Here is a 128,087-nt window from a genome sequence, read left to right on the forward strand (position 1 = left end):
GACGTAAAGAACCATACCTACGATACCGACGACGTCGGCGACTGGCAAACACAAAAACCGGAAACGTTCATTGTAAACGTCAGTGTACAATTTGCATCGTTATAAAAGTGTATAATTATTATTCGCAATATGGTTCTAATGATATAATTATATTATTTTATATTATAGTGCAGGTCACATATTATTACAAGCGACGACTGTGTTAACACGAGGATCTCGGACCGTAATTTCCGTATTTTTCTTTGCTATTTTTTTTTTTTTTTGACGACAATCGACTGCCATGCAAACAAATCACACATACACGCACCTACATGGAAAATGTAAGATGCGGGCCGCCGACTACGACGTTTTTAATGAACCGTTCGATTGACGTTTGATTAGAAAAAAAAACTAATATGTCCTTTATTTTGCGCTGTAAACTGCTGTTGGATTCACGAGGGAGCAACGCCGTAACGATAAACTCGACTACCCGAGAGTTCTTACACGCACGTACCTAGTAATACTTCACAGTAATATTATGTACATGTCTACGTGTTTGCACGCCCCCGTCGGGTTTCCGGGGAAACGAGAATTCGAAACGGAAACAAGTTTCAAGCACCTGACGTGGAATGACGATACTGTTGTATAGTCAATGAATTACTCAAGAGGAAGTAAGTTCGGACCACGGTCAGAAGTCATCGTATATTACACCATACAAGTGTTCAAATGAAACAAAACACAGGGCGATTCGCCAAGCGTGCTCGCTACTATAAAATCCAATTCATTGTTTATTCAAATTCGGATTGTTGGCATTTTTAAGCATATCTTTCAATCAAAATAAAAAAAAGTATATGCACTGCAGTTATTTAATAAATTATGAGGATTAGGGTCTATATATGGTATTCAGGTCTAGAAACAAGTTGAGGACGTCATTCCCCCTCTGAATGTTGATATTTCACAAAGAATTATTCCCTATCACAGTAAATCATGGTTCCAGTTATGTTCAAGCCCTCGAGGAGGGTTGTCAGGTTACAAGTATATTAGAAGATGAAGTCATGTTTTAAATTAGGTAATGTCTATTTGAATATTTAGTTTTGTATTACAATTACTCACAAGTATAGTGGATTTCATCTAGTTCTGTGACATTTTCAACAAAAATCCGACATGTTGCTATGAGTAGGTAGTTAGTTAAATATCACGGAGCATTAGCAAAAATGCGGAGAGCTCTGTTTCGGGAAAATAGAACTGGTCACTCAGATGTCGAAGGCCTTGGCAGGCCCAAGTTTGAAAATATAGCAAACAGCGTAATATTGGTCATGGAAATGTCACTGATAAAAAAATATATATTGGTCACATGATATGTAAGAGGACTCATGGTTTAATGTCATTGAAACGTAAGGTGATACTGTCTTGTATTTGAATGTTTTTTTTTGTTTTCAAAATATGATTTAAGAACTATTATGTATAGTAGCGCTGGCGTACATTTTTTTAATTTGTACGTGTAATAGTTTACAGCAGACCATTGTGCTATACTTCGTAAAGCGCTTGCGCTCAATGTCAAGAAACAGTCTGGTGCCGTATTGCTTTTTTCGAGTACAGAGGTTAGTACCGGTTAATCACTGTGGACTTGGTGTATTCCTAATGATTATAGATTCGAATTAAAACTGTCAATTATAGGTAAGGTTTTGTGCTGATATAAACTTCCTCTTTTTCAAACGAGAACCACTTTTTCGACAGTACGTTTTAAGCAGATTTTTTTTTTATTTTGCCATGTATATGAAATTGAAAGTTTGAGGTATGAAACTTTATGCATACAAAGGATAACCATTATTTACAGTAAAAAAGGTGGTTTTCGTTTGAAAAAAAAAAGTTCGTATGGACACAGAAAACTTTAAATGGTTTATAAAAATACATTCAATTTTTAAGAATTAAATAATATTATGGTTTTAAGTATAGCTATATCTTTACAAATTCTTAAACTTATAAGTTGAAAAATGTATTATTAATAAAGGATAAAATGAAGGAGGGTATGCTTGGTGAATTATTCTGTATAGATATTAAGGGGATATATAAACGATTTATCAATTTTTATTTATTTCAAATAAGGTTGTATGCTTATTTTCGGTTGTTGAGCGATACCAACAAATCCGTATAGCCGGCTTTGCAAACAATTTATTCTAGTCAGATAGCCCAGAAATCTATATTATGAATCATAAACATCATTAATATTTATAATTGCTATTATTTTATCACTTGATGGTTCTAAAGATATCGTATATATACGATATGGCACACCTTAAATGAAAAAGCACAAATTAAAATTTCAAATGCATTTGAAAATTAATGAAAAAACAATTTGGATTTATACAATATTATGCGCAGATTTCAGGATTCTCCGAATGACATGCAATTTTGGATTTCAGTCGTGTTTCAAAACATAACCACATTTCCATTTCTAATGTGGAAAAATTGTTTTAGTAAGATACGCCTGCAGCGTGGTTTTACATACACTCGCATAGGTAGGTATATTCAAATATAAAATTCCCGAGATCAGGGACAAAACAAATCGTATCGAAAAATCTGAGTGTCTGAACAAAAATATATGCTTAACCACGTTTTTGCGAAGGGGCTAGTGGTTTTTTCGGTGGTTCTGAGTGGATATTTACGCCGTAAACACGTGGCTAGCAAAGGTGTGCTGATATCGTTCTAAATCTACGAGAGGCACTTAAATCGAAGATGCATGCACAAAATAAAGAGGCCCATTTTATTTACTATCGGTCAAATATATTTTTAACAGTCCAAATTATGTATTGTATGATACACTGCAGGCAGACTATGGCGTCATTCGAATGATATTTTATTTAGATAATATTTTATTCGGATGATTTTTCACAATTATTCGAATAATTTTGAATAGTTTGAAAAATAAATATTCGACTAAATTTCAAACATAGTTGTTCGAACAGTCGTCGGTTATTTTATTTCATTAAACAATTTGGATAATTTTAAAAAGTGGCTTAGTGGATGTGCCATATAGTAGGTTTCAATTAGTGGGTCACTGTAATGTAAATTGTTAAATTTGAATTGATTAGTAAATTATCAAAAAGATTTATTTAATTTGATATTTAACAGAATGTTTAAAGTTATTATCAATATGAAGACAAAATAACTAAATTATTCTACCTAACACTTAGAAGGCTGAGACTGGACTATTATTACTACCTAGGTACAATAATGACGTATTCAATATTGATACATATTTAATATTAAGTCATAAAGTAAATATTTTGTATTAGCATTATAAATTATTCGAATAATTATCTAGATAAAATTGTGTGCAACCCTGACTGCAAGTAGGCTGTCCAGTTATTGTTACTACGGTGGCTATAAATAATATTATTCATAATTTTAACAATAGGTACAAATGTACAATAATATTGTACTATCAAATATGAAAATTGGTTCAGATAATTTTACCTATATTTATATTAAATGATGAATTTCTTCGGTCGGCCAACTGGCGATTGTGACTATAGTACCATAGGTGTAATCACGGGCCCGCAGGACCGAGTCGATCAGCCCAAAAAAATGTTGCAGATGAACCACATGAAGCTTTTGCTGCATGTCTATATGAACTTCTATAATAAATAGGATAGTTTTATAGCAAAAACTCAGTACGCTGTTGTAATCAATGTATCGTATAATAATTATGGTTTTGGCTGTATTTTGTAAGTATTTAAACGTACGTTTTATTTTATAAATTAACTATATAACGACTTTTCAAATTGTCGGTGTTTATTTAAAATTTGTTACTGACCTAATTTAAAATACAGGACACGGATATTTAAATTTAGACTCTTCGGTTTTGGATATTAAGTCGGTAGATATTTTTTTTTTTGGATATTTTGACCGATTACCGCTATTGGTATGCGTACTCAGTGAATATTATCTCATTTCTGTCCTTTATCGATAAGCTCGCAAGCGCCCCGACACATGCATCTGCGGACCCCGTTTTCGCATTACCATATTATTGTGTACAGAAACAATATTATTATAATATTATGTTCTTATATTCGATTTCACGGACGATCACACGCATTCCGTTCAGTCGGCTGTAGTGTTTTCACTTTCGATTCGCCACCGCTTACAATTTCTAGTTTCCTCGGTTGTCGAAAATTGTTTGGAAAATAATGATATCCTAGTCTCACGTTGCACGTCAATGTGATTTTGTGAAGTAAAACGAAAATACACGAATCGGGTGAAGTACGTTCTATGAAATATTATGCAACATAATATTACTTAATTTTTTGTTGTGTGTCTTAACAATATTAATTAACAAACAATAGTACCTATATGCATCCATTGCGTGGGTGCAGAATCTATGATAATATTTTCGTTAGAACAACAGATTTATGACCTTGCATTGACCATACCATACTGTACACAACGACCTATAAGAAATGTACGTAATTATTCAGGTGAATATTAATAAATATCTTTAAAAATAAGTTTTTATGCTTAATTGTATTGGTTCTCAACTTACCTCGGCATAATGATCATTCAGTTTAATTTGCTAATTAAAAGCAAATCCAATAATCCACATTGATGCACCAAATACATCAACCAGACATCACTAGATAATTGTAAACATGAGTTACGACGTGACTCCGATAATATAATACTTGGGAACTTGGGAAAATCAGACCGCCGCGTCCTGCTGACCACTAAATCCTCTAAAGGTCCCTGGACAAGTCGCTGTAGCAATGGACAGCTGACTTTCTAGTCGACTTGTCTGTATTCTTCATTTAAATGCATTTTGTTTTGGTGCCCACTCATCACCGCGCCGACCGACCGGCGCAGAGGACTTTCATGGCTTTAAACGATCGCAGTCAGAGTTGTCGACCAAAGGATTAAATCGTAAGCTGAGTAGTTCGTTTAGCAGCAGGAAAACCCAAAAAGGAAGAAACTTTGAGTGCTTATCGTGGATGAGGGTTGGCAAAAAAAAAAAAAATAATAAAAAACAACTGGTCGAATACGCTTTGGATTCAAATGTTATATTATTATTATTATTATTCCCAATAACACTAATGTATCAATAAACAGTTTGGAACATTAAAAAAAAAAAAAAAACAAACAAACAGACGGTAATCCGAGCAAACGAATTTCCAAACGGTGCCGACTAAAATCGGCGTATACGTAGTTTTTATGTAGGTATATTATAATATCATACGCTTTTAACAATATAGTATACAATATAATATATTATATTTATTACATATTATGGTTCATGGAGTCCCGCGACCGCCGCCTCACAATATCAAACATATCGTCATAATCTACCCGTAGTTTCGTAAATAAGTGTCATAATCATACCAACGGTTGGCCCAACTGTGCTGATGATTAAGTTCTTATTTATTATATTTTATTGTAGGCTGTGAACCCGAAATAAAAAGAAATTTTGTGATCTTCAAAAAATATTAGAATGCCTAACGAGAAATACGGTTATAATATTTGAGTTTGTGGGTTTGCTTTCTGTATGGTATATACCTAGGTGATCTCGATCACAAAGACGCTGTAACACGACGATTGAGTGGTAATCATCAGCCGAGCCAAACCGTGATGATGGGTATGTAAATAGCGTCATATTGTACGATGGGTAATCGTGGCTACAAACACGAAAAGTCTAATTTCGTGATTTTCAACAGTCGGATTGACAAATAATATTATGGTTAATGCACGAATCCGAGTTGGTGGGTAATGTGCTCAGCTACGGTATAGCAGGTATAACCTCGGTTTCCAGACGTTGTTTATATTGTAACGGTTATTGGGGCCTGGACACGACCCGACATCACGCAGAGGCGGACGGAACATTATCTGTATACAATAATAATATAAATGTCATAATAATAATATATCAATAATAATTATAATGAGCGACGCGTCACGGCGAGTTTTACAAAACTTACTTTACGACAATTATACATAATAATAATAATAATAATAATAATAATAGGTAGATAATATTATGTTGTAATATCATAATAATATATAATATAGTTACATTAACGTTTATATATAATATATAATAAATGTATAAATAATTATGTATAAAACGATAGCTGTACACACCGCCTGGGGGAGGAGAGACATCTACACGATCAAATCTCCGCTGGACCTGTGATGCTGCTGCTGATCTTGCTGGTTATGCGGGTTGTGATGGTTCTGCCGGCGGTTCTGCTGCAGCTGCGACTGATGGTGGTCGAACGCCGCCCGTTTTTCGTCCTCGAAAGTGACCATTTTGTCGCGGCACGTGGCCGGCTGGCGGGGCGGCCGGGAGAGCGTGGCCGCGGCCGTGCGCAACGCGGACGGCGGCAGCGGCGGCGGGATCTTCTGCATCTCGATGGCGGAGCACAGGTCGTGAGCGCTGGCGCTGCGCGGTATGAAGTACTCGGAAACGACGCCGCCGGAATAGTGGGCCGTGGTCCGGTGGTGGCCCATCATGGGCTGCTGCACGGAACACCGGCCGGCCGACTGCCGTTGGAACGGTGGCGGGGGTGCGGGGAGAGGCAGGCCACCTTCGTTGCCTCCGCCACCGCCACCGCAGCCCCCGTCAAAACCACCGTCGTCGCAGTCGTCAAACGCGGGCGGCGGCAATAAGGGTAGTTTAGGGGGCGGCGGCAGAGGCGGCGACAGTGGTGGGGCCAACGGTTTCAGGTCGATCGACGCGGCCGTCGCGTCCGGTGGCGGCGGCCCAAATTCCCCGTGTCAGGAACCGGCGGCTACTCCGTTGTTCCGGTTGTGCGGGTGGGGCGGCTGCCGTCCGCGGTTATGCGGGTGAGCCGTCGCGGACGAAATCGCACCGCCGCAGTCGTCGTCGTCGCAGCCGTCCATGGCACCGGCCACCGTGCACACGACCATGTTGATGTCCTTTTGCTGCAGGTGCTGCTGGTGCTGCTGCTGCTGCTGCGACCACATCCACCACCAACAGCAGCACCACCGGCAGTTACGCGACATAGCAGCCAGTTCGTCCTGCAACAGCTGGAAACACATGGCCACCACGGCCATGCCGACCAGTATGTAACCGGACGACACGAACACTGACACATCCTTGGTGGACTCGACGCCGCCCGGCACCAGCTCACCGAACCCGATGGTGCCCAGGCTGGTGAAACAGAAGTACGAGCCCTCGAGCAGCGTCCACCGCTCGAGCTTTTGGTAGATGAATGCTCCCAGTGCAACGTACGCCGCGACCACGGACAGCGACAGCAGCACGGGAACGCGTTTCTGTCCACCACCGGCCGACATGCCTACTGTCGTGACGTCCGCGTATGCGGCCGCACCCGAGACGGTTTCGAACTCGTAGGGGTGGCGGTAATAGTCGCCACCGCCCACGTGATTGCTGGACACCGTGTTGGGCGGCGCTCGTTTGCCGCCGCCCGGCCTGCCTCGTCCACCGCCGCCACCCCCGTCGTCCCTGTCTTCCCGGTTTCCGGGCGAACACAGCCTGGAGTAGATGCGCCGAAAGTTCTTGGCCAACGTCTCGCCCATCGTGGACAGGTACAGCAACATGAGCGGGATGCCGATCAGCGCGTACACGATCGTGATCACTCGGCCCCAAGGTGTCTGCGGCGTCACGCTACCGTAACCTGAAAAACAAACAGACGGCTGACGATCAGAAACGAATAAAATGTATAATATACGCAGTGAGTTTGGTCCTCATGATCCCGTCGTCATTCGACGACAAACAAAATATAATTAATCAGTGTGTGAGACCCCTTCGACAACATAATTGCCTAATAATCATAGGTTTTTCGTCGATGATATGTGTATTATTGAGAATATTTCATTTAATTAGTACCGAAAAAATATAAAGCTGACGTTACCATATTATCAAAATAATTTCAACAGCACGAAGTCATATTATAGCCTTTAGGACAGACATAATATTAATAGAATACTATATTATATTGTAGTCATGTTATTGTAGCTATGTTAACCATGAAAAAATGGTGACAACTAAAATGTTGCAATAACTTTTGTGTACCTAGTGAATACTAATACTAAACACTGTCGTCAATCTTACTCTTATTCAAGATATCTATTTAAATTTTACAATATTAATAATTAATAATTATACATATTTTATAGTATATAACCTTCTACCTACTATACGATTTCGTTATGAGCGCTTAATCATTAAAGGCCTTATTAAATACTACTACCTAAATTTTTGGGTTAATCCAGCTGAACCCTGTTATTCACAAATGGGATGGATTGAGTTTGGGTGTTTTTTTTTTTTTTTGGAAAAAAATTTGTTGTCAAGTTCACGGGATTTTAGAAGATTAAAAAATCGTGCGCAATCGATTTTAATAATTTGATCGTATTACAAATAAAAAACAGAAAAACGTAATTGATATTATAATAAAATTCGTCGAATGCATTTTTTTTTGGTAAGTACCTATGTAATTGTGGATGATCGAAAACGCCTAAAACGAATTACGATATTTCACATACTCACTGGCGTTTGGTCGTATTAAAATGTGTGTAAGCAGCTGATTTCGTTGTAATACTGTTGTGACGACGAAAAATAACAATAATAACGTTTTAAATATAGTTTGTTAATTAAGTTAAGACTATTAATTTTTGTACGCGTGCATTATCATTTAGTGTATATTATTATAGATTGTGCGTAATCTACACTACCAACATCAAAGTTTCTCAATTACGCGAGTTTCAACGGCGTACATAACATAATAATACCTAACACACTTTGGACAAACTGACATCGTACACTATAATGCTGAGTCCATAACCACTTCAGTTGAGTACCCGTACAGTATAATATTTATACCGATCTGCAACATTCAGACTACGTAAGCAGTCATCAGGATTTTTTTCTTGCGGGACAACGGCCGTCGTCCATCAGATGATATTATAATATAAAGTACTTTAACTCCCGATCTACCCTGCAACTGCACTGTCGTAGTCGTGTTGTCATTTACAAGAATAAATCGAGTGGCAAAATATTGTTAAGTGTACATGTGAGTGAATATTTGTATTATCTAATCATATTCACATATTTTCACGAAGCACTCGTCAGCCGGTCGCCCTGGTCGGAAATACATAAAGTGTCTCCCATACAGTACCTATCGTGAAATTACTTTCTTTACTTTTTATAAAATAAAATCGTATATTAGAGTAAGTGGTTAGAGTTTGGTGAAAAAATTGTTTCAACGTTAACATTTTCAGGAATATCGACGCTTTAATACCGCCATCTTAAAAATGTATAAAACCTGAAAATACCTAATAAAAGATATTTTCTCCGAAGTTGATTATACCTTCAACTTTGTTCCTTGAAAACAGTGCAATTGAAATTCGAAATATTTTATGAAATTATAAAATATCAACACTGTAATGTTACAAAAATCAGTTAAATCGCGTGGCTCATAAAACCGAGAGTGTGTTAAATGTTGACGGTATAACACCGGGAAACAAAAATGTCAATAATCGAACCTTGGGTAAAGTATTTTAGTTTTTTTTAGAAATTCGAGTTATCTCGACCGTGGAGCGTTTTTAATCAATATTTATGGTTTTTTTTTAATTCATTACATATTTAGTTCATCGCCGAAGAGTAATTTAAGTACCCAAACCGCAATGTCTATAATTACGTTAGGGGCACACACACATACACACACGTGTGTAATCGCATTTATAATATATATTACCCAATACAGGAAATTGTACCATGACCGCCATTTTAATTTCGTTATCGGTATGGTTTAGTTCATGGTTTTTGTTACGATCGAAAATATATGCTATAATTCCAATATAATATACAACGAGTACTTATAAATATCTATGTATATGGTATATTATATTATTGTTATTATTATTTGCATTGGGTGACATCAATATCGCAGTGTTCTGTGAGACCATACAATATTATAATACATGAATTCTGGTAACGTGTACGGTGTACCTAGTCGTGTGCGCTAAATGTTTGAAATACGGTTGTGTATATTATGTATACTAAAAACACGATCATATCATAATTATTAATTATTACATTTCAATACAACAATAATATATAGTTACCATTATTATAACGATGTATACAACAATAGTTAGTAATTATACACTTTGACCCAGTTTAAAGGTTGTAGAGCCGCGAGTACTGTTCGCGGACGTCGAGGTATGCTATATGATATGTACCTATAATAATTAATAGATATACATGTATGAATGTTAATTATTATTGGTTATGTAGAGTTGTGTTGGAATTTTCTAAAAACAATTATACATCAATGTTTTTCGCCAAAACTATTTACAATTTCAATTTACGCTATTGTAAGCACTGGGGAATTTCCCATGATATTTTAAATACATATTATAAAATATATTTAAATAAGTCATAATAACAATAACATTTTTTTACTGTTATAATGTTTAGACCGTATAACGTAAGGATTTATTTGAAACTTAAAGAAGTGCGATCGGTATTAAACAGAACATTTTATTTTGTGTTAATATTGGTGTAGGAAATTAACAATAAAACTAATTCATAAAAGGAAAAAAAGAACACGGAAAAAAGGAAATTTTTTTTAACAATTTACGATATAATACTAATTCATTATGAAAATTTAAAAAATGCATACATTTGCAATTAGTGCGTAAAGTGTCACTAGTTAATCACACATTTAATAATTTGAAATATATCAAAAATAATCGAAAAAAATTTATGAAATTATTAAATTCCTTAAAAACGGTCAGTATCCAACCCCCCTAAGAAAATGTATATTTAATCATATTTAAATTATTGGTGATTGTTAATTGTTATTAAACATATAAATATAATAATGCCATTGTAACAAATTAAGTCATGTTCAAACGTATGTCAAATGATTTATAAAATATGTGTTGTGCTGTATGTAACGAAGCATTTATGTGAATTTGTTTGTGATCGTAATTTATGATATTTAAAATTTGTAAATGTGTGATAGTATTTAACACACTAATTAGTCATTACTAATGTATGATTTTTTTTTAATTTTTACAATCAATTAGTATTAGATTTAAAATTTTTAATTTTTTCTGTGAATTAAACTAATTAGAAACTGAAGGGATAGTTGGACATTAAATCTTGCGTGAATATACACAATACCAACTTACCCATAATAGTAAAAAGCAATAGCAGAACATTTTAAGATAACTGTAATAACATTAAGAACGGAAATCGTAGCTCGAATATAATTTACTCCCAAAAAACCAGGATAACATAAAGAGCTAATCCTCTGCAGCTGCTACTAACAAATAGCACTTGCCTTATGATATTAAGCCAGAGAATATTCATGCCCAGTAACGGACAGATATAGCGTTGTCGTGTGAAGAAGGTAAACGCAGCCTTTAACGTAACTTTAACGTGTCACTAAACAACCGTGGACATTTTTTTACCCACACCTGTGTTTTTAGTGTAATGCCTGGCTGCAGGTGTATAGCACCCGCACAGATTTCAAGATAAGCGCAGGTATAGTGAAACACAAAAACAGTAGGTACAGGTAAATGAAGAAAAACCCACTCAATGAACATCAGCCCACCATAAAAAGACCGAAATCAAAGAAAACCTTTTTGAATTCAACGACATGTCCAAAAACATCCCTATCGAAGCAACGACTTCGCAATAAGACTAATAGAGAACAACTATAATTATACCGCTAACAAAACATCGCAACAAACGAAATACGGTAGACATCACCGAACAGATTGAAAATAGACAGGTGTTTCCGGAACGAAAGATCTACGAACTCCGACTGTAGAAGCGCACAAACCGAACTATAAATATAAATAATATAGTGTCCTCTAAGCCATTGCACAACCGACGACTTAATTAATGCAAACGGAAGCGACTACATGAACGTATATGCTGCTATAATTAGATCAAAAAGGGAATATTGTTGTACGTAACCCATCCAAAAAAGCATCTTTACAGATTCGACGTGAAGAAGAAGCATTGTATTATACATAGTTAATTACAATTTTTTTTTTTTAACTTTAGTCCCAAATTGGGTTCTACCGTAGTATTGTTACATTACGCTTGAATATAGTACACACAATATAATGATAGGTATATTAGTATATTACATCTGTACACTGTACGCGTACCTACTATATAACTATACATATTATACGCGAAAGAGAATCGAAAACGTCGGCTAACACGGTTTGTAATATATTATGCGGTTGTAGCATACATCGGGGACGCGGGAAAAATGTATAGAAATGTATGGGGGGAGGGAAGGGGGGAATGGGGGGAATAAAACGGCAAAAAATATTAACGAAATGAAGTCCTAATTTTTTTTTCGTATTTACTCCCCGCTCACGTATCGAACAGTAAACACGACGTTAATAATGGTATGACATGTATATAATAATATACGGTGTGTGCCGTCGACGTCGTAATACAATATAATAAACACAATTGTTTCATTCGTGCAGTGAAAAACATCGAACGATTCGACAACAAATACAAGGTGAAAATGCGTGAAAACTTATCGAAACGATTTTTCGCGTCGCGGACGGACGATAAACGTTAGGAACATGGAACATCAAAATGAAAATAACAACGATGAAGGGAAAAAAAATATTTGATCATCGAAGAGAGCAATAAGAAAAATAAATAAATATGGATGTATAATAATAATATAAAGCTGATATTTCCACAGAAAAATTGACAAATTGTGTAATATCGATTTACCATAGTTGTCTCATTTATAACTTTTATTATGATTATTATTATTATTACAGCTCTGCTCTACTTCTTGGCCCGCATTAATTTTCACACGAACATTTAGTCGAATTATTACCAAACTCATCTCCGCTTCTTCCCGAACCCATACCTGTACCAAAGTTGGACAATGTCTAGTTAGAAAGTTAAAGTTGAAGTTGAAGTTGAATTGAAATGTTACTTTCAATGTAACACCTAGTTGGTATTAATTCATAATACGTTTCTAATCGAACGAGTTGAATTAAATTCATGAAATTATCTAATTGAATTCGTTAAACACGAAAAATATTTATCTAATCATTTTTATAATCACTGCAAAAATTTTAATCTTCCGTAACTCAGGTGACTGCTGACTAGGTAATACAATAGATAATATATATTATATATTTTGTATTTTGTATTTTGTTATAATAGAGATATTAATTGTTGAATAAGTATTAAACATTTGATGAGTGTTTAACTACGAAATATTTTTTGCAAAATTTTGTTGAAATCTAAGTTCCAATTCTTATAAAAAAAATATTGAAAGTTGTATATTATATTTATTTTTGATATTTTTAAATATTTGTTTATGAGCAATTTAGGACATTTATTACGTTTTCAAGGTTTTTGACTTTATAACAGAGTACTTTATAGAGTATACATATCTTTATGTATTTTTATCGCTGAGCACAGCAATACTATTATGTACATATGCTTCAAATGGTCATAAAACTACCATCAATGGTCGTCTATTGTATGTTATAGATAGCTGCATAAAATTTCGAGCAAGGCATATTTTTAAATACGTCGGTTTTTAGTCTGGAATTTCTGTTATATACCTAAATAAATAGATTTGGGCTTTTTTAAATTTGTATTATTAATTAAAATACTATTACCATGCCATAATACGTATAACACCACATACAACTCTGCAGGTATTCGTTCGTTTCATATTATGTTCCTGTACACCGCACATTTTCACATATTATACGTATATAATATATAATCTAACAATAATGTTGTAGTATACATACCTATCTTACATTTTATACCCATTATGTTTGTAGTACGCTACCGAATCGCTGAAATACTATTCATTCCACATTTATAAATATATTCATTTTTTGCTAGAGTTTTCTTAGTAAACGACCATTATTTTTGAAATCCGAGATGAATATTATATTTATATAATACTGCACGCACGCCTCTCGGCTCTCACACAAGCCCTTCTCACGTAATGCCCAGCTGTCTACTGCTGCAGCACAAGCAAATATTATAATAAATATACCTCTATGGAATGCAAATTCAATGGTATACAAGCCGATTATTATAATAATCATCTATTATAGTACTGATAAATCTGACGTGACGATCGGAAGGCGTTTTTAAGGACGTAGGATCGCTTTTATTTCTTATTACTTACCTTTTTTATAGACCGTCTGTGCATAACTATAATTGCAGTTACATATTATTAAAAATTTAAAAATAATTAAAATGGCATATGATTATCTAAGTTTGATCAGATTTGTTGAGTGCAAAATTCGGGAAAAAAAAAATTATTTAAATGTTAAGTAGTAGATATAATATAAGTACCTAAACATAGCCACTCATATTACATCATCGGTGTGTCGTCCGTCCAGGACGCCGTAATAAAACTAATATACTCACTATATATGGTAAATAGTAATAAAATATTGTTAAAACATGCAATGCGCAAACGTCCGGCTGAATTTTTTACACGGAGGATTAATGATGCGCAAAAGACAAACTTCGGATTCTAACGCAGATTGATCCCGAGGCTTGTGTCTGTGTAAATACGAGACCATCTATTATAATGTGCTATATACCTAAACTGATTGTAAACATTATAATTATTATCGTATTTTATTTCACTTTGATTTGTTATAAGTGATATATTCGACCTATTCCACTCTTGCAACTTTTGTTCGTTCGGCACTTGTTCTGTATTTCGGAGAAGATACGTAAATTATTTATTAAAAAGTTCACCGCATTCATTAAATACAAGTAGTATTTCTTGAAACCGAAACTCTATTCTCCGAATATCCTGATAAAAATCAATCACGTATAAATAAATATATATATATTTTATGTTGCACGATCTGTCGTTTATTCTCAAATAATATTCACTTGCACGTGGTAGGCTTTAGACGAGAATCCCAATTATAATATTCATTTGATTTTCTTCACACGAAATTATTATTATCGTCATTTCAGATGATTACATTTGCGACCAACAATGCGACGATGTTCTGAAATATTATACAAACATAACTTCCGAACGTCATATTTTTATGGCACAAAACTATTATTATTACACCTGGTGGTTATATACCTAAACTAAACCTGATGCCAAAAAAATCAAACCACGACAATAGCAATAAGTACATATTATACTTGTTTAAATAAACATATTGTTTTGTAATTTTAAGAATTGATTTATCTTGAAAAGTTAAAAGCATCTGATAAAATCCATTATATAGATTTAAGATTCACTCTACCAAAAGTCAATATACTTTCAAGATTTGACGTCGAACTTAAAATATTTATTGGATTATAAATAATTCAGTAAACAATTATTTATTAAAGTCGGAACGTCATTTAACTCAAAAATGCTTATGCAATTATAATATGTATGCACAGTATAGGTACACTATACATTCCCACGAGAATTTACTATTTTAGAGTGGTGTGCTAATGGTTTTTACATTACTCCTACGACAGTCGAAAGTCACGTGGGACATTGGTCTATATGGGACCGACCAAAATATATTTAGGTACCAACTGTACTTATTAACGTATTAAAATGATTAATAAATTTTAATTTAAGTATAGTTATTTTATAAATCATTTATGTATTACATCTTTGTTTAAAATATGAAAAATTGACATCCCAAAAATGTAAACCTAAATCATTTTTTTTCTTCTATCGTAATTATTCTTATTCAACTTAACTTTACCCCAGTGCAATTCTCGCGAAACAGTTTCAAATGTAACAACCTCCTTAAATTTAGTACAACATTTTCTTAAATTCAAAATATCTGCAGACTTATCATATGTTATGAACATAACTGTTTATAAGTCTTATAGGTTAGTCTTATAAACACTCGTCGTTCTTATAAGACATGTCTGCTATATTATCCAAATGCTGTAAGTAAAGACAAATTATACGCACTGTATACAATTAACTTTCAGTAAATATTAAAAATTATTGTTTTTAAATATGGTTTTCGATTGCATACCTAGTAACAAAAAATGTACTCGGTACATGTTTACAGTATGCGAATAAGTTTATCTCAAAATACCCAATACATTATTCCTATGTAAAATTAATTTTCCAAAAACTTTGAGTACCCAATGTTTAAAAGTCAACAGTTGTCGTACATTATGTATTTAATTAAAATCATAATATTATGTAATAACTGTTTTTGTACACACATATATATTTTTATTTTTTATTATTTTTTTTTAAAGCTTCGGCGTCTAAGGCCATTGACTGCAGTATAAATTATTATAACAACTGTGGCAGGTATATTAAAATATTATGACGATTTTATCAAATAAACAAATAATATATAGGTAGGTATTATTTGAACAAAAAGGGTAAAAAAACAATAGAGTGTATTAAATTGTACAACTCGGTTAGTGGATGTATAATATATATATATATCACTCATCTACAAATCCAATCTGACCATTAAATTAAAAAAAAAGGTTAACACAGGCGAATTACAAAGAGGGGATACGATAAATGCCAATCAAGAGGGAACAAGGCGTGGCCTCTGGACAAATAAATAACATGCTATACGACAATAGCGATTTTTATTATTATTAGACGTAAAACTTTAATCTAACCACATAAATTATCGTTATATTATTGTTATGAATTGTGATAATCGATATTATATTAAATTGCAGATCGACACAATAAAACAATTTTTAGTTTTATATAAACGTAGGTACCTATCATAATATTGATATTGTCGTTTAGAACAGTTTTTATTTCAAATCATTTTAGTTTCGTACGATATTATATAAAATATTTTCTTATTTCCTCATCTTCTTCTTCTTCGGATAATAATAATAATAAAAAAACCTCAATGAACCCTACGAAAACATCCTATGTAGGTATTTGCGGAAAAATGATGTTTTATTTTTGTTCGATTTTGAATATTGTTTTAATCCAAACGATGCAACCGTGATAGAATAATAGCTGATGGAAAAATAAAACTGCTAATATAATAATATATATAAAACAATATGTCAAATGGTTATAGATTATTTATGAGGCGCACCCGCGAAGCGTGTTGCTTTATTAGTTTCCGAGCATATATAGATACTGTGGACACCTACTGCAATGTAGACGCCCAAACGGCGTCTATAAATTATATGTGCGCTTATTTTTACGAAATATAAAAACAACAACCTTACACGGAAAAGTCGCAACAAATTAAGATGAATTATTAAGGGTCGCGCCGTCAGGGGGTTGCTTATCCTATATTATATGGTATAATATTTTATTTTTTCGACAAAAATATATTTATTTAAAGACAGAGATAGAAGGAGAAAAATCCATTCGGTAACTTATGCGCGTTTAATATTCAGAATCGTTTTCACTGAATATAATATTACAACGATGAACTATCTAAACTATCTACCTATACCGTTTAAGACTGCAGGTTAGTAGTTTATTTTATTTTATTTTTTCGAAAGAGCTTAGGTACCTATAAACACAGTACGGAAGCGTTCGTGTGCACTGTTGTGCTACAACTATTATATGGCATATAGTACATTTACACGGTGATAGTAAATTATATTAAATATTGCCTTTGAAACGAGTTGGGACGCGTTACGTATACAAAACGACGCGCCGTACCATTTTATTAGAATAAATAAATTTCCACCGTCGTGTGCCGTTGTGCCAAGAAGTGCTACACGTGTATCTCATATCGGCCAAACACGATTCATATTATATCATCATTATTGTAGGTAGGTACGCGTTTGAATTTCATAGTTAATTAAAATAGTCACTGCTGTGTCTGGTACGGAATGCACGCGTCAGAAGGATGACTCGAAATTTACATTATTTTATCGTCATATAATATATTGTATGAGAAACTCTTAAAGTTAAGAAAAATCAAAAGAAAAATGAATACATTGAAGTGAATTCCGATGGTATATTATTATTAATTATCGACGTTCCGCTAAAATAACGGATAAAGGCCATATTATCGTATTTTCGACGATCGCAATAATGTATAATAATTTATATTATTTAAATAGAAAGATTCGTATACATGATATATGTAACTGCGTATATTTTACGATTAACATATTTTACCAACGATCGGTCGTACGAAAATGTATACACTACTGCAGATATATTAGTATATGTATATTGGTACCTACATTAATGCAGCACACTCGGTCGACGGGTAATTTATTATTTCCAAATCGAATGAAAAACTCGCAGACATGCGACGACGACGACGACGAAAACAGATGACGAGATTCGTTGAAATTCAACGACTTGGCTTTTCGAGCGATTCGTTTGCGATTCGTCCCATGCACGTGTGGTGTACACAATAATATATTATCAGCACGTCGATGATGATAACATGGTAAACAAGTGGCGATATTCGAGGACCAGTGTTGTCGTGTACGACAGTCGCGGGTGGGTCGCCGAAAGTCGATTAATGCGAAATACGACAGCAGACTGTGTTTACCCATCATCAGCTAAGGCGCAGGTTTTGAATACCGGCCGGTTAGCACTGGGTGTTCCGTATCGTTGGGTATATATTATTATTATTATCGTTTTAATGTCGTAACTATAAGCAAATTATTTGTTTCGCGACGAATAGGACGTCGTACGTTTTACGCGAACACCACCAGAATTTTAATTTTTATCTAATTTAATTTTAACTTTAATATTAAACGGTACATTAATTATTTCCGAGCTGCAAAGTGCGAGCAAAAGAAAATACGTGCACACTATAGGTATGTTATTATGCACTCGATTGTCGTGATAGTAAATTATCCTACTATAATACATACCTATTTAATGTATACTGCACTTTGAATACACTCGAGTTTGAGAGAGGGAGGGAAAATTTAGAATAATATAGAAAAGCAGCGTCTCACCGCGGAGATACCCGAATGATGTATAAACGCGAGCATATGCGTATATTTCCATAAGGTCGAGTAACGTTTTTCTTTTCACCGCCAACGAACAAATAAACGAGGAAAAAATGTGTTTTTTCAGCATCATAATATTATTTAAACATACATCGCTGAGTTCGACGGTACGCTGGGTTTCGTATACGAATCGAAATTACTGGTTAAACGATCTGAATAATTTGGGCGGGTAATAATAATATATTCGAGAGAAAATAATTATTACAACATTTGGGCTGCATAATATAATATTATGTTGACGACTGTTTATTTCTCGAGCTGAAATCATCTTAAAGTGTTTGATATTCGAAGGTTATTCTGATTTAGTTGCCTTTCTACCTTTAAGTTCTAAACCGAACAAAATATAGCCATTATATAGAGGTACACTTTTGTCAACCTAGTGATTGGTATACCGACATACCGTGTGAATATTATAATATTAGCCATGTACTCCCATGGAAATCAAAGTTATCACATTGTCTGGTAAGGGGTGTTTTAAAAGTTTCAAAATAGTCTAGAGTACATAACGTATACTATAGTCATACATCTAAATATCATAAATTGGAAACGAATGGCACTTTTATGATAATATAGAATTTTCAGAGATTTCCTTTAGTTATTATGATATTTTTGTTACAACGATGGAAAGGAGCAAAGAACTTAAAAATTGTATTATAGGTTCTTTATAATAAAAACGCTTTGGTAACTTAAATATTTATGTAGGTAAACCCATAATAATCTTTGCGACTTGATATTTTTCTGACTGGAATTAGTGAATCATTTTTCTCTTTACCCTATACATAAGTGTTTTTAAGCCTTAAAGAACATTAAATATAATGCATTAAATTATTATAAGATATAAACTATTATTTATTAATGTTATAGAAAATTCGTAATCAATATAAGAGTAATACGCGTAACAAGGTTAAAAGTTGTATTTCATACATACATTTCCCCAACACCACCCATTTAGATTTTTCAACTTTTTCCAACGCCAATATTTAGTGCTCAATTCCTGCCAATTCCTGCCGCAAATCTCAGAATTCCTGCTCGAAATATGGTTGAGGACGTGTATTTCATAATATTTCAATTCCTAATATTGAAATCTCAATGTATTTAAAATGATAACCTATTGTTGAAAAATTATTGAACAATATTTTAAGTGGGTAATATTTCCTCCAAGTAATGCACGGAAATATTGATAAGTTAGGTTATACAATTAAGTCTTTTCAATATAATTCTACTAAAAGCGTAACACTTTATTATAAACTTATGAAGTAAATATTTTTATTAAACAAATAAAAGAAACCAAATTTGATTTGTCGAAAGATAGCAATTTAATATTATTATATAGTATAATTATAAAACACAAAATGGTAATAAATTTAATTTCATTCTACATTTTTTTTTAATGGAATTTTTTTTACGTCAGCATAGACTTCTTTGAAAAGGTTTGACAATTGTAGGTTGTTTATGGTATACTTAAGGAAACCATGGTAAAATTTCTAAAAAACCAATATTGAACTGGACTGGATTTTCAATAAATTTATGGTTCAGTCTATAAAGTCAAGAAATTATTAAATCTCTATTATGACCGAATCATTCTATGTAACTATTAACTACCTACCTAGAGGAAAGTAATTTAAAGACAAAAGTTACGAGTTAGCATAGGATTTCGAATATTTAGATTAGAGAGTTTATTTGTACACAAGTGACAAGTGTATAATAAATTGTTAAGTGTTTAATTATTGTGTATTTTTAACATATTTAAAATTCTCATTTTTATATTTTGTACTTTAAAAAAAGATAATATCCATAAAGATCTAATACATTTATCCATTGACCATTCTGCATATAATTGCAACACCTAGGTATAAGACATAAGTAGTAGGACACAACTATAATAGAAAGTATTATACATTTATGGTTTTTAAATAATTATAAAATATTAAATAATTATAATAAATAGGCCATAAGTTTTAATTTGTAGGAATAAATAGTTTCAATATATTTTTAAATTATAAATTTACCTTAATTTAGATCTATGTTAATAACCTAAAATAAGCCAGTAAATGTAAAAAAAAAATACAGTATTTTAAACACTTTAAATACTTTTCGAGTGTATATTTGTTCTTGAATCAAATCTACCTATTTGACATACTTTTGAAAAATATTTTTAAAAAGTTGGAAAAATAATGTCAACCTATTCAGAAAATATTTAATTTGATTTAATATTAAAAAAAATATATATAATAGTTATTTTCAGCTTTAAATCAGTTTTACTCGAGGTTAGTTTTTATAATTTGATAGCTTAAGCTCTGACTTATAAAGCTATACACATGGGACATTTTAATAAATAAAAATATACTTTACAAGTGTCATTTCAGGGAAAATTATGTATACCTCGAGATTATGTATGTAAATGAAGCATTTTAAGCACAACTGTTAAACCGTGTCAATACGAATAGCCATTTTATGTATTTGTTTCTATATTTTAACACCAATGTGATGTACTATGTAGCAGTTATTGTTTGAACATTTTTTAATAAATCTAATCAATATCAAGGCATTTGACACTGAAGTAAGTACTTAATATTTAAAATGTCCATTGTATTATTTTGATTAAAATTTTACTTCGTTTGATAAATTATTGATATTTCGTCGGTCAACTTCAGATCGCTATACGACCCACAATGCTCTTATTTGAAAACCTTGTGAGTTGTGACCAATTCGAACGGTATAATTGATAATTAAAATTCTGTGTTCTAAGAGACGACAAACTGTCTGACAAACACACGCGCTTATTCCATTTCTTAATTACCAATAACTATTCACGCTGCAAAACGGTATGCAATTTCATCACGTAATTAAATCTTTAATGTACATAATATATGATATTTTATAACACGTGTAGTTGTAGTCTGTATTGTTCTATAGTAATCCAATATTATAAAGACTGTTTATGAGATATCGTTTTCGAAATCTCATAACGAAGATACTCATAATATTATGATTTACATTAGTGGTTATGGAGGTGGTGGTAGTGGCTGCCACTCCTCCTCTTGGCCAAAGCTAAGATTTTTTTCAAATGTAGGAATTATGTATGTTTTATTCATAATTTTCATAAAATATAACATTTTAATTATTAAATTAAATCAAATTGGATGGCACAGATTAAGAACTATTTTTGAATTTAATGTTCCATTTTGTTATTTTAATTTAATAATTAATAATATATAGGTATGTAAAGATGGTTGAAACTATAAGATGATTGATGTGTACTTACATATAAGAGTACATTAGGTTATTATTTACCAATGTAAAAAAAAATCTTTGTAATGTTTTCTACAAACACAGATACTTACCTAAAATAAATAAACAATTTATGAGTGATTCTTAAAACATTTTTTTAAAATTTTATTTGAAAAACATTATCTACGGATAACAATTATTATTGTGGACGTTCGATATACAATTCAACTAGCCCAGTTTTTGTATCTCAGTTAGCCTCATTTTGAGTGTTACCTCCCTCCCCTTATTTAAGTTTACACCCGATTGACATGATCAATAAACACATGCGATATGGTTTGACAAATTATTCGTCAACCATTAAAATATTTTAATTTGTAGCGAAAGGAGACATCTTGCAGTTTAATTAATAATTTATCAATGGCGAGCTGACAACGAAAAAGCGTCCAAAGATTTGACACGTGTCGGCGAAAGTGAAATGAGCGTGTATATCTACATAATAATATTTCAACGCAGCCGCGAAATATGGTAAAAACGTATATGGCATAAAATAATTTACACACTTACGTACAATATCACTTCTGTAATTATTATAAGTGTGCATAATATACAAACCAAGTTTCATGTAGGTACCCACTCTTTTAAAAACGAGTCACTTGACATTATTTTGAATAAACGTTAAAATGTTCCTTTACCTCCGCAACTTGCTTGGCATAATTATAACGAATAACACGTTGTTTCTGACATAACTCGTTACCGAAAGATTTAATTTTAATAGCAAATTTAACACACGGAATATTTAATTTTAATTGGTTTTTCGTCTGCCTTACACGCTATAAGATTTTCTTTGAAATGCACAACGAAAAATTTCAAGAGTAGACGGCAAAACAATAATAATACCTAATCGGTTGGCGTTTGTAGGTTTTGAAGTGTAAAAAAAATAACGAAAACCGTCGACGCACGTAATAGGTATATATAGCAATCATCCGAAAAAACCAATTCCATTTTCCTCCTTGAAATAACGACATGATATTTTTCAATTATTTCGTTTCATATAGTTACTATTAATATAATTAATACGTCAGTCAATCGATGCATGAATAAAATTAATATCGAATAACATAATCATTCTGACTATAGGTACGTTATTCTGACTGTATACAACTCAATTTTCTGTTTTCTATTCATTTTCAATAACTATATATTATAATATTTTGTTCATTGTGTACTACTACCCGACCAACCTTTTATAATAATATGTGCATTATAGTGTTAGTGTATGCTGCAGAGCGTTATTGTATTGTATATTCGAGAAACGCACAAACGTATTTGCGAGGTACATCATATATGTTATCTAATTTGATTAAATAATTCCTATATATGCCAAGTTGCATAAAAAAATTGATTAGTATAATGGTTCAATACAATTTAATCATGTGCTACTATAACATATTTTCGTGCTTAAAGGACCATTTAGGTCGATATTGATTCATTATAATAGACCAGAATTTTTTGGATGTAAATGGACATAGAGTACCTATATTTTTTTCTCTTCCAGTGAAGTACATTTTTTTTTGTGGTTGTGCTGTGCTCAACAGAGGTATTGTACCTAGATTATGTTAATATTTTTGTATATTTTTGGACTTACCGATAGTGGTGATCAACGTCAACGAGTACAGGAACGATGACGCGAAATTCCACCGGTGTCTTCGATCGGTCTGGTTGGGGCCCCCGTACTTCCTGATCAACGAGTCCTGGAACTTGAGGATCTCCTCTTCGGCCAGCCTGGTCCAGTTGTCCCGGTATAGGATGTTCAGGTCTTCGGTGATTTTCCACAGCTTCTCGACAGTCTGCGCCCTGAGCTTGTCGTTCCGGGCCAACTGGTACTGTGACTGCGACTGTTGTTGTTGCTGGTGCTGCTGTTGCTGTTGCTGGTGTTGCTGCGGCTGGTTGTGCTGCTGTTGCTGTTGCTGTTGTTGCTGGGTCTGAGGCTGGGGCTGTGGGTGCTGCTGCCCGCCTCTGATCGATTGCACGCTGTCCCGGCCGCCATTTTCCAACGTCATGAACGTAAAAGCGCCAAACATCGTGTAGCCCAACACTATCAGACATATTCCGGCGCCAGAGAGAACTGTCGGAGCGGGGTCACAACAACTATGCCTAAAAACAGAACGAAAAAAATGTGTTTTTAAAATTTTTTCAATCGTTAGACATATGTCACGTGCCGTTTTCAGTAGGCATACTTGCAATACTGTGTGGATATTACATCTGGTAGGTAAAAAGTCCACATATCGACAAAAAATAGAAATGTCGACGTTTATGAGTTTTGGCAAGACACCGACGATATACGAGTAATACAATGTAAGGAAGAGTCGTTACCGTCGTTGAAAATCATACATTTTTATGAAATAAACTTAGGAACCTATTTGACGATATATCTATTTAAACTGTAATCATTAATGTGGGTCATAATAAAAATAAAATTATAAGTTAACAATTTTTCATGTAAAAGTCTTGAAAAATTCAATCCTTTTCTACTGTACTCGGGGTCCGCCTTTGTGTTATTATGTCAGCACTTTTACGATTGGTCGAAACCATACATTATATACGATTAACAAACATTTTGAAAAAAAAGCATCGCATACCGCCGTGGGACATAAGTTCAAACTCAGTTGTATATTACATGCATGTATTTGTTGGACTTTTTTAAATTTATTAACGGAAAATGTGAAAAAATAATATTTATGTACGTAAACTTTTGTACCGAAAACAAAAAAGGAACTTTCATCGAGTCATGTTTTGTTAGAAAGCGGAGATTATATTATATACCTACTGTAAATCCCGGTACATTCGAACAATATATTTCTATTGTGTGTTTCAGTGTCTGGCGTTAAAAGAAACACTCCTGTGGCCACAGCCCATGGCTAACACTTTGTTTCTTAACAGCGTGACAACTTAATATAACTAATATTAAGACTTAAGAGTATTGCAAACTCATCTACGGCGAGATACAAACGGATTTAAAAAGTATTGTTTTTTTATGTTTAATTTAAATTCTATACATAAATATTTTTCTAGTAAACATTTTGATACGCCGCTGCCAGGGTTTATTGTAATAACTAATAGGTATATATACCAACTATACACCACAATCAAAAAACAATTTTATTTTGTATAATTTAAACATTTCAAAACTATAAATATTTACACAGGCATTAAAGGGTATAACTCAATATCTAATTGCTATCGTATAACGATCAATACGTATTAAAAACGATTAATAGTGGTTATAATTTAAAACTAAAATCTCCTTCTGAGCTGTAATAATATTATAATATATGATTCACATATCATATTAACTAGTGTAAAAAATAATTAAACTTTCATAACACGAAACGTGCAATGTATAACTCGTTGACCTACGTAGGGATCCTTTTACCAGCCATTAAATTGATTTGTCAATTAAACCAATAATTAACTGATAGGCACGTGACAAATTCGAAAAATATTCAATATAATTACGCACTGAATACATTTGCTCAATACATAAAAAATATTATGAACAAATTGCATTGGGGCCCTCCAGACTGGAGACCTCCAGGCTGGTTATGGCGGTGATACGTATCGAGAACATTACTGTTGTATACTGCAAGCACGGAAAACTGTTATCAATACGCAAATACGCTTCGAGCTGTCACTTCGCACCATTAAAATTGTAAATGGACTTTTCGGGAATGTTTAAATGGAAAGACGTGACACTATTCCAATCTTCGATCGCAGCACGAAACAGTAACGAAATTTTAAATCACTATTGCAGAAATGCGTCACTGCGGTGACTTCTGGCAAACGTTACACGAAGTTAGACAATATAAGATTTGTTTAACATTTAAAATGAAAAAAAAACTTCACATGCAAATGGTACGAAAGAACCAACAAATCTAGAGCTGTAGGAAAATTAAAAAGACGAACAACAGGAAGAGACAAAATATATGAGAAGCGGAATGTAGAAAGGTGAGTTGCAAAATGTGGAATGGCACGCAAAACGAAAAATAACATTTCTCGCCCGTAGCAGGGTTGACGTTCCTACGCGCTCTTACTTTCAGTCAAGAACTAAGACAAATAAGGTAGAGTGATACAAAAATCTACTGGTTCACAAACTAAATCTAATTATAATGGCCCCTAGCCAATTTAAGTCATAACGAAAAACATAGAAATGTATTTTTAATCAACACTCATCCTACAGCCGGTTCATAGAACGTAATAGTTAAAATCGATTCCAGGTTTATTTTTTTTTTCACAAAAGTTATGTACGTATCATAATATTGGGTAAAGGAACATTGACGTAAAATACGTTACGAGGTTGTAGTTGGGAAGACTTAGGCGATGCAAAATGTATTTTGCTTTTAATAAAACAATATAATATTTATTGTGTGTAAAATATAATTAAATGTTTAAATTCGTTTTTAAATTAAAATGTTAACAATATTAAGGTTGTTAGTTGTTACTTAACGTTTGTGCGATCGTAGCTAAAATGTAATTGTTAAACACAGACCGTTCTTCGAAAAACAATGTGTTGTTAAGTATGTCTATAGAACTTTCTAAAACACAATGTTACTACAAAAGTATTAGTAGAATTGCTTTTACTCCCCTCGCAGGAGGTATCGGAATCTTATTAGTGCATACTTCGATACTCGCGTATCACAACGAACGTCCAAAGTTTAACAATACGGCCATATATGAAGAAGAAACGTATAAACTTTAAACGGTATATTATACGACTGTACGAGAAAATTCGATGAAATAATATTATGTTGGTTTGGCAAATATTTGCGCGACATTAATCGAGAGCGTATAGTTTAAACGAAGACAAAATCGTTGGTTCCAACTAAAATATTACTAAAATGGGGATGTACGTCAATCCGGCAGGCATAATGAAATCACATTTCCCGATTAAATATGAAAATATGAACATTGATCAGACTGCTCAGAGTTAATAACGTACCCGTCGACTGTAGCAACTATGACACGCTGATAGGTTGCCCTATATATGCGTCGCGCAGTCTATAATGTGAGCTGCTGCAGTATAATATTAATATAATATCTAATATCATATACCTGCAGTTTGGGTCTGATGCTTTTCATTCAATAAAACTGTAAACATCAACGGTGAAAATATTCGCGCGGAGCTGTGTGTTATTCGCTTTGTACATAATGCGCTGTGTTATTCAAATCCAGTGCTTCGAGATTAATTGAAAAAGTAACAAATAATTAATCAACCGACCCGTCGCAAAGTGTAGGTAGATATCAAATGATTTATACAGTAGAACAACAGACTGCAGCAGACCGTATCGTGGAAGCCTTACTTAATATAATCTGTTAATCTGTATGTGTGTGTGTATGTGTGTGTGTGTGTGTGTGTGCGTGTGTGTGTTACACAGCTATTGCTGTATAATGTAAGGAATACGGGTGGACCATAAAATCTCATTTTGGTTGTCTTAAAACAAACGAGTAATAAAATTATTTTGGTCACGTCCTACACGACTACAACCGCACGGAAACCGTCGAAACTGCGTGTACACTACCAAACCGTAACCGCCGGTCCCGTACTGCGGGCTACTCCTAAGTTCTGCAGAGTGGTTGTAGTGGTACATATAAGGTAATTGAAAAACATCAAATTATAGAAGTACGGCCATTAGCTAATTTGTGGCGTCGTGTCGCTCAGAGGGCGTCGCACGTTTATTGCCCACACCAAAGCTCGCGGTGACCACCGTATTATTATTTCCTTGATAATACGGAATAATGCACATACAAATATAATTTTTGTACGAGTGTTATTGTGTCCGCGTACTCCGAGGTGTCCTTTCGGGCCAAGAGATGGGCGCCTAGGTATGGGATAGATTGAATTTCGTTTTCAAACTTTTCTAACGAAACTTTTGAATAACTTCATTTTTTTTTTCACGCTGCTGTTCCAAATACACCCCCCCCCCCCCCCAAGTGACACATCATCAACTTTTTTTCCGTAATTTTCGGTCTTCGGAGGGGAGGGGTGGACACAAGTTGTATTTCAATGTTCAGTTTTTCAGTGAAACATTTGAATAATTCCACGAATTCTTGATCGAAAATCGTGAATTGTCGCAGATATATTCCCCCTCCTTCTCCAGATGTCACATCATCACAGGGTTTCAAATATTATTTGGCGAGGTATATGAGGAAGACAGAGGATAACACGCATTGTATTTGAATGTTCAAGTTTTTCGGCGAGGTGTATGAATAATTCCACGTTTTTTTTTACGGTTAGTTGTTGCAAACACCTCCTCCCCCCATCCACGTATGTCATTTCAATCGATCTATTCCCGGTTTCGACTAAGTGGAGAGGGGGTGCACATGTAGGCATCTACCAATTTTTAGGTGGGACATTTTTTTTACCTACACTGACGATTTATTCAGCTTGTTCAAGCACGAAAACGTCATATTAGTTTTTCATCATGCAAATCAGGGTATTCTCAAATGTCAAACGTTGTACATTCCGCATTGTATAGAGTTATCCAGAGCGCTTCATTGTACGTCATAATACGAAAAATTATATTTATATTCAACAACCACAGTTATATTGTACTATAGTATATAGGTAGTAAGTAATTGACATTTTAAGATCAATACTTTATTTTATAATTTATCATTTAAACGATTAAATTATTAAAATTAGGTGCTAATCTTAATTTTTTTAATATTCTATTTTATGCCATCACTAAGCATTTAGTTACACTAAAGCGTATGCATATATTAATTCAGTCGACAGTAACTGATGTGTAATAGTTTTGGACAATATATATATATAGTTTGATAATATTAGAAATAAAAGAAAAAAGCGTAACCGCGTCTCCACACTAAAACTCGGATACTCAAGTTACGAGCAAGATGTGTGAAAAATTTGACATGTTGAAGTACAGTTAAATAAGTGGCACAATATGTGATTTCACAAACAGTACAGGTATTCATAGTATGTATTTGGGGAGTGGCATCATGCATTACGGTTTTCCATCCGTTCCGCGGCGTCAGCTCTGCGGGAAAAATCATCCAAACCCTTCTGTGTAGTATTTTGTGCGTACAGTGCAAAGCTACTTCGTGTATGACGTTGAAACGAAGAAGAATCAAAAGCCCCGGGTTTGGTTCAAACATTCAAAAGTGGGGCTGCCAGGAAAATACACCTGTTGAAACCAGCAAATTCGTGGTCAACTAAATGCTGTGCGGCCATTTTATTTTTATATTTTTTAACACAAATAATCACATTCCTATAAATGCTACGCTCAGCGACGACGAAAACATTCATTATTATTAGTTATTTTGGGCGAATCTGATTTTTTTGTTACCTGTATTCCACGTTATGCGTAGGTAGTCGAAATAATAATATTGTGTTCATTTTTATTATTAAATGTTCGACTTCGTTTGATTTTGACGAAGAAGTTGCCCGCTTGTATATACAAGAAATTAATTTATGCATCGAATAAATTCACTACCTATTTAAAAAAGTTTAATTCTTTCTAAAATATTTTTTTACTTAATTATTGTATCTTTTACGTAACAATTTTTTTTTGAAATATTATATCTGTATGATTCTTAAGTTGTTTACTTCATACAATGACAACATAAATTTTTTATTTCAGATCCTAAAGCAAAATTTTTATTTGGAATACTTCGATACATATATTATATACTATATAGATATACCTAGATATCAAATTCTTTACGAGAAGTTAATTATTTACCAATAATTTATACATATTTAATCTAAATAATTAAAAAATGTATACAATAAATAATAATAGTAAACATGATTTTTTTTAAATTTCAAATTATGTAATAAAAATCTTTTTTTTTTGAAAAAGTCAAAACTTTTCAAAATAGTAAATGTAAACACTTAAATGGATCACCTTGTTTATGCGAGTACGTGTGTGCGTGAGTGTGTACGCGTGTGTAGCGCGCTCTTAAATAAGTTGTAATATACTCTTACTGTATTTATACACCTCTGCCGTTCCGTATTGCGTTTTGAAAACTAATTAATAGAGCTGAACCACTTTAATGGCCCGGGTTAAACACCTGAACCGGAATGAATTCCAAACTACCTATATATACATATTATATTATTATAATGGTATTTCATATTTGCACAGAGAGCTCCATTATTACCATAATAAATATTTTCGGATTCAAAACGTTTGTCGATTCTACTGCTGATGTAAAGAAAAATTATAATAATAACCAACTACCCTGTTGTGAATTTAGATCGCTATTCGAGCAGTTTTTATTTTACCTTATTGTGTTTCGATAATAACTAATAACTCAATATTTCATAATATTATTAATTATAATCGTGTATTGTGTTTAAACTTTTTTTTCCCGTATTATCGACGACGCAGCCGGAACTGCTTGCTCATTACTTCGACGGCACCGCCAATTACGTCTATACTGACCGTTGTAAATTACTATGAGTTAGTTAAAAATATTTTACCATTAATATATAAAGTTTTTAAAACTTAAAACAATCTCGATTTGATTTTGAAAATCATAATCGTACCGGCTCTAAAGAAATGTATATCTTGAATTATCTGCGCTATATACCAGCTATTGAACTTATTTGTTTGAAGGGATAGATTACAAATTGTCATTATTTTTTATTCAATTAAAGCTGCAATGACAATGGTTATTCGCTCATGACATTGTACAGTAATAGGTTGCAATAGTACGATTATGATACATTAAATATAATATGTTGTACTAGATTTTAAAATTTAGTTAATACTTAATTCTAAGCATATTTTGGTGTTGTCTTGATCTGGACTTAATGCTTCATCGAGATTTTCTGAAATTTCAAGTTCGGCTTTAATATTACCGAAACTTTGGGAGTGGCGAATGATATGTTTGACCATGAGGATATTTATATTATTATCATGAATAAAATAATATAGGTCACAATTCAAAATACAATAGTCAATATAATTACGTTTGGACAGATTCAATGTGTATAATAATTATGGATATTAAAAAAAAGTAATATGAAGTTAGATGTATATAAGGATTTAAAATCATTGAACATAAGTAATGTAGGTAGATACTTATTTTATTTAAGACATTGTGTATAATATATTTTGCAACGAAAAATGAAAAAGACTATTTGGATGTGAATACTGAATGGGTACTATACAGTAGGACTGTAATAATTTTCTCGTCTGATAAATGCTACGGTTATCGAGTTTAGCCGCGTAATCGGGACGTTCTTCGTAAAACAACTCATTCGATCTCATAATATTCCATTATCTCTAACTAACTATAGTCATATAGTCAGTGTTAAATGATTGATTTAATTAAACTTAACGTATAGGTATTCCTCAAAGTCACCTGTCACAAATTGTTATCATTAATCGCATGCGTAATCATTATTATTCGTACAGTAATCTCGTCATTAACTTAGCACAACCTATTAGAATCAATTTACCATAATTATTATGGTATATGTATGCTAATATGAATAAGCACCATATGCGTAAAATAACATTGTCAATAAGCTATAGCACGGGTACCTGCTATTCCTAGCTTATTTTTTTTTTTATTTATTTAAGCCGCAACAACAAAGGTTATTGGCGTTAGAACATTAAGACATTAGTATTTTTTAACAAAAATATAAGACATTAATAATAATATATACATAGTAATCTAGCTTATTTTGTTTCACTCTGTACAACATATATTACGGACAAAGTAGGTAGGTACTAAATACGTGAGTGCCGTAAAGTAACAAGGTAACATTTAATCGGAAAAAATATGTTAGTAACATTTTTTTTTCTTAGCTAGTGCTCCGTTAGACTAATTTTATTGTCATTGATTATCATAAATTATGCATCTGCAATTAATAGTTATGCATTTTTGATCCCTGTCAGTGGCTGTCACTGGATATTGAAGGATTATCAGCTTGGTACTGCCAAACGCAGTAGTTAACTGTAAATACAAAATTTATTTAAGGTGTTGAATTTTACTAATTACGAACACATTATGTATTATATTATAATATAACTATGTAAATTGTTATTAGTGATTATATTTAAAATATTTTGATCACCATTTTTTTAAAATTTTTTTTTTTCACCAAATAACAATAATAGGTAGATAATCACTTATCATTCGGTCCAAGGAAGTTAGTTCGACATTCACCATCTACATTTTACTCTGGGTATTGATATTTAGCTATATATTATAGAGTACCTATTTTAAACTGTTATTGTCCTTTTGAAACATATTATGTTTGTAAAATAATTAGGTACTTTATAAATACCTATAATTTAATAGTGTAATATGCAAATACGTACTGAGTCTGTATCTTTGAGTTGTATGCCCCCCGTACAGTAACTACCTACATAATATTATGCACATGTTGTTATGGTCATGGGTGAGATAATAAGACCGGTCGGGGTAGGACGCCTCTTTTCGCCAAACGACGTCGCGGGGTGGTACAAGCGCTGCACACCGCACATAATACAAAACACGTAGCCCACACATCAATATTATACAAATATATCGATGTTGTCGCATATGAAACAGTAATCTATACGTGTCCTTTGCGGTATAGGTAAACCTAAATATCTAGATCGCGGTGGTGCAGGCGAAACGAGTACAAGCACACAGACTGTATAATATACGACCATAATTTATTCTCATTATAGTGTCTGCAGTGGTATAACTGCAGACGACTTTGAACTGCACCCCCGCCGCGGCAACGGATATATAGTTAAGGGTCGTTTTTGTCCGACACGGGTCACCTTTCGAGATGTTGCTATTATTATTATTATTATTTTATACTCTCGAAGCGAGCCGTTTCCGCGCTGCAAAGGTCCGGGGATTTCAGGTCGCATGTAAATCGGCTCATTGTGTGCGCGAAAACGTGTGGGTATGGAGAGTGTGTCATCGGATAACCTGGACCCGGAGGTGGGCGTGTGCACATTATTATTGTATGCACAATATACAGTGCTGTACATTATATTATATTATACACATAATATATATATATATTACATCGTTATATTGTTATAACAGCGTGGCCATTATATTATATTATACACATAATATATATATATATTACATCGTTATATTGTTATAACAGCGTGGCCATTACGTCACGCGCTCAAAATGACAAATTTTTCGGCACGTCTCAACATCTGCCGCCACGCCGCGCCGACGAACCTCCATTAATTCCGCCTCGAGCGACTTGAGCGGACGTGAATCGCCCAGGGGATCACAGAGTCGTCGGGGGGCAAAGGCTGTTTGTTGACTACCGGATTTCCGCTCACACGCGCCCGCGCGTATTTTTCACGCGCAAAACGATAGCTGCTAGTCCGTACACGACAAAGACGACGACGACGACGACGACATTAAAATACGAAACTAGGTCGCTTCAAAGAAAATAAATAAATAAAAGACGAGACACGTCGTAGACACAGCCGAACCCGTAACCCTGGCACGAGTCGTCGCGGCCGGTCAGTCGCAGCAGCTGCAGGGCCGGTTGCCAAACGATTTTTCTCGTATTGTGTGTCAGTTATATTTTATGCATTATTATTATTATTATTATTTTTTTTTTTTTCGTTTCGTTTCGTTTTTGTTTCGACCGAAACCGTTTTCATTACGTAAATAGCCTAGATGTGCGTCTCGACGTTTTGGCATACGCGTACGTAGCCCTACAAAACGGCGTAGATACAGGTCGTATTGTTACCATCACGTGGTCCAATTCTGTACGAGGTATGGCGTATAGAAAGGTAAATAACATCAATTTGTAGGGAACATTTTTTTCCTTTACACAGTGTGCGGCAGGAACATATCAATGGTTTACAGATGATAACTTTTTTCCTGATTAATAGTTTTGAAACGGAATGTTTAAAAGTCATGTGTAATGGTATTATATACGAGTAGGTTATTTAGTATCTCTTTGGCTTTTCGTAAATGTTTTCAATCATGTAGTTTTTTTTTCACGATAATTCAATAAAACTTCTCAAAGTTCTTTGATCGTGCTTAATATGATTTAAAAGTGAAACGTGTATATTATAACTGTAGATATTTACTGAACATTTTTTACTCAAATCACAGTTAAGTTAATATAATTATCAAAGTATAGTCCTTTTGATTGAATACGCTTTATAGATTATTGATTGAAATGTATACATTTTTTTTTTAGTCTATTGTCATTTTGATGCATAAAAAATGTTTACCTACTGTGGTCCAGTATAGGAAAAATCTCATCACTTTTCTTATAATTGGGAAAAACTCACCAAAAACTATGACGTGTAAACGAAGAATATTTACGCATCACCAATTTTCAAAAAATCACTAGTCACATAATTATTATTTCATACACATTAATTGTTTATAATGCAATTAAAATTAAAATACATACATTATTGAAATTACCAATGCACAATATTAAGATGAAACTACTACACTCAAAACATAGTAGGAAAATAGCAGGAGCGAGATCTCCGGTTTTTTTAAAAATTGATTTAATATTTATTCTTTAGATTTAATGATTTTTGTGAATCTCAAATGTTCCATAAATTTATACCTACTTCACACAATACCAAAAAGAGTTCAATCATTTAAACTCGAATACTATCCAGACTAATGTTCTAAAAAATGAACAAGCTCAAACTGAAATGCTGAAACTTACTTTATTTAACAATATTTAAATCATTTAATCCAAATTGAACAACATGTTAACCCGGAATTTAATGTCGGATGTTACGTTATATATTATATTGTAATCTTACGAAAACGGGATTATAACTTTTTAAGCATTTGAATTTCTCTCGGTGTTAGTTTGTATTCAGTACGGTTCTCCTTGAAGAACGTGCCATAAAAAAAAAAACTACCTATACAGTGTAAGCGTTTTTATTTTTTTAAACTAATATTTCGCTGCACTATTATCCTTTTCATTGTAACCGTATCAACCTTCCTCCAACCACCCCAAAACATATTGATACAAACGTGGATTTTTATTTTTTTTACGAGATCTCATTAAATTTTATGTCCGTGTAACTCCGACACAACGTACCTACGCCGTAATAATAATATAGTTGTATACCTACCATACATGTTGTTGTTCTCGTTTCGGTCATTAAATTTTATTATTTTTCATAGTTTAATACAAAACATATATGTAATAATATATATAAAAAAAAACAACCGAACGATTTGTTTGAGGGTATCGTGATATCATATTGTGTGTTATTACGAATTTTGTTTTGATACCTCTTGTCCTATATAAATGGTATGGATGTCGGCCACGCCTCGGCAACATGATATTATTATTATATTGTCGCGCTGTTTTTAAGTCGCATAAATAAAACATAATCGACGTTTAAGCTTCGCGCACGTTTTAACGATATATACGATTATATATATATATATATATATATATATTTGTATTTTGCGTGTAAATGTCTAATGCGTTTATCGGCTTATGGTAGCTGGTATACGGTGTTTAAACATGGAAGGGAAAAAGATTTGAAAATATATTCGTTACAATACTACATTATTACTGCACGTGAACTGACCGCCTATATAGGTATTGTAATATAAAACGACCGGCATAAAGCTTGAGATTTATTCGCCAAACGACCAACTACAAACATGTCGTGTCACTTATAATCGGGAATTTACGGCGCGTATATTATAATGATATAAGCGTACAAATAAACTGAAAATAACGAAACAACAAACGATGGTAGCTACGATAATTCAAGCGGGAAGTAAATATTACAAAATATAAACTCACGAAGTTGTGCCAAAGTCACGAGCATTGTCAGGAGAAGAATGAAAAACAGCAATATACGCTTCTCAGCAGATACGTCCAGTTATGATGCGTATGGGGATAAACTTGGCAACTAAGGAAAATCGACGAAAATGAGTTAATTATTTTTTAAAGAAAATTTATGCAGAGAACATATGGCAAAGCCAATGATAACGCATAACGGGATAGTGGAGGTGAACAAAGAGTATAAACATATAACAATATTATATTATATCTAGTGACATATTGAAATTTATGTGCAGAGAAGAATTGAGATGGGCTGGCAGGCAATGCTTGAAGAAATCACAATTCACAATTCACTGAATGATGGAACACAACCCTGCGGGAAAAAATCTTTAGGAAAACCAAGAATGCACTTGGAAAGTGCTTAAAAAAGCATATCAAAGATATTATTTTGGGGAGTAATTCTAATAGGAGGAACCTATATGTTTGGACAGAGAAGGATGGGGAATTAGTTGTGAGCTGGTATGGTCCTGAAGTATATTAAACCCGGGGAAAAGAAGAAGAAGAGATTATTATAGTATATTAATTTTACCATAATGTTCAAAGAATGTCGGCAGTCATTGCATTTAAAGGGATGAGGTACCCGGAACTGTAGCATACGCATCATAGTGATACAATCTTAGTGATGCATTTAATCGCTCCTGGTTTAGCTCCATCAAATCATCATAATATTATTATTTCGCTTCGAGTTAAGCATGTCATCTTTATAATACACATCACATAAATAATAGACAATGACCATTGCTCGAACCGAACCGTCACTCCGTCTCCATCGTTTTCCGATTTTACATGAGTGCCTCAGACAACCTGGGACGCCTCTAAGGCATTTTTTTCGATGTTATTATTAAATAAACATAGTAAAATAGGAACTTTTACTATAAAAAACACACCAGACATGACAGCGGAATCCACGAACCCGACAATCAGCTTCTCGAGCTCCTGTAGCGTGGCTTTCATACCGGTCTCGAGGACCCAACTCTGCTGTTCCACCAGTAATACTTATGTATATACACCTGTTCGAACGTCACGAGAATAGTCTTTGAAGAGGGTCGACGAACAATACAAAAATAGAGCTTATCCGAAACCAAAGACATTAATGTATAGAAATAAACTGGATGGTAAACAACAACAAAAACAACTTCGTGGCTTCACCGTCATAATAATATTAAATTGTTGTACTTACGCTATTATTATTATGACCGCATATGTGCCCCGTGTGGAAGCCGACATGTAGGTCAAATCGAGTGAGTGCAAAAGTTTTCGATTGTCATCGCGGATATACGTAGCCGAAAGTATTATTATAACTATATTTACTCGTATCATTATTATACGTTCCCGGAGGTAAATTATAGTTTCGATTTATAAATGTGCAGAGACAATAATATCCACTGGTTCGAGAGTGTTTCCTGCAAGTGCAGTTGACATCGTCTGTTTGAGGTCACCTCTTCTGCGTCCTTGTCGTCATTTGTCTTTTGAACTTAGTATACGACATTTTTTCGATTGTGCCATTTTATTCACTCTTTGATTCGATATCGATTCATAAGGATATAATATGTATGTGTACAACGAAAAATACACACGATAATGTCTATTACGATTTACGGCGAGCATAATCACATTCCGTAAACATTTTTTTTTGGTGGGGGGGGGGGAGCGCTCGCGCAGTACTATAGTGACGAAACATCTCTCTGTTCTTCCGAACATATCGAGTAATATAATGCTCGATCCGCTGCGTTCGTCCATGCGTAAACGGCTTTTGCTTCAAACGTTAACTATATAAACGATTCACAATTTCCGCATTTCATATATGATGTTATACTCTCTACCTCCCATTTGAGTCCCACGGCTAGAGTTTACCTACAACATGGCCGTGGCACGTTTTAGTCGATTTACTAGCGTAGTTTTCCGGAACTCTTACCGCCTTCCAGGTCGGATGAAAACCAAGTAAAAATATTCACTATTAATTACGATATAGGTCAAGAAGAATTCACGTGGGGTGAAAAAAAATTATACTGCAGCAAAATAACTACAGGTACTCGACAACTCCATGAAACTTGCTCGGGATTCCGTGAACACGGACAGACAATACATGTTATGGACACTGATCCAGAACACGTACGTATATTTATTATAATGTGTTGGTGTACTCGGAATAGATAGAGGGCCAAAGTCGTAAATAATATTCGATGTCGATTAAACCGTCAGACCTTCTACAATTTATTTATTTTACTATTCGTTATTTTTTATTTATTTTCTATCCTTAGGGTTTTCGTTTCATTGTTATTATTTTTTAGGTGGTTGAACAAAAATTGATTTTGAATAATGAAAAAAATAACTTTACTGTGGCTTACTGAATTTAGACCATTCCAACCCAACTCTCGCCATCTATATCTACCCCAACAATATAAAGCTCTCCGGTCCTATAACGAGAACAGCAAGGGTGGATGTAAGCCTAAAATAAATATTACGGGTATAGGCAAGGCATTAATTCTTATAGAATAATTACTTCATTAAATTACGATAAAAAAATGTATAGTTGCTTTATCACTCAATATTATTAGGTATTTGTTAAAACATCAATATTTCTGTGTACGTGTGCAGTGTATATTACGTATGACCACATTACACATCACACGATAATAATATAATTACTGTTATGTTGATTCAAAGGCGGCTACCTTACCAGACTTTTGTTTCTGATTGCTTTTCCTTTTTTTTATATACATTTTAAATGTATAATAATAATAATAATAAGTTTTCGCTGTCGTCCTCGCGGCTCTTGGATAAAAAAAAAAATCGCGTACAGACTACGTGACGCACGAGAGCGTGGTAAAAAATAAATAAATAAAAATAACGATGTAACAAAAAAGGTCTTACGGGTCCGCTGGCATGATGTAGTGAGAAGCGTCGGTCTGACTGCGGCGTCCCTGCGCTGTCGTCGACGTAGACGTCGCAGCTGCGTGACCGATGTTACGGTTGTTTTCGGCGGCGGCGGCGGCATGGTAGGCCCCAGGGCTGTTTGTCATTCCGGCACCCCACCGCCACTACGGCATCGCTCGCAACGACCTCGTGACCTGCAAAACACAAACCGACAAACGGACGTTGAATATCATTAATGTCATTATTGATATTGTATATATTATTATACAGGCCGATCACACAGGCCGGTTATCTGTCGAGATTTTTCGAATTCAATCTTTTCCCTCGTATTCGGTCGAATTTTCGGCCAGTTATTTTGTCAAGTATCCCCCGCCCCTTCTGACACTTGGGGGTATGTTTCACTGGCACATGATTCTTACCTACTCACATTACTTAAACTCGATCGACTCGAAAACACTTAAAAACATTGGTCACCGGGGAAAAGATTTGTTTTTTTAAAAGTCTAAAAATTAGTGAAATAAATAAGTCTGATCGATGTAAAGTGGCAGTACCTGTGACAGCTACTTTCTCGGATGTTTCGAAAAATCAAACATTTTACAAAACCACAGTGCGGGCAATCGATGTTTAGAGACGAAACTGTCTACTTGCTGTACCACGCTGTAGGTATACAATATTGTTATGGTAAAATACTGCGTCGATATCTATCGCATCGCGGTACTAGACTGCGTGGCGCGGTAACAACTGCAGCACTAGCAGCAGTCGTCACTCGTGTAAGTATACCGCATTCAGCTATACGTCATATAAGTAAAGGACTATAATAAATTACATAATATAATCCGGGTCGGTGTGCTCTTTATGATATTATGCTTCACGAATTACGACTGCTGCACGCACACTTGAATTTATTATTGATCGCGTTCCATCGAAAACATTTAAATCTTAATATAAGTACGTTTATTCGGAATTTTATAATAATATATAGTAACATTATAAAATGTTGGTCTTATTTTTACGGATTATACAATAATAGTATACTAGCTGTATGTAAAATTACGTCTGTGCAAGGACACTAGCCGTTTTATATTTTCATTCTTTACAGTTGTACAAAATTAAAATGTTGTACTATATTTTAAGATGTTATCATTATTCTCACTCGCTCGTTGGAAACTTCCCTACATTTCTCGTAAAATTGTGTTTATAAAAATATTAAGAAAAACATTTTAAATTTAATTTACATTGAAAGTAACAATATGTCAGGTATGGAATGTTATCACGTCTTATCAATGGTATTCGTGATGTGAAACTTTCCCCTTTCACTGACAAATTGTCAGACTTTTTAAACTTCCCAGACACGCTACCACGTAGTTGAAAACGAAAAACAAAATTTAAATTAGTTTTATTCACACATATGCTCATAATATAGTACCTATAACTACAGTTTATCCAAACGCGCGTTGTATAAAACAAAAACAAAAATGTGCTTTGAAACTGATGGTCGATCGCACGAACTATTTACCATTACACCATATGCTATGTTATATTATAAAAGTCTATTGTTCGAATTTCATTATATTATACATTTTCCTCTCCCGTAAACATTAAAAATAACGATCGTTTAATTAAATTAAAATATACACCATTACAACTGCAGCTAAGTTCATTTGAAAATAATAATATGTTGTTCTAATTAAAAATAATTATTTTGAGTTTTCACTGTTGGATTTCAAATTGCCTCATTAAATAATAACGATATATGAAATTCGTTTGTGCCACAAACACAGTTTCAATACTATTATTCAGCAATAAAAACAAACGAACTATCAATATAAGTTAATTATATTAATTGTGGGGGAGATTCAAAATATTTTCATTTTATCGTGGTATATACTTATGATATTTTTATTTTACACGATTGTATGAAATCTGTTGTACGCTTAACTCTTGACTTTTTCACAGAGCAACAGCCTTGTCTTGCGTAATAATAATGTATCGAGTAGTGACTCGTAGCATATTATTAATAGTGGATTTCGAATATCGACTTTTTCGAATTCATATTGCAATACAATATTATTAATTAGGTATACCAAAGAAAATTTAACCGTTTTGCACCTATTATAACAACAACAATTTCACATGAAATACGAGCGTTTGACGCCATTAAGAATCCATTCATTGGCACCTAGCATTCGTAGACCAAACTAATAACAATGATTACTACTACTATGAGCTTATCCGTCTAAAACGATTTAGACTAACACGTTGCACACTCGTGCATTTGAAATATTCTCATGACCATACGACACTGGCACACTCTCATGCACCATAATGAAATGCATATTATTATAATACAGTTACGAGTTACAAGGCGTTTTCAAGTTAATCCGAAGTAAATTTGATGTGGGCGCGTTTTCGTCACGTCGACTTCGGCAATTTTCCTGTCCCTCGGAACGCATCTGACGTCACATGTCTCAAGCTTAACGCATCTCTTCGTAATGACCCAAATTTCTACAATTTCTCGGCGTAGTTAAATGATAATAAAACAGCACAAGCAAAGTGAATAAGCGTAGTAACTTTGGTATCCTAACAGAATAGTCGAGACTATAGATGACAGTGATGACCCACGATTCTGGAACAAATGTATTTATGTGCATTTTACATATAGCTGGTATTGTTAGAAAATGATCAAAAAGCTTATAATATTCGAAGAATTTTTTTTAATGTGACATAATATTTTGTCGCACTCAACGGTATTTTGCTTATGCCTATTATACCGGTTTATAAATTCAATATAATTTTACTCGAATGTTTCAGGAAAAGTATTATACCAAGGTTGTTTTAGTAACGATTACAATGAACAGCGTCCTTACTTTGGGATCAATTACTGGCAATATATTTTAGACTGGAATAGATTGTTTTCACAAAAAAAACAGGTGCGTTTTACAGCTAATTAGAAGAAATTTATAACGATACGGCTATAGAATTATTTTAACAATTGGTTAACATCTAAATTAATCCATGCATATGCTAAAATTTTCATTTGTTTTTTATAGGTATTTAGTTTAAAAAAATTTACAATTTTGATTTGATTTTACATGTTGTAACTTTTAAGCATACGTTTCAATTTCATATAACCGGGAATATGTGGAGTGTAAAAAAATGTTTAAGTATTATTTTACTAGATCAGCAATATTATACGTATAATATATATATTTGAAGTGTGAAAATAGAATTTTGTTATATGAAATAAAAATAAAATACTAAACAAGGAATAAACCCATTTGTGGAGTATAATATTATTATGTTAAAATGTCATACCGAACTAAAAAGTTTTTGATTTACGAACAAAAGTACTCGCAAAGAGGGTATATCATTTAAATAAAAACTATTATTTTTGTATTTACAGGAATTCATTGTTAACGAGATTTTAAAAACTTCTATAACTGCGGCATAATAAAATATCGGTCAATGGTAATGGATTATGCGACATGGTGTCATTATAAAAAATTTATTTTTCCGGTTAGTTGAAATACGATTTATTATTGTATTGACAGCAGTTGTTGCGAATGTATACTAATCGCAAATACTGTTTTCCGCAGTTTAATTTTTGAATATATTTTACAAGAATGATATAAATATTTTTTTAACGACAATTCATAAGATTTATAGAAAAAAATTTGTGACTTTCATAACTATATTTTATCTGTTGTAAATTATGACAAAACTACATCTAAATATGTTTTATAAGCATGATATTGCTATATTTAGTTACAACGCTGAATAAAACTTGTGTAAAATACATCGAAATCGGACACAATCGTGTTAAGCAATGTTGATAAAAAATCGAATCTTAATGTGACTAAAATTAATAATTTCCCTCTTACTGCACAAGTGCGTTTTCATATTATAAATGGTGATGCAGTATCTACTATATACTGCACGCCAAGTGATGTTGGTTGTTGCGAGTAATGAATTCATTGTCAAAAACGGGTATTCCGAACAAAGTTTAAACAACTATTTTCTTTTATTACTCCTAAACTTTCGGTTTATTGGTTCTACTCGTAAACATATTTAACGACCAAAACTCGACCAAAAGATTTTCATCATAACTTATAAATTAGCGGCAAAGTTAGATGAATTTTACGCATCATACTACCTATAATGATGATTTAAAACTAATTGATGGGCATATATGTATACATGGTATGAAACTTTTATGGTTTATATAATGGCTAATATTGATGAAAATCGAAACAGAAACCAGTAAGTTTTCATTAGAGTCATAAAAAATAACTGTGTGTGCATTAAAAAAAGTCATTTGATGTATATTATAATTATTAATATTACTATTATTACCATACGTCTATACATTATGGTCGGTTGGACTCAAACACTGTGCTTTAATACAGATACAAGCCAGATCTGCAGTGGTTTTTTTTTATGTGCTTGGTAATTCAGGAAGTATGATCACGTTCTGTTTACCCTTTTAACTATCTAATTATTAAAACTAATTTTAAGAATTTTCAAACAGATATTAAAACCATTAAATACAAACTAATTTTTTTTCAATGAATGCCACCGTTTTTAGAATGAATTGTTAATCAAAATCTTAGTATTTGAAATCTAAATCGTGTATGGTCTAAGCACCATAAAAAAATACGAAAACCAGAATTCGAATAATTGCATTATTGACAAATAAAAGTAGTGAGTATATTTTGGTGAATTACTTTGCATAAAATACGTGTAATCATACAATTATGTCCAAAAGGGAAATGCATTAAAAATAACAGTAGAACTGTAGAACTAAAGTGACGACGAGGTGTACCTAATTTGCCTACACATAACGCCGTGTTAGAAAAAATAATGCTACTTTCGAAATGTTTTACATAAACATCAAATTCTAATGACATACATTAAAGCTACTTAAATAACAGTCAAAGATCTTGGGATTATTGAAAGGGAGCTTAGGCCACAGAGTATAATATTAATACGTATAAAAAATAATATATGTTGTAGATAAGTATAAGCACTTCAAAATGAATTGATATTTTATGCGTTAAATAATGTACGTTTTCTTTTATTGTCGTATGATTTTGTTTACTAATCATAGTATACCGTCACAATATAAATATTATTTAAGTTTTCTCGTATTAAAAAAATAAAAACCGTACACCCCAAAGTAGCAGTTGGAAATCTTAATAATTAAATTATACTAACATGCAAATAACGGCCATAGTTCTCAAAGTTATGGTGTTTTTATATTATCGTCCAAGTATGATAATATTTGTTCATAAAATAGGCGTGGGTGTGACGTTAATTTTTTCCAAACTACAAACAAAGTTTTGCATGTGATTATTCGCATAACAATGTTGATAATATCGCGATCGTTTCATTTTTATTGTTGTTCCTATCTTCTTGATAAGAAGATAGAATGACCCGCGTCATGTGCAAAATACGGAAAATAATTTATCAGATGTTTAGAAGTAGACGGGGGTGAGTAATTACCCGGGCACGTCACTGCGAAGGCCGAGTCCAAGGATAACATACAATTTATAAAACTACACTTTATATTTTATTACCGTATAAGATTATTTATGGGGAAAATGTATGTAAAAAAATAAATAAATAAAAACTAACGGTTAGTATTATATACACGTATATTATAATGGTATATCAACATGGAACGAGAAAAAACGGATAATAATAATCGCTATTCGGTCTTTTGATTCTATCTTACAGGACGAGTCTGCAGTGGAAATTGCCATGCACAATCGGCTCAGTCATGTAGAAAATGTTTCAATATCAAACGCGCTCAGCTTATATTCGATTTGTCCGTAATAAATTCTAATGCAGCGGAAATAATTTTACCGGCTTAAAGGTTATTCTGATCGCTACACGTCGTTAAATTTTTATGTATTCATCGGCAATCCGTATGGGAAAAAAATTCGATGAAAAACGCGAAGTTCAGCATTTTCATTTTATTTTTTTTGTTTTATGCCGATGATCAATTTCTGTAGAAAAATATCAGTATTTATAAAAAAATACCAAATACTGAAAGCGATTTATAAATGTTATAAAAATAATAGAGACGCAATAAGGCGAGTGATTCAACATCTATAAAAATGTATTTGATTATTAACTATTGTTGTATAATAATATGTGGTTCTCTAACTACATCACTACGAAAATTATTCGGTTTTGATAAATAAATGTGACGGGATTGAAAAACCTAAATTCTATTATAAAATATCAAAAGAATTCATATTATACAACGGCAACAACAAATCAGTAAATGTTTTAGAATTAATAATAGCCTTGGGACCATTTCAATATTAAATTCATTCTGCTGTTTTCTTGGGTTTGGGAGGATGAAATAAAAAACAAAATAGCAGGTAGCAAAGATAAATTTAAAAAGTGTCTAATTTATTTATACTATTCTGAAATAACCCAATGGCCTTATACGTACTAAACTACAATGGGTGATATTATTGTGATACATAGTACATTTTTACGTGTAAAATCCTATTCTAGAAATGTCAACAATTGAGCATTTGGACGTAAAGATTAATATAGTAAAAGTATTTTGTTATTTGTTTTAACGTATGGTAACTACCTATATTTTATCATATTTTTTTACTTTAAAATAAAAATATAATGTAATTAAATGTACACCTATAATAGGAGTTATTGACTTTATAAACAAAACACAATTCACTAGAATATTGTATGCATAATTAATATCAAGTCAAAAATAACGGTCGTTGAGTGGACGTCGCAAACCGCGGAAAGGGTAAAACACGGTGGGCATAGTAAAACACAAAATTAATACAATTCAACGGGATTACACAGAATGGAAAGGTGTCACGGAGAGTATAATTTGGGCTTTCTGCACTGCGAAAAACGATTACTAAGTACGGTTGGGACTGAGATTTATAGATGCCCAGTGGAATATATACGGTATGGAAGAAAAGGATGAAGGATAGATCTGTCCCTGGCGTTATCTTAGTTAATGTTCAAAGGGAGGACGAGTGGGGGAATAAGATGACAAAATAGTGAAGTAGTGGGAAATTTCATAAAAGGATTAAGCGGGTAAATGTATCTTATGGATAAGCAAAAAATTAAGTATACTGTGAAGGGATGTTTATGAGCCGTAGCGAAATTTTAATTCTCAAAATAGAGTATAATAAGAAAACATTTTTGAAACATAAACTTAAGCAGATTTAAAACCAAATGCGGCAGTTACAAAATAATTATGAGCCTAAGTTACAAAAACGAATTTAAAATACAATTTACACTTTGCAAGCATACTAAATTCCCAGTTCCTAAACTTATATTAACACAACGCAATAAACTATAGTTCCATTTAAAATTGATGTGTAGCAAACTTACAACTATGGACAATAAATAAATATCTTGCTATCGACAATCGTTACTATATCTACCTACTGATAACTAACGGACGGACGAAACAGGTTATTTATTAGGTATTCAAAACTTGTGTTTAGTAACCTAAAACAAAACGGAGTAATGATTATTTGGATACTGTAATAGTGGAACTCAATTTGGTTTTTCAATATTTTCTTACAATGATTTCAAATAATACATGAAGGACAGATGCTATCATAATTTTATATTATGACAATATGTAAAACAAATATGATTTAGGATATATATATATGTACAAATAAATGATTTATAAAAGAAATAAAATTCTTTAAAATAAAAAATGTATTAAGTTAATAATGCCAATAATTTTAATACTCATACTAGTTGAGCAATTATATTCTATTACACGCTGAAAGAAAGTACCTTTTAACATTAACTTATTTCTAGCACATAACCATAATTATTATCAATATCAAGATTTGAAAAATTAGTTTTTATTCAATAAACACATCATTTAATTTGATTTTTTAGTATTATATTTTGTGCAGTTAGTAATTTTCAATTTTAAATACCAATATTTGAAGAAGAAAAATGATCCAATGAAATTGCATTATTTGGCATATTATATATCACAAATCATGTGTGAACATTACTTTTAAAGGAAATTCTCGATTCCGATATTATCGATGTATTTAGTTTTAAAAAGTGTAAAAAAAAACTACTGAGGGCCGTCGAACATTTTTTTAGCTAACAGCATTGGTATCCCCACTACCACGCAGGTGTTAGCCGAAAGTATTATCTTCCAAACAGTTTTTGTAATAAAACAATGTATTATTGCTTGTAGATTTACTATCACAATATTTTCCACTTTCATTCGCCGAGGTGAGTGAAGCGAGACAATTACCCAACACCCGCTCTAACTGTATCCAGTCCGGCAATTGAACAATGAAATCGTTAATTTTAACAATAGAAAAATATTGTGTCGGTTTTTCTCCTTATAACAATTTTACCGCAGTACAGTGACTTGAACCATGAAAGTGCAAGTCGTACTGAGAAAAATTTTAACAGATCGTTATTTTTGTACCGCTATTATTATCTCGACATAAATAATAAATAAGCATTACTATCCGTTGGTACTTACGATCCGATTATCGAGTTATTATGTAGTGGACATTTTTTTATTCGGATGATTAAAGTTTATTAGAAATTCACAGTTAATTATATTCATAAATATTCAAAAAATTATCAGCTGGAATGTAGTCGAGTCTCTCGTTTAAACTAGGAGCTTATATAACATGCCATGAGATTAAAAAAAAGTTTCAACAAAATCGGTTAGTGTTGGACGACAGTCCCATAATGATGGGGATAAACAAACGAAAGTGTTCTGTACATCGCCAATATCAAACCAATTTGGGAGTGTAACGGTGCAAAACCACGTGGCCGAGTTAAACAGCAAGTCAATTAATGTCTAGTCGTGGAACGATGTCGAAACGTCACCCTCCGGACCATTACACAGGTTTAAAAAGAACAATAATTTACTATTCACCGTGGTACCTATCCGTATACCGTGTGAGACAGAAAAGCTGCAGACGATTTCGAGTACTCGTGACCGTTCGACCGTTCCAAAGGCATTAGACGACCAAAACGACTGAAACCGTATTATGTACAATCACTGAAAAGCTTTTTTACGAATGAAGTCCTGGGAAACACTTCGACGGGAGTGGGCAATTCTCCATAAAAATATTATATTATATATTATGTTCTTTTGTCATAATATACGTGCAGTGCATGTCTATATTGGTATGTTTCAATAGTTCGTGCAGAAAACCATGTTTTATAGCTGTGCTGATGCTATAAGGACCTCTCTCGTTTGGTCGTCTTAATAAAATTATTTTACGGCAGTTTGGAAAAATAAAATAATTCCTAACTTCTCTATGCATCCGAATATTTTGTAATTTGTACACTCCAGCATATAATATACAAATAGTGTACTATATGTGTGGTAATATTGTGTGATATTGTTGTTATTATGTTTTCTCTGAAGCATCAAGAATAATATAACGTTGACGTATAAAGGCGCTGGCGCAACATTCGCGGAGAAATAGGCACGGTAGTATGAAGGACGAAGTGAGGGGAGGGGATGTATGTATGTGTGTGTGTGCAAGGGCAATAACCGATGTTTTGCATATTATACCGTCGGAAACTCGATAATAATATAAAACTTGACGCCTTTTCTGCCCGGTCCTCTGAAATCCTACCACCCACCCAAGCCCTCTTGACGGGTTGGCGAGAGCAAGGCGCAGATGGCTCGAGAACTCGCCAATTGGGTAGTTTACGGTTTTTCCGACGCCATCTGTGCCCCGTTAAGCTAACATATTGTAACGTTCGAAGCGCAATCGGCCGATCGAGTGATTTCGACCGACAGGTCTGTCGCGGTCGAGATAATAATAAAAAAGAGAGAAAAAACCAGAGGAGAAGTAAAATAAAAAGGGCTGAGTACTCAAAAAACAATCTCGAGAGCAGCGATCTGATTTTTTATGGCTCGGAGCCCTGAATATGGTTCCGTTTTTCCGATACGAAGTCCATGTACATAGATATATTATCCTATGTATGTATATATATATATATAATATCGAATAAATATTTATGTGCTCGGAAGACGCACACCACCTATTATAGTCACGCGTGGTTATCCTTGCCAATAAGAGAGACTTGACGGAAATTAATCGTAACTTAGTTATTTTTTCAAAAGTTTTTTTTATACTTCATCAACAGTTCTACACCCTTAAATGGGTATCGTATACACTGTTCTTGTGATGTTTTTCTTCACCTTTACATTTTTCCGTGCGATGGTTTCCCATGCGACGCTAATAATACGTATATATATATTATTAAACTATAGGTAGGTATATAATATTTATTATGCGTCAAGTCTGAGAAAGGGATATCAGCTGGTCCATCAGTCATAATAAGAGACATCAGATATTCACCGAAGGGTTAGGGTGTAGTTACTTTATATTATGCCTGTCAACTCTCTTTTATTATTTTTCAAATAAGTTTGTTCAATCTCGTGCTACTCCCAGGTAGGAAAGTAACAAACGAAAACGTTGGAAAAAAATGAAAATTATATAATATAATATTCCATCGTAATATATTACCTATATATAACTACTAAAGAAGTTAAGTAATATTTCAAAAAGCCGACGGCGTTCGGCAAAGAAATATTTTCGCTGAAAAATAAAAATTTGTCTCTATTATGATAAGTAGTCGATTAAATCATTTTTTATCATTTTATTACATTATGGCCCGCGATATAGATACCAATAATCGAGACTTGGAATAAATGTACCACTCTTATTGCCGGCAAATGAACAAATAAAAGTCCATTATGAATAAAGTATTATCGTTTTATTGACCGACGTGACGTATGTTTACAAACAAGAAGCCGAAGTAGGAAATCGGGGGGTTAATGATATAGTATTAAATGAAATGCTTCGCGAAGGGCCGCTTGTTACACTCCTCGCGAACCGCGTAAACTGCAATTTTATCGAATCGATATAAATACGTGATAATATTATTATCATAATAATATATTTATTGGTTTTATAGTCATAATATTTTCGTTTACCACCGTCTCATAATAATTACAATATATTTCTTTCACGTTCATAAATTATATAACATTAGACATCGAAACACCATTGGCCTCGTAAACAAATCGCAACACAAACAAAATAATATAACAATATAAGCAACCGTGATATCATTACAGAATCGCCACTCGAGACGACCGTTTAAGATCTTATACCGTGGTTGTGGTCCGCGTAACACTAATAAAACTATCTGAGCGGGGTGAAACAATCGGCACACGAGTGAAGGCGGATAACGGACGGTGAAACGTTTGCGCGATCATAATAATAATAATAATTCAAATCGGTTAGAGTTTAGTCGCACACAAATCACGCGATTTACCGAGACGTCGGTTAACTACAGTAGTGTATAACGGAAAACGCCCCGGATGGTGTAGGGTCTCGCCGCGGTCTATTGGGTACTCGCAATATAATATTATGACGACGTGTCGGTACCCACTCTAGCAAAAATTAATTTTAAGTAACGTTCGTGCGGCGGCGGCGTTGTCGGGTGTTATTAACAATTCGCGCGCGCGATAATGGGCACCTCCCTGCTGTAGCCTTTAATTATTTCGAGACGGTATTACGGTATTATATACTGCCGCGGCTCCAGCGACCGCCGTTAACTCAATTTATTCGTGTAATTCTATAATATAAAACGTGGGCGATATTGTGTACATGCCTATATGCACGGAGTGACGGGGTAAATAATTGACAGTACCCGATAATAATGATGCGTTTTGTTATAATATTATCGTGTTGTATTGCGCGGGTACCTTAGTTAATATTATTGCAGAGCAGCTATAGACCCGAAAATAAGTTACATTGTTGTTACTAATACAATTTTAGGAAATTATTTTTTCTCTCTTGCGGCGCAATTCACTTTTCGTCTCCAACAGTTCGCACGAACAGGCATTGAAATGTGTACGACATTTCCGTTCAAAGAGATCACAAACTGAAACGTGACTTATTACTTGATAATTAATTTCCCCCCCCCCCTTAGATGACGTGATGCTGTACCGCGCCTGCAGTATTATTATAATGGGTACGCCCCTCGAGTGCGCTTCGTGCTGGTTACATTAGCTCCGCCGATGATCACACGTCTGTATCACACGTCAAGTGTATTAATTATTATTCTTTGTACGGTATGATATTTTCTGGGAATTTCCTGTACCTTTCCTATATTATGGTATAGAAGTATGAATCCACTTAAAAAGATTTTCGAAGCGATTTAATTAAAATCAACCATGCACGATTGGACTGACATCGGTGTCTGCAGTGTTTTATATACGAGGGTTGTCAGGGTTGTGGTATAAGAGAGGTTATACAAAACCGAGCATAACAGTATGCATTATTTATGAAAAAATTATTAATCAGCACAAAATGTTTTTTTTTTTTGTAATCTTAAGAGTTAAGAGTATAAAATTTGATTTCGTGATAATAAATGAGTCTATTTAGTTGAACTCTGTACGCCGTTTTCGTATTACGAATTTAACATAAAAGAAAAAATCAATGAATTAAATAGACCAGGACGAAAATGAAAATGCACATAAATTATTTATTTTATTTTCAACCCTTCGCCTTTATGTAGCAACAAAACAAAAAATAAAATATAACGCAGACAATTTTTTATAGGTACCGTAATATTTTATTGCGTTTACATATTTTTGTTCCGCGCCTTGAATTGTTCGTATTAAAGTTTCAAGAGTTGATATGAATGTACCAAAAAGTAGAAGGTGTTTGATAATTATTTTTTACTGAAAAGAAAAATTGGTCAAACATGAGCAATTTAACATAAACAAAATATAATACCGTTCATAAAAAAGAATATATTATTACGTTGTTCACTGATAAACACACAATTTTCTCATATAAACTACTTTATTTATACAACATATTTATAGTGCCCTAATAGCAGCACAGACATCCCACGGGAACGTCCTATTTGATTCCTCTGGAAGAGAAGATTAGAAAGAAAGTTACAAGAGAGATTTTTGATTACCCAGTGGGTTACTTCAAAGCTCGACTTTCTAGTAAAATGTTCCAGCTCACAGTAGTAAGTTTCATTAATCGAAATTTGTTTTGAAATTACATCCATCGTGTCTTGCATTTGAATTTATAAATAACTGTATGTGCCGATCCAATAGGTAACTGAAATCGTTTCATGCAATGAGTTTTTAATGTACAATATTGTCTTAATGTCAGAAAAGAGTAAACACGTAGAATACCATGATACAAACTTAGAATAAGAGGTATTGAGTCAATATTTATTAAAAGTTGGGCTAGTCAGAATTGTCGGTAAAGCCCGAGAAACCATTATTTCTACATGCTCATGAATGAAACTGTAAATGACCAGTTTGTGTTAATATGATGACCATTTAAGTAAAATAAAAGGTCACGAACCCACTGCAGCAGTTAACCGTCTTATGTTTAATACACTTACAAGCCATTATATATAATAGAATACAAGAATAATAGCCGGAAATAAGAGGTATTATAGCTGGACAACATTAATTAAGAGTTGTGCAAGTCTCACAAGTTCGTCGTTGGTAATGCACACGTAAAATCATTCTTCATACAGTTTGGTGGACGAAACGGTAAACGACCACTGGGGATTAGTATGACGAGACTGCAAAAGTACAATTTAAGGTCATGAACATAATACTCTACTGCAGTTAACCGCCGTATGTTAAACACACTAGTATATGTAGGAACGTATTCTTATAGGTATACAAAATAGAAGCTGATTAACATGTTACGATCTTCAAACGATCTGCATAATCCAACTTGACGTTCACCAAAATGTGAATTCGGCAAATAAATGTATTACAAATTATAATCGACGTTTAAAATCGTCAAATTTAAATAAAGACGCGAAAACTGTTTTGGATATCGTCGGGGCTCAGTGCAGTGACGGCGACGTCGGCAGAGCTAAAGAAAAAAATCCTCAACTTCGCGTCACTAAACAAACGATAAGTCGCTTGGTATAATAATGTGGATCCGTTGTCGTATTTGTATAATGTGTGGATTTGAATAACTAAAGGAAACCGACTACACCACTCCGTATAATACTTAAGCTTCTTTTTAAACACTGAAAATGCCGAAACGTTTCGTAACACACTTTCCCTCCGCACCGTATCTGTCGGCAAAAATATTAATTTCAATGACGATGATGTCATAGCAAAAACGAGTCTATGAAAAAACATATAAGAGCGTATTCACAGTCGGTACTATGGCGGTACTATCATTACGGTAAAAAATAGTAAATATGATTATCTGCTGAGGATCGAATTGTGAGGAAACGGTATTGACTTATCTCAAAACACTTGGATCTTACGTTTAACGTCTTAAAATGTTTAATAAACATGTTTAATAGACAATATTATTATATTAACGTTTTGCACTATCATATAGATGGATACATCTAAGTCTCAAATATAATGTGATCACATAAAATATGTTAGTTAGCATACGTATACCCAAGTACCTATAAGCAAACAATACAATCCTAAGTTTATAATCACATAAGTCTTAAAGTTCGTTACATCATTAATATTTACGAGAAAAAAATCTAATCGCATGTTAAATTGAATTCACAGCAAGACACAGCTGGTGGTCAGAGTGGCGAATCAAAATAAACCCAGATAAACCTGCATATATTAATATATATTTCCGTTTACGTTAAATAGACCCAACTCTCTGCCCTTACACAATCCCAACCTCTTCGGAAAGCAAACATTACCTTCGTTTAACAACTGACTTGTGGTCCACGGCTTAAATTAAAAATAAAAGTGCTCAACAGCCAATTATATTTACCACGCCCATATATGAAACCAATGCTCACCTATGCTCAAAACTCACTAAGTACAAACCTCTTTTAAGGCTTAAGTGATGAATTTAAATCTAAACTTGAAATGGTTCCTGAGTTGTCAAATGTTATTCTAAAGATGGTAGTCCATAAAAAAGGAAGAGGAATAAAAGATGACTGATTAACAATTCCTACCATCACAATGACACTTAATTTTATTTTATTACGATAACCTAGCTCTAAATAAATCAAACGGAGAGTGTAATAATATAATATATTATACGAGCGATAGTGTTAGCTGTAGACAATCACCTACACTGCTCATAATTATTTTTTAGGTAATAATATTACTATTAATTAATAATTACTATCTAATAAATTCATTCCGCCGCGACTCTCGACGTATTCGCCGGTTTAATTTCACGCCATTTTTACCGGATGATACGCGTAAGCACTACAATAACTACACTACAAGGCTGAGAAATGAATTAAGCCCAACCACACATTTTCCCCGTCGTCCGGATATATTAACCGGAGTGTTAGCACGGGGCGCGGTTAGCGAGTGGTAATCGGTTACCGGTCCGGACGCTCACAAAAGCCACCTCGTCGGGGGAGGGGTGAGCTGGGGTGGCATATGGGGGGTTGTTGGCGTCCGGTGTTCGGCGGGGGCTAAGTACGGTGACGCGTATTACTGCCGGTAATGGTGGCAAATGTAAAAACCGTGTTTGCGTTTCGGGCCAAGAAGGTTTTGCCGCTGCCGCCACGCGTTAATGTCGAATCGATACGACGCGCCGGCGTCGGTGGCGTGTGTGCCGCAGAGTGTTGGACAGCTTAAGCCCTGCACGCACCCACAAGCTGTCGTAATACATAATATAATATTATTATATTAATATAATGGTGTCGCTCGTGCTGATGAGAATACGGAATGTGACTTGGACCGCTGCGTGACGATTGTCGAACCATAGGATTTCGCCATATGTATGTACATAGTAACGTTATTAATATTTATTTTTTCCAAGACCACGAGTCCCCCAAGTCGGGTGGTCCGGTTTCCGGAAAAATCCTAGTTTCCGACCCCCTAGCTCGAATTTGAACACGTTACCTAAATATTTATATTTTGTAAAACAATGGGTTATTGTAAATAGAAAATAAATCGTCGTGGTCGTCCGACCAAAAACATTTTTTTATCGTGATATTCCAAGTGAGTAACTTTATAATAATGTTTACAAAACGTTTCTAATCTTATCTCCAAATTATATTGAATAGCCCAAGTGTATCGTTTGGTCAGCAGCCAAGGACTTTTAAAAAACAGAACTGACGTTCGACTATAATGATTTTACCTACAATTCATAAGTATACAATAAATTATAAAAGCAATATTTACAATAGTGTCTGCGGCAATGGTGAGGAAACCACGTTTTATTTTAACTTCGATGATAATAGAGCACGACTACAACTCATTTAAAGGTCAATACGTGAGTAGTGAACTGATGTATGAAGTAGGGCCATAACAATAGACAAGTTACACGTGTTGGTAAATTATCAAAAATGTTAAGTTGAATAATAGATAAGTAATGAAAAAAACTATAACAATTAATACACTCACCCAAACTTAGAATGTGTATTGAGTAAATTAAGTTAATAAAATAAATAATAATAACCTCCTCGTGGTCCACGCTGGGTAACTTAAATTAACTGGGAAGGATTCGGACTACTCCAAAAAAAATTTTTTTCTTGGTTTTCTCTCAGGTGATACCTTATTCCGGACGCACTTGGGATATTAAATAAGGGTCTTTTCGGGACCACTCGGGAAATTCCTTTTTTTTATAATTTTCATCCGTACACAAATCGAGCTGCCTGAGGATGGGTCGACACGTCATTCATTTTTGTCGACTACGAATCTAAGCGAGTATAATAACTACTGATCGACATGCTTTGTTTGTCGTTTCTTTCCGATTCTTTTTTAACAATATAGAGTACAAGAGCCCTAATTCTGATCGGTGCACAAATCGAGCACTGTCAGAGAAACCAATGTGACCCATTCCTAAAATTGATCACACTGAATGGGCACAGACTCCTCGCGCAATTCCGTCAAAACGAATTAAGTCATATACCATATTATTATTATTATTATTATTATTATTATTATTATTATTATAGAGAGGGCCGAAGGAATGAGTCCGGGAAAATATAATCTCCAAAGACAATCGGAAACGTGTGTAAAATAATAAGCAGAAACAAATTATGGTGACAACATGAAACCCCCGTATGGCTCAGGCGCACACACAATAGTGTATACTTCATATAGGTAGTATTGGTCCGATGGGAATAATAATAGAACATTATAATATTGTGTGAATGACGGTGACCGGGGGGAGGGGGTATGATGTATGTGGTTCTCCGAGTTGTATATTATATTATTATACCCGAATTCAGAGAAACGACGAGAAAACAACAGCACCTAATCAACTTGTACCTGCAGTCCTATGCCGGATTACGGGTCGTAGGTATATAAACAAATACACAACGTAAAGTGCGTAATGCGCCAGAATTCGATGAGAAACAAAAATATAAACAATATTGTTATTGTCATTAAATAAACTATACTAAATAAGTTAAACGAAACCAGCCGCAAATGAATAGAAGCACTAATAGCTATTAACTCGCCGATTATGTAGTAATAAAAAGTTAAAAAAAACTAAAATGTTCTACTTTCGAATTATTAGTTAATTTTCTTACTGACTTTATAACCTATAATAGAATAAGCCAAATAAGGACAATAAGGTATCCATTAAGTTTTGAACGATTATTCAGTTAATTCGTTAAATCATACGTCATGTTAAATTTGTGTAAGTTGTAGGTAATTTAGTATGTCATCGGTTAACACTATCGGTGAATACGCACAAGTCTTAAGCCCCAACTGAATTTTCTATGTTTGTTTGTATCGTTTCGTACATCTGTTAACGTGACCGGATTACGTGGTCCCTTTGATGTCACATTTAGCCATTTCTATACTGTAGTTAAATTTAATTAATTAATGTTTCGTCTAATCACGCTGTGTACAATGATTTTAAATAAAAGTAAACAAATTTGAGTTCATTAGTTTGATAATTTAGTTGACACAATTACATCAAGTTATATCCTATAAACTAGCAAATACTACCCTGAAGCCTGGACCACTAACGCTAGAGTACAATAATAAGAAACAGTAGGAAACATTTTTAGCAAAATGTTTAGTTATTATTTGCACGTATCTATGACTGTGACCCAGATGGTAATTACATTAATTCTCACATAATTTCATAAATCACTCAACTTATTTTTAACTGAGTTAAATTCATATATTTTATCTCCGCATTAACATTCAAATTTTTTAGAACTAAATATATTATCTGTTAACTTTTAACTCATAGGTTATAACTTGAAGCTGTTGAATTAACTTAACTACCTAACTCAAGTTAATATTTTCATTAACTTACATTTGAATTTTACTACTGTAACATTATAAATGACTACAACACATTTTGCATGTTTCATTGTACAACGAACAGGTAGTGTTCAACAACTCTAATAATTGGCTAATCTAATAAAAACCCATCACGTGGCGTAACCCTGGTAGTGTGATATTTTTATTTTTTTTTTTTGACAGTTTTTTTACACAAAATAATTTTTTTTGTACCTATTTACGCCAATAAATTGGTTTTTACTTCTCTCAGTTGTTTTCCAACTGATGCCCATTAAACATGAAGGTAAACATAAACAGTGTTCGATTTTTGGCCGTAGAAAGTTTATTTGAAACTTTCTATTATTATCATTATTATTATTATTATTATTATTACTATTTATTTTAGAAAAAAATCAATTCAAAAGCATCTGATAAACGTCAACAAGACATGGATCAAAGTTTGGTGTTGGATACGATTTCAAATGGTGACTTTTTTTTACATTTAAAAGATTTTAACGAATGACTGACTCAATGACTGTTATTTTGATTATATTCAGATGTCAAAGAGAGTGCTGCGAATTCATTGAGAGGCGTACCAGAACTGAAAGCGTACGTAACAACTTTGAATACACACAAACAACAAATGTCAGGTGAAAATATTATATTATATCGTAAAAGGTTGATGGAAATATTGTAAAATATAATATATGTTTATCATTAAAATAGTTATGGTTGAAAAAATTATTAAAACATTAAACTCTTCGCAAGAAGAAAAATGGACGGACGTACATATCTGGAAAAAAACATCAGGTAGGTTTCGTAAATTGACAAACAATTATATAATTTATTATAAGCCCGCGCATTGAGTACAATACTAAAACATAATAAATAGAACGTTGACATGAAATATGAGCATATATAATTTGAATCTGTGTTCATTGTAAGAATCAATTATAAAATTATAAAAATTTTAAAATATATTACTGAACACCCGTACCAATTAATTTTAAAATTAACATTTTCTCGTTATATGAGAATAACAGTTAAAGTAAAATTTTTGTTAATCAAATATTAATCTTGCTTACGTTCTTAGTTTTCTGATATTTTGATTTAAACCAATTTAACATTTGTAAAGGTTATGTTAAACTAGTTAAAGTAAGGTTATGTTGTTAAGTTATTTACAAGTAAAAATTCGAATATTTAATCTCTTTTTATTTTTTGAAACAATGTTATACCTCGGCAGGTTGTCTCGGCCACCTATTCCTAGCCCCGACATTTTCTTTTTCATGTTCTCAGTCAGTGTTTATAATGAGTTAATATTTCCGTTTTCAAAATTATTAAAGGGAAACCATCAAAATTAGAGTATGGAGTTCCACTTATCGTCGAACCTCTAACAATTCACGACGTCGGTCATGTTGTAAATGACGCATTTAGAGATTATTTGTGTCGTGAACTTCCCGGGAATAAGAAAAAACTATTTAACTCACTGGTAAGTAAATACGTGAAATAAAACATGCATACATAACATACTGGACATAGTGTATAAATGTATATTAGATACATAATATTACTGACAGAAATGTATTGTGATAAAATACTAAGGGAATTGAATTAATAACCATAGTACGAATAAAAAAAACTACTCACAAAAAAGTTATAATTGGCTGAACAGTTAAACGGCATGAATGCATTGTAGGAACTCAAAGAGCATTTGTCGTTGATTGAAGACATCCGGTGTGCGGAAAAAGACGTGATGGAAGTGCAAGAGCGTCTTTTAAGGGTTAGTGACAAAGGTGATTGGATCGAACTGAAGCCATGGAACGTTGAAAGTTACTCTCTTCTGTGTCCACGGATGTTCGTCTTCGACGAGAACGAACAAAAGGGAGGTGTGTACTTAAGTTTTTTTATTTTTGTAATGCCTTTTATTACAGGGTTAGCATGTGAATTTTAAATTAGGTGCTTCGAATGCCGATATTGTTGTTAAGAAAAAAGATTACGGTATACACCATGAAATGAGGCGGCTCAGGCTGGGTCTAAACAAAGAACGACGCATGTTAGTGAACTAAAGAGACATTTGTAGGTATTATCCAAATATTGGCAGTACATTTATTGTTTAGGTTGAACATACAACATTGTCAGCCCAAAACAGTAAGAAAATTACCTATTTTAAATAAAACCGTGAAGAGCGACTTGTTCGTAAATACCAATATTGTGAAGTTTAATCGTTTCATACTTGGTGGCATTTACAAGGTAAGAGCATCAATACAATTTTGTACTAAACCATTCTTAGGTAAAATAGAAATCGTACATTTGTATAGCGAAAGTATAACATAAAAACAAAAACAAAGTTAATTACAAAATGTACAAAGAAAAATCACTGTAATATGGCAGTAGTTACAATTATTAACAAGGTGTAAAGAAGTTACTTGGATAAGTAGTTTGTGGTTATAATGTTATGAATGCGTTTGAATACGATTTTAATAGGATAACACTTTTAACCGAAAGTCATAAAATAAACAAAATGTGAATTAGCATTAAAAAAGAGGCTTATACAAACATTTTTTGTGATTCAGTTTCGAATGCATAATTTAGGAATATTTCTCAAAAGTATACAAAAGCCATTTTCGTTTGAATTATATAACATTATTTGAGTATGAATAACTTATTTAAGTTTTTGGTTAGCGGTAGAAGTTATAAAGTATCAATTTAAGGAGTAATATTAATGAAAAAACTTGACTTAAATGGTATAAATAGAAAAAAGTTGCCGGTCTGTGGAACTTTAGTTTCAGAATTACCACTTAGAAACCAACTTACATTCAAATAATAAATGCGAAATGTAGAAAGAGATCAACTTTTAGTACAGGACTTTAATAGTTTTTAACTAAATCAGCATATTATTTCACTGAAATTATAAATTCTTCTTGATTTAACTACTTAATATTTTTAAATAAATTTGAGGAATGATTTTATTTAAATATTAAAATATCATAATATCTTTTATGTAACTATACATTAATGTATAAGTACAATAATACTGTAACTAAAAAGGAATCTATATTAACATTATCATTTACTAATAATACCCAATAATATAGTAAATATTATAGTAGGTACTTGGTATTAAGTAAAAATTAAAATTAAAATTAATTCATTTGACATATTATTTTAACAACCAGCCATTAGAAACTAGTTGCTCAGATAATACCTAATACTTAATAAAGAAATGCTTTTTCAGAAAAGAGTTATCATAACAAATTCGGGAAAAAAAGTGATACCATTCAAATTATTAACAAGCAACTTATCATTATTTCACTACGATTACAAGCCTAGATGTCCACTTGCACCGGGTATGAACGCGAAACTCACTATAACATTTAAATGTACGTCGATGGAAGATAAATACGAACTGATAACACTAATGACGACGGAGAATAAAAAAATTAATATTCTCATCGGCGCTGAAAACGTGTCACCGATACTTCACTGTGAGTACCTATAATATAATATACTAAAAACCACGCATTTTCTACGACGATATTTCGTTTTTTTACTAACCTCTGTTCTCTGCTTCAGTACTCTTATTTTAATATTGCAAAATAACTTATGAATTTTAATATTATTATGCCCGAGGAAAAATAAATCACCGCTATCGCAATGCGCACACATACACACACATAAAAACAAAACGAAAATGTTTTTACTTAGCAACAAACAACGATAACTCCGAATCTGCGAGCGAGTATATATTATTGTTTTATAGCCTTAATATTATAATGTTTTGTTTAAGTGTTGTTTTTATAGTTTTTTTTGGTGAGATTAAAAAAATAGAATATTCTTGTGATGTATTTATTTAATACATTGCAATAAATGACGAAAAATAACAATTTCCGTAATTTACAGGTAAATATTGTGAATGTCCATTTTTAATTCACATAAGAAGATTCTTAGTAATAATTTAAAAAAATAAAAATTTACGATTATTGATGTAGGCATGTATTTTTATTAACTATTTATTTTCACATGTCCAAGGCACATGACATTTCGAGTTGCGAAATTTACAGAAAGAAGAACATTTCGACAAATTACTCGTATTGTAGGTATCTACTGTATTATGTAAAACATATTTATATAGGTTCATATCCAAGAGTTGTAGCCTCCGGTATTGGCTATAGCCTCCCGCACTACATTGACCATGTTTATTTTCACCAATCATTTTGTACTAAAAAAAGATTTTATAAAAACCCTAAAGCCCGCCCTCCTCACTCCATACAAAATTCATAAAATTAAAAAGTCGCTCTAAAGCCATTTTGTGAGTAAACGATAAGACACGTAAGGGCCTATATTATAATATTATACTGCAGGTAAGAATTTAAATAAGTTTTTTTGTAAGACATCCAGTGATAGTCATAAAGGTTGAGTCAATGTTAAAAGTCGTGAAGTGCTAAATAGGCGTACAAAAAATATTTTCGATATAGTCGTGGGAAAATTAAGAAATTTCCATATTTTACGTTATTTACCGTAACATATACGTTAAACGAGTTTTGGTGTAGGTACGTCGGAATTCGTAACATGTCAAACTCTATCCCAACGAAAGGGGGTTCGCGTGGCCAGCTAGACTATTCACTTGGTTGTACCTATTGGTTAATAACATCATCATCATATTATACAAACATTCGACTGTTTTTCATTTGCGTCTGAACCGTGGTTTTCTGACCGCATCGCTTTGAAACCATATCCTGCCATTTCTCCAGGCAGGCCCTTGCACGATTTACGCATATTACAGGTAGGTGCCGGTCAAACCGCTCACGCATACGACCGTTTAACCACGATTCGGGTAGCTCAGCGAGAATTTACGTTTCAAACGCATTGCAGTACGAGAGCCGAGACTAACAAACCCTTGGGGGGGGGGGGTAGTGCAGGTGATACTGTATGGAGAACGGGCGGAAGATCGCAACCGCGGGCAGAACAAACCGTTTTGGACTTGACACGGTCCCACGGTGATCGCTGAGACGAGATTGTTATAAATGGTCGTCGATATACCTATACTACACTATGCCTATACCGCATCTATTTCGAACACTATTGGACAGCGGAAACTACCTCACGCTAACCCAGCACTTAACACCCCACTCTCCACCACCAAGCGCGTTAACAACGGCAGTTTGTCAATAGTTTCGTTAGGTACACAAGCAGTAAGTATTCGGACTGGTAACTTCGGACAGCTTCCTATAATAGTTATTCATAATATATAGGTAAGACCCGAGGCGCTAAATACTGACACGGCCGCAAACAAACTGCTTATCCACGCGAACTGTTAAGTGGAAATTTTAATTAAATTAGAACGTATAATATTATATTATAATATTGCCATTTGGATTACGTCTCCCCATCCCAACCACCATGCAAAATGTATTTAATTCTAAAATTGTTGACACTACGCCTAAATAAAAGTCATTCAAATTAAAAAAGTTATCATGTAAATGCATGCTAAATATTGACCAAACATTTTCTTTTTATTTCAATGGGGTGAATAAGTGGAGGGTGACTCGTACGTGATAAATCTGTAAAAACTACAGTGAGGTAATATGCATTATAGATAATAATTATATGGTTGTACTTTATAGAAGGGTTTTAATATTTAGGTATATACAAAAGCTTTATTAGCCTAAATGACAAAATATAATACAATACAGAAAATCATAACCAATTATAATAACTATTACATTATATGTATATAATGCGGCAGCCCTATAAACAAACAAATAAAATATTCGATGTTGGTGAGCTGAAACAAAATGCATGTGTGAGCTACCCTTTATTGACCTGCGTGGGTTAAAATACAAGCCCTCCTCAAATCTCAAGGAATATATTGATGTAGGTAATTTTTATTGAAAACGGTCTGATAGTTTTTTAATCTATAAATGACAAAGAAATAAAGAACATCCATTGTTTATATATATTCAAGATAAACAGTGAATAAAACCAATTTAAGTTTTAAATACAAATTAGTGAGTTTCAGTGTGCAATGATCACACTTAAGAGGATTTGAAAACTTTTGAGGACTTAATTCCAAGCCTTTCGATTCTTATCCAAATCATTCTGATAACTGGCGTATTTTATTAGACATTTGTAATCAGCATATCAACAGTGCTTAATACATTTTTAAAATTGTGTAATACATATATTATTATTTTTGAAAAAATAATTTCTTTTGGCAAAACTATTACTATCGCATTGTATTCACAACCAAAAGGTACTATGAAAAGTGTAATTAAACTACTAGAACCACCTCGCGTGTTTCTAGATACTTTAGAATGTTACGATGACATGAAAACCACAGACTGTAAAAAATTAGCACTTCGAAAACCATCAAGTGTCTGCTTGTTCGAGTGCAACGCTTGTCTGATGGGTGCTCGTAAGACCATAATCGTCAAGATAAAAAACGTTGGACGGTCATCAAAATTTATTTTAGTCCCCGAAGACGTATGGTATACAAAACCAGTTGAAGTGAGTACACTATTTTTGTAATATTTAGCCCAACTATAAAAATAATGAAACCTTATAATTTGAAAAGTCGACTTCAACAATCATTTCAATAAACATTAGACAAATACCTAAGTATAACTATGTCCAAAGGGCAAAGAGACGATATAATATTATATACCTATAGGTATATAGAAATACATTAATTCTACATTATAAATCAAATATTTAAATCTTGGTATTGTTAAATAAATATCAGTATAAAAAAGGTGTAAGTAGGTATCCATTGTATTTGCGATGTTTGAAACATAGATACTTTTTTTTTGTAACAGTTAGTGCTGCAATACTAGCTTTAAAATATAAAACGTTGATTATACTAAAATAATAGAACAAATTGCTTTTGCTCCTTAAAACGGTTTTATATTACATTCGGTATTGGAATTGCATTATTTAGTTTAAAAATGTAAATAGTTTAGTGTTACACGATAAGCTGTAAGAGTAATTGGGTTTATAAGTGAAGAAATCCATGAAACAAGTAAAACTATTTATCAAACTACTCGTTCTATTTAAATACTGAATAATTAATGTGGTAGTAAATACGTTTGACGCATAGTCAAATATAATATACACTTAGTCGAATATCGTCTTTGCTTTTACGAAGTTCAGCCGTGATGTATACAAAATTATTCACTCGACTAAAATGGGATTTATTTATCCGCCAAATTTAAATGAGGAACATTAGAAAGTCATACTGTATAAAAAAAAATAAGCAATTTAAATCACTCAATTAACTTGAGTTTATAATGTAACGTATAGCTACATTAATTCAATTCACGGTATACAAATATAAATGAAACATTAAAATGGCTGATATGAATCGATATTATGTGAAATAAATCATACTCAAAAATTGTAATAGGAAGTTATATGATTGCGATAATAAATTAATGTACCGTCACAACATTTAATGGATTGGATTTTTAACTACATATGCATAATACGAATAAAAAGGGTGGCTAACAATAAGAGAAAGAGAGTAAGAGAGCAAACAAAAGATAAATGTAAATTATAATATCATTATTATAGATTTATTTAGATTTTAGTGAAATGAATATTTTTATTTTTATAAAATTATGTTGAATGTTAATGTCAAACTGTTTAAATGTGAAAACATGTAACTAAAATAATAAATGTATGAAAAATCATTAAGCAACAAATTATTATTCAAATATGAAATTTTCAAAAATCTGCTTGAAAGAAAACCATAGTAATAATTAAATACATTTATTTTTGTCTGATAAATATATTAGCACAATGATCATAATGAGCAATTTCTTATTTTATTATACTTACATAAAATATACATTATTATGAAGTAGATCAAGTTTAGGAAAACCAGATATTTATCCTTGGGGGCAATATTATCTTTATTATTTTGGGCTTTAATTATGTACGTATTATGATGTATTTTTGGTTTATATTCATCAGTGACAGACTGCTAACTAAATCCCAGTTCTAAAATTCTTAAATCCAGTCCTGCACTTGTATGTGTCCATAGACAATTTAAAATTAACAAAATATCTTTTACGTTATATGTATATTTTAGGACGTTGAATGGAAGAAAACAATGATTTTAGGCGCATTTACAATCACACCGTCAATATTCGAGATTGATTATGAGCAAACAATGGAACTCACTGTTGTATTTAAGCCACGTTTGTCGTCATTTTACGTATGTTTCTTTGAAGTTTAAACTATCAAAATTGGACAGTAACCTGATTAAATAATAATAAGATTAATAATATTAATAATAATAACCTGCGATAACTGCTTATTAACTTTTGAACAAATATAAACAAGAAACAAGATAAAACCTTAGGTCAATATCTAACGAAACCGCTAGGTTCTTTTATTTTGCATAACATAATAATAATTGCAGTCAGGTGGGGACAGCGCTGTGCGACATTTGATTTATATTATACATATATAATATTATTATTTAAAGTAGTGTGCTTGTCAAAGAGTCGTCAGCGCTGCACTTACAAAAAATAAATAAATAATTCAGTCCATTTCAAGGAATCAAATCTGAAAATCTGAGTGAATTTTATGCATGTATTCCTTTTTTGTCGTCCATAAGCAGTAAGCCGATTAACCTTTTTAAAATTAGTAGGAAGACAAACAAGGTATTTTCGTTAAAATAAAAATAAATGATAAAGTTTGAATTCCAGAAGACTTACAACTCTGAAATGTCCAAACGCTGTAGGCTATTATGTGTGTTTGTCTTTGAGTAGCTTGAAGTAAAAATTCTCATCGAAATGTTTTGATAAGATGTTTTTTATACCACAAAAAAGGTTACGAATTCGTGTTTAAAAATACCGATAACATTATCCAATCAATAAAATATTATATTCAAAATCATAAAATGCAAATTTACTAACATAGATTTAAAATAAAAAAACTTTGTAAACAAATTTAAAATTTAACATTAATTTATTCTCAATCTGAAACATGTATTCCTTATTTTCACTAAATAATACCGATCTTAATAATATGATGATTATATGAAAAAAATAATTATAAGAAATTATAATTATAATTATCAGAATCTTAAGTAGGAAAATATGTAAAATATGTTAATATTGAAAATATGCCACAATTCAATTTCATAATCTAACAACTTTTAAAATATAAACACTCGTTTGCTACAAATCTTGTACATTTTGTGTTGCTTAAATCGATTTTGCAGTTAATTATAGAGACCTCAAACAAGTTAAGATTTTTTCCTAATAGTAATTTGATGATAATCACTCGAATAAACACACAAATATAATTTGAAATTAACAGATCTAATGTTATACAAAAAAAAAAATGAAATCTTATCTTACATTTAGTAAAAATATCTTACATCGTATAAACACTAACAATTATTAAAGGAACGATTTTCTTTTACTGGAAGTTAAACGTTTCTATAGATAATACGGTCGTGCCTAATTAGTTTTTAGAGTCATGAATCTTAAGTTCAGTCGGTAATTCAATATAGTTGAAACATTTCACAGTGCGTTTCCCTTGAGATGAACTACAAGTATACAATTTATGTTCAAATCGTATTACACTTTACAATTATTTTTAATTTCAATATTACCAGTTTGAAATTTAGAATAATTTTTACTTTTGGTTATATGTTTTTATACTAAAAAATTTTAGTTAGACAACAGAATCATTTCATAGTCATTTGGTTTTTATTTTCAAAATTTATATTGGACATTATAGCATCAACCATAACTTCAAACTATATTATTCAAGTATTTATTTGAAATATTAGTACTTTAAAGTTCAGTAAGTTCTCGATAAATCGACAACGAAAGTCCCATAGAAATCTTCTGTTTGCCTAAATATAATAAGTTATTACCTACTCGTTTTTCAATAACTCAAATTTTGTTTGTCCCCTTAGGCTTTCTACTTATGGGATTTGAAAAGCATATTTACTTAGATGCCTTTTCCCAAAAGTTACGGTTAGAAACTTGTTATTATTATTCTTACTACTATTATTGTTATTACTATTATTATTACTATTATTTCAACTGGCCTTATACTATTATTCGTCTCTTATTTCGTTTCTATTCAGATCAATGTCGTATGTGCACGTGTCTATTTTATGGAATATATCCTCATTACATTACAAATACGCACATTGTTTCGTCAGTTTTACATGTAGAAGCTATTTACATTTGGCACATGTTCAAAAGCCATTGAGATGTTTCTATCTACTTTGACTTTGTTTACATGTCGAGTACTTACATAATAATAGTAATATTCACAAGCTTACCGCCTATTCTGTTACATAACTTTTCCAAAATGATCTCTCATCTCGAACCTCAGTCCTCGACTGTTGTTACATATGAACGATAAAAATAAAAATAAATTTCTCGGTTTTCCGGTCGAGATTAATCCCAGTATTCGTTCTATATTTGTCTTCGCATACACGCTTCACGGCAGCGACGACTCTATCTGCGTTCCCAGGTGCGCCGGAAAATCATATAGAACTTTAAGACGTCTGATTTTTCTAATATTGCGGTATGGTCCATATTAAAGTCGGATCTTTACGTACCTACTACACCAATCATTCCTTTTCAGTGTGAACCCAGCCGTTATTGACGCAAAACTCTCCACACACACACACACACATTTAAACAAAGGGGGACATACACTACACTAAATTGTAAAACGTTTACCGCTTACGTTCGCCTCGAGTTATACGGAAACGTTTTGTCGTTGTACTACGGTTCGAAGACGTAACTCGCCCACGTGAATGCGTTGCAATAAATGTATAGACATAATAGGTAACCTACATTATTCCGTATAGACTGTAATAATAAAGTTATACCGTTGTCGGGAGGGACGTCACGTTCACCGCGGCGCGGCGTGCCGATTGTCTCGGTCGAAGACGCGACGAGCACTGCCCCGCGATGAACCACTTCACCTCCCCCCCACCCCGCCTCACACACAACAATCCGCCCACTCAACAAACCGAAAATCGATAACCGACCGACGTATCCGACGTTGTGTTTTTTGGGTTCGCAGTGTACCAGATTTATAATCGTGTCTGACAATTCGTGCGCACAAGAAGTGAACGTGTTTGGCGATGGTCAGATGTTTGGCGCTCGGAGCGTACGACTCACGGTAAGAAGCCGGACGTGGCGGAGTGCAGGAAAAACAAAACCGCTACACAGTCTACCGGTGTATGTGTGTGTAAATGTGTGTACATTTTTACCTTTATATGACCTGCCGTAGGGACCGGGTTTGCTGTGCACCGAGGCGGAGGCAGGAAGTTACGTGCTCGACATGGGAAAAATTGGCCAGGTCGTCCGGTACGTGTACGCGAAAAACACAAGGTAAAGCCAAACTCGCAAACGGATAACCCCGCGTGACCGGCACGACGACGGTCGTTTAGCGATATATTTGAGTGTGTGTGTGTGTGTGTGTGTGTGTGTGTGTGTGTTCGTGTATATGTATATTATAATCATCGTAACATTTCGGTTATTATGATACAATTATTATATTATAATTCTCTGGAACCGATTACCCTGCAGCCACGAGCGGGGGCCGTTAGGATTTAGTGGATGGGTGAGGGTTGTGCGAGTGTGTATGCGGGTGTGTGTGCGTGTGACGCGAGAAAATGGATGGGACGCACGTGATAAAATTAAAACCGCGCACGGCGCGTATGTATACTGTACTGCAGTGTACACGGTATTATACCACTCGCGTGTTGGGATGAGCTGCAGGCGGACAGCAGTAAATTTTAAAGCGACCTTCAATCGGAATACGAAAACAATTCTGTATAATAATATAACAGCGGAACACTACACATACGAAAACCAAAACGTTAGATAGGCGCGTACACGCATTATAGGTATTATTGTTGCATAATATCTCACAATGGGAAATATGTTATTTATTAATATTTATTTATTTATTTTATTTTTAAATGGTTTTAATCAATCCAACGCGATCGCCGTTTTGAAAACTTGATACGTATAATCGAAGTTTTGTTTATTACGTCGGACTACTTACATATTTTATTATTACTCCTAAATGCTTAAATATTTAACGAAACATCAATTTTTTTTTTATTCATCCCGTTTAACGTTTTACGTTCAATGCCATCCAAAGTTATGGCGGTTTGACGACAATATATTTTACAACGATAACCTTAGTCCATACCCCTAACACACACGATTTAATTATATTTACGCAGTACCTACGAATAAAATTTTATCACGTGTGTAAATATGGATATTATTAGGTGTATAGTATAATTTACAAATATTATGTCAACTCTGAATCATTAATGTTTGTTGTCGCTTTGTAACCTGAATACACACAAGCTAGCATCGAAAATACTATCTTGCCTTTATAAAATATCGGCATCGATTTTGAGCCCCTTACAAAACATAGTTTTTATTATTGTTCAAGATGAGAAAAAATTAAATCTTGCGGACTCTAGATGAATTGTACAGTTCGTAGAAATCGAAACAGTGTTCTGTTTTTGACATGACGGAAAAAAATAACGGCCGTGATGTATTCTAAAGGGGAAACCGAATAGATAAAACATAAATACAATGTCAAAACAAGACGAAGTTTCCACTGTGGTTTTTACTACCGCGGTCATAATCAATTTCCATACTTAACAATTGAGGAACCAAAATGATAAAAAAGAACATTAATATCACATTTTTCACCGAGCTATAAATAATAAATAATAATACATCATAGAACACACTAAGACTATAAAAATATGCTTTTATTGATCTTTAACAATTTATCTACATTAATACTCTATCCAAATATTTGTTATATTATGCAGTAAAAGTATTAGCGTAATGCATGTCATAGTTTTTAAGGTTTTAATTTTCTGTTGCTAAATTACAACATCAAAGTTCAGAAGTTCTTCCTCATACTTGAATTATTTTAAAACGTGGTCAAAACTGAAGTACGATAATTTATACTTTATATTTCACATGCATATTAAAAACTTTAAAATTTAAGAGATGCAATAAGAAAAAAAAAAATTTTATAGTTACACTCATACACTTATTTCAATAATATTATTCCGCAGCAAGTTTTCCAATAATCGTTTATTCAAATAATGTTTCTTAGTATTACTAAAAAAGTGTGCAATGTAATTTAAACATAATTAATTTTCTTGTATTTTATTTACTGGGTGTTTAATTGTTTATTATTTAATACAATTTAATTAAAAACAACATTTACTAAAATTATCATTAATTGAATTATTACTGAAATCTAGTTATGATAAGTTTCACATAATCATGTTTAGTTTAATTATTTTAATAATGATTTTCCTGGTAATCATTTTATAATATTGTTACTAAGTTTCATGTAATGATAATCGACACATTTTGTGTTTAAACTAGATGTGTATAATGTTTTTAAATTTTATATGTTAGTAAGATAATATATATTATTTCAATTAATTAATTTAAATAGGAATATTGAAAAAATATGCATTACTTTTGTTTAAAGTCCCTCGGATACTGATAGTTAAAAACAATGAATAGAACCTACTAAACTGATGGATAGGTATTGAATAGTCAAATACGAACATTGCATTGCTATTATTAGAAAGTATCGTTACATTAAAATTAGAAGATATTTATGAAATAAAACAATATTATAAAATGCTTAGGCGCCAACGAATTCGCATTTCACTTTTTGGTAAATCGTTTAATGTTTATGAAAAATAAATTTTGTTCTACAGAATAATTTTATTAAAATAAAAATATGCATAGGAAGGATTTGCGGAAAAAGTTTCGTTTGTCACTATACGACGTCAATCATGGTAACCATTGAATTATTTCCATTTTAAATGTGATTTATGATTTTTATGAAAAATATTTAAAGAACAAGTACATTAATGAATACAGCTATTACAGTCGTTAACAATAAAACTAATAGCTTGCAAGTTTTTCTTTTTTAACGATTTCTCGCATTGGTCTATATTATGCTTTGTGCATGGGCCGGCTTTATCGTAAACATCTCGTTTTTCTTTTTAATCACGTCATTTTTCGAATGTCGTGGTTAGTATGTAAAAAAAATTTTAAAAAAAAATGAATTATGAAGTTTTACAACACTTGAATACATGCGATAACTGAAGGAAAATGTGCGATATAAAACGTATCAATTATTAGCTTGTTCGATATAAAATACCATAAATCTCTTTTTTCGTTGTTGTTCTTTTTTCTTTCCTTTTTTGTCCTCTCAAATAGTCGTATCAAATATCGGTATCGCTGGATCATTAATCATGCAATCGACAATCCAGGTTCAAAAAACGCCAAAGTAAATTTCAACATTCATCCGTCAACTGGGTTATTAGACAAGTTCTCGAAAACGATGTTTCGAGTGGAATGCGGAGTCTCAGACGAGATAGTCAATGAACAACTTACGGGAAAGTATCGTATAACCGCTACGTAAGTATTAAGTGTTTTTACATTGTTTTATATCATAAATGCACACACACAACAAAATTGTTACGAGAAACGAAATAAAGTCAATCGATATCGTTGAAAAGCATACAAATGAAAACGTGAAAAGAGCGTATTATTATAGTACCTATACACTGATTACACAATGTTGATTGTTCATTATATTATTTATGCCACCCAAAATGTTATTCAATTGTGATTTTTAAACCATCCAAAGCACTAAGTCAAACCAATATAATGTGTAATGAGTTTACTACATGATTGTCTTTAGTCAATACATTTCTATATTTTCACAAAATTATTCAAATTTATATTATTACAAGAATTAACAACGATTCAATTTCAATAGTAGATTTATCAATTAAACAAAATTAAAATATAAGTATTAAACGTTAATCGATTTTGTTTTGTCTTTTTTGTCAAGGATTTCAAAACAATATAAAATATCTGGCTAAATATTGTTCTCAGTTAAGTTACCAAAATTATTAGTATCGCAGTGAAGTCACACGTTAAATACATTTTTTAGTCATACAAAATAATTATTGTTTTTATAATATTTACTGCTATATAATTTTAGACAACATTGTGTTCAGCAAAAAATTAGATCAATGAATTTTTTTTAGTTTAACAATTAATAAATTGGACAAGGTTTACTATAATCCGTTAAATCGTTTAGTTGAAAAAACATTTTACCAATTAAAATCATTAAACGGTAATTACAATTACATTTTATTGATCAAACACATAAATGTATTAAAATAGTTTTTAAAAAATCTACATCAATACAAAGAACGTGTACACTATACGTATACCAGGCACGTATATAGGGTGAGATGGGGGTTGATTCCTCCCAGGAATGTTTTTCTGTTTAGGTGTCTGACCTATATATAATTTTGTAAAATGTTTCGGTGTTTTTATATGTATTACAATAGTATCAGTGAAATCTTCCTCGGGTGAAGCTATAAAATATTGTGGGTTACTATCGTGGCATAAACTATAAACCTCATATATAATAAGGGAGAATGCAAAAATACATAAATATTTAATACATATTATTATTAATTTTCAATATTACTTCACATTTGAACATCAATTTATTAAATATTTGTATTTTTTTTTATTTTTGGACAAAAAGTATAGGTATTGGAAGTAAAATAAAATAGACATCTATGTTAGTATAGTAACATGTACGATCGAATGTCGACCGATAGTTAATTTATAAGACATACTTTTTCCTAAGTACCTTATATATAATGATGTTTTAATAGGTATTTTTATAAATAGATATGTCATCCATAGGATTCATAGGATCCTTTGACCTTTATAATGAAAAAAACAGGATTATGGTGAAAGTCATTGCCGTTTAACTTAAAAATAGTTTGAAATTAGAACGTTTAAATGAGAACTCTATATTGTATTTTTATGTTAATTTTGGGTTTGGTACATTAATTTTGATGTGTACCATAAATAAAGGTAACTCGTAAATTACACTTTATCCCAGTTTTATTAAAACTTATCATAATTTTTTTATAAATCTCTCTAGAACTTGGTTATGAATGCTTATTTTTTTATAAACAAGTAAGAACAGTATAAAGAAGAACCACGTAAATCACTGTAAGAAATAACTGAAATAAATACCCAAATATCGTTAATATTGGAATTGTATAGGCATGAAAATCTGTTCTAAGGTCAGTTGAAGACAATTTAATTTAATTTCAAATATTGGTACCTGGAATTCGCTGCTCTACGTTATATGAATAGCAAAATATTAATATAAATCTCCTACGATACAAATTAATTTGCTTTTTGAAATATGTAAATGAGAAATGAAAACATAAACTTTGATCAAATAATCTGATTTACTGAGTGAATTTTTAAAAACACAATATTTTAAGAGTATAATTGTATGTTTATTTTTCTAAAATATAAATTATGCAGTTACAAATATGCATTATTGCATACATAAAGGTAAATGTTTTATCTCAGAAGAATTAACTATAAAAATATTTATATTTCATTTCCCATTTTAATATTAGTTTTTGAATGCAGTGCTATATATTTTATTATTATTTGTACGCTCAACACTTTTTTTAAAACATCAAATAAACAGCAAACACCAGTTTTTAGGCTATTAACCATTTCCCAATAACCATTTACCCGATGACTTGAGGAGTAGGGGCTCCGACTCGTTAATTGAATAAGTACAATCATTATTTATCGTTAAATACAAATTTCAATCTTCATGTCCGACTCGGTGACTAACTCAATATATATTATTTTCTAATAGTTACTTCTTATAGTTACTAGTTAATACTAGTGTGCTATACACATTACGGCAGACCGTAATTATAATAACAAATAACTAATTAGTAAATCGTATCAGTAATTCTATTAAATTATATTTAACACATAATATACCGCAAAACGCAATTATTTAATACACAACGTATAATAATGTTTTTAATGTACCTAAGGTTTAAATAGTTAAAAGTAATTAAACTTAACACATTATTTAGTTTAAAAGGGGTACAGAGTACCTACTAACAATTTATTTATGCACATGACATATTTTACTCGTTTTATACCGAAACCCACTAGTGGAAATGTAGGTTATAGTACTTAGTTACTCGAATTATAATAGACTAATTTCCATTCAATTATTCTACTCTTGTTTATGTAAATTCAATTAATATTATTACTTCTGTTATTATTGATTTGTATTTATAAACTTTTTAAAAAATGTAATGTGGACACATCAATAGGTAGTTATTACATTCGTTAGTTACGTTTTTTTTTTAAATTTGTTAAAACAAAAACTTAAAGAGTATTATTTTATAGCTCAAAAATAATTATACAATAATCACCAATGATTATTGTTAAAATGTATTTATATAACCTTATTTAACTTGATCAACTACGAACAGACAGTAATAACAGATTAGACAAATATCATAAAGTTAATAATTGAACTTCATAATTTTCTTCGAAGAATATAAAATATAGGATTTAAAAGTTGATAGAGTACTACCAATAAATAAATAATAAATAATATATAAAATGTTAATAGCATCAGAACTTCGTTTAACATTTATCTTTATTTCTTATAAGTTCGTTACACATTATATGGTTATATTTTATGAGTTCCGGTTTACAAAATTATTAGTTTGAAAATATTTTGGATCAATATTTTCAATTTTGTTAAAGCTCTACATTATTTATTTTTACAAAAATATTATTTTATACCTACTCACTAAACAAATAAGTATAATTTGGTTTAAATATAAATTTATACCTACGTGTTTGTTTTTTTTTTTTTTTTATGAAAATAAAAAGCATGATGATTGATGATATCCCCAAAGAAAGTATCGAGGATCAAAATATATTTTTCGAGGAACAAGAGGACAACCCAGAGGTAAAATATCCAAGTATAATTAATTAAAAATTAATTAATTATCCAAGATTAATAAGAGTTTATCCATCACATTGTATAATCTCTTTCTGGATTGGTGATATAAATATAAGCATATAATATATAGAGTATAGTATATATTATAATGACATTATAATACGGCAGAATGAAGAAAAAACATTATTTACTCTTCTAATAATATTTTAAAACAGTTAATAATAAATTGATGTGGGTAAAACAAAAAAATGTTTTTAGATATGAAATTTGTATTTGAATTACCGTGTACTACCATGACCTAATTTTTAGTACTTATTACAATTATTAGAAAATAAGAATAATATCCATAGCATTGGGCAGCGATTCAATTCATATTTGATCATTTTTTTCCCGTATTTTGACTAAACATGGCTAGACAGTTAATGAGTTCGAAGATTGTATTACAAGCATAAAACTAATTAAATTTAACAATTCGCTCTGAGCCGTGTGAATAAGGATACAACGTCGAGAAATGGCAGTTAATGATATATATTATCATGTAGATCGTTGTGTGTAATTACTGTATTGTAACAGTATACACAGAATCGTACTAAAACGACAGTGTGCGAGTTTAATATTAGATAGGTTTCCTAGTCGTTTTATCATTTTACCGACGACTTGGACACGGTCATTTCAGTAACTTTGAACGTAATATTACTCAATAAAATATAACACGGCAGTAAACCCGTACATAATATATTATATAATGTCTCCACGTTACGGAACTACGTGTAGTTAAATTTATGGCGATTGTTCTCTCTTAGAACGAGGACAGTTTTATGAGGTGACCGTCTGCATCAAACATCATTAATAACAATAACTTGGACGTGCAAATAATTAGAGGATGTAATTTTATTTCAAATGTTTTTGATTAAAAACGTATTAAAACATATTATAAATAGAAGACAATAGGTTTGAATAAGAAATTCCTACGTCATGTAACAATAAAATATTATACGCACAATAGTTTCTAAGTCAATCTTAGATTTTAAATATAATTTAAGCCTATTTAAGCCGAATGAATGATTAATACTAATCAATTATTAAAAAATCAAATAAAAAAATGTTATTTAATATAAGTGCGGAGGTAAACAGACATTATTTTTAAATAGAAATCAGAATAACAGAGAAAGTCAAATAATTTTTTTATTTTACTTTTCAATTTACTAATTATTATCGAAAGTCAGTTTCCTACCTTATCATTTTAAAACAAGTAAATGAAAGTATTCGTACAAAGCAGGTGAACCTAATCATCTTATAAATGCATTTTATATTTGACACCAAACATCGTTTCAATAGTAATCAATTACAACAGTTCCTGAAATTTTTTTGCTTAAATGATATTAAAATATTGAAAAAATCCTATTTTTATTGTACCGACTCAATAATATAATGAAAATTACAATATGCTTCACCTACCAAAAATTAAAATTTAAAATTAAACAATATTTCGTCTGATCAAACATTATACAAGCCGATTTCGTCTCAATGTTCCGCATGGTACTAGATTTCTGTTATTAGTTTTCTATTTGTTGTTTGACCCGGATAAAAATGATTCAATCACAAAAATGATTGTAAGTTATTTGCAATCAGTTTTGAAATAACGAAAGAAAAAAAGTTATTGATATACCTATTTAGAGTGTTTCAAAACGAACGTTCCAAACGGCCGTATAATGTACGTCTGTTCTATAGTCGCTGTCAATAGAAATTGCTGAAATCGAAGTGATATCCGAATATAAGGGGAAAGAACGCATATCATTATGTACCGACCGCATAATCGTGGACTTGAATTGGCATCAACTGAGGTAGATACACCCAAACAAAATGTATACGATCGTTGCAATGTCTACGCTGCACGGCGAGCACAATTTTTTGTTTTGTAAACGTATATAATATGTATGACGACGCGTTTCGCATATCAATATTTTAGGACCGATTTGTGCGTAAGAGAAACTGTGACGTTTGCCAACAACGGGTCGTGTCCCGTGCGGGTCTCGTGGATTCCCAGCGCCGATAACGCCGCCGCGGCCGTGGGGGTGGCACCCGAGTCGTTCGAAATCACGGATCGCGCCGAAATCAGGGTGCAGGTGGAACCCCTGTGTCCGGGGGTTCAACTGAGGGAGACGTTGAAGTTCTCGGTGGAAAACCGGGACGGCCAAACCGGTGAGATGGTGCTGTACGTGCGCGGTACGGTCGAACAGATGCCCAAAGTGCGCGTCCGGCCGGCAATCGCACCGCTCGACATCATCTGCGCCGGTACACTGGAATCGTACGACGTCGAATTCGAGGTGACGTCCGACGGTCCGTTTCACGTGAAAAGGTGTCTGTACGCGTTCGACACCGACGTCGGTGCAGAGTTGAGTCTGCGTGGTGACGTCAAGTCGTTTGGACCGTACGGAAACGGAAATACGACCATGATGTCGCAGCTGGCTAAGTTAAACTTCAAGACACCGGTCGAAACCGACGTAAGTGGAAAATTTAGGGGGGAAACAGTGAATAGATCAGAGAACGGGTTAAACAAGGCAGCTGGTAGGAAATTAAATGCGAATGCAAACGCTTAATATATTAATCTTGTCGTCCATTGACGATGAAAAGAAAACAAAAGTAGTATTGTGACTGGTATTCTCGACCAAACTACGTTTCAACAGCATCGACGAGTTTACACATTTCGTTAAAACTTTTTGAATCCAACACCAAGATATGTAATTGAAGATGTAGACAGTTTTATTGTGTAATTGTAGGTCGAATAAGTATCGCTTAACACATTAATAATAATTGTTACTACTGACATTTAATTGTTTTTCTAATGTTCTTAATAAGATATTTACACTACACACATTATTATGATTATTATACGATTTTAATATCTGAGAATGGTTAACACAATTTTCCTGGTAATATAGTGGAGATAATTTACTATTGCACTATGAAATAAAATAAATTATAATAATTAATGTATTAAATCATACTTTGAACATCTACTTGACTTCTACTCATATGCTTGTAGATATAAATGGTTATGATATATGTGTACATTTGTTTTAAATGAAAATAAAATAATAATTATATGCTATAACACAAATGGAATTCATTTTGAAAAATAAAATGATTGATCATTATCTATAGAAACACGGTGACATTAAATAACACCGTTTCACTTTGTGTAGTCAACAGTCATATTTTTGTTTAAATTTCTCAGTGCAATTACTTCAAAGTGCGAAATGTTCTTTTAAAAACTAAAGAAATACTCAGTTAGAAGTAAATTCAAGTAATATTCAAAGAGAGAAATTGTACAAAAAAGAATAACTTAACTGACATACATAATGCATTTAAAATAAGAACCACAGCATAATATCAATAATAATCTATAATCTTTAATAACTACATAAAAATATAAGTACCATACCGTATAATAATTATCGGTTGATTATTAATCAACTTATTACAAGGGAAATTATATTGTATTCAAATAAAAAATGTATCGTATTTTTATGCTACTAATTGTATATGTCTACCCGAACAAAAAAAAAACTTTAAAAGATTAAATTATAATTTGAAAGTTAGTATGCACAAAGTGAAAATCATTTTCAGTCTCATGTCTTAATTAAATGGTGCGGAATATCTTAACTGTTCATACCTAGTCAAGCGAATAAGTGATTATATACGAGCCTCCTTAATTTAGTTTATAGGTACGAGGCGTTTCTTTATTAATTCATAATCGCTAAGGCAGGTATACCCGCTGCCAGGGTAAGTCGTCCACAATGATATCTTGTCAACCTTTAGGCGAATGGGCTCTCGTGTCAATTAGCCGAATGGTCGTTCGCTGGGTCAAAGACGGTCCATACCCAGTCCATGACTTACGCGACACTCCCAGATTTGCGTTTGAACGTTAACAGCATTACCATTGCCGAGTCCCTTTACATGGGCATACCTCACACCCACAAAGGAATTCGGTTGCTCAATAATACACATTGTGATTTTGTCTACTCTTGGGGCAACCCAATGGGATTGGATTCAGATAGAATAGATTGAGAGTTCAAACCCAGCAGTGGGACTGTTAATGGTAACGCGAATGTTGAATTTGAATTTATTGTGACACCGAAAAAAAGCGTAAGGGCTACGACACTTAACTCTAACGAAAGACACGTGATCCAAAGACGTAATGATTTTTTTAGGGCCATTTAAACAAATGCCATGTACCATGTTTTGTACAGTGCAACGCACTTGCACCACAACAGTTGAGTGTCGAATGTTGGATATATGATTTCAGTGCTACAGTGACGTATGTTGATGTGTATGACACGGAATACAGCATTGTGTGGCAAGACAAGTACTTATAATAACCATTGATCATTTTTTTATTCAATCAACAAAGTAATCTTACAATCGAAAAAAAGTTTGACGATTTATCCATTTAACCATTAGTTCTAATTTGTATGATATTATTATTTTTAATTTGGTAGATACGTGTGGGCCCTAGGTATTATTTTATAATTACTTAATAAGATCTATACATAGGCGTACGCATCAATAATCATTTAATCGTATCAATAGATAGGTACCTATATTATAACTTATTTTGGCAAATATTCAATAGTAATTTGTTTTATCTATATACCTTAAAATTAAGCTTGTTTGGCGAAAATTACTATACGGTGCCTATACTGTCAGCGGCAACTTTGAATACAATAAACACTAACTGAAATCCAACAAAGTTTTGGTACCTTCACTATAATATACAAATTATGTAACAGTAAGTCTATGATCATCATTGTTCCCCTTTTATTATGATTAAAACGTCCAATGATTCACTGTTTAAGAAATATTGGATTATCAAAAAATATACTTTTATTATTTTATTTAAATATATTATTACAACCACATTAGTTATTACTTCTTACTTGTTTACAGTGACATAATTTAATTTAATATATTTTTCTACTTTTTTTCTATTATTTTTAGGTAAATAAGTTAGTTAACTAACTTAATATTGCTTAATTTAAATTATAAGTGTGAGTATTTGTTTAAATTTAAGTATCGACGTTGAAAATGATGATTTATTATAATTTAATTAACACAATAAATACAATTATAGAAATCATCTAATTACCTTTTATTAACTCGAAATATAATAATAATTTTCCAAAGATAACCTATTAATTTAAATACCTAGATATCATTGCTTATTTTCTCATTTGCGTTTGTATAGTAAAAAACAATGGATCGTCAACACAGATCAAATGGAAATTGATTTATTTGAATCCGAAAGCAATCAAACTTCAATAACCAAATATTTAAATAATTTTGATACGGAAAATGCAGAAGAATATGAAATTGAGTAAAGTTACAATATTAAAAATTTATGTTATATGTTTTAGTCAAAACCTCAAAGCATCGCTGATCAAATATTATACTTTTATAAATCTTTCAAATCCTTAAAAAACATAGTGCGTAAACTATTTCAACAGTGAATTCTTTAACAAACAATAAGTCATGTACTCCATATTACACTTCATTAACCTTCCTTGTTTTCTTATTTTACCAATTAATTTTAAATTTTGAATAATATATATGTAGTTGGATGTATTCTTAAGATAACTTCTCAATTCACCTTAGTAGAAAAAAAAAATGAGAGCTTTTATCATGTATGTCTAGTGTCTACTAAACATTTAAATCAGAAAGTTTGTCTCACGTTTATATAGTCGCAAATTCTAGGGTAGGTACCTATTTGTTATATAAAAAATATTCTTTTAATAATTATATAACCGCGGTAAACGACTAAGCTAGTGCGCATAGAAGTTTTTAGCTCGTTGAGCATAAAAGCTCTGATAAAAGCTAACAGGGAAACCATAAAATGACCGGATGCGATTGCGGTGTATAGGCCGGAAGACCGGGAACCGACCAAATGGCGTTTTGGAGAATGGCCGAGACGTGACACGTCGTTATCTGCACCGTTGGTCGAACAATTTGAACGAAATCTGGACTGCTACCACCCCGTAATGGAGTTTAAAGACATAGAATGCAATACAGGCACAAACATCCATAATATTATTTAAAATATAGCTTAGCAACAATCTATTTTATGACTTTATTTTTAAAATATGTTTAGATGTGAAACAGAGTATAACTATTCGAAACACTACGAAAATTCCATGTCAAGTCAAAACTAAAGTTCGATATCACGGTCATTCTATACCGAACATAATAGACAGTAAGTACACAACCACATGGATATTTGCTATAAACTAAACTACGACCAATTATCGTACCTTATCCATTATTGTATCGATTAAATTGCTATAATACGTAATAATCAGCATTAATGAGGACTGCAGACGTTTATCGCTGTACAGAAATATCTAGTTTCACGTTTAGAAGGGTGAGTGAGGGCAAGTAGAGGCGAGTGATAATAACTCCGTAACAACATAATATTTTTTACATGTTAAAGGGACAGACAAAAACTACTGTCAAGTTTTTTTTTTATCGGTGGCCAAATATTGTGTCTTCTAATATGATTGATAAAAAAGGGTAAATAATATTTTACGTAAATACCCCCTACCTAATATACTTATGTCTTATATTTTTATTATTTTAGATGTTATAAACGATCGGTATTTAGTGCTGGAAAATTTTTTATGTGGCATATTTATAGATCAGGAATTTATATTATAATATGTAGCACTTAAGAAAAGTTATTGTTCGGTAGCAGTATATATGACCGTAAAACATTTTAGCTATAAATTATAATTTACGACAGTTGTATATCTAATGAATGTAGTTAATTTTGACGTTATACAGAATATGTCAATCCTAGATTTGATATTTGTGGTGGTCATTCATTTAAGCATCATCATAAATGCAGAGCTGATATTTCCACGGTGTTTTAACCAGCATTAGTCAGGAATAGAATTTTGAAGTTTGTTTGAAAATTAAATATTAGCTACCAATAACTATGTATTTGCTGTTTTAACAATAGTTAGAAATTTCAAAAAATAAATGTATTATTTTAATTATTGTATATTATATTATTGCTTATTCAATATAATATCATAATTCATATTATAATTTCGCACTTAATTGCATGCATTTTGTATGTTGTATTTTATACATTTAAAACTCATGGCAATCTAGTATACGTTATTGAATAATAGCTTATTATGGAAAATTCATTATTCTCTTTTCATAATATCTTATATGTACAATAATAACGTAATAAGTAGGATAACTATCTTAATAATTCATGAGTATGACATTAAATATTAAGCCATAACCCGTGTAACCATCTTGCATGTTCCAGAGCCCACAGAATGTTCCTAATCAAACAGACTAAAAACTAACCTAACCTAACCTTAGGTATCTACAATAACAATTAATTAAGTATAAAAACTGGCGATTATACTTTCCCTAAAACATGTACTTTTTTTTTAATTTACAACCGATAAAAATATTACAATAGAAATTTTTAAATTAAATTAAAACTTAGAGATATAGATATAATAAATTTGAAGTATAATTACTATTAGTAGTGCCATAAATCGATAGCGAGTTTGACTAGTGGTATATTTTTGTATTCTGTGCACACGATGGACATTTCAATTGAAAAAATAATCTAATTAAAACACACTTTTTTTCGTTCTTGATCCCGAATGACAACTGCACTGAGCACTGATGAAGATAGATATAAAATGTAGATGCCAAAAAGTGAAGAGAATTTAAGTTAATAACAAAATGAGTAAAAATAATGTGTTGCTAGGATTTTCGATCATTTCCAATGAAGTATCATTATATTTTTTTCAAGGGACAGATTATCGATTAGATTAACGTATACTTTGTACTGTACATTTCGTATGGAATAACAAGAAACCTATTGTTCATTAATTTACACTAAACATATTCTATAATATTTTATACATTTACCAAGATTAAAGTATGTTTAATATATTATGTGTATTAACATGTTATTATTCACAGTAGTAAATAATAATGTTTGGTTTAAATTTTGAGAAACAGTAATCACTCATGATCCATCATTAACAACTCGGAATAATGTTATAGTATGATGTATAATCAATAATCAATATAATATTACAATAGGGGCTTAATGTAGCTCGATGGTTGGCTTCAGTCACCTATGTGTTCTGAGGTCAAGCATTCGCCAGAGACACTAGTTCCCGAATTGGTGACCAACCAACCGGGTTTTTAGTGACGGATCCTCGCCATACACGTGTTCCTAACCAATCGTAACTCCCCTGAAAAAATATTAATGGCCATAGTTGTTAGAGCTTAAAAAGCTTAAAACTGAACAATTTTTATTCACGGTGCTTATGTTTCATTTATAGCAGCACATAATTTCTAAATTGTTGTAATATTTTACGTCATAAGTATTGAGTATTTAAAAATTAAGTATTGAAACAATATGTTATAGTGCTTATCATAATATAAATTGCACTATATGTAAGAGAAGATACTCGAGTAGAAAAGCTTATTATCATAAAATCTTTAAAATTAATTGCTAATGGCTATAAAATAAACAGTGTTCGTCAAATGGACGAATGATTAGCATCGTTGGATAAAAAAATTAATTATCAACGATAAAATTGTCATAAAAAAATGAATTATAAGTATGGATAACTATTAAATGTTTACCTAATTATAATATTAGTTTGAGCTTAAGTCACCATTTAAAGATAACAAGTTATTAATTTTTTTAATTATTATCATAACATGTTAAATTTTTAAGTATTTTTATCCGTAATAATAGCGATACTTATGGTAGTTTTGACTGTTATTTTTAGCTTAAACGTGACAATTATGTTAGTCAACATATTAAAATGAAATCAAAATGTACTCTTGTTTTTCTCAACTTTTTAGAAAACTGATGAGAACTCTCCCAATACTTCGAATATCCAAATACCATCTGGGTCCAAATACCGATTTATTGAATATCCTATAAAAACTTGTGCATATTTTTCACTATCTAGAAAATTTTTTTCCAAAGAATAAATATAATATTATTGTATTTTCACTTCACTCAGAATTTAAAATAATAATTTTTAAGAATACAAAGAAAGATCGTGATTTTTGAAAAATGTTTACTCGGTAATACAATTCACCATGAGGTTCAAAAATTGTATTAATTCGACTAACCTTATTATCACAAAACAAGACCGATAAATAATATTAACTTTATTGCAATGCTTAGAAAATATAATTTTTCAGTTGCACAGAAAAAAATTGAGTATGAGTTAATCCAATTATAGAGTTTAGTATTCACTGTTCATACATATTTTAGTTATTCGGTTTTTTAATACTTTTCATCCTATACCTAGTTTAAAACTGTTTAACAATGTGAAAATTAATTACTGTATTGACGAACTTTAAAAATATAATCAAATATAATATTATGTGATAAATACAAATCTATATAATATTGTATAATAATGGTTATTTTAATTTTATAAAAACACTAAGTAATACCTGCGTATTTACTTTTAATATTTAAATAACAAAACTGTAATTTTAATTTTGAACATGTTTTTAAGTAACCTTCTAAAAACAATTTCAATATAGTAACGAGTTTATCTGATTGACCTTATCAATTAAAATAATAATAAAAGTAAAATAACATTTCCAAATCTACTATGGCTTATTGTCATATCATTTTTAGTTATGTATGTTATTATGAGTTTTGTATATAAATATTATAATATATTAATTAATGTTTAGTATACTATTACATTTTTATATATATTTCGTATTTTTATTATCCATATATAAAATACGTAAACACATAATTTTCTAACGGTGAAACAAATATTTACAAATTAGATGAGCAAATAAAATAAGCGTGTAGCAGATCTTTGAGGTTATTAGTGTTTATGCATAATATTTTATTAGTTTGTATTTTCTATTATTGTGTACTTAAACGTATAATAACAATACATAAACAATAGTAACAGTATGAAAGTTAATTTCAACAACTGCTGTTATAACAAAATATAATTCTCTATTGTACATTGTTGTGAATAATAATAATATATCAACTTCAAAGATTCCGATCATATTTTCATGTATATAACTCTTACTATGCTAAGTTTGGATTTAAATTTGAAAGCTCCAATAACATTTGATAGGATCATGAAAACTAGTAAATAAATTATTTTAACTATTAATTCTGTTACTCCGTCATGTTTTAAAATGTCACTTTATATTGTATAATTTTGTATAACCAACTAACTATTGTATATTATATATATATATATGTGTATTTATTTATCATTGGCTGTACAGTACGTTTTCAAATTAACCCATTTAACCAACAAATATAAATTTCAACCAACATTTGCTTTTAATAATTACATAATATTCATTAATTTAATTATATCATGTTTGGTTGTATAAAAGTAATTTTACTCTTAGTCTTATCATTATAATTAACACAGATGGTTACTCTTAGTTTCGTGATAATAATTTAGCAAGATATTTTTTTAGATTTTGTCGAGTAGGTTTACCTATATAGTATATATAGCGTATGCAATACATTTTACTGGGTAGTAAAATGAGCAATTTCAAAATTATAATCATATTTACTCCGTAGACGCCCACGGAGATGGCACGGAAATTGCATCGATAAAAGGTTGTTCGATATGGATAGAAAGAGATGACGAGATTTTGTGCGGGCAGGATGAATTCAAAGTGTCGGTATGGGTGTTGGCCACGACTTGGGGTCGGTATGAGGACGTGGTGACTATTGAATTACACGTAGGACTCGATATTCTACCGGCCATCCACATACCACTCATCATCAAAGCTATTACGTTCCCTATAGAATACCCTTTAGCTAAAGACGTTCACAAACCAACCATCAAGTAAGTCAAGACATTTTCACAGAGTAATTTAATTTGTAGTCAACTGGGACAACAAACAAAGGCCTTGTATGAAATATCTCATAAAAATAAGGATATCATTACTCGGTCATATTTCTTTTTTCAAAACTGCTTGGATACCTACAGCATCTAAATCACAAATATTGTTAAATTTTAGTTATTTTTTTTTCTTAACCTATTATAAATTGTTTGACACCAAAAATATATCAATCGTATTCAGTTCTTCCGTGTGGAAACTGTTTAGTAATAACCTATTCTTCACACTGTTCGTTTAGAACAATACCTAGGTATAATACATATTTTATAGCTATTGAAACACTAAAGGCCAATTCACTATAATCGTATGTCGTATAGTGACGGTCATATCGCATTGTACTTGGAAGTTTGGTATATTTTTGTATATGTTTGGTATCATGCAACAACCAAGTTTAACCTACCTATATTATATATATATTTTGAAAAATTAAAATAATTTAAAGTAGATACAATGGGCATGTCTAGTCCACTGAATTATCTTATAAGCAAACCAGTAACGAAACAACCAAAATACATGTTAGGTAAAGTCGGAAGGTCATAAATTTCGAAGTATTTCTATGGATTATCAAAAGTTTTTGAATTTCTCCGAAAACTAACAGAAAATATAAATAATGGCCTTTCTAAAGTACCATCTGTGTTCAATATGAACCTATAAAGGAGTTATACAAAGGGTTACACGAAACTTTTAAATCACTCATATTGAAAAAAAAATGTTTACTGACATGTATTTTTTACTTTAATTATGTATGAGCAAAAATACACAAAATGAAAAAAAAAAAATGTAAAATTATTATGTTCAATCTTCAATGAGTAATGTGTGATATAAGAATTTTTTTTTTGTGTAAATAATAATGAATAGAAACTTAATTTATTTTATGACAGCTATTTCATGCCACCATACAAATATTAAGTAGGTAACGCCTCTGAATTATTTGTTAAGCTTTAGCCTCTACTCAATGGAATCAGAAAATCGATTACAAATCTTGAATAATAGTGATATTGCAGTTAAAATATCTTGGCGCATATTTAATGAAAGTAAAGAAAATAAACCGTTTGGCGTATTAATTGACACATTAACTCCCGACTATCCAGACCATTGGTCTTTCAGAATTACCAATTACGACGGGTTAGAAAATCCTCGATATTTTATAGTAAGTTAATCAACACCACTTTATCATTCTATATAACTATGTAGTTTAGTAATAAGTCTTAAGATATTATGACTTTTTAAATATTATTCACATCACAGCTGTAATAATTTATAAATTGATATGCATTAAAGTTCAATGCGTACATTAAGTCGTTTTCATCATACAAGCTTCATTCGAGTGTGTTTTTACTAAAAAAAATTATAATCTGAATAATGAGCAAAATAAAAAATGTCTAAAAAATGTGTTTTCCTATATTGTTAACCTGTATGTGTTCACTGTTTACTTTAATGATCATTATTTTGACTCAAGTTGGAAAACCAAAACGGTTTTACATATGTATTCATATCAGAGTAGTATTTCTAAGTTCTAACAGTTAATGGAGAAACACAATGATTTATTCCACCTGTATATTTGTTGAAAATCAAATGTATTTTAAAATAAGAATTTTTGTCAATCTATGCTATAATAAATTATACATTACTCACAGGAAATTATTATGATACAGATCAATACTACTTATAATAATAGCACAACCAAAATTACCTAATTACAATAACGTGAAATGTAATGCATGTTTATAAAAATATGAAATGTTAAATAGAAAAGAACTCATATACGATACTCAGTAAAAAAAATAAACAAATATAATTAAGACATTGAAATGCTAATGTAATTAGATTTTTTTTTTAAAACTGTCCACGAGAAATTAATAGAAGACACTATACGGAGCATCCATTAGGTACACGTGATATAAACGCAATATAAAAATACCCAACGTCAAACATCTTACTATAATCATTAAACCTTAATGGCGCACAAGATTAATCTATTTTCAGCAAATTAAGAACACTTGACAATACCACAGTTTTTGGATGAATACGTTAACCTAAATTATTTTTTTTATATAGAGCAACGCTTGGCATTATTCACAATATTTGTGTGTGTATGTGAGTGTGTGTGTGTGTGTGTGTGTGTGTGTGTGTGTGTGTGTGTGTGTGTGTGTGTGTGTATTTAAAGAATTAATATCTTACTTAATGCTGTGATGATGAATATTTTACTATATATATATAAATATTAGTTATACATTTATATATTACTGAACAATACTTTCAAAAATGAACTGTTTGTTTTCAGATCGAGCCTGTTATTTTGAAATTAGAACCAAAGACACTAGGATATGTAACGTTTTCCTTAGATCGAACTAAAGAACTATACATAAACCGAAATGAAGAAAATAATATAGTAAATGGAAAAGCGGTTGGAATAGTGACTGCTCTTGAACCATCTGGGTACATTTTACTTCAATTATAATTTATTATTTATAATTAACTGTGTAAATCGTTAACACAAAATTTTAATAGAATAAATTGAATTTATTGAAAATGTATCACATCAAACTATTTCTACCACTCAAAACAATTCTTAACAAGTATAGAAATTAATCTTTTAGCTATAGAAATATCAACATCCAAAATTTTAAATAAACAATAATATATTATTATCAACATGTATGTATATTATATTTTACTATCAATAAGTTATAATGCATTCCTGAAGTACAGCTTAATAGAAAGATATAACATTAAAATTTAGCTACAAACATCACATTTATCTAAATTAATAATATTAATATTATGTTAAGAGTCTCAAATACTGAAATAAATCACTGGCGATATATTATATATAAACATTTCCAAATACTTAGAAAAGTTTATAAAATTAGATAGCAACTAAAAACCTTATGATATTATTTATGCTATATTTTTAGTTGTACCTACAGTAATATTTCTGTAATAATTTCAGAAAATATTGCATAAGAAAAGATGGATTTAAAATGAAATCCACTGTTGTTAAACTTTACTCGGAAACAAGACATTCGATACAACCCAACTTAGTCATACGAGAGTTGGACAATATTTTCCAAGTAATAAAATATGTTACGTGTCATTAAAAAATACAATAATAATAATTTTAATGGGATAGAAAACCATCTAGGAGGCATTAAGTGTGTTATATTGTTTTTTATTGCACGAACGCATCATTTATTATTTTGCTTCTTCCTTCCAAGGAGACATCTTGATCAAATTCGTCTGTGGATATAGCTATGATAATTTTTAGGTGTCGGCATCGGAAATTTACAACTCTCAATCACAAAATTATACGGTAACTCGGTTGTTTACAATGTGCAATCACTTACGATATCCTGCAAACATTTCATTCGAAATCGGTAATCCGTTCTTCATAAAGAGTTTGAGATCACTGAGATGTGGTATTCGTTCCGGAAAAGATAATATTCGTTTGTATCATAAGGATTTGGTCGAAGTATGCAATTTTATTACATAATATTATATGTCTTACGTTATTATTATTTATAATTTAATATTATAATATTTTACTACATGCATTTGAATAATAATATCAAGATTCAACATTTTTTTTTATTATTATTAGCTTTTAGTAAAAAAACTATAATAGCTCGACAGTTATTACAGATAATACAAGATTCAACATTATTAGAGTTACTTCGCATACTAATATGTTTATTTACTGTTTATAATATGCCTTTAGATTGAACTGCAAGCTATTATAAATATAAAACAAGTTTATCCGCCAAAAATGCCAACAAAAAATTTTCCCAGGAAATACGAGAGAATAGGATACTTAAATGCTGTTTATGAAAACAGTTATTTTAAACCTAAGGTAGATACACAAAAAAAACTAAACCAATACATAAAAAAAGGATTTCCGTATTTATTTTAGTAACATTGATTTCATAGTTAAATTAATAAAACAATAAAATACATTTATTAGTTTTAGTCTAACTCATTTAAGTTAAATAAAAAATAATACGTTTTATTCATAATTGTATTTAGAATGTTAAATATTTAACTTATTTATAAATTATTTAAAGTATCTAGTGCACATTATAATGAATATTAATTACACAAATAATTTAATGATTTATTATACATGCTTTCTAGGGACTCTAAAAAAAGTGTCACTAGTTAAATTTAACCCATATCAAATATTCTTTATGTATTTTGATCTCTGAGGTATACAAATTATTACAAAATATCAGTAGGTTTAACTGTATAGCATTTATGTATTTATTCGATTCTATTGAAAGTTTAGACTTTTTATAGAAACATTTTTGCTAAATCCTGGACCATATAATATTTATAATAAAATGATATTTTTATAATATTCAATCCAAAATTCAATTTAAAGCTACCTATTTCCCAAAACAATCGGTTTGTCTGGGATTGCCATCCTCCATAACTGCATAAAAAGCATCTGGTTAAGGTTGAATTGACCTACATGGTTTCAAAAAACAATGGTTCATCATTTAAAGCATTAGGTATATTAATAAACATGGACACATATTATTTACGAACGTGTAATAAATTATTATTCCTTAGAAACCATTTTTAAAGGTATACCATTTTTAAACAATAACTAAATATATTTTAATATTTAAGGGTCATATTAATATAATAAAAAACTAATTTATGTTTTACATACTATACTATTTATTATATTTGTTTCATAATTCACTAACTCGTTGATAATAATTGACACTTATCTTTAACAACCATACACATTTCTCCTAGGAATCTTAGAACCTTATTTGTATATTCAAAATATGTAAAAATAGATACTATGTACCTATGTATTATATTAATGTAAAAATTGCTACCTATGTATTAATTAAATTTCTGTTATTATCCATGATACATGATATTACAGTCTTTTGTTTAGACGGTTGCTACGTTCAAAATGCATATATACTTCCCCGTACTAAAACTGTCGACGAGCTACATAAATTTTGGTCAAGTGGACGTAACGGAGACTAAAAGCATAAACGTGATGTTATCTTCTTATCCAGGTACACGCATATACACTCACACAGAATCACAAGTGAAATAATAAACGTATAGATTAACTTTTGTCGACCCGGTTTCCACCTTGTTGGGCATCAAATCGTCTGTAAGCTCATCGCTCGACGGTGTTCGCTCATACGATTTTTTGATTTTGTTTATAGGTCCTGAACGCTTTGTTGCGCACTCCATAGACGAAGTGTTTACTGTATCACCACCAGATGGTGTAGCATCGACTAGACCAATCCTACTCACAATTACGTTTAAGCCCAAGTGAGTCCGTTTTAACAGACATCCATGTTTAAAAAAATCGATAAAACCATATTGATTTTAAATATTTAAGCATGCAATTTAAAAATTATAGTACATGCTCAAATATATTCCAACCAAAAATAGTAAACGAAAATTATAAATTAGTTTCGATGATTAAATCCGATTTTGGAAATCAAATCTTTGTCAGAAGTCTATTTATCAGTGTTTAATTATTTCATAGGTACAATAACTAGTTTTTTGCTAACCAGTTTGAACAAACAAAAAACAAAGTTTAATAAATGTAATACTATTCCCCGAGTTAAGTAAAATTACTTTGCTAATTAATAGTATCTCACAATTATTTTAGTGTTTTTAAACCAAAATATTCAATCTTTGAATTTTGTAAGTTCAACAAAATAAACATTTTGTAATCTTATACTTATATTATTTTATTGTATTTGATCATCGTCTTAAGCAAATAACTTTTAGGCATCTTGAAATAATTTTGTATTCGAAGTGACTAATATCCATCATCATTCACATGTTTAAAGGAAAATTTAATGACTTGTAAAAAGATTTAATGCTGATTGAATTTATCGAGGAACTTGTGAACAAAGTTTTTATCATTTTCTAAAAAACGTAATTTGTTTTTGACATTTTAGCGTTAAAAAAGTTGAGGATAAACTTAAAAGCTTTTTCCAGATCACTCTTTTTCATAAGATTAAAAAGAAAAAGCTATTAGTCAGTATAAAAATATACAGTTACAAACTGGTGTTAATGTCTACAAGAATACAATGTAGAAGGTCTACTTTAAAGTTTTAATGAATAGTAATTAAAAATTAAAACTACATTCTACCACATATTATGCATTAGTTGAACCGTAAAATGTTTAAATTCATTAAATTCACGACTGTTGGACATGTAGAAATAAATAATTATTAGTGCAACAGATATTTTTATTTAAATAATATCATATATTTATCTTAATTTGAATCCAAATAAAGTTTAATTCTGAACAATACAATTTAAGAGAGTTGGAGCGGACCACTTTTAATGAGTTAAATATAGGTTATATTATATGTTCAAGTGTGCGTGCGTGAGAAGTATAAATGATCATTAGAGTGTGTGCTATACAGCAGTCCTACATACCATTGCTACAACTCTCGCACGCTTTTGCAAAAGTTACCATTGGTGGGCTCATTGTTATTTGTTGTAGTACAAAAATGATCGAATGTGGAAAAGAATTCGGTTATTGGTATAAAAGCAAATAAGTATGAAAAACATAACACAGGTCACGACCAACGTCAATAAAATGTGTTCCCCACGACTGCTTCAGATACAACTCAATACGATTCGAACTTCGTTCTCGCTCTATTATGATAGGATTTTGCATAATACTATTGTTTCAATCATTATGATAGGATATATTTTACCATCGAAACTGTAAGTCAGGGATCAATAATTCAGTTAACTTTAATATTTCATGATTTTAAACTATAAATTAGTCACGGATAGATTTGTGAAGAAATGGCAAAACATTTGTCATTATTTTAATTGTTTTAGTAAGTAAATAATATCTAAGAATAGACTAAAAGTGTGATCAAAATATTTTAATATTTATGATATTCCAAGTCTTTTAAATTGTTAAGTTGAAAAAAATCAAAACATAGCATTTAACAGCTACAAAATATGTTTATGTGCCTATCTTTCTTTTGGAATCCTTTAAATATACTCCTTTAAAAATTTATGATATTTATGAAATATCAAACTGTGTTAAGGATTCCCTGCTAATTGGTTTTCGTACATAAATATATTTTACTACAAAGCTCTGGTATGTGAAGAATTGATTCACTAAAAAAAGTTCAAAAAGACTCACCATACATTAATTGCAATTGATTACAAAGTTGTTAGCAGGGTTTTCTTTAGAATCAAACAATATATATTCATAGAACGTGTTGTTAACCAGTATAAGATACATATGAGAACTAATCATATTAAATAGATATAAAAAGTTCAATTTTTGTAAACAATAGTGTTATGTACAGATAAGATCTAATGTGTTATATGAACAACTGTTCTAACCGTTATAAAATTTATTATTTATTATTTTTACTAAAATAATTAATGTTTTATATTTAAGAGCTGATGAACAATACTTGAAAAAGATTGAAATTTTGACAACAATACCCAAGGATGTCATTTTTCTCGAAGTATCTGGATTGGGGATCAAATAATTTCAGTGTATTACTAGCTTATACAGTATAATAAAACATTTTCTACTTACTATTTACAATTTCGTATTTGACCTAAAAAGTTTTAAATGGATATATCTCTAAAGTTTTACTGACATCAAATATAGGGTAATGCAGTTTACAGAAGTTTTTTTTTTCAAATTTTAAGTGCTCTTGAAAAAAAAAACATAATCAAATCATACTTCACGCGAATCTTTTAAAATTTGTTAAATATTTTCTTAATAAATGTTTTAAAATAAAAAAAAGAAACTTAATTTACCAAAATTATCAACGCTTTCTATAAAATAACTAGGTTTTTTCGGAAACTCTTTCATATTTTTAATTCGAATTATTCCTAGTAAATTATTTTTTGCGTAACTTTTTACCTTCCAAATCATACATTAAATAGCTCTTATAGAATACTCAATATGTAATATTATGATTTGTTGTAATTATTATTATTACTAAGATACACATTTGTATGGACCAACCAATTTATTGTTACGCTCAGAAACTAAATCTTACATTTTACTAACATAATTCATTTTAATGTATTTTATTTAGAAATGAATACAATCTGAATTTCTGTGTGCACACATATTATACAATAAGAGTTATTTATTACAAAGGTTTATTATTTTTTTATTATGGCTTGCTTAAGAACCTTACTCCAGTGATGGTATTTTGGAATAGATAAAATATGTAGTATTTTGTATTCTATTAAAAATATGATTATTCTACACCTCGTTTTTGGCATAATTGTATTAAAATAATATGCAAATGATAATAAAAACATCACTTGATGAGTTTTAATCATGAAACCATATTATTGGTAACTAATTTTAAATTGTTCTAAATTAATGATATTCAAACAATCTTAACGGAATACTAATTCCAAAGAAAACTCAATCACAATCTACTTTCTAAAAATTTAAAAAGTTGTATTGTCGCAATGTACTTACCAACCGAAGAGTAGATATCAAAGTAAAAACCACCTAAAACATAATTCAAAATTATTAATATTATTATTCAGATTATAAATAAAATTCAACACTGTTGAAATACAAAAATATATTTTTATAAAGTGTTGATAATATTTTATTTTAATGAAATTTGATGAATTCATAAAATTTTCACAACAAATAGAGTATAATAATTAAAAATAATTCGACATGCATGATATAGTCTTATAATAAAGTCATCAAAAATGTCTTTCACTTCATTTTTTACCAGTAATAAAACATACATTTTATACAATTTTACTAAATGCAAGTAACATATATGATATGTTTTTCGATAGCTTTATTATAAATGTATATATTATGCATTATGCATATTTATTGTTTAAAGTATACATTAAGTTCATTAATTATATAAATTATCTACTTGAAACCCTATTTAGTAATTTTAACGGTTTCACAAAATACTTTTCTGCCAACTATTACTAACCATTGCCAAAAAAATTTTGATTGTATAGTTTTTCAGATGTCCGTAAGTTAAAAATGGTATAAAGATAATTCATGTTATTGGCACTTACTCAATACTCGTAATAACAAATGTGGATAAGTATTAACTGTTATGCCATGGGTAGATTAATAAGTTAAAGTTATCATGAATAAGTATTGGTCAGATAATTGCACAATTCAGTGAATATCAGAATGATAATCAAGCATGATGCTTTAGACGTTTTCACACTCACTTACTGCCATTTATTCGATAACAAAACATTTTTCAAATGAAGTGACAGGTGGGTAAGATGATTACCATAAAATTGACTAATTTTTAAAACTCCGTTCATTAGCTATCATTAAACGCCATTAATTCAACTTCGATAATTAAGTTCACAGTTTCTTAATTAATTAAATATGCCTACTCACTTTAAAAAAATCCTTTACTAAGATATGACCATAATACATAATTTAACCAACTTGTTGAAATAATGTTTTTTTTAATTATTACTGTATTTGTATTATTTTGTAATATTCTTAATATTTGCGTTTGCTGTTTAATATAATTGTAGGTATCAATTTCTTGCTTCTTATAGTTAAACTAAATTTATAAAAAAATTGAGTATTTGCTAATGCACTACATACAAATCTAAGATCTAAAAAATGAAAATGTTTTAATTTATTAAATTTTACTTAGTATTTAAATAGTTAAGCAAGGTTAAACATAGTAAAAAATTGCGTATGCATATAAGCTCGGTGAGACACCATCATTTCTTTTCCTGTATCTATAGATTATTTTATGAGAATCTGTTTCTTTATACCTCAATTTTTACGACTAAGAAAGTACGACCCACAAGATATGTATCTTTAAATTTATCGATACCTACATTTAATATGAATAAATAATAGCGAATACACAAAATAACTAATTGTATGTAAATAAATAATTCACAGATAATGTATTTTGAGTATAATAACAAAAGTACACGAAATATGAAAACTATACATTTATACTAATTTCTATTAACTGACATAAATACGTTTTGATGATTTAAAAGGTAATTCGTTTTAAAATTATAGTACATGATTGCAAATTGATAATACATAAATACCATTATATTCATATTTTTAAATACTAAATTATTCACAAATAAATATAGGTACATATATTATAATGGTTAGGTACCAATATTCACAACACATTGGTAAATTCTATTTGAACACAAGTTTATTAAATAATTATATTCTAACCAATAATATGCATCATGTATATTATACTGTATTTTATTACCATAATACTATTTAGTACTGAAGTTTAAATTAAAAACAATTATTTCTTATCGAGAAATATTTAAGTGTAATAATACACATATTCAGAGGTAAAATAATATTAAAAACGTACAGCAAATAAACGTGTGTTTTTGAATACTAATAAACTCGGATGTATGCAAAGCAACTTGTTCAAAAAAACAAAAACTTCCATAAAAGTATTCCATCCCCGAGATCGTCAATATCTTGTGTAATATTTGCAATATCTGTTTACTGATTCGAATTCTGCCTACGTGTATTGTCAGGGGTAGGTATGCCATAAGACGCAACGTTCTGGGTCATGAATCCCGCATTGTAAATCATCATACAAATATTCACCACTATCGTTCATCTACAGAAATAATTTTTCTGCTTTAGTCCGTGATTTGTAGTCTTATTATGCATTACAAGAACTGAATATGATTATAATATCATGTTTAAAATAAACTCAATTACACGATGAATTGGCAGTTTTGAAATGTACACAATGAATGTATTGTAGAATAATCCTGTAAAGGCTTCCTACACACAAGGTTAAGAAAACAATTGATACTAAATATCATATATATATATATTCATATTTAATACATTCAGTTTATCAATGTGATTTTAGCATATGTACACCAAAAAAACATTTGTTTTTTATTTAAGAGAATTTATTTAAATATTTAACAATATAATATTGTATCTTCCTACAAACAAAATGGTTTATTTGAACCTTTTTTATTTCAGCCTTTTGACAATAGTAAACTTTATAGCATCGCCGAATTCGGTATTATTTTATTTTGAACTACTCTACTTAAATGTTTCTGTATAAGATGTGTACACGTTCCATACAATAAAGGTCTACCAGGATCAGATAAAACAAACTAAACTTTTTACTTAAGAAATCAATTAGTGTAATTTTTTGTAAAAAAAAGAATTAAATGTAATATTTAACTAACTTATAATTTTCAATAGCAAAAAAAAAAATAAACAAATTAATTTTAGCACCGACCAATGCCCAATAACATAAAAATAGAATACAAACCCATTTTATAGTATTTATTTTAGTGAGATGGTTTTATTGACTTTTCAAGTAGATTTTGTGTTCACATAATATTATAATTTATAATATACATAGGTATAGCCTAGAATTTAATTCTGTAATAATTAATAGAACATTTAATTGGTAAAGAAATAAACTTTTGATTCATTTTTCAATAATAATTTTGTATTAAAAACTAACGTTTAAATTAGTCATTGTTTCAACCACTTTCAAATATAATAGGTCCTGCATTAATATGTGACATATACATTTATACGATGTTGTCACATCTATATAATATAACTTATAAGTACCTAACTTGACACTTAAATGTCTAATAATTATTATTTTAACTATACTTCATATAATTCTACCAAAATGTATTATTAACACAAAGTTTTATGGGAAGTAATGAAATAATGTTTAACTACATGTCCGCATAATATTAAATAAATGTATGACATTGCATAATTTTATTTTCTCTACGGACACATATTGCGTTAATCTCTGTAACTCTCACTTACACTGTACTTAAATAACCAATTTTGATGTTTTCTTAAATTCAGAATAATACACAAATATTTTATTTTTATTTTAATAAAGTGCAAGTACAACATCAATAAAATTAAGTTAAGTGTTTAATTATAAATAATGAATTTAAATTCAACATTAAATAACAAATTAGTAATCTATTTGTATTTTTTAAGAAAATAATTATTGAAATTGTATCTAGTACTAATAAGTAGTACCTACTCTATGAATGAATTATATTATATATTAATAAAGTGTAAGAGAATTGAAGCTCCTAAAAGCAACAAAACGTTTTAAACAAAATTTTAATAAACTAGAGTTTAGAACAAATATATTATTATTGTTTGAGAATGTTCATACTATTAGTTATATAATTGATGAACTATTATTTAACATCCACCAAACTATTCAAAAATAAATAAAAATAAAATGTCATTACTATTTCATTGGGCATAGTTGAAATACCGAAAACAAAATAAAAGAATAATAACGTAGATATAAAAAAAAATAATTGAAGCTTAAAATTTTTTAAATGGTGTTAGACAAAAAATTAATTTCAACTTTCTCGTTTTAAGTAAGTTTATTTTAAAATCATCCATGGCAAGGGACTGATGCCCATTAATAAATATTTTACACCTCAGCTTTAATAAAAGATACATTTTAAGTGTCCCTACATTATGTTAAAGTATAAAATTGACACATTTTATACTTTATAACATATTAATACGTCTTAATAACACTGGCAATACAATAGTTATAAAGACCATCGGAAATTAAATAACGTGCTAAAAAAATTATTACGATATTGATCCGTATACTAAATATGACTCAGTTAAATCAACTCTAATGCATTACCTACATTCTTACAAAATATATAGTTTAGTTTATATTATATTGTTATACTTTATTATATTTTCTAACATATAATATTGTGTAAAGTTATTTTCGTACACCTAATAATTAGGACAAATATATTTAGACATTTAGTAGCTTGTACCAATCATCAGCATTTGTATAGCTATAAAGCCTTTAATAATAATAAAAAACACAAAAAACCTGAAGATTGAGTTCCAGCAAAATGTATTCCCAAGCTCTCAAATGTTTATTTAGTATGGAGTTAAGAAAAATATGTACAACAAATTTATGAATTTAATGAACATTGCTAAAAAAAAAAAAGATTTTTAAAATAATAGATTTTTTGATTTTAATAAACTATAACGTACGGATTTCGATAGTTGACATGCAAATTTATGTTAATATCCTACTCAAAATAAATTCGAAATTCGTGGAAAGAAATAATTTTGCTAGTCAAATACTAAGAAAAATAAGAACACTTATAATGATGGGAGGTCAAAAAATAATAAAATTCTAAGAAATCACAAGTCAGCCATAAATATATTATATTCAACAATATAAAATATAATTTTACTAAATATTTGTATGAAATTCCAACTTTGTCTATTTTTTAAGAAGAAGAAAGAAACTTCCGATTATACCACTTACATTATACTCTTCTAAAATATTAGGTTTTTTTGCTAAATTTAAAATACATAGTTCACTGATGAATTAACTGCATATTATGTTTTAAAAAATGTGTACTACATTAAAAGTAATAAATGTAATAATTTACTTAACTACATTTGTACGTGTTCAACATTGTACTAAGAGAAATATGGTAGTCACAAGTGTACTTTATAAATAGGTGAAAATCATGTAAAATCATGGTAGTATTGTTTTAATTCTTAAACAGAGCTTTCATTTTTTTTCTCCTTAATGTGTCACCAAAATAATAAATAACCTCATCTAAACTGACAAATTATTATAAAATTCTGCACAGTGATGCTTTCATTATATTTCTAACGGATAGTTATCAGAATTTCATAGCACAGGCGGTAAATAAAAATTAATATCGGTTTATCTTTTACTGCCATTGCCACCGGGTCATAATGGCAAAACTTTTTTCCTCATACTCCTCTCCGATCCATCCCCCCCCCCCACCATTACCAGTTTTCCTATTACCGGATAAAAGGTCGAAGGATGAAATGAAATAAACGTGGACGGTGGTGACAACGAGGCCAACTTTTTCTTGTCGAAAAATAATAGCCTTACACCATCCACACGAGGTGAACGTTTCAAAATCGAATTTATCCTCACAACCCCGCTTTATACAACTAACGGGACTACAGAAATATAGGTACGGCCGTAAACACATAGATTACTTCTAAGATTAAACGAATCAAAAGTTTTACCCAAAGTTTGGATATATTAGTTTACATAGTTATAAGTTACGTGATTCTGTAAACCACATTTTTCAATTTTATAACTTTGTATAATATTATATACAGGTGACACATTGTGTTTTACTAAGTTCATTTATTACAATTAATATATCTTTTTGTATAAAATTAAAATTTAGAAATACAAAACTATTGTTGGAGCAGGTAGATATTAAATGGAAATATTTATTTTAACATTATAATATGTATACCAACCTAATTTATCTTATTTGTTTAAGAAAATTATAGTATGATGAAAATAAAAAATAACACATATCTCAACTGTTAATGTGGGTAATAGCAGAGTTATTTTAAGAGCAAAATGTATTTTATATAAATATATTAACATAAAGGTGTTTCTTTTTTTTAGATACCTCTGTTAATCACTGTTATATCTAACGCTTCATTTTAAAATTGTTATTTAGTAGGTAGGTAATAAGAATATTAAATAAAAATCTCATATTTACAATTAAAATATATAAAATCTCAGCTGTACCATTCTGTTCTAGCTTAATAACGTAAGTATAAAATAAATGTTTAAAATAAAATATAAAACGTCTTAAATTACATTATTTAGAAGAAGAATATGAATAGTTTAATTGTTTTTCTTCACAATGTTAAGCTTTAAAATAAAAAAATTATACTTGACAGTCAATATAATTATTTTTTGTTTACTTTTGATAAATGTATCACGATATTTTTAGCGTACGCATGATTGTGAATAATTTTAAAAAAACATTTATTTTTAGCATGTTACCATTTATAATAGTAACATTATACGTTTATAATCATCAAAATCACATCAGCAATTATTGTTCTAGATACAAAAAACCAAAGTAACTATATTATAGAGAAGATGTTTATTTTGAACTATTTTATTAATCAACGTTAATCTACTGACTTTGACAACATTCGACCTAAGATTTTAAAACTGTTTTATGTTTTTAAACTGTGTTTTATAGATTTTCTAATATTCTCGTATTTATGCGTTCATCTGTCACAGCTCCCATTGCCATGCCAAAACAATAGGTACTTATTTTATATACGATAAATATATTATTTAATGATTTTTTGATAAACACTCTCCTAACTCAGGGGTAAACTTTACCTTATCGTTTCATGAAACACGATTTTGGTGATATACTGTTATAGAGGCAAACAAACACAATATAATATCAGTTAAATAGTAAATATAACTTTATGAAACGTTTTGTTTTTAAATTAAATTAAATATTAAATGTATACTCAGATAGTCATATTATGTACAATATATTATATAATATGCATATGCACATGAAATTCGACAGAGCCCGCGTCATACAAAAAAATGTATATTGGCTAATACTGTATAAGTATAATAATACTTCTATTTCCATACATCTAATAATATTTATATTAATTCTTACTTCTACTATTTTTTATTATTATAGAGGGTGTTAACTATTTTTTTTTTTTTTTAACATTTATTAGAAAATATACAATCTGTAATATAATGGTTACAATAAGCATATTAGCTGAATTTACATTGTTTTTGAGTGCGTGAGGTAAGTAGTTGCCCAGCAGTAACACTCGACATGATATTATTTACTATTTAATAAAGGATGGGCAGGTTAAATATTTTTTTTTAACTCGTTTAGTTAAGTTAATATAGAAAATTGTAAGTTAAGCTTAAAGCTAAAAGTTACCTTAATTTTTTTTTAAATTGTAAAAGTTACCAGTTCATTAAAAAATAAAAGTAACTTAACTTGATTAAAAATAAGTTACTTTTTTTAATATAAAATTAATAATTTTACCTACCAACCATTTTTTTAAGCTAACAAATAACATATTAATTCAATAAATGTCTTACAATTTTTAAATAAATGTATATAATAAAATTAATTACTGTAGGTACTTATTTATATATATTATACTTTAATCAATGATGAAATCCAAGTTTGTTAATGTAAATGGTCCACAATTATACTAAATATTATAATAATCAAATTCATTATTATTTATTAGAATATAATTCATTGGTTACGCAATATATAATATAAAATATTATTCAATTAATTGTAAGAATACAATATCAAACCATTATTGTATTTTATCTTTCTAGTAGACAATTAATATTGTCCAAACTCACAGTTCCACAAAAACTAGTATGAAAACTAGAATGTGAAAAATAATTTTTGACGAAAGATGGCACAGTTGTGAGTGGTTTATTAAAAATAAAAATGAATCAGTGACCCGGGAATTTATTTAATTAGATAAATAGTAAATACGATGAACTACCACGCTACTAAGGGTTTACATTATTTATACCGACAGGCCAAGTTATTGCTGTAATTCTATGAATGAATAAAAATATAATAATAAGTAATAATGATAATAATAATAATGATTAGGTAGGTGATGAGTAATGATCTGCAAACATTATAAACGTGTATTTTTCTTTAATTAATGAAGCTGTTACCCCTATAACATTTCAGTCTACAATAAAGTCGTATAGTTATATAATATTTTCTGTGAATATGAAATATAACCATTATTATAAATTATTATTTACTAATTAATATATTTTTTAATATTTCGGATTTTTTTTTATAAAATTGTTATATTTATAATATTTTAAATCCATGGTTTAGGAAAAAAATTAACTTAACGTAAAAATAAAATTGATTAATTCATAGGTAAGTCACTGAATTACATGGTTTTCCCATGTAACTCGTTAAGTTAGAAGTTACTTCTAAAAAAAAAGTATTTCGTCAATAAAACTTAGTTAAAAGCAACTTAACTTTTTAACTTAACTTTAACTTATAACTCGTTAATGCCCAGCTTTCGGCACTATGTATTACGTGTCATAATTTTTTTATTAAAGAAGTATACATTTCTTAACATTAAATATTATCAAGGTATATTGTTGGTTAGGTACATTTAATTATATAAACTCAGAAAATAATGTACTTAAACTATATAAAATCAACATGATTTTCTCTTTACTCGTTATTTTTAATAATAACTTTCATTACCTTAAATTTCAAAAATATTAATTTATTTTAATAAGTAAAAAATACTTAAAACGTGATGGGCTACACATTAGCTGCAAAACAACTTCAAAATAAGATTATGTTCCAAATTATGAAAAATATCAAACAAAGTATTTTGTAACTAATTAAATTTAATATAAATCTAGTTATAATGACTGCATATGAAGTGAGTCCAAATAAAACCTTTTTGGACAAATTAAGTTCCAGGTCGTTTTAAGATACCTACAATCTACATACTAGAAGTGATTCCCGTCAAATTACATACAAAAAACATCTTCTGGGGCGATTTTTTGATAAATATTTATAAAAACGAAATTTGTATCCATCGATCAAAAATACTTTTATTCCTTTCACTTGATATAACCTACAACCACGATGCTCAGTGTACCTTATAAACTAGAGTGTATAATATAATGATATCGATAGACGATAATTATTTTAATATCGACGGTAGAAGTAAAATAAAAATTCTCGGCCTATATGTATATTATCATTAAAAAGTTATATTATTTGACCAGTCATAAAAACTAAATAAAAACTAAATGTACGATATCATGTTCAAGTAGTAGTCTGTTATATGTATACTATAATTGATTTTATATTTTACTCAAAATAATCCTTGACTCAATTAGTATATTTTTGGTTTCCCAACCGCGGACACAATCAGTATATTTCTCGTTTATATAAGGGACTCAATAAGAAAATATTTTTTCCCCTCAGATATTGAGACTCAATTAGTATACAGCGGTTTAAATAGGTAATAATATATAGTGTCTACAGTCTAGCTTAAAAAACTAGTACTTATTTTAACAATATATATGTCATCAATACATCAGAATATGATTTCTTGTTTTTCACATGAAAAGTATAAAATATGAATAACCTGATAATATTCAATATAGGTAAATACTTAAGTATTATTATTATTAATATTTTCTTAACCTTTTTTATTTTACGTATATTTTAATTAGTTTTTAAAGTGAATTATTATTCTTGACTATTCTTAACAGCAATATCAAGCATTTACTTTTTATAGTGTTTGTGGACATACTTAATATTGAGGTATAAAAACAAAACTTTTCTTGCAAACACTTTAGAATTTAAAATTCTGACATAACCTTACATTGTTGTTTAGTGTAACAATGGGTATGTGCAACGAGCCGTTCGACTTTTATTGGCATTTTCACACGGTTTTTTCATTTGTACAGAATAAAAACTACATTCCCAAACAAACAAACAAAAAACAGAATAAAAAAAATATTAAATCTTTCTCATGATCTGTATTTTGCACCCTACAAAACACATATTAGTTTAAGGAAGATATATGTCTATGAGGGGAAAACTTGGCACTTGGAGTCATGCCCTTGCCTGGAACATATACCTTATCGATATTTCAACCACACGGTTTAATTTTTAACAACCATTAGTTTCAGTTTTCTTATCAAGTTAAACTAAATGGCTTTTGATAGCTCAAAATATAATAAATATTTTATTGTCTTATATAATTCAATAACTCACTAACAAAATGTTCGAAGTCATATTGAATTCAAACATAAAAAAAGTATTCAAGTTGGTCATGTGAAAAATAATATTTTGTTAGGGTATCATTTTGTTAGATACTTTCAACATAATGCTCATAGAAATGTTAATTAAAAATGTGTACAAAAACAATAGAAATAAAGTATTTTATTTAATAATATTGTTGGTTATTTAAATGTTTAAGACAAATATGGAATATCTTTTGTTAAAACAGCTAAATGAAAAATGTATAAAATATTCTCAGTTTAAACAACAAAATAAGCACAGCATTTAAATTAAATAAGTTGTTGAGAACAAAGGTAACATTTTTAACCTCTTAACTTATGAATATAGTTTAAAAAAAGAAAGACCCAGATTTAAAAAATACACACAAATCAAATTTAAATTAAAAATATATAAAACATAATTGTAGATCTAATTTGTATGTATCACAGACAATTTGCACAACGCGGATGTGAAGGACTTATGAAGTTTTATATTTGAAATCCCGAAGGAAATAAACACGAAGAAAATAACTCTCTCCTCTACTCAGTTCTTGACTTTATCATATTTCAAAATCTTTTGTGACAGGTTATATGACTGTCTGCCAAAATCATGTATTTAAATCGTATTTTGGTATAAAAAAACCTGAAACAATTATAACCAAATTGCATAACCCATTTTGGTTATTTATTATAAGATAAACTTGTACTGGAATGATAATTAAAAAAAAAAATATTTTAAGTTTTTAATGAAATCAAAACTATATAAGAGAAATGAAAATACGGTTATGCAAAACCTAACATGACAAAGACAACATAGCTTATTAAAAACATCTATATGGGCGTAATGATCGTTGATAAATATTTGCAGATAATATTTCACTTATTTCTAGTACTACGTTTTTAGGGGTCGAGTTACAACTGTTACACATATTTATTTAACAAATATTTATGTTTCTAATTTTTAAAGAGATTTTAGAGTATTTATTTCGTATAATTATTATATTTTATTGCGATATAGAAGTAACCAACTAAACTTACAAAACAATTTACATTTATTGTTGAATATACATACAGTGACTCAAAATGTATGTTACAGCTTTTTTATCATAAAAATATTCAAAATAGTAAAAAATATATGATACACAAGTTTTTTGATTAAGAAACTTCTACCTATTATAATTTCGGAATAATTTACACTATTTTAGAGGGGTTTTGGGGCGGTCAACTTTAGAAATTCAAATGGAAACATATACTTTTTTTAAATAGCTCTCAACCATAGAGTTTTGCATTAATTAATGTTGTTCATGCACTAAAATTTATTTTTAAATTATCTTTACATCATGTTTGGAAAAAAGTATGAACTTTTTTTTTATTTCACAAAAGAACAAACACAATCTATACAATTTTGTACAATACGCATACAAGATAAGGGTTACATAATATGAATTTCTTGTGTGAAAAGCCACCCATTAGGAGCAAAGCTTGGTGTTTTATTTAGTTTCCCTAAATAACCTAACCTAACCTAGGGGAAAAATATTTAATTTAAATGATCACGACACCAATTCCTTTTGAGTCTACGTTGTGGATTTTCAAGTAATAAGATGGTATGTAGCTCTTTCATTAGTGAGTTAGAGTGATTTTCTAGTCTGTCAAAAACTTGTAAAAATATTTTAACTTTTTTCTTATTAATGATATCAAACGAATAAAAACGCTACGACACAGAAAATATTATCTTCTATATTGTATACCTACACTTTTAGTGTCTCTAATAGGACTGCAGAGTACAGACTGAGTGGATCTTCCCACGCAAAACAGTTTTTGCTATGTTCTACTTTTGTAAGACAGAGAAAATACATTTGGATGTAGGGTCCTCTTAAGATAAATAAGTAGAGTTATTTTGCATAATAACAGCTTTCGAAACGCATTTATTCAATATCAATATATATCATTATGATTAAACATTTTAAGAACAAAAGAGCACTGGGTTAAAAAAAAGAATTGAAATTGATGAATGTAGTTTATTATAATTTTAACAACTCTATAATAACTATTTAGATTTTTTAACGTAAGCTACAAAAACATATTTACTTAAAAATATTTTTTTTACCTTGTTAAATAAAAATCAATTATTTATACACATCTTTAAAATGTATAACATAACATAATATACATTATATTAATACATTAATATGAAATGAATTACATATTAATTACCTATTGTAAATATTTTATATACATAAAAAAAATACTTGAAAACTAAAAAATAACAAATTACATTTTGTAACTTTTAACTTTTAATAAATGAACAACATTACCTATTTGAATATTATACTATATGTAATGTGTATTAAATAAAATATTTATTTTTGCATACATGAAAATTTACAGAAAATACAAACTCACCAATACCAAACGTCTGTACGCAATAAATATTTTATCGCCATTTTTTATCACCAGATTTCAAGAAGAACCACTCCAAACGACCAAATGCCCTCATCTATATCTTCCTAAATGGTAAAACAATGTCGAAAAAAAGAGAAATCCAATGAATAGATTGGGTGAATAGCCAGAAAAAGAAATATCAGGCCCTATTGTTTATCCAGGCTATCCGTGTGTGACTGTTCTCTCTTAGCAATGGCACACACATCTAAATGGTAAGCGAAATTCCAGGGCGATACAAACAGTCGTTGGCTTTAAATTACACCCCCATAACTTCTCCACTCTCTACCATGAAAACAAACGCATACGAAATATTCGGTTCGTAAGTATTTGGTGTTTACAGGTCAAAGAGCAGCTGTTCTGATTTATCGCATTAGTTCGTTTAGAACACGCGTCTAACTCACGGAAATAATAAAATTGTGTACCACATTAAAGTTTAAATGTCACAAGAAGTTTCTTTCGGAAATAAAATATGTAAAATTCGTACACCATACATTCCAAGAGACGAAATATGAACATTTCTGGTTAGAATTCTACGCTTTCCATATTGTGTTGTATGAAAGCTAAACAAAAATCATTAAAACAACTTTTCGAGAAAAATCATTGGGTGTTAAGGTAAAAATATTGTTTTAGAGTTTTTTAATAGCTGTAGGAGCCTTCACTCTACTTTTAACGTAATAATGGAAATCTTAATGAAATATTACCCTTATTGAATTATTATTTTTTTTTTTTTTTAATTGTTTATGGCATCAACTACGAGGTTATTAGCCGGAGGTACTGTAGGGTTTGGAACTGTAGGGTTTTTTTTTTGGAACTGTAGGTTAATAGTAATATAGTAATATAGTAATATGTAACATAATAGTTAGAACAGATTTTAATTTAGATAGTTAAAAAAAAATTATTATATCATCAAGTTAATAACATCAACCAAATTTAACACAGCACTAAAGGACGATAATAATAATATTTACATAAACTATTGTTATTTCTTTTAAGTTTAAACCAATGTATTTTTTATTTCATTTATTTATGGAACTATGTATTACTCACAAATCATAATAGATTAGTATGAAAACTATAATTAATTTTCATATTACATGGACTTAATGTTAATAATAACTGATCAGTAATTATACTTGAATTATTCATGTTTTGATTGATTAAGTACCTTTCCAGTAATATTAATTTAATTAGAACAATAAATTAATAATGTAGAATCTTATTTTTAGTTACATTATTCTAAATTACAAGCATAGTTTGTATTTGTGTTGAGCCCACATACCGTTAAATATGTATGTTATAGTTATACTAAACATATCTAGGTTTATATAAGTAGTTACGTTTAAGAGTGTTTACATAATATAAGCACGTATAAATAGTGTATCTCTAAGTATTGAAAGCGATTCTTAAATTACATATTACAATAGTAGTTAGCAGTGATGAATTACGTATCTTACTGAGGTAAAAGTATATTCCTATAAAAGCTCTATTACAAGAATTGGAAACAGAAAAAAACTTTATACTACACAATACGCATTTTACACTCGGGTATTAGACTATATTAAAGCAACAAGTGGTAATAGAATGGTGGTTTATGACATTTTGGTATATATTTTTTCTTTAACAAATATAGATAGGTAATGAAAATGCAAACATATTTTTTTTAATTTCTTTAATCAACTATAAGTTATGTTATTAAGTCAAATTAATTTACTGACCAAATAATATTTTAGGATAACAATTAAATGTTTACAAATATGCAATAACTATATATTTCTCATACTACCTATTACCCCAATAAGTTTCATGAAATATATATTTTATAATAAAAGTTGCTTAAAAATATAATGTATTTAAATTTTAAGTTTAAGTTGAATAAACACTTATTATACTATGTCATAATATTTTATTTAAATCTAAAATCTGTAAATAGATAACTGATCCTCGCTGCGAATACCGATAATGAGATACTTATATAAATTCCAAGAAAATTAAATATGATTTAATACATTTTGTAACATTACATTTTTTAAAGAATTCGATAAATTGTTTTTTAAACATAAAAGTATAAACTCAAAAATAGCATTATAAATTACAATATTATTCAAAATATAAAAGTTTTTATATAATATTAAAATATATTGATAAAAAAAATGATGAACAGTGATAGAAGGCTGTAACAAGTTTTACGAGGACATTTATTAAGTTGTCAAGAGCTTAAACATCTCGACTACGCCTCCTTTAACCACTTTATACCCTTTTGGAACACGTAATTGTAATGAATAGAGGAGCACCAAACCAACTTAGGTTTAAAATATCTTTCAGCTTGTTATCTTTAATAATTTTGATTTTTCATATAATATTTATAGTTATAAGTTTTTTCAATTTTAATAATATACAATTTAGCTAAAAGATTTTTAGTTATTAATTTTCTCAATTGTAGCTCTTCATTATATACATACAATCAAAGAAATAAACATTCAAAATCCCATTTAGGCATCTAATCTAGATCGAATGTCTCATAATACATTTTCATATTTGCAAGCAAAATGATTTAATGTTAATGATCTTTTATAGTAGAATAAGCCAAACACAATGAGTAAATTGATCGATAAAAAATGTGAAGAATTCTTGAATTGAAAGATAATAATTTAATTTGATTTAAATCTTACAGTATAAGTGACAAACACTCTATGGTTTTTGTTTTTTTGATAAAATATATTATTTTTCATACATGTACATAATCTTTATTTGGTAATTATTATAATTGTACAATTTTTATTTTTCAATAAATATTAAACTTATTAGTTCATTGAAATATTATATTATATTTATACTTATAATCAATCAATTATTATTTCTTCAAAATATTGTCCAATTTGGTAAATAAATAATATACGCCAACAATACTTAAATTAATTGGATACGTTTAGTGGCTATCAATAGTTTTGAAAACTTCCATCGATTATATTTAAAGTCACATATAAATTTACTTGTAAATTTGACGGTACCAAGATAAATTCGATATCGAACAGGCAGGCATTCATGTGAAACATTTTCATTGATTCCCATTTTACACACTATTAGCGATTTCCCGATCCGCAATTAAATAGTTGCTTGAAAGCTTTATACTACAGTATACCGCGTATTCGTCTCTGTCATACTAAATTCACTACAGACGCGTATTACCGATACTTTTACTTCTGCCTCGTCGAGTCCGTATCCAGAAACCATTCCCTCTTTTCCTTTATAAGTGCCATGGTCCACGGGCTTAAACCATAATCGTAGTACATTATTATAAGTACAGTTATATATAATACTATATAGTTTTAGACCAAAAGTATACAGTGTATGCATATATAAAAACTACACTTACATGAACAATTTTGTCAACGTTATATTAACACCACGATCAGTGTGGTAGCGGCAGCGATAGATATTGACGATAAAATACGTTACAAGCAATATTGCTATAAAACCTAGGTAACACACCAATTTTTTTTTTAATGTAGGTGCCATAATATCATAAAACCTATTTGCGTCGACATGAGAAATTAGCATTTTTCGGAATTTTCGTGAATTAAAATTTAACACATTCTTTGGCTGGCATGAATAACCAAGCATATACCACGTGACACTGAGCTTCAACGCATAAGATATGCGACAAATTATAATAATACCAATTAATACAATCATCCCCCTTACTCACAGTGCCTATAAAATGATTTCCATAACTTAACGATTTCGAAAAGACATCAATTATCGTGATATATATGCATGTAGGCGTCACGCTGCACGTCGTTCAACACTCCAACTGATTAATGGATCGACCCGAGAGGGCGGAAAAGAAACGACAAGACCCGGTCAGATGAACTGAGATATCACGGAGAAACGAATTTCCGGACAATCAAACCCGCAAAGACGACCAGCACGAGCATATCCAAAGTATTATAATAAATGCAATACTTATGACGGTGTTAAAATTGTATTAGTTATAAAGTGGGCCCAGTGGGTTCATGCACTCAAACCTCGAAGGTCCGTGTGATTGGGCACCTTATGCAAGTATATACTAAAATAATTAACGTATGTATTACTCACATATCATCGGAAAACGGAAGTGCTCTGCTATGATGCTGCTGTAACGCGAATGTACACACAAAACTTGAAAACTCAAAAACGAACTAATCGGAAATCGTATAAGGTCGGGAGGTTAGGAAGAGGGTGACAATAACATATTTTATAACATCATAATTTTTTATAATACGGCACGCAAAGCTTCACGGGGGAGGGACGGTGTACGAAATAACTTTTTGAAGATCACGACGAGCCACTGGCGACGGTCGCGACGGAGGCGGAAACAGGTGCGGCGGTCAGAAGACTCGGGCGCGGTGGCGGACCGGTCGACGTTTGAGGCGTCACAGAACGAGAAAACCAATCGAGAATGCATAAAACGGTCGTCAGATGAGGAACACGTCGACTCGCGTTTTCGGCAAACAGGTGGAAAGGGATGAAGGGTGGCGACGACGGCGAGACCGAGAAAATTCAAATGCCACGGCGGCGGCGAAGAGAACACAAAAACAACTATTTGTAATTACACGACGACGACCACTGACTGGTTGGTGGACGAGGCGGACGGACGGACGGACGAACAGACGACCGCGGCCACGGAAACGTGTAGACACACAGACGGACACGACAGACGGACCGGCCGCCGGCGTACGTACGCGACTGACTGACACACTGCGTGCGTATTTTGTGGCTGCGGCCGCGGTGGCGGTGCCGGTGGCGGCGGCGTCGTCGTTGGTGTCGGTGGCTGTGGCGCATGGCAAGTGGCCACCCGTATCGACCCCCATCGATTGTGCGGCACAGCATCCACCGCCGCCGCCGCTGCCACCGTCGCTATCACCGCAGCAGTGGCGGCAACAGCCACACCGTCGACGCCGCAGCCGACTTTGCTGACCGACGCGATGGACTTCGCCGGAAGACTCGACGAGCGGTCCCTTGACACGGCGGGTCTTCGAGCACCACGCTGGCACGCTGGCTCGCCGACGACTCTGATGACCCGGAGATTCATATCATGGCTTAAGGAGACAGACTTCACACTGCACCGTGATTTCCGAAAAAAATCATTTTTTTATTTATGATCATTTTTAATGTGATAAAGTAATTCGAGTTTTGTAGTGATGTAATTGAATGGAAAATGGTAACTGATATAACATGTATCATGCGTAGAATTGGATTTTATTCTCGAGAGTATGCCTGTATGCATGTATATACATTAATATTTGTATACAGTAACATTGCATGGTATACCTACAGCTTACTGACCACCACTAGCTTCAGCCAATCACAGCAATGAAATTTCTCCGGAAATAACGGTTTACAATTGACAGTTAAGTCTCGTCTGCAATCATGTCGTGTGAATTTTAAAGTATTTTAATTGGTCGAGGTAATTGTAGTATCGTTCACTATAAATACGATCTATCGGGAGATGTCCAGAGTTGGGCCCAGCTTAACATTCGGATATGACACTACGACAGACGAAGAACCCGGCTTTAGGCGGTCCTTACTAAGTGCTGCAGTTACACTTCTCCACGTGACATAATAAATACAATGCATATTGTGGTTTACCGACATCCCGGTTATACATTATCATTCAGACACGATAAACACTGCAAATTCCATACTACTTCTCTCCACAATCGCTGTAACGGAGCACTTGAATCGCCGAGTTTAGTCTGGTTATATATAGACTTCATAATATGGATTTATATGGCCAGGTCACATACAAACATCAGGGTGGCGAGATAACTACCTCAAAGAATTGAATTGATTCAAAAAAATTATTTTTCTATTATATTACCTAATAACATAATATTCGGGTAATATATTTAATTGAAGTAATTCAAATTATCTATAAAATTGCTAAACTCGTAAAATATAATAATATTAGAAATAAACGGAGAATAAAAAGACAAAACAATTAATTTTCGTGTGGATCTTGCAGGTTTTCATATACAATATATAAGACAAAGTTTTATTTGACTAACACAAGAAAAATAAATTCTATTTTAAAACAATGTATTACTTGAATAGTTGAACTATAAGATTGAAAATTAGTAGCATAATCAATTGTTTCATTAAACTTCAATCATAATATTGGAGGTTGTAATTATACTTGTAATTGATTCATTAAAAAAAATAATGCACGTATTTTCATGAAATGGTGTACAATTATTATAAATCATTAAAGAGAATTCATCCATAAATAAGCTATTTAGTTCTTCAATCAATACGTTTTCAAAACTGTACCTCAAAATGGTTAAAACCTAACAAATTTTAAAATATTTAAAATATTATAAGATTTAAACATCATAAAATTACTTATCGAAGTGAATGGTATCAATTCAGTTTATTCCTTATAACTTAATTAAAAGTCTTAATAACTTTTCTATTTTTAGTAGGTACTTGTACATTTTATTCACAAGAATTTTCTTGTTTTATTTACAACCCTCTTAGATGTTATCAAATTCGCGACCTTTCCGAAATTACGAACACAAATAATGTGTATTGTGGCAATAAACCCAGAATAGAAATTGAATTTTTGTAATGAAAAGTCAAGACGAATGTGCAAAACACGGACGTGTTTCTTTTATAACGAGTTTCGATGTTTTGTACATTATAATGTTGATGTTATTTAAACAGCATAAATACATATTAAGATATTTAGCAATCAAATTATATTCAAACATTATAAATAATTTTTGTTTAGTAAACGTGTTAATAAATACGTAAGGATGGCCGCTAGATGGATTAAATATTCAATTGCAACATAATTCCTTAAAGTAAACTTATTTAATTGTATTATTTAATGTAAAACTATTTATAATTAACTATTATTTAAACCCCACTACTAGCTTATTTTTTGTTATCATGTATTATGCTTATACTTGTGTATTTGCTTTTAGTTTATGCAACCTGATGTACCTATATTGCCTATCCAGGACGCCGTGTTACTATAATTTTATAATTGGAATTTGTTTTAATGCATTTCATAAGATTATTATTATTATTATTATTATTATTATTATTATTATTATTATTATTATTATTATTATTATTATTATTATTGTTGTTGTTGTTATTAATAATAATAATAATAATAATCTAATATGTGTAAGAATAATAAATTATAGTTATATACTTCACTTATATTTTACATAATATTATATCAATGATTAATAAGCTATTGCCACATCGTACATTGTCCAAAAGTGATTTTATAAAACAAACTTATAAAGTTATAACTTTAAATTTACTTTTAAGGCGTAACCTTAGATACTGAACTTATGAATGTGAGAAGTTAACAAAATTAACTCAGTTTATAAAGGTTAATGGTTAAAATTTTATATATTTTAACAGCGGAGGTATGACCAATCTGATATCAAAGATATTAATAATAAGATAACAATATAATGGAGATAACAAATGTTTATATGGCACGTTAGCGCATTCTTTTGTCAGGAATCCATTACTACTGTAATTCTGGCTCCATTTGAAACGTTATAGGCGTTTCCAATATTTATTATAGTATGGGCTATCTATATATATTAATTAATGTTTACATGATATTGTTCAAAAGAGTCATTTAGAAAATAATTAAATATATTAATAAACGTACTTAAAATATCGATTTCCAAATTAGCATTATATTGTTACGTTTATATTTTAAGCCAATAAAAATTAAAATATGATAATTATTTCCCTATAAAATATATATAACCCATACTAGGTAAATTAATTCTTTGTGTGACAATTTAACTTAATATTTATTACGTGATTTAATTATTTTACTGTTAATTAAAACTGATGAATGAAAACTTTTCCAAGGCACCCTCAAACTTTTGCTATTGTTTAACCAGCCTAAACTTTAAAATCGAAAGATTAATAAAATTGATCGAACAAGTTTTAAAATGTATGAAATAGTTTTCTACATTCAGAAATTGTATTATATTTATTTTATTTCATTATTTTCCTATTTTATTTGTTATTTTTAAATAACAACTTAGAAACCCATTAGCCGAAAAAACGTAACCTACCTAACTGCAACAATGAAAATTTTCATAAATTCTAATTCAATTATTTTAGTATATAATTTATCATGTTTATCATGTAAAGCTACATTAAAACTATATAATATTAACTATAAGATAAATTTATTTATTGAAGCGTATTATAATATACATATTTCATGGTATATAATATTTATCATGGTATCAATCAATATATAGCAGCATAAACTAACTAAAAATTATATTTTATGCACAATACCTACGTTACAAATGTATTATAAATTGTAATAAATAAAACGATTATACAAAATTCGGAATATTGAATTTTATTATATAATATAAATATGTTATAATTAAAATAGTGCAGTTGTATTTGACTGAATACTTAACGCAATTTTTAACACTCCGTGTTTATGAATTAAGTACAACTAGATACATATCTCAGTATTTATCGATACTAAAATACCAAAACATCAAGTTTACATCTATCTTTAGTTAAATTCATACAAACTCTCACACACACACATATTTTGTTACATTATTAGCTCCAATTCCATACAATATACTAATAGTGCTTAACATAATGGACATAATGGCTATCATGTCGGGAAAAATGTTTTGAGAATGCAATAATAAATATTTAAAGTGGTTTGGCATAATAAAATGATTAATTTTCCATGTGCTATACCTAAGTTTTATAGTTTAATCAACATCATTACATTTTGAACTATATAAAATCGTACTAAACGTGATAAGAGATAATAATCATAGCCAAAAAAGTTTTAATAATGTATTCATTATTAGTACCTTACGTAGCTGCTTTATGTTTTTTTTTGAAATGTACAAAATACATATTTTGTTATCTGTCTCATTCAATTAGGTATGTACTGCAAACTTTCATAAGTATAAAGTACCTACATGACATAAAAATACACATGGGACTAATATATAAGTACAAACCTTGCTCTGAAAACAGGTGACAGCAAACTAAAAAAAAATGTTATCTTTTCTTACTCTGTTTAGGGTGAATTAAACCAATGTTTCTCAACCTTTTTTACAACCCTAATTTAGATCTATAAAAATAGTGACACACTTAAAATATCAAATGGATTTTTGAAAAACTAACGATTGTATACTTCTATGTAGATTGAGTATATTTATTGTAAATTGCAAATGATACTGCATACTGCATACTGCATACTGCATACTGCAATCGTTTTTATTATCAGCAGGGGTTTTACCATGGTTTTGTATTATTCTGTGGTTATACTATTACATCATAACGCCATAATAATGTCATATATTTATACTTTGAACATAGTACAATCTAAATGAACATTTTTTTGGCGACACACTAGTATGCATTAGACTATTTTAACCCATTTTTAAAACATATTAAAATATTACACAACACATATTGATACAACTTAAGCCTTGAGCTTCAATAATTCGAAAAAAAGTTTGTGGCAAGGATGTATTTATAGGGGGCCAAATGGTGTAGTGAAATGACCCAAAAAAGATAGCAAGTGGTGCCGTATTTCAAGGTGGCGTCAAAATCTTAAGATACCATGAAATGGTATTTTTATATAATTATATCATGACAAAAGAGGTTTTGTCGAGAATTGTATTTATTATGTTTTATTTTTACATATTACATGTATGCATATTATGTTGTTTGATATTTTTGTTCCATATTTTGTTACCATTTATGGTCTTACGCTATCTCGTTTGTTTTCCACTATACCACTTAATCTTAACGACTTCCAGTATTCAATCCAGTAATCATCATACGTGTCTACAAATTCTTTTACTTGTTAGTTATCTCACCTCGTTGAAATTCATAAATATTTCAAACTTTCCTCCATAGCCTTAACTATAATTTTCTATACATAATATTTTCAAAATATTTAGACTTATTTTTAAATATTAACTATTAATACATTTAACCATTCCATAAAATCTAATCATTTTCTTAATATAATATTGTATATATAATGATTTGGGAGGGAGGCAAATTTGTATGGCCCAGGGCATCAAGTACGTATTTGAGTGAGAGGAAGTGGGTATATATTTTTAATATTATATTTATTTTAATTTTTAAATATTGAATTTTCATTTTAAATATGTCGTCAGTATTTTGACTAATAACAATAATGTGATGAACATTTTTTTTTACTAATTTACTTATATGTTATATATACGTATATCATTTTCTAGTTATTAACAATATAATATTATATAATACCAGCTTTTTATTAATAATGTCATTTGTAATAACTTCAATTGTTTATAGACTATAAGAAGGTATGAGTACGCCAATACTTAATATTGCAATACTTGTTTGATTACTTAACATTTTATATTGTATGGTGCACTCCTAAATTAATTGTATTATGATGTCTCATGGAATGATGTATCTACATTCTACATTCTAATTACCATTAACTATATTGTATTTCAGATAGATTATAGCAATTGAGTATTGACCTAATTTATTTAGTATTTACCCTATACTGGTAACTTAAATACAAGCGCATGCGGCGAAAAAAAAGTATTTTCCAATTTAAACTGAGAAAAACTGTACATATATTTAGTTTTATCATTGGTGAGTTGGGTACATTGAAAATCGATTGGGCCTTTAACACTATACAGATAACACTATACGAACGAAATGATAAATCAGGCGTTAGATTTTTCTCCATCTAAGTTTCGGTGGTTTTGACGGAAACAAATTTGTTTTGAAAATGTTCGAAATTGAGTTTAGAAAGTCACGAGTGAAAAAAACTTTGTGCTTATCTTATTTTGCGGAATACAATACTTCGTAGTAATTCCATGTTATAGACCCTTAAAGGAAAAATTACCCGGGAAAACTTTGATTATTTTTTAGCCAGCTGTCAACGAGTTTTATAAATGTATAATATACCCTATATTTACAATATACATGAATATGTGGTAATTATTTAAGCAATTGATTATAATAGATCTATTCAAATATATACATTTTTACTTAATGTTGTTTTTAAGAACGATAATAGTAAAAAATGTAACACTATCTAAAGTTTTAAGTTTTGAAGATAAATTTAAAATTATAACTATATACATTCCCTTTTTTGAATCTACCCCATCGTAAGTAGGGTTCATAGATAGTTTCATTATTTGGTAAGCATCATTAAATCATAGGTATTTTGAGAAAATGTTTCAAGTACACAAGAAATCTCAGTGTAAAAATCCGACCATTTATATATAAGTTAATATCCCTATGCACTATTAATATTATGTTACAAATAAAAATTATCGTATACTCATTTACGTATGAAACCCCAATTAAATAATAAAAAAAAAATGTATAAATACTACACAAGAAAATGGACACAAAACTTTTCACTAGTCTTCTAATAACTATAGAAACATGAGGTGTCATACAATATTGTATACAATAGTAACAGAAACTTATACTGGCTGATGAGTACTATAGTTATTTCGGATATTTCTCTACCATCTGTTTCAAAAAAAGTGTAACATTAATAAATGTTAAAAAAAAAAACATTTATAGGTATTTAAAATGTAGTTGTTGTAAGTAAAAATATTACATTCTAAACAAAAAAAAAATATTTACTTATAAAAAAAATATATTACTAATTCCTGTTTAATTTTTGTTTCGATTTTTGAACAGTCACAAACTATAGTATACAAAAAACATAGCACCTATTTTAATTAATAAAATTGCTGATGTAATATATTGATATTGAGTATATATTAATATTTTTTAATTCAAGCAGAAATAGTGCAACATTTTCATACTGTATTAAACAAATATGCAATTATTTAATGAAAAATGTCTGGAAATTCTACATAAATATAAGTGTATTATTTTAAATTTAGTAAAAATTTTATTACCTATGTATACCATAATATTTTTTTCTTTATTATAATATAAGGGGTCTAATTTATTGATTTAAAATAAAAATTCTAATATTCCTTGAATAATTTGTATTATATTCGTTAAATATAAAATAACTCGTTTTCAACATTTATACGTTTACAATAAAATTAATCATAGACAGTCACAAATCTTTCCGACAAGCTTAGTAATATTATGATTAATGTCATTTTTATTTAATTTAAAATATTATATAACATTAGGTACAATCTTTAGCACTTATATGAATATTTATAAAAATATAAAGACAGAAATATAGCTCTTTTATAAATAAAAATTGTTTGCTATTCCCAAATGAAAAATAAATTTCACGTATAAAAACATTAAAAACACTTAACTCTTCTTTGTATGTTATCGTTATTTTTTTTTTTTTTTACTTTGTCTGTTTAAGAGTTTGCAATAACATGATATTTATCAAATATAATTTAAATCACAAAAGAACTTTAACTTAGGTAACTATAGCGTTTTCGCAAATTCTTTATACCTAATTATATGCCTATGCGCCAATTAGTGAAATTTAAAATGTTTCGGTGCATTTGAGTTTTTAAAAACATGTTTGTAGATACATTCTAGATAACATCAACGATTTATTTATTTACGGAGAAAAAAACTCCATTTACAAAAAGTATGTACAAATATAACAGTTACAATATAATTTCATAGGGAAACGAAAGCTTTTACAATATGTGAAAATCAATTTGTGTATAATAAAAAGTAAAATTAATAATAATATAATATAATAATAACAATAATCTCGTAGTACAAAGATTGGTATTATTTATCAATCGGTCTGTAAATTTAACCTTGAAATTATTAGTTTTCGTCCAAAATTTCTATATGTGGATCCTGATGGCTTTGTGTAACAAAAATCAGAAGTCGATTTTGTATGTTACATTTTATTTTCTCTATATCTTAGTATTTCTCTCTCTATATCTCTCGGAATTCGGATACACTGCATACACACCATTAGTCGGAATACGGGTTATGCGACAGTAGCAAAAGGCGTACACATTTGTATAAATAAATTGATGTTTTACTACAATCCTCTGCCACCGTTGTTTAAAGAAGACGTGGTTAACGGTGGCGGTCTCTTTGATAAATGAATAGGGTGGGTCCGAACACCGACTGTGCGGCCTAAAACACGTCGTTATGGAGATAAACGCGATAGCGTCAAGTCGGTGAGGGCGATTGCAGTCATGACGATTTTGTTGTGTACAGAACGCTCGCAGTTATTGTAAGAACTAATATATTTGAAACATCCAGTTTTCAAAAGAAATTGAAAATAATATGTCAATGAATACAGTTCAATTTCTCCAATTTGTACAGGTCGCTGTATAATAATTATTATCTTTATTATTTTAAATTTAAATTTTTTTTTGTTAATATGCTATATTTCATTCATAAATTGTAAAAAACTGTGACGTGGTATGACCAAATAGTTAATATATTTATATTTGGTGAACATATTTTAAATAAAACCAGTCATTAGAAACAGGACAGCTTTTAAAAATATTTTTTTTGTATACCTGTGTAATCAATCAACTACGGTAAATTAACTAGGTACCTACCTATTGTGTATACATATTATAAACTATAGAATAATACTTGGGTGACAATCAAAATTTGCAATTTGAATTTAGGTAGGTACCTGTAATAAAATGTATAAATGTATAATACATATTACATGTATTCGCAGAACAATTAAAAAATGTTTGAGTGAAGTTAAACGAAAACAATTCTCCACTATTTTCATTTCCCATAGGTTCCTACTCAGTTCTAACCTGACATCGTGGAATATAACATTATATTATAATCTATTTTTAGTTAACTGTAAGCATTTAAAGCACCCATCGAATGTGATTTACAAAAATATACATATTAAACTATTAAATTATTTAAACCCCTCGTTTAGGACGAATTCCCATACTATATTCACTTCTGAGGGAAGGGGTTTACGGGGGGTGAAACATTGGCTCGAATACAACATATATAAAAGATATAATGGTTGTTTTGCAAGTCCAATATGGCCTCCATCGCCACCACGTGTATTTTCAGTATTGATTGTAGTGTCACGTCCCGTCCAATGAGTGCTAGCATTAATTCACACTTTGAATGTTTTGGTGATGCCATGCCGTATTAAGTAATAACATAAGATGACGAGTGATGACAGACGGAAAAATATGAATAAATTAATTAAAAACAAACATAGTGTATCATCAAATATATTGGTTTCACATATTAGTCTCTCCACTCTGAATCAATACACATACATAAATACAAACACACAACATTTAGTCGCTCTTATCAGAATCTAAAATTACTCCCTCGTAATCATAAAGATATTATTTTGTTCCTTTTACAAAGATGTAAATCGAAGCATTTTTACTGCTCCAAAGGGTCATGAGAAACACAAGAATAAAACACACATCATTGTAAAATCAATTCATTCATTGCTCGTAATCATAAAGATATTATTTTGTTTTCATATGTTATAAAATTAAATCGAAAAATAATACCGTCAAAACATATAAAAGTTGTAAAATAGGTAATCCAAATACAATTTTTTCCTCAAGAACCACTATCTCCCGTGCGACAAAAACTTCGTCGTTTTTTTGCAATTTTCTCGAAAACTACTGGGAAATCTTAAAAATGACCTAGGTATCTAAAGTACAACATCTGTGCCCAAAGTATAATGTATAAAAAACTTTCGAAGCACTTCTCCCAACAAAATGTGATCGCCTACCTACCAAAAACAAAAACATTCCGAGGTTTTGCTTGGAATCTAAAATGTAAAATGTAAACATGATAAATATATTGTCCAAGACTACATACTCGTCGACCTTATACACGCGGTAAAGGTTGTGCCGCAGAATTCCCAGTACCCTAGTCAATATTCACCAGTCGCACACGGTTAAAACCAGTAACGTGTTGTAACAGCAAGTAGAATAACTTAATACTTACCACCACTGTATCATTATTCATTACCGTTCCATTTCAGGAAAACTATTGACATTTGACAATAAACGTGGTTTAAGTTTAAAAATTGTAGAAAACAAATAATCTGGACTATATATTATTGTATTTATATATTCATATCTAGGTACGTAATTTGAATTTATACATTTTACACGATATTATTCTTTGATAGAATTGACTGATCCAGAACTTACTGATGTTTTATTAATATATTTAAAAGACGGCAACTTTATACAAACTTAATTGAAGTGTTTAAATTAATTTTTCAAATATAAAAAATACTGAATACCTACAAATTAGATTATAAAGAACATTTTAAACAGAATATAATAAGTAATGTGTTTACATAGTTTGTCCAAGAATCAACCATCCTACAGATTTCAAATTTAAAAGAGTTACAAGATTCGTAGAAACGTTGCTTTCAGAATTGAAACAGACATTCTTAGACCTCCTTCGAATTGATATACTAAAGGATTCAAGAATCAAAGTAAGAATTTTAAAATAAATAACTCTTAAATAAATTGGAATAATATAAATATTTGAACGCTTTGAAAAATCCTGAAAAACATTTATTTATTTTTTGTCTCACAAAAAAATTTACATAAATTCACATCAACAATACATGATACATCATACATACCTATAAATGTATTTAAATGTTAAATTATTGCATAACTTTGATGTATAGATATATCCTACCTATTGCTAGGGAATCCACTGGATGAATGATGTATGTTTGATAATTGATTGTTATAATTTATATCTGATGATGAAAAACCTACTTTAACTATAATGCATCTGTAACTAAATACTAATGTATACAAGAATATGTTGTTTAATTATTATCATTATTTTTGATTGGTTTGTACCTATTTACAATTCATTATTATGATATATTTGTTTCACGATTCTGTCAGTTCAAACCATTTTCATGTTATATATATAAATATTACAATAAGAGGGCTAGTATAAACGATTACCAATAACAACTATAATAATACGCCTTGGCCGGTTTCACTGATAAAAATGACGTATGATATGGCAAACTAAACACTATATTACGGCAATTATGTATCTAATATTTGTTTATTTATTAATACTATACCTACTATATACTACCATTATATACATATCTATTCGACTTTGGCATTATGACATTATGATAATTGTGGTTAATAATTATTGTTAACGGTAACGATAGATATTATAACGGATACAGTCATACAGTGTATAAGTATTTTTTTTAAACATAAATAAGGTACTCATTGGTGTTTCAATAATAAAAATATACTTTTAATACGCACATATTTTATAGTGATTGACCTAACGGTGACCATTTCCTCATAGCTTAACTTTGATTTAACAGACTAGGTACCTATAACATTATAGTATACTCGTAATAAATGATTATGTGAAAATAAACAAAATGTGCTGTACAGATGTAGTGGTATTGGCTAATTGGTAATTCACAATACCACTTCATGTTGAATAATAATTTATTACCTATATTATTCTAAAAATCGACGGAAAGCGCGTTGTGACTTCCGAGACGATATGTATTTTACTTGCAAGGGGCAGAGTTTTACTTTGATTTTACAAGATAATTTAGGTAACACTGTACACATAATATTTTAATATGCCAATGGACGTCTTCGCCTCTCTTGTCCTTCATTTTTGTTTTCATTTTATCTCATTTGCTTAATGCATTATTATAATTTATAGCATATACCGATTGTAAATAAACCTTATTTGTAATAATCATAAAAAAAATGTTCTTACAATAACTCCAACAAAGGTCGTTATTACAAATTAAGTATAAAATATGTCGTATAACTATAATACACCCGGTTATTTATCCATAATACAAGTAACATGTAAATAATATATATATATTAATTAATATGTAACGTATGACGTGCGTATTCTTACCTTGTATACTGCTATATTAATCCCCAGGAAACGGCTGGCAATCCCTTTATCTTCTGACCGAGACTCGTAAATAATAATATAGATATACACACATATATACATATATACAATTGTACAATAAAACTCATTTCGTCGGAATTGCTTAGCTACAATAAGTCTATAACACGCACTCGCGGGCCACAACGCTTAAAGCCTTAAACTGTTTGACCGTGAACCGAACGGCACGACGGACGCGGGTGAAAAGCCCGAAGACAACGGTGTTTTCGTAATAAGTAAGAATGCTAAGAAAGGTCGATGGCGCAAAACATCGCGCCAACCTGCTCTCGTTAATAGTCTCGGATCTAGAAACTAAAAAAGCGGGAGCTATAAGAAAAAATGTACTTCAAGCACATGAACGCATAGGCATTGAGTTTAAGTTTGTGTATAGTGAACAAAATATTCATCATACATGAATATCATAAAATAATAACCTTTTATTGAGCGTATTATATTATAATTACGCAGGTAGGCAAGAGTGCAAAATATTCAAATGTATCTCGGCATATTATATAGATTTCGACGTGCGCAACCATAGACCATATACTAGTGGACAAGCAATGAGTGTGTGGAAAGCGTAACAACACGCAGGCTGCAGGGTGAGATATTATATAGATAAATTATAGATTATTGTCGTCAAGACAGCCTACATCACTGCGAAATGTTGTTACGCCGCTCGGGCTCAGAATGTTGTAGTTGTTTTACGCGGTTCTTGTCTAGACAGTGGTATGGGGTCTATCCGGCAGTGGTCGAAATGGCTCAAGATAAGTGGAGGGATGCCTTACAATTATTCAGATTTAGGCCTATACGAAAAATAAAACGTTTTCTTATACGTAGGTATAAATATAAAAATCATAATAATTATTTCATTTTAAAACACAAGTCTTAGGAGGAATGCGTTATTCTAGACAAAATAGGTAGAGGGATGAAAAATGTAAATACAAAAAAGTAGAGGGATGTTATCCCTCCGTATCCCTCCCAACCCCCACTTCGACCACTGGGTCTATGTAATCCATAGAGCAATAATACTATGATATTAGATGTAACCTAAGACAAGAACTCACTTTTTCAATTTTTTTTTTTCAATTTGGTGCTACTGTTTTTTTGGATTTTCAACGAAATGACAGTTGTAGCATACAGCAACCAAACCACTGAACTAAATAACCAAACACATTGTACACAATAATATGCAGGTTTTGCCGTCCGTCTTCGATTGAAATCCAAGAATCAGTAACACCAATTAACCGTGAACCGTGTAAATCATAGACCTTATACTTATACCTTAAGGTGGGTTTCCACTGGACCGTTCACGTGTACGTGTAATTATCGTTCTGCTCTGTGAGATTGGACGGTTACTACGGTATTCTTTTGGTTTACCAAAATGTTTACCCGTGTTTACCACACGGTATACCATGTTACCATGAAGTTGGATCTAGTTCAACTTTTTCCGTTCGAACGGTATACTAGAGGTGATAGCAGAAATCATAGATTTAAAAATATAAAATAAATTAAAAATATTCTTTGATCTTTCTATTATACAAGTTCTAAGTACTAGTAAGTTCGAACCGTACTAAAGTGACAAAGTTTATTGTCACTATGGAGCCCGGCAAAGTTATAGTAAGTTAATATAGCTATTTATGTTTAATCTGTTAAAAACTATATAATAAATGTCTGATTTTAGGGAATGCTCTGAAAGGGTTACAAGCAAAAAATTAAAATGAACGACAAAAATCATATTTGCTCGTTTGATAAGTTATAAAATAACTACATATTATATCAGCTTTAATTCAGATTGAATTCAGATATTAGTGTATAGGCTGTTTTTGACATTTTAATTTTAAAGCTAGAAAACTATGTTAATAAATTGTTAATTATTACTTAATACAATTTTAAGATTTTCCAAACTCGTTTTTAAACTAAAATATAATAAAAAGCTCCTGAGTTTCTATGATTAATAATCTTACTTTTTAAAAAGTATAATAGCTAAATTCAATGAGTACCTATTAATATAGTATTAATATAATATAGTATTAATATAGTATAATGTAGCAATGTAGCATAGGTGTGCACTCAGGTGTCAAGTTGTTCAGTGTTAGGTACCTATTGGTTTTTTTTTTTAAACTATTTAATTATTTTCATTAATGTTTTTAATTTGTGGTTCACACTTTAGTGTATAAATCAACTAAAATATCTATAGTATTAACTTCAATAATAATTTTCTCCTATAAACTTCTAAATTATAATTATAAGTTTCTAATTCGTGTTTTCTTTTCATCATTACCTATGTATCACAGAATAGATTAAGATAGAATTAGAATAAGATCAAATCTGTATTCTGTATTTCTGTGTATGCATTCTACTATTATGAATATGATTTATGAAGCTCAAAAAAAAAAAAACCTAAAAATAGTTTTAAAGTATACGTTGTTTTTTTTATCATTTCTTATCTAATCGGAAAATATTCATGGCTGGTATAAAACAACATTAACCGTACATTTCCAATACGTGCGTACGTCGTGCGTACGTGCGTCTGCAATAAACGTGCACGTACACGCAAACGGTCCAGTGGAAACCCACCTTTAGTAACCAAGACACTACAAAACGTCAAGCCTACTTCCAGAATTTTACATGTATGATAATAGAAAACTGTGCTCGGTGTATTGTGTATAGGAAACTCGGCTTTACTTTAGTTAATAAACTGAAAATTAAGATGTTTTAAATATTTTAAGTACCTACCTAAAGCCTAGGGGGGGGGGGACTTCAAGCCTCCCAATATCTCCCCTGTCTCCGCTCCTGAGTGTAATGTAGACACATACACACATACACAAGTTGCCAAACCAATAATAACAATATCACAAAAAACCCCTTGACCCCTACAATAGCTAATGGTCTTAGTTACTGGGCTCAAGACAAGTAAAAAAAAATTTTTTTTTTTAATCTGCAGAATATAAAATGTCTTAAAAATATTGTGTACCAGAACTAACATTTTCGAGTTTAAAAAGGATTAAAACTTACTTACGAAAAAATATGTCAATGTAGTATAGAAAACTTGACACTTTGATTTTGTTATAAATGCTTTATTATTTAAATTATATTAAAATATGTATATTAAATGTATAATATTATGTTTTTCTTGCTTTTTCTTTTATTGACAAATGTCCCCCCTCCCCAATTTTCATGTGGAGACTTTTTGGTGTATTTTTTTTGTGAGGGAACTTAAGTACTTATGGGTGATTTTTACCTGCGCTATATTTAATTTACACAAGAAGTCATTTGGGACCCAATTTTAAATTTACCAATCCCTATAAATATGTTCAATTATAATATTATGTTGTATTGAACATCTATTATTTCAAAAAAATTACATTTTATATCGTTTTAACTTTTAAGTTTTTTCTTCTTTTGGTGATCATAAAATACTGAGGTAAGTACTTGTTTAATTTCTTATTCCGAAACAGAATGTATTTCTTCATCATGCCCACAGCCTACTCCAATATTTATTATAAAAATCGAATTTTAGCCTAGTATTTTATGAGTTGACAGAGTTCGAGACTTAAAACGTTTGCTTAATTATTTGGTCTGAAATTTATGTAAAGTATAGTTTCAAACAGACTCGTATTTAAGGGTTGGGCGGGGTAGGTCAACACCCCCCCCCCCCGGTGTAACTTTTGGGACGGTAAATTTGAATGAAATTTTTTTATGTGTTAAGCCAACATATTATAGTTATAACTAGGGATGGGCCGATACTAGAACTGTTTGGACGAAGGTGAAACAATAACGACAATATTGCTTTACAAGGTTACGTGTATTTTGAACAGGACAATTTTAGAACAAGACGAAAAAGACGGGCGCGTAAAGTGGCGATACGACACGACGGAGCACGACAGGGGAGTGGGCTTATCGGACGGGGTGTCGACCGATGCAATGCCGGAATTACTCTGACTATTGCACCATTGACCGAGTCACAAACCGTCCGATAAGTTGGGCTGGGAGGCCGCCTTTCCTAGT

At 30.6% G+C, this 128,087-nt stretch overlaps 2 protein-coding genes across 3 annotated transcripts; one reads left to right on the forward strand and one right to left on the reverse strand.

The window, feature by feature from the left end:
• Positions 1-5,017: 5,017 nt before the first annotated feature.
• LOC111031545 (TWiK family of potassium channels protein 18-like) lies at positions 5,018-111,862 on the reverse strand. Of its 2 annotated transcripts, XR_002604216.1 has the most exons (6): positions 111,225-111,862; positions 94,505-94,537; positions 38,910-39,106; positions 23,832-24,340; positions 6,109-7,625; positions 5,018-5,853 (listed from the first exon to the last, which is right to left on the reverse strand). XR_002604216.1 is itself a non-coding variant. In XM_022311548.1 (5 exons), the coding sequence occupies exons 3-5, from the start codon at positions 39,056-39,058 to the stop codon at positions 6,745-6,747; spliced, it is 1,539 nt and encodes a 512-aa protein (XP_022167240.1). In that variant the 5' UTR covers positions 39,059-39,106; positions 94,505-94,537; positions 111,225-111,862; the 3' UTR covers positions 5,018-6,744. The 2 variants fall into 2 exon arrangements, 1 of the variants encoding a protein (XP_022167240.1); XM_022311548.1 differs by having other exon boundaries at positions 5,018-7,625.
• Positions 57,476-93,603, forward strand: LOC111031556. The gene is given in 30 exon segments (XM_022311559.1): positions 57,476-57,481; positions 57,584-57,662; positions 57,735-57,827; positions 58,491-58,666; positions 58,874-59,063; positions 59,134-59,230; positions 59,295-59,427; positions 60,413-60,662; positions 63,482-63,684; positions 65,267-65,392; positions 68,242-68,340; positions 68,452-68,552; positions 71,448-71,648; positions 74,997-75,075; positions 76,801-76,913; positions 77,039-77,573; positions 78,892-79,218; positions 79,284-79,438; positions 80,318-80,446; positions 80,990-81,138; positions 81,218-81,319; positions 85,706-85,976; positions 86,971-87,181; positions 88,316-88,470; positions 88,985-89,105; positions 89,300-89,503; positions 89,750-89,881; positions 90,941-91,067; positions 91,224-91,332; positions 93,452-93,603. Coding segments are annotated over 30 exon segments (4,767 nt in total). The 3' UTR covers positions 93,546-93,603.
• Positions 111,863-128,087: the final 16,225 nt, after the last annotated feature.

Source organism: Myzus persicae, unplaced genomic scaffold, assembly GCF_001856785.1.
Source record: "Myzus persicae strain clone G006 unplaced genomic scaffold, MPER_G0061.0, whole genome shotgun sequence".
Classification (NCBI taxonomy): domain Eukaryota; kingdom Metazoa; phylum Arthropoda; class Insecta; order Hemiptera; family Aphididae; genus Myzus; species Myzus persicae.

Coding starts and splice junctions, on each gene's coding strand:
- LOC111031545 (XM_022311548.1), bottom strand. CDS start 39,058: ATGACAAACAGCCCTGGGGCCTACCATGCCGCCGCCGCCGCCGAAAAC. Junction 24,341..38,909: donor TACATCATGCCAGCGGACCC/GTAAGACCTTTT, acceptor TTCTGTTTTTAG/GCATAGTTGTTGTGACCCCG. Junction 7,626..23,831: donor GACGTTGATCACCACTATCG/GTAAGTCCAAAA, acceptor TTTGTTTTTCAG/GTTACGGTAGCGTGACGCCG.